We start from the raw sequence: 117,146 nt of genomic DNA on the forward strand, positions 1-117,146 counted from the left end.
GATAGCCAAAAGACAAAAGACGGGGACAGAGTATACAGACAAGGACGAGCGCGAACTTCCAACAATAATTGTTTTTTTGGGAAAGGAAATGGCGCAGTATCTGTCTCGATATATCGTTGGACACCTGAACCGCGCCGTAAGGGAAGGAATAAGGAGGGAGTGAAAGAAGAAAGGAAGGAGGTGCCGTAGTGGAGGGCTCCGGAATAATTTCGACCACCTGGGGATCTTTAACGTGCACTGACATCGCACAGCACACGGGCGCCTTAGCGTTTTTCCTCCATAAAAACACAGCCGCCGCGGTCAGGTCCGAACTTCCAACAATTCTTTATTGAGAACATTTCCACACTTATATGCATGCCGATCGAGCCGTGGTCATCGTATGCGCGTGTGCAGATAGGCAAGCTCTTTTTCGTAAAAGGCAATAGAGGCAGAGCTTACGCAGGCCTCCTCCAGACTACATGTCAGTTCCGATTCTATGCTTTCACGTGTGATGTGATCTTTGTTTCCCTTGGTAACAGCGCATGAAGGAAAAGATTTTGAAGGTTTTCTGGCAAGTCATTCTCCGACTTGCAAGGATTGTTCTCCTGGGCTTGAGCGCACTGCTTTAAGTAAAGGAGTGAATTCCAAGAGAAGGCAAGCGTAGCAGGGGCCGGCAGGTGGATAGGTGGGCGGACGAGATTAGGAAGTTTTCAGGCATAGGGTTGGCGCAGATGGCAAAGGACAGGGTTAATTGGGGAGACATGGGGGAGAGGCGTTTGCCCTGCAGTGGGTGCAGTCAGGCTGATGATGATGATAATGATGAAGGTAACGCTTCAGAAACACACTTTCCATGCATTTATTGTGGCAACATAAGAACCACATCCACTAAAGGGTCCTTGTTTACAAATCTCGAGGAGCACCTCAGTGACAGTCCCTTACATTGTATCTATTCGTACCTCTTGTTCGCTTCCAAGGATTTGGGTAGTACTGTTGTAATGGATGTACAATAGCAGCACGAAGATGTCCCACCCCTAACGAATAAGTATAACTTCTTACAAGACGAGAAGGTAACGCTTCATACAGACATTTTTCCATGCATTTATTGTGTCAGCAAAATCACACTCATTAAAGAATCGCTTATTGCGTCCTGTTTTGTCATTCCCATGAACAGAAACGGTTGAGAGTAAGCAAAAGTTCGACATATATTTATAGCCGTAGATCAATGAGAATTCTTAAACATCAGCATAAATCATTCTTCACAAGCACTTATTGTACTCTGTTGTACAGTGAATCTCCTGCTTCACGTGGTCGTGTAATAATAGCACTGATACATTCTAAAAAGAAAGGAATAAAAAAAGTAAGTAGTCCTCCAGCATACACTTTCTTATGAAAAGGAGTGCGCTTGAAGACGGCTTACCTCCTTTTTACTCCCAAATAAGTGTGCGTTTAGAGTGTGCAACACATTTGTCAAAGGATATGTCGGCATTCTTTCATATAAGTGCCAGACCCGCGAGTCATTTGTGATGGCAAGCGTATAAGTTTGTTGCACTCTGCTTGTGTCCCAGTGCCATTACGCATATAGGAACACACGGTGCTGCATCTCTGTATTCGCAGACCCGCTGATGCTTCCCTAGGTGGACCCATTATTGATGTAAACTCGCACGTTGACGAGTTCATCACATCTGTTTATTCCCGTGCCTTCACACTTGTCGTGCGGCAACACACACAGGCACTCAAGATGCACACGCGGTAAGCAGTAGGTTTTTCGATGGTGCACAATGGCACCATCTATGTCACAGTTCACCACGCACGGTCCTCATAATCCTGGCAGTCGTCATACACAAAACAGCATTGAGGCCGTGCTCATCAGAGCTCGGTTGTATGCAGTGAGCCAAGTGATATGCTTCTACACAAGATAGACACGCTGCATCCTTGAAACATGGCAACATAATTTAGCAATCAAATCAGCGCATAAGGCTTATCGCGTACGAAGCTGGTCGACAGCCATGCGAGGTACTGCGCCAGTCTGCAGAAGGATAAGTTTCGCGGAATAACAGATCAACCAGGTTGTGTCAAACACTGGCTCACATTTCGAAGCGCACAAAAAAGATTATCGTTTAGTTTCACACAGGTTCCAATGGACGACAAACACATACGCTGAAAACGATATACGACAAGAACATGGGAGAAGCCAAGAAAGAACAACGTACATATGTACGTAATGAGAACAAAGAAATAATCTGAAGAACCGACGCAAAAGTTCAAAGCAAAGCGGCATCCGAACCGCGCATTGCGCAGCAGGCTCACAGCGCCAGCATTGTTATATCCACACCACAAATAGGACGCACTATTGGGTCGTAATGGGACAGGTTAGACTTGCACTTCTCTTGAGGAACAAAAATGTAGCTTACAAAGATGGTCCACGGTGAATTTAATCGCAGGTTAAATCAAGTGAAAAATGGGCATTTTGTCTCGGGGTTCATCTTGGCTCCTTTAGGACAGCTGTATACACGGGCGAACGTTTCAGAATTCCGAACGATCTTGTTGCAGTCCGCCCTGACGGTGCTCTCGTAGCCCGGACGGGCGCATGACAGGTAGCAGAGCGTCATGAAGAAGACTCTGTCCTCCGGCAGGTCTTCGCCAAGCGCTAAGGGTTCGTCCTCGCCCCCGAGGTGCGACTCCTTGAGCGCAGCGTAGGCTACCTCCAAGGCAGGCACCTCAGGAAAGATGTCCTCCTCTTTCTCGCCGTGATGACACTTGGTCCTGTTGTTAAACTCTCGCATATCAAGAGTGGAAAGGATAATGTCTTGGTTTGCGGTCCCGTTGTAAGTCAACGTGATGCCTAAGCTGTCTATAGCCTTCATCATTTGCATGGCCATAAGGAAGAAGAGGCCGCCGTAGAGCATAGCCCTGGTACCGTTGCTGTAGAACACCGGTGCGGTGGCAGCGCCCATCGCCAGCTCTACGGAGTTGGTGAAGTCCTCATAGCTGGCGTAGTACGGGTAATGGTTGTCCGGCAGCATCAAAGCCTCGTCGTATTCGGGAGTCCTCCTTATCCTGGCTCCTGCCTCTCGTGCATTGAATAAGTAGTGGGCGTATGACGGCTCTTTCTGCGGAAATCCTGCGAAAAGCGTTTGCAGCCGGTCGTCACTGAGAAGAGACTCCGGAGGCCATAGAGTATTCTTCACTGATGAGAGTTTCTGGCTTGCGTGGAACTTGCTCTCGTCGTCCAACCAACTCGAGCTGTTGATCCGCTCCACGGCCGCCAAAACAAGGCTTTTGAAGCCGCTGTCGATGGTCTCTCGGTCTCGCGCCGAGAAACGGACGAAATAAGCGAGTGAGGATACGAGGACCTTGAACGAGCCTTCCACATGGAAAGCGCAGTACGCCGGGAGGTACCGTGCGGCGCGCCCCTTGCTGCCGGTGTACCCCACGAGGAGGGAGTAGTCAGTGCAAGTACCAAAGTGCTGCACAATGAGCCACGATAAATGTTTGTTCAGCTGCCGCTGGCTGTACTTCGCCATCAGCTTGCCGACTGTCTGGAGGAAAAAGACGTCGTGGGCAAGAATCTTGTCATTGGCGGTGAGCTCTGGACGGAGCCCCATACCGTACTGGAAACCGTTGACCCATTCGGTGGCAGAAGCATTGAGTACATGAGTACCGATCTCTTTGAAGGAGAACGCCGCGGGGCGTCTGCCCGAAGACTTGGTGGCGGCAATCAGCGTGTTGACCACGTCTGCTTCCAACGCGCGGATCTCATTGATGGCCGTTTCGTCTACCGGTGGTCGAGTGGCGCTGTCTGGGTAGAGCAGGGCAAGGAACTGCTTCCAGTATTCGATGTAATGTCCAGCGACTGACCGGTGGTGAGTCCACGTTATCGGCAGAGTGAGGCCTTGTCTGACCAATAATCGCCGCCTTCCAGAGGAGGTTGGCTGCAGCATGTTCACAGTAAACCAGAATGGCCACTGCCATTGGTAACCGATGCCCACGAGCAAGCCAAGCGGCGGCTGCAGCGTCTGGGGTGGTTCAGGCCAGGCTAACCCGACGCTTTTCAAGATGCTGTGGACCAGCGCTATCTGCGACTCGTTGTAAGGGAAATTGTTCCGGCACATCTCGTACATGGCCAACGGCTTGCTTCCGGTAGAGAGCTTGAGTGAACCCTTTCTTAGTGTGTCCGCGAAGCGTTCGTACCATGCGAACCGCAGCTCGTCTAAGACAGAGGAAGACATGTCGCGGTACTCTTTCGAGGGCTCCCACGCGGAGCAGACAAATGCCTCGAAGTCCTCGCAGGGATCCAGCTGCCAGTTGATGCGTGCGGTGAGAAGCGCGGCATGCCGGTGGCAGTCTTCAGTGCTGCACAATCTGTAGTCGATGCCACGTGGTCTTGGGACGAGTACAAGGAAGCATGCGAAGGAAAGGATGGCTAAGGCTCCGAGGCACGCGACGGCGATTTCGGCATTGGTCAGGGGAAGCCTTTTCTTTTCTTGCAAGGCGTCGCTGACTGGAGATGGTGTTTTCACCTGAGGAGAAATATCGCCCCAACACTGTTGAAAGGGCAGCGCAGAAACTCCGGAAATGGTGCTGCTATAGTTTCCAGAAACAGCTCTGCTCTGCCAAGCGAAATAAGTACATGTGTTTTGAAAAAAAAAATCTTCAGTAGAACACTTTCTTCTACAGGGAAAGTATTCAATCTATATTCAACTTATTGTGACGGTAAAAAAAGAAAGAACATGGCGGCAGAATATCTGGAAAGAACAATCGTGCATAGCCGAAATCGTACACCGCTATCTACTGACGACCCCTGTAATTATGTCGTCGTTCATTCTTGCCAGCTTTGGCTATCAACCTCATAGTAATCATCACCAGCCTGACTCTGTCTACCACAGGACTCAGGCGCCTCCTCAGTGACCACCAATTTACCCTGTCTGGCGCCAGCTGCCGCCATTTCATTCCGGCGGGCATACTAAATTCATCTGTCCACCTGACTCCGCAAGCTGAGTTCTGCCTTATCTTGTGATCCACTCCGTTTCCCCATGGGACCATCGGTAATTACCATTTCGCATTGTGCGCCGTATTAAAGCCGAGTTTTTGTTTTTAGCTGGGATATTATTAACTCGCGTTTGTTCCCTGCACTCTTCCTGCCTCAACATTACCCCCATCATTTTCCTTTCCATAGCTTGCTGCACTGTTTTCAGTTAATGGGGACGAAGTAAGCCAAAAATCCAAAAAATAATATTTTTTCCTTGTTGCATTTCTAAAAGTGCGTACATTTTGGAATACTTGACTTCTTGCTGCGCGTTGTACTTCCCCTTGAAGAATAGTGTTGTAAAGGAGGTAACAAGCGGCCAGACTACGTTTTTTGAGCAGTAAATGTCTCACCTGCCAATTGAAGCCCAATTCCATGACTGACCAGAAAGTTATTTAGTTCATTTAAAGTAAAAACACATCTGACAACAAAATTAGAGCTCTAGGCTCCAAAAATCTCTCTTTACTACTGGAGGCGCTAGGGATGCCAACATTAGACGCTGTCATAACATTCAACGGCGGCAGCAAAGAGTCGAGATTCAAGAGGCCTTGATACTGACATGAGGCCGTAACAGTCTCCGCTAGCTGATAGAAGTTGACCGGCGTCCAGTTTTCTCTGCTAATCGAGCAGCAAAACAAGTCACAAACAAGTCTAGGAAGCTAAACGACTGGTAATGAAAGGCAAAGATGACTTGAATGGTGACCCTGAAACAAAATAAATGAGTGAGAAAATGTTGGCAGGGAGAATACTTCGCAGTGACGTTAATTTTTACTTTTAACTAATGCATGCTAAAACAAGGCTTTTTTGTTGCAACGCTACTGCTATTATTCAAAACTTTACGAGACAGAAGGCCAAGAAAAATTGCCTGCACATTATATGATCACTGGGAATGTACTGAACCAAAATTAGGCACGCACTATGTTTTGATTTTGTAGAGTGACGATACCGAAAGCGGACTTTTAACACAGTCCTCGAGAAAAAAAAAAGTGTTCTAATGGCGTTGCAGAGCTTTTGTTCAGTAGAAACAGCATAAATCAGCGACAAAATCATATAAACATGTGGCCGCTATTTCTATTGCTTGTTGAGAAAAAGTTTGGCTTACGGTTCAGTTTTCGGGTGACTCGCGCTATGAGGGACGCCGTAGTGGAGGGCTCCGGATAATTTCGACCGCCTGGGGTTCTTTAACGTGCACTGACGTCGCACAGTACATGGGTCTCTATAATTTCGCCTCCATCGAAATTCGACCTCCGCGGCCGGGATCGAACCTGCGTCTTTACGGTCAGCAGCCGAGCGCCATAACCATGGCGGCTTCTTATTGAGAAAAGTGTACCTGAGCCTGCCCTAAAATAAATGGGAAGAATACAGATCGTTTTCCTCGGATAGCGTTTATCTTGTGCAACAAAATAGGTTACGGCGGCGTTAAACGCTACTAGAACATGGCGCCGAAACAAATTTGGGCCCCTGCACGAGCTGAAAATATGTGTACCAAAGTCAATGCGCTTTTACGCACCAGAACTACACTGTCGGCTGCAAGGACGAACCGTCGTACAGTACTCCGTACAGTGAACTCCTTGAAAGTGTAGCGAAAAGCCGACACACGAAGGCTTTTGCCTTTCGCTTTTATCGAAAGGCATTCGCAGCGCCGTCTGGGAATAGAATCCACGAATGCTGTAGAAGCCGAGAGAGTGCCAGGTGGTGTACTCGAATGAGAGGGAGGGACTTTGATGAAACAGGAGAGGTCTGCATGGTTGTTGGCCTGACATGCTATACTCCAGAACTTGTATGAACGTGTAATATCGCTGAGCGGCGCAGAGGGTCGGCGATTACGGGGTTCTTTCTTATCCAATTTGAGGCGCTGCTTAAGCTCAAAATCCCAGCGACGGAATATGAACAGTACGATGTCTATACCTATTATATCCAGTGACGACCAAACCTAAGGGAATGCAGCTACTTCTATTTGCCTTAATTACTTAACCTGGGGCGAAGACGCGGTATGCTGCCGCAGAAGGGCCTCCAATTATTCTGCACTCCGGGTGGCTCCTGGGGGCATCGCAGAGGTGACGTAACAACCGTTCCTTATGCGACCCCTATCCACCAATGGAAGCGGGCAGAGTGGGTGAGGGAATAAACGCGGGTTAATGACGTCCTAGTCGAGAGGTTGGCTTGACTATTAGCGATTACCTCAGTAAATACCTTGTAGGCAATGGACAGTAAGCTGACTGTTTCGTGATTTCTCAAGTCCTTGGCGTCTGCTTTCTTATGAATTAAGGAAATGCTTGCGTTCTTGCAAGCTTCCGGCACGGTCAAGGTCATAAGGCATTGAGTATACAGGGTGGCTAGTTTTTCTAGCACAATCTCCCCTCCGTCCGCGGTGTGATTAGGGACAAACGCATTCCAGCGCTCGCCGAGTTGCCGTGTTAACAGGCAATTATCTGCACATTGGCGAGCTATTCCCCCTTCGTTGTGGTCGATTTTCTGAGATTACGGGCAACTATGGTCAAGCGGTGGATACTTGGGCAGGTCTGAAATCCACCACTTACGACTCTAGCGCAAAAATGAATGCACGAAGAACGGGGAATCAAGGCGAAGAACGGACGGAAAACCGAGATAGAGCCTGTGTTGCGTGATTGTTTTTCGTGCGTCGTGCTGTTTGCGCTTCAAACTTATACAGCGGCTACTTTGACATTTTGGAGGGGCATGCTGTATATACCTTTTAAACGTTCGCCGAAATCGCGGTGAAAGCCTGCGTGTTCTGAGGTTTATGCCTCGGCTACAGCACCTCGGCTGGTCAAAGTTGATCCGGAGCCCTTTACTACAGCTCGACTCATATTCCAAACTTTTTTTTTCTCGGCTTGTTATTTCGTTGACCGTAATGAGGCAATTGCCTGGTCAGCTGCAAGCTATCATTCGTCCACGATCACGTCACCCTGCACGCTATACTTATTCCTAATGCTCGCCTAGACTTTTCATACAGACAGGCGGAGGCTGAACAGCCGCGAGCTATATGGGTCTCCGACAATGAAGTCACTCTGCTCGCTCTAGCTGTCGTTCATTAGCGACTGCAAACAAGGTTCAGTTTTCGCATGTTTACGTTACTGCTTGTTCAACTGCAAGCTCTTCCGACTCGGCTCCATTGCAGTTGTAAATAGCACAATGTACTCACAATTTTATCGAGGTCCGCGAGTTCTGCCAACACGTTCTGTGCAATTTCCTTTCGTTTCTTGTAGTCCGGTGAGGCTGCCATATCAGCGCCGGTGTTGGGGGAACGGTTTTCTTCCTGGAAACCCAAATTCAACGACATCAATGCTGCGAGCGTGGAAACGCAGTTTCCTCGCAACGACGGACTGAGGGCTTAAATTTAATCCTGCACGCTTTCTTGGAACAAGATACGGGAAGCATGTTACGGAGGCAACCTACAAGTGAGAAAGTGACAACCAAAAACTCCTTGTGGCTTCATGCAGTTGTGAGAACACGAACCAATGATAAGATACACAGTGGTCCATATAGGGGTCCTTTTGAGTCGAGTGACTCTGCGGCGATAACGCTGATATAAGTAGATAGGCTAAACTAAGCGACAGGCGCAAAACAAATATTTATGGTAGTTGACATCACTAGGATACGAACCATGAAAATGGCACAACTAGGTGCAGCTTGTCCCCCTGTCCGCCTACGAAGCGCTTGTGTCTTTTCTCATGGCGGTGTTTGTCATTATCGGTTCATTTTTTCAAAGCTGCATGGCGCCATCGGTAGCGTTTCGTCATGGCTTCGCCATGCCTGGTGGGTCCACGACTGTCCATGACTGTCCACAATTGTCATGTAATTCACTGTCCGTGCCTATCAGGTGTACAGGGTGCACCACTCTTATGGTGAACACACGAGCGCGTGGCCGCGCTCCGCGGAGCGCCAGTGCCTTCGACTCGTCCGCGCATCAAAGCTAAGTGGCGCTGGAGTAGAGAGACGTGCAGGTGGTGTTTCGTGCTGTCTCCAACTTCCACGTGCTCGACGTGGTCGACCCGGTACATGTGGTAGGCACCGAGAGGGCATTACATGCCACTTGTGTTACGATGGTGCCTCAGGCATAGTACACGAGTCGTGTTGAAACAAACAAAGCTTAGAAACAGACTCAAGCACTCGCGTTGTTTCATTTTTTCACTTTTCAGCGCCATATTTTATACGTGATGAACCAAGAAGCCGAACTCCAAGCTCTGCATGCCGATTTCTGCAACTATAGAACCGGTGCGCTGGCCTCCAACTGCTTTCGCGTAAAATTTGAGCCTAGAACCCTTTCTTTTCTACAACACGCGGTCTAAAACCATTTAGGCTCCTTAGTCTTGCAGTTAACTAATGGATTTAAATAGTTTTTTGAAAGCGTCCGCACGGCAGCCGTTAGTCTTTTGTTTCTTTAGAAAAAGCCAGTTGTGGTTCCCTGTCTAAAAGTCGAAGAGGCTAAACACAGGACACACAGGGGAAAGCACACCATCAGCCGTCGTGTTTCATCGCCAGTACGCGATCAGTAGGCTTCAGAAGTGCGATGAGGTAACGCTTGCAGAACGAGTGTGATAAGCCAACCAGCGGGCATTGAGGTGACTCTTGACAATGTCACCTAAAACTGTCTCCCCTGCGATAATGCACACGGGAGGCGCAGGTATTCTGTAAATAAATAATAAATAATGTGCACAGCACTGTGCAAATGACGCAGTTTTCAACGAAGACTACGCTAACGCGCTTTGTTAAGCTTTTACCCCTTACTAAACTATGTTTTCCTTCAATATGATAAAGGGGTATAGACATCAGATTCTGGCCTAGTGTTTTCTTCTTCGTGATGATCAGTGAGACATGGGTATAGACTCCCTCAAACAATTTAGGTTTCAACAGCCAAACGATAGTTTAGACGTCAAAGTTTAGTAAGGTAACCGGAGGTTAAAATTAAAATTGGTTTTTGAGGAAAGGAAATGACGCAGTAACTGTACCACATATATCGGTGGGCACAGGAACCGCACCGTAAGGGAAGGGAGGACGTTGGGAGTGAAAGAAGAAAAAGAGGTGCCGCAGTGGAGGTCTGTGGAATAATTTCGACCACCTGGGGATCTTTAACGTGCACTGACATAGCACAGCACACGGGCGCCTTTTGCGTTTTGCCTCCATCGAAACGCGGCCGCCGCGGTCGGGATCGAATCCGGGCACTCCGGCTAAGTAGACGAGCGCCTTAACCACTGAGCCACCTCGGCGGGCAACCGGAGGTTTGAGAAAATGATATAATCCCACCTTCATTTGTTGTCGTTCTGGCTTTTGAGGCAGGCTGGCATCAGCACTGCACTGACTTTTTAACGACGATGCAGCTTTTTCATTCCTCACATGGCCTATACTATATTTTTACTTCACAGCCATCGTTCAGTTATTGAAACCTGAACAGAAAGAGCATGAGTCAAAAATGTCCATTATAATTTATTTTCGTCCGTAGGAGAATAACACGTGCTGGTCTATATATACTCATTGCCAGGAATTCGGGACAGCGTTCAGCCAGGGCCACAAGGCCTAGCAGCCTGCCACGTGCTGTTCTGTAGCCACTCAGTCAATTTCCCTTTATGACGTCACGGATGAAGTCAAAGTGCTGCTTTTGTATGCTCAGACGCATGCGCCACGTTGTGGCACCCAAAGGAACCAGAAGCGCTTGTCCTGAACTCCTGGTAAGAACTGCCTCACATATCCTCAGAACAAAGAAAACAGGGAATAAACAATTTAGTACCTGTACATCCTTAGCAGGCATTTAATCCTTTTTACCGCTCCCGGGAACTAACGAAAGCCTTCAGTATTTTGTACTCGTCTGTCACGATCACAGCTACGAGCGCGCGACTACTCACTCGATCGGCATTGTAGAGGCAAACACCCACACTTGCTTCAAGGACACTTAAGAGTAGAATTTTCCTCGAGTACCTTACTACTACCATTAACTGTATTGTTAATTCAGAAGCAAACCTTTCACCTACGCCTCCAAGAGCACTATATGTATGCTAGAAGACTAGTGAAACGAAATGGGCTACCTTATCCGGCTCGGCAGCAGGGACGACTGTCGGCGGAGAATCTACGCACGCCCCTGTGCTGTCTATGGCTGTCTGTTGCAGTGGAACTGGTTGACTGGATGTAAGCTGCTTGTGCACTTGTTCTCCAGTGACGTCCTCTGCGCTCGTTTGCTGCTGAACGTGAGCGGCAGCGTTGGTGGTCGAAAGGTCCTGGCCGGCTACGGTGGGGGTCGGAGACGCTCCACCGAGCGGGGACACCGCTGCAGAGATAATGGGCGAAAGACCTTCGTGAGCTTCATGGCCTGCCGCAGGAGCCAGAGTCGTGTCGCTCGGAGGAATATTCGCATCAGCGTTGGCGGCTGAAAGTACCTCGCCGGCTGCGGAAGGGATTGGAGATGCGCCACCGAGCGGGGACAACGCTGAGGAAATAGCGGGCAAAATTTCTTCGTGCGGTTCAGTCCCTGCAGGAAGCGTCGCAGGCATGTCGCCGGGAGCTGCATTTGCAGTAGTATTGGGGTCTGGAAGGTCCTCGCAGGCTTCGGTGCTTATTGGGGATGCGCCACTGAACGGGGACACCGCGGCTGAGATGGGAGAAAGGCCTTCGGGTGCTACAGGATCTGCCTTGGCAACGAGGGACTTGCGGACTGGATGGAGTATTGCGGCTCCCTTGGAGGCTACGCTGGGGATAGGAGACGAGGAACCGGCCGGGGACGCCCTGACCGATAAAATGGACAAAAGGTCCGCTGGCACTTTTATGTCTGCCATATGCGTTACAGCCGCGATATCTGGAGGAAACCGTGCGGTAGCACTGGCGACCGGTAGGCCCTGGCAGGCTACGGTGCCTATTGGAGAGGCTCCACTGAGCGGGGTCACCGCGGCCGAGGTAATGGGCGAAAGGCCTCTGGAGGCTGCCGAGCCTACGTTCGGAATTGCAGATGCGCCACCGGGCAGTGGAACTGCTTCGGAGCCAGGGAGCGGAAGACATTCGGGGGCCTTGGCGCCTGACGTAGGCAGCAGCGAGGTTCCACTCGGATGGGACTTTGCGGTAGCATCTGCGGCGGCTGAAAGGTCCTTGCGTGATCTAGGGGATGTCGTTGACCTTGGGTAAGTAGCTGCAAGCGGGGACTTTGCGGCGGGTTCTGGCTTGGTCGAGCGTCGGTGCTGGAGGGGACGCTTGTCTCCATGTCCATGCTTTCCACTGGCTTTCGGACTTGTCACCTGAGCACACGTGCATTTGCATGTAAGATCTTACGATAATTTGTAAAAACTTGAAATCGAAATTGAAGGCATCGCTTTATTTGAGTGTCCAGTTTAGAATCTGACGTCTACAAAGAGTAAACCGTAACTTTAAAAGGAAACTGTATCGAACTTCAACAGGTTGCTGAACTGAGGGTACTGGAGTGGCTTCATAGTTAGAAACCAGTGCGAACACACAAGGAAGGAAGAAATGATTGCGCACACGAGCGATGCCTCACAACTAGTTTCTTTATTGAGAAGGCAGCAAATGTAACGCATAAAATAGCATGAGAAGACACGAAAAAATCCGGCTACAAAAAGAAATGTGTAATATAGGTTAGAAGAAAAACATAAATGACAAAAGCCATAAATGATTCCAGCATGGATACATATAGCTGACGGCTGTTTCAAGATATGGATGCATTTATTTTTTCCTAGAGACATCGCTCACGCAGCTACCTCTACGTTGACTATGAGATAAGATTCTACTACTTTCGTCGTGCGCTGGTCGCGTTTCTTGCCAAGCACCACAGTTTCGCCGAAAAGCTAGCGACATTTGCATTTAGAATATTGTTTATATGAATAGGAAAACACGTTCTACGATAGTTCTAATTATCAAATAACCAGAAATTTTAGCAGTAGCAGTGACCAGTTTGACTGACATAGTAATCTCCGGTGAAAGGGCTACTTTATACGCTACTTAATGTGCCACACGGAACAAATCGTTATTCATGTTTAATGTTGCAGCGCTTTGCACTTTCTAAAGCTTGTGATTTCTTGCAAGTAAACTGGGCGTTTTCACTACAGCAGACGTAACCGTCCCAATGTAAAACCGATTAAATTATGCCACCGATGCAAAAGCGATGTACTTGAAGACGTAGAGGCACCAAATTTTAGCTTTGTGTTCTGTATTTGGAATGATGTGTAGCACATTTGAAAAAATGGACAGCCACGTGGCTTGCTCCTACAAGCGGTGAATAATTTATAATTGATTTTTTTTCTCTCTTATTCTGTCCCTAATGTTATCGCTGTAATGCTAACAGACGACATGAGGTTCACGTGGGGCATAAGATAACTACAGTATGGTAGCTGCTTTCTTCGTTTTAATTCACACCAACCAGGACGGAAGCTTGCGCAGTTGGAATCACACATAATGGATAAGGAGTGATGATATTGCAGTTTTTGCATGACTTACATCACCAAAACCGTCTCTTACGACATAGCCATCGTTCGGTCTTAACAATAATAATACTTTATTATTATGCAACAAAAAACAGCACATATATTCAGGCCTGCCAAAGCCATTGATGGCTTGACCGGCAGTACCTGGCAGACAGCGAAGCCATTCACTGTAATTAGCAGAAATATAAAAAGCCACCGCGGTGGCTGAGTGGTTATAGCGCTCGGCTGCTGGCCCGAAAGACGCGGGCTCGATCCCGGCCGCGGCGGTCGAATTTCGATGGAGGCGAAATTCTGGAGGCCCGTGTACTGTGCGATGTCAGTGCACGTTAAAGAACCCCAGGCGGTCAAAATTCCTGGAGCCCTTCACTACGGCGTCTCTCATAGCCTGAGTCGCTTTGGGACGTTAAACCCCCATAAACCAAACCAAACCATAAATATACAGCAGCGAAACGCGAGTACAGGAAACGAAAATAAAATAAAAATATGATTAAAACTTATACAATGTCTATGAAGAGAACTTCCAATGAGCATAATGTAACACACGACAGAGCAAATGTGTGCCAGCAAAATGACCGCAATACAAGCAATCGTGCACCAATCAGGCTTTTCTGGTTGAAACAGAAAATGCACGAAAAAAAATCATAATTCATTTAGCTGGCGTAGGTGAATCCCACGTCGTGACTTATGCACGCTATCTTCTCGCGCACCATTCCAAAGGAAAAGAAACTCAATGGCGCTAGCTTGGGCGATATGCGATAATAATATGTGAGCGAACGCCCTTATCAGCTACACTTATTGACCAAGCACCGATTTCGCTTAAATTTATTTCATTTTTCGTTCTTGGCTTCTTCCTCGTCATCTTCTTTTAACGCCGCGATGTCGGTCATTATTTACTTTACATTCATACATCCATGGGAGGCCTCATACCACTCCTGCCGCAGTACGCCACTGCCCTGAGATGACAGGTGCTGCCGCAACCTTTAACGACCAGTCATTAATTGAACTTCCACCTGTCATGGGGGGGGGGGGGGGGGGGGGCAGTTTTCCCACAATCCGACGGGCAGCGCTTCAGGGCTTCATTCCCATGGCTTCACCTAGGGCTTCATTTTCTCCGTAACACGCCCTAATGATGACGCATTACAACATGCAGCCAAATATTGAGTACGTCTACTCCTTGAAGCCAAAGCATCAAGCTTTTCTGCTTGTATAGTAGCGCGCTGTAACCAAGATGTGGAACCAGTAGTATCCTGTTTTAGCACTGCTAACAGGCTTTTTGTCGATGTGTTCCAGTAGCCTCATAGCGTCACACCCGTTCACACAACGCGAAAGCTCTTCAAATCTGCTACTTATAATATTTACGCATAACCTGCATAATTCTCTGTGCAGCTCAAGCAGACTCACATGCGCTCCTTATATAACTTTTGGAGAACGAAGCGCAGACAGGTTAAAATGATTGCATTTCTTTACGACTTTGAGTGGCCGAAATGGAAGTGAAATAATGGTGTGGCCGACGTAGGGTTGTAGCGCCAGTGTACGTGTCGGGTATCAAAATGAAGCAGTAAGTTCAGAACCTGTAGGCAATTATTACGCGACAGTCCAGTAGTGAGGATAAGACCGTGTCCTGACTTTCTGAAAAACTTTAAAATGTAATCTTAAATGTAATGTAACACAGCACACTACTAATACAGCACACACAGCACACCACAGCACAGCACAGTAATAAGAGCACAGCACAGTAATAAGCACAGCGTCACGAACAACCAGCCGAACCGTCCAGGCACAGAACAGAGACCGCGTTCAGTCCAGAGCGCGCACGAGCGACCGAGCGTTCGGCGCTCGAGCTTCGAGGTGTTCGGCGCTCGAGCTTCGCAATGTTCGGCGCTTCTCGTCGTCTTCTTCGTTGAGCGCCAGCCTCTGAAGATTCTAAAGCCCGTGTCCAGTCTTACAATTCCCCCCGGGCGAAAGGGCACCATCCTGGCGGCCTAGGGCGATGTGACGACGGCGGGGTCGTAGTAAGGTTTGAGGCGGGTCGTGTGGACAATTTCGCGGCCTCGGCGGCGATGATCAGGGGATGGCGTAAGGGGTTCGATGAGGTAATTGACGGGGGATGTCTGCTGAAGAATACGGTAGGGTCCCTGGCACTTGCTAACTAGTTTGGAGGAAAGAGCGGGACCTGAGGAGGGTACCCAGAGCCAGACCAAAGAGTCAGGAAGGTAAGCGGGAGGAAGTGCAGGGGGATCACGGGTGCTTTTCTGCTGCTGCTGGGCCTGAGAAGTGAAGGACCGGGCAAGCTGTCGGCATTCTTCGGCATAAGTTGCGGCATGAGAAAGAGTTGTAAATTCGGAAGCATCAGGGCGGTAAGGTAGAATGGTGTCCATTGTGCAAGAAGGCTCACGGCCGTACAGGAGAAAGTACGGAGAGAATCCGGTGGTGGCTTGAGCAGCGGAGTTGTAAGCGTATGTGACAAAAGGGAGAACGCGGTACCAGTTACAATGGTCGGAAGCAACATACATGGCCAGCATGTCGCCGAGGGTGCGATTAAAACGCTCAACCATGCCGTTTGTCTGGGGATGGTAGGCGGAGCTGGTGCGGTGAACAACGTTGCATTCCTGAAGGAGAGCTTCTACAACTTCTGAGAGGAAGGCCAGACCTCTATCACTGAGCAGCTCTTTGGGCGCACAATGGCGAAGAATGATGCGATGAAGAATGAAGGATGCAATGTCATGGGCTGTAGCGGATGGTAAAGGCGATGTTTCAGCGTAACGTGTAAGGTGGTCGATGGCAACGATGATCCAGCGGTTCCCGGTTGATGTGCTGGGAAGAGGGCCGTAGAGGTCGATGCTAACACGCTCGAAGGGCTGTACTGGGCAAGGCAGCGGCTGCATAGGAGCGGCGGGTTGGCGAGGTGGATGTTTTCGTCGCTGGCATGCGGTGCAGGAATGAATGAACAGGCGGACGTAACGGGCCATCCCACGCCAGTAGTACCGCTGTCGTAGACGGGTGAAAGTCTTCAAGAATCCGGCATGGGCACACTGGGGATCATTGTGGTAGGAAGAGCAAATGAAGGAGCGCTGATGTGTCGGAATGACGAGAAGCCACTTGCGACCATCCGGGAGATAGTTGCGGCGGTAAAGGAGCTCGTCTCGGATGGCGAAATGATGGGACTGACGACGGAGAGCACGGGAAGGAGGTCTAGACGATTGGCCAGATAGGAGATCAAAAATGCAAGTGACCCACGGGTCTTTGCGTTGCTCGGAAGCCATATCAGCGAACTCAAACTTGAAAGAAGACAGGGCGGATATACAAGGCGCTGCCTCAGATGGTACAGGGGAACGTGAGATGGCATCAGCATCGGCATGTTTGCGGCCGGAACGATAGATAAAGCGAATGTCGTATTCTTGGAGTCGCAGAGCCCATCGCGCCAGTCGGCCAGAGGGATCTTTCAAAGAGGACAGCCAGCAGAGGGCGTGGTGATCGGTGACAACGTCAAAAGGGCGCCCATACAGGTAGGGGCGAAATTTGACGATCGCCCAAAGGATGGCTAAACACTCCTTCTCGGGGACAAAATAGTTGGCTTCAGCTTTTTTGAGTGTCCGGCTATCGTAAGCGACAACGTATTCGTCAAAGCCTTGCTTGCGTTGAGCGAGTACGGCACCGAGGCCGACGCCACTGGCATCGGTGTGGAGTTCCGTCGGAGTTCCGTCGGGGGAGAGGGTAAACGTCCTTGCGTGTAATCTTATTCAGACGACGGTAGTCCACGCAGAAACGGATGGAACCGTCTTTTTTCTTGACCAGAACCACTGGCGATGCCCACGGGCTGTGCGACGGTTGTATCACGTGACGCTGGAGCATGTCGGTCACCTGGGCGTCAATGATGCTGCGCTCAGCGGCTGACACGCGGTACGGACGTTGGCGCAAAGGGGCATGGGTTCCAGTGTCAATACAGTGGGTAACGGTGGTGGTGCGGCCCAAGGAAGGTTGCTGGTAGTCAAACGAAGCTTGAAAACGCTGCAGAACGGCTACAAGCTGGTCTCGTTGGGTACACGTCAGGGCGGCGTCGACGGAACGGTGAAAAATATCTACAGACGACTGATTCGTGATGGGAACAGGCGTAATGGCGCTGACGTGAAGGCCGGCCGCGCTATCGACGAGGGGGTATGCGGAGGCGGGATCGAGAACGGTAACGCTACCAAGCGATTGGCCACGGAGTAAAGTGGTAGGGCAGGAGAACGGGTTGGCCACATAAATAGCGCTGGAGCCACGAACAATTGTCAGCACAGCATGAGGCAGAAAAACCGACTTCTGGTCAGCGCATCGTAAAGAGGGGGTATAAGTCACTGTTGCATCTGAGAGCGCAGCACAAGAAAGAGGCACCAGCACTGAAGAGAAAGGTGGAACGTCTGTGTCCTCCGAGACGACCACAGTAGCGGCAGCAGCACCGGTTACGTCCGAGGGGGCGTCACTGTAGGGAGACAAGTCAAGCTGAGCACGGGCGCAATCAATAACGGCGTGATGTGAGAAGAGGAAGTCCCAGCCAAGGACAACGTCGTGAGAGGAGCTGGCGAGGACGATGAACTCGATTGTGTAGGGAACGTTCCCGATGAGCAGGCGGGCGGTCCAGGCGGCTAACGGTCGAATGTCCTGAGCGCTGGCCGTCCGGAGAGAAACGGGAGGAAGGGGCGTCGTCACTTTTTTGAGTCTGCGACAGAGGGTGTGACTGAGAACCGAAACGGCTGCGCCAGTGTCAACAAGTGCTTAGACGGCGACTCCTTCAACGAAAACGGTAATATTGGCAGGCGCAGAAACAGGTCTTGAGTGAGCCGCTGGTGACGCAGTTCTTGCCTCCGGAACTGCGGTGGTTATTTTTCCGCGTGGACGGCGGGTTGGCGACGGAGCATTGGGGAACGAGAACGACGGCCAGGAGACGGCGAGCGGTGGGAGCGGGGATGGTAACTAGGAGAAGAAGAATCCGGAGGCGGCAAGTGTGACGCAGGCGAGGACGACGGCGGAAGGTCGTACGTCGGCTCACGCCTATAATCGCAGGGACGGTGGTCACGACTGCGACACAAACGAGCAACGTGACCAGTGACGCCACAGGCGTAGCAAATAGGGCGGTTGTCTTGTGTGCGCCAGGGGTTGAGTGGCTGCGGCTGTGATCGGGGGCGGGCAACCGGACGGTAAGGTGGGGTTGCAGGTCGCTGGGGTTCTAACTGCCGGGTAGGTGGCCTGTAGACAGGGGCAGCAGGTGAGGGCCGCGACCGCACAACGGCATCGGCGTACGTAAGAGGAGCCGCGATCAGGGGTGGCTGAGAAGGAGGTGGCAGGACTTCAGCGACCTGCTCCTCAATAACACGCTATAGGTTGGGAGTGAGCGACGGCGCAGGCGTAGGCGGGCAGGTAGACAAAGATAGCTGGCGTGCGACTTCCTCACGTACAAACTGCTGGATGCTCTGGAGGAGCGACTGTTGGTCCAGAGCCCCGTCCCCTGGCAGAGCCAAGCTGCAAAGTGCGGCCTCCTGTACGCCTGCACGCCGGGTAGAAAGGCGTTGTTTGCGCAGCTCATCGAAGCTTTGGCAGTAGCCGATGACACCGGAGACAGTCTAGGGATCTTTGGCGACGAGCATCTGGAAGGAATCATCCTCAATGCCTTTCATAATGTGTCCGATCTTGTGGGCCTCGCTCATAGAAGGGTTGACACGCTTTCAGAGGTCGACGACATCTTCTATATAACTGGTGAAGTTTTCACCGGTTTACTGGGCCCGACTTCGCAAGCGTTGCTCGGCGCGAAGCTTTCGCATGGCGGGACGGCCAAAGAGTTCTGTCAGACTGGTTTTTAGAACTGCCCAGCTTGAGATGTCAGCCTCGTGGTTTCGAAACCAGAGATTGGCTACGTCGCTCAGATAAAAGATAACGTTGGTGAGCTTGACGCTATCGTCCCACTTGTTGTATGCGCTTACGCGTTCGTAGGAGGCCAACCAATCCTCCAGATCCGTGTCATCTGTGCCGCTGAAGATGGTCGGGTCACGCTGCCGCGCGGCGCCGGAACAGAAGACAAGCCGACGGAAGCGGTGAAGCGGTTTGGGTGACGGTCTCAGTCATTGCAGAGGTGGTCGTCAATGCGCGGGTGCGAAGCTGCAGGGCGAGGGATCGTTGACACCTCCACCACTTGTAATAAGAACACAGCACACTATTAATACAGCACACACAGCACACCACACTAATAAGAGCACAGCACAGTAATAAGCACAGAGTCACGAACAACCAGCCGAACCGTCGAGGCACAGAACAGAGTCTGCGTTCAGTCCAGAGCACGCACGAGCGACCGAGCGTTCGGCGCTCGAGCTTCGGTGTGTTCGGCGCTTCTCGTCGTCTTCTTCGTTGAGCGCCAGCCTCTGAAGATTCTAAAGCCCGTGTCCAGTCTTACAAAAATATCAACCACAGAGTGGATGACACGATCACAAACTGAAAACCTAACAATTCATGTGCCTACAGGAGTATTTTCGAAGACACCACGTTGAGACCTGGTTCAGTGGTTCTATCATTTTGGCTGAGAAAAATGTCAGAAAAAGCAGGTGCGACACATGAACGGATACAAATGACAGGCTTTTGCGGGCACAGAGGCTCTTTCGTGACTGCAAAGGCTGCATGAAAGAAACGGGACTTTAAACTTCAAGTAAAACAAGATCAATCCTGAAAACGTCTTCAAAGGAATGCCACAATGGATAGAAAAATGCACTTCATCACTGAAATAAAAAATACCTGCCTTCACGATTTCCATGAGGCCATCCTAAAGGATGGCATAAAACAGCTTTTCCGTGTCTATGTTGAAAACCATTGAGACCATCGTGTTCCTTGTCTGTTGAAGCTGAAGCACTCTGTCAGAATTCGGAATGAGAATAAGGTTTCTTGTGTGTAAAGCCTACACGCACTTTAACAAGACACCTCTAGTCAGCCTCAAACCATCTCAGAAGAAAATCTAGATTGACCAATTTCGCACTGCAAACCGCTGCGTCCTTTAGGTATATTTTTCTCGGTCTGAACGCCCAACCAAGACACATCTTCCTGAGCGACTCTGTCTGAGGCTGAGTCGAGGCAAACTGTTGTATCTGGTTTCTTGTGTAAGTGTAGGCTTCCGACAGAGTGCGCTCGGCTCTTGCAACATGTGTAATTTTCTAGTGCAAGCGGCTAAACTGAAAAGTGTGCTCTATCTGGTCAATATAACCAGTATTAGACCTCTAAAGATTTTTCGTCGTTAGGTGAAAGGTTGTCATGCCAAGAAGCAGCTCTTGCCTGCCAACTAAACGCCCGTTGTTCTGTCTGACATACTATCGTCCAGAAAACTCTACGGGATGAGGGAAAAAAATATTTCCTAGCAGTCACGCGAGCCAAATGCCCTGAAATGTCTGAATGTGCGTGGGGGATTGAGCATGCTCCATCAGCTCAAATGGCCATGTGGCTGTGCCTCAAAGTAGCGTAAAACAATATTTTTTTAGAACATGCATCCCATCCCTTAAACTTTTGAGGCCGATAGAAGAACGTTTTTCGCATGCGTTGTGTGATGTGGCTAAAAGATACTGCGTAGGAACTGTTGTGCCAGCTGCCATGAAAATGCCCGATTTACGCGGAGTTGTGCGGAAGAAAGCGGAAGCTGCCATCTTCCGCACCACACCAAATCAGAAACGCATGCCATTCATGCTTTACAAGAGCCTTCATGAGGGATGACATAAAATGGGTTCCACACGTGTATGCTGGAAACCAAGGCCATCGTTTCCCTTTGTCCGAAGAAACTAAACCACTCTTTCGGAATGAGGAAAGGTTCTTCAATATGTAATGCCTGCAGGCACTTAAACAAGAAACCAGATACAACATCATGTTGCCATGAGTCAGCCTCAGATACATTCGTTCCGAAAGCGCTGTAAATAAAGTAACGAGGCAGCTGCCTCAGCGATTGATCTGGCAACACTGAGGCGCTCTGTCAAAGGCGCATACACGTTCGCTTGAAACGTGAATCTTGTAACGATGCTCGTGATCTGCGAGTGCGCGTTTCGCAGTCATGTTTCAGAGCAATAGCATTAGAGTCTATACATTCCGAAAAAATGGTGGCGTGTATAACCGAATTTGTTGATTGGTCGAGAGAAGTCACGTGACCTTGTGATGTCATCACACTTTTCACCGTGGCAGATGGCACCCAACCCACCGATTATATCCTTTAAATACCAAAGATTAAAGAACGTGAGTTTGACAGTGATGTCTTGATACGGCGGCTAATAGGGCTATCGGCTTCGTCTGTTGCTCACGCATCCTAGATTTTTTTGTGCCCCCCCCCCGTGCAGGATAGGTGCTGCAGGGTGCATTTTTACGTGTGCTTGGGGACTGATGTATTCATGATTGATATAATAAGCGAAAGAACATTATATATCTTGCGTGCCACTCCGAACAGCATTGCCTTATTTCTTTCCTGAAAACATCGAGGTATTACAAAGTATTAACCTCACGGCTATGTCGGGCCGTTTCCAGAACGTGCTTTTTGATCCAGACCAGTGTCTATGTTTTTCGGTAGTAAAAACCTAGCAGTAATTGCACTTCCACACACTCACCATGGACGTGTAAGAGTAAGCGTTTTTCACTCTCAGGATACCTGTATTACACGGCCTTTGGGCTGCCTAACGGCAGCCATGCTTATTGAGCTGGACACATCTACTTTTTCTACGTTTAAAGATCACGTTTTTCCAAAAGGAAAAACCTGATTTTGAAACGTACTTCATTGTAAGGGTAGCCTTAGAACGAAGTACCTTGCTCTTCAGAAGTTAACAAGACTGTACGTACATTTGGCAAGAAGTCATGCATGCAACCGTGTGACGCTACATAGGAAATAAGGACTACGGGACTGAACTCTCCGTCTTTACTTCTCTTCTGTCAGTCACGAATTGTTTCGTTTCTTACTTGGACATAAAAACACATTCCAGTTGATCACATTCACTGCCAGAGTGTCAATATTTATAATGTAGCTTTACTGGACCAGAAGTGCTTTAGTAGAGAAGCCTTGTGCAATAAACTTGAATATTGGCAGCATGAGTTCTCGAAGAGGCACGCGGTGCACATCGATAGACGAACGGAATTCTAAATGATCCCAGTGGAAAGCACGCCATGAATAGCACCAAACACGTAAGAACTGATTTCCGCACTGGTCCATTATGTCAATATACTGTAGCTTTGCTGGACCAGAAGTGCTTTAGTAGAAAAGCCTTGTGCAATAAATTTCAATATTGCCAGCATGGGGTCTCGAAGAGGCACGCACACGGTGCACACCGACAGACGAACTGAATTCTCAATGATCGCAGTGGAAAGCGCGCCATGAATAGCACCAAGCACGTAATAAATGATTTCCGCACTGGACCATTAATGTTAGGAATTAAAACGAAGCCCACTGTACAACCTGCTTTAGTGCTTAAGTCTCTTCGGTTCATTTGCATATAACGAGGGAACCAAATCGGCTTGCAGGTGCTCTAACGTGGCGGATCTGTAGAGTTCCACACCTGATTTAGGAACCAAGAATTAGGTACAACTACTATTTGAACATGGCACACGCTTATTAAAACCAAATCAAGAAAGGCCGCACCTTCGGCTGTAAACCCGCTGTTTTGGCTGACGGTGAAGGGGGATGATCTGCCGCAGCCGGTACCGCCGTGTCCAGCTGGACTGGCTCACCAGGCCGCCGTTCATGTCCTCCCGCTGAGGCCCTTGCTGCCGGTGACGCGGCAGATCCGGCCGCATGCTGGCCAGCGGCCTCTTTCGGGTGTGCCTTCTTGCGGGATTTGTAGGCGCCGGGGCTGTTAGCGTCCGCCGCCTTGGAGGCCGTGATGGTCCGCGAAGACGTGGGTGGTAGCAAAGCAGACTTCGCGCTGGCGTCCTCTGGTCCAGTGCTATGGCGCTGCTTCCCGCCGTGGCCCTGACTGGCGCTTGGTTTGGACATGACGACCTGGGCGCGCACGTTTACGAATGCTGGCTAGCAGCTGCCGCATATATGCGGCTAAGGGCCGCACTCGTATATGGGCTGCTCGCCCCGACTTGGGAGCCGATGATAAGAAAAATATAGTAAACTTCCACTGAAATAAACTGCCCTAAAAGCGAGCACGCATTCTCTGAGAACCTCTCATATGACGACACCTCCCTTCTTCTGTCATTAGTATCATTTTCCAGTATGCATCGCTCTGCATGTGTGTGCTATCTCTGAGGGTCTAAAAGATTTGTCCACGCAGTTCAGCATCATTTTCAGTTGTGCTTCACGTTGACACGTCCATTCTTCCAGTCTGAAATTTTGCCAGTTTTGCCAATCTGACAACTCAAAGAGCAGCACTTCAGGTCTTGTGCTCCACGTGTTTGAATGCATGGCGTGCTGTGTCCCCAGACGTTATTGTCAAACAGCCGTATCTTATCGGTAATCACCTATGGACGAGAAACGTGGAGGTTAGCGAAAAGAGTTAAGCTTAAGTTAAGGATAGTGCGGCGAGCTATGGAAAGAAAAATAAAAGGTGTAACGTTAAGAGACCGGAAGTGGGCAGAGTGGGCGAGGGAACAAACGCGGGCTAATGACATCCTAGTCAAAACCAAGAGGAAGAAATGGGCTTGAGTAGGGCATGTAATGCGAATGCAAGATAACCGCTGGACTTTAATGGTAATGGAGTGGATTCCAAGAGAAGGCAAGCGTAGTGGCGGTGGCAGAAAGTTAGGTGGGCGCATGAGATTAAGAATTTTGCGGGCATACGGTGGGCGCAGCTGGCAAAGTACAAGATTAATTGCAGAGACATGGGAGAGGCCGCATTCCGCCAAAATTTCGAAAAAAAAAAGTATTGCCCTTACTCGCATATAAACAGTATTTAGATGCACACGAAATGGTGGAGCCAAATAAATAAAAGTAACGATCTGTTAAGTGCACTTGACGGAAAGCTTGCAAAAGATTCACGACAGAAAAGTTGGAGAGACTGGTAGCTGAATTATATCCTCTATTCCGAGGGAAAGCTAGGGTGCGCTTTTGCTTTCCTCAGCGTTGGTGCGCGGAAAATCACGTTTAAAATGCACTGCACCTAGATATATGGCACACGCTGACTGGCTTTGAACTGCAGGGGTCTGAGAATTTTTGAGAAGTACCGAAATCCTCTGAGCTCCGAAACAAGAAGGCAACAAACACACACAACATTAATAAAGAAGCCATAGCATACAGTTAAGCAGTGGCCGTGTGTGCTTATTTAACATGGGAGAAACACTGGCGCCCAAAATAGTTACGCTGATCTTCTATGAAATGTCATAGCATTATAGATACAATTACATGGCGTTCAGCACGAGGAAAATAAAGGGAATGAGCCTGCAACAGTAAGTCGAAGATGCGGGTGCCGCTCTAACCTGCGCTTTGCGTTCAGAAGCCGCGAGGAAACTTCAGAGGCAAGTAGTCAGCCAGATACTTGAGACGAAGTTGTCGCCCCTCGTTCGTTCCGCGAACTGCCTTCTTAAGCTTCACCTGCAAAGCGCAGCGTCCCACATCAGTGGTAGCACATTGTCTGTGATAACGGTGTGCAGCGCACGGTACAGTGCATGGTTAGAAGTGCAACTAAATACCAGGACGCGATGCATCCCATAACGACATAGAGTTAGGCTTACGTACTGCCTGCACTCCAGTTAGCTTTCAAGAAATCAGAACGAAGGCAGGCGACCCCAAAATTGCTGACGCATTCGTTACTCAGCTGGGGTGACAGAGAAATTTCCGCTAGTAACGCGAGAATGGTGCTAGGGGCCGTACCTTTTGGAAAGGAGGGACGGGACTGTACGGACGTTGACTCGACGGTCGCTGTGTTCTTCAAGCTCGTGGCGCTCAAGCCATGAACGCGCCGCGGCTCTGCTTCGACCTCTTCGTTTTGGCTGCCTCGAGCGTCTTCGCAGGTGTATTGCTGTCGCCAGGAGATTTTCTCACATAGAGCTCTTTTAGGGTTACTTGATGACCAATGGAAGATTCCTTGAAACTTTCATTACTATTTCAGTCTTCTAGCGAATTATACAAGGGTAGAGCTGGGCATGTCGTTGGCCTGATTCCTTTCTCTCAATGGTACAGTCTCACAGATGATGATTGTCACGATGACGTAGTGCTCACTAGAAACGCCCCATCCTAAAAGGGTACATCGTAAAAGGGTTCTTACTAAAAGGGTAGGTTGTATATGTACGAAGTAGAGGAAATGCAGAACTGTAACAAAGATGCGATGCACTGCGTAAGGTGGAGGTAGTGGTTTTTTTATTAAAATAATAGTAAAAAGGAAGGAAAAGATTTTTGCTAGCCCCGGCATCGGCAATCGATACTGAAGCACCTGAGCTGGGGCAGCGGAAATAAAGGATAGCAGACAGAATGGAGAAATGAAATGAAAGAGGTGAGGGGAAAGAAAGAGAGGATAGGAGGAGAAGTAATATGTACAAACTATTTCATTTCATTTCATTTTATTACCTTAAAGACCCCTCGCGGGGTATTACATAAGGGGTGGGATTAGCAGAAAAGGCACAAAACAATGCCACTAGTGATCATGAACAAAAAAATGTTGTTTAGATTGCTTGCAAATGATGAAGGACAGGTGATGTCGACGATATGCTGGAGAAGGCCGTTCCAATCTTTAGCTGCACGTGGGAAGAAGGAGGCTGAAAAAGTAACAGTTCGGGCACGTGGGCGAAAAACTTGAAGCGTGTGGCTAGTGCGATGAGAAATGTATGATGCTGGCGTGACGTAAGGGGCACGGTTAAGTGATGAGTAAAAGAACTTGTGGTACAGTGATAGCGTGGCTATGCGACGACGAACGGAAAGAGGCGATAGTGCTGATTTGGTTTTTAAGGCTGAAACACTGACGTCGTAGGAGTAAGAAGAATGAATGAACCTTGTAGCGCGGTTTTGAACGGCTTCTAGATCGTTTACGAGGTTAATATGATGCGGGTCCCATATGGCGGATGCATATTCAAGTTTAGGTCTAATGAGTGACTTGTAGGCGAGCAATTTCACGTGATGTGAGGTGAGGCGAAGGTGACGTTTAAGAAATCCCAGAGTTTTGTTAGCCGATGATATCACGTTAGTAACATGTGCATTCCATGTTAGGTCATTAGATAATGTGACGCCTAAGTATTTGAAAGATGATACAGATTCTACGGACTCGTTAGCGATTTTGTATTGGAAGGCATGAGTCTTTTTGCGACGGGTGATGGAAAGAAGCTTGCATTTGCTAAGGTTGAGGGTCATAAGCCAATCTGCGCACCACTGTTCAATTTGGTTAATAAGAAATGTGTCCAGGTTGTGCGCGTGATTAGTTCATTTTAGAGGAATTAAAACACACGCGCACAGCACTGTGTAGGTTACAACTGGAGTGGGGCGTCCAGTTATTAATCGTTCAAGGTAGAACTCGCGGAGCGTTCGGTCACTGCGTGTAACTACTTGACGGAGAACAGACGGGACGTCAAGCCAGTGTGTTCGAGGAATGCACAGAGGCTCACCAAAGTTCGCTCACGAGTGCGCGCACTGCCCTGCGGCCACAATAGCGTCTTGATGGAGTCTGGTAGTATGCCCTGCGCCCTATAGGCCGCGAGCATATTGCGACGAGCATCGGCGAACGCGGCACAGTGAAGGAGCAGGTGTTCTAGTGTTTCCACTGCACTGCATCCGTCACACACATCACTCGTCGCGATTCCGTGACGCACCCGTCGTTCCTCGGGCCACACGCAGCCAATGCGCGCGAGGAGGATCATTGCACATTGTGACCGTGTAAGTGCGCGACGGCCGGTGATACTGTCGATGCGCTCACCTCCTGCGACCAATCATTAACTGAACTACCCCCTGCCACTGTGGAGAGTTTGTGATGACGTCAAAAAGTCACGTGCCCTAAGTGGCCCACCTGCCGCTTAGAGCGACCACCTAGGTGGCTTCAAGGTCGAGCATGCTTCAGACAAAGACCGGCAAAATCGCTGAGTTCGGGCTTAAGTCCTTACGCACTAAAAATGTACCAGGTAAGTCCGAAGTACCTACAGCCATTGCATGAAGTTCTTTGTCGTTGTGTCTTGCAAACTCCTGGTTTCAAATCTATCGAGGAGATAACAGTATTTAACCATGTGGCGGTGGAGGCAAGCTTCCAGGGGCAGGGACGAAGATTGTGGACGCAAACAGTTCCAGTCCGGCGAAGAGGAAGAGGACGAGGCTGAGAGCAGGGTTGAAGGAACGCCGGGGGCGGCGGAAGGGGGATGCGGCGGCTGGGGTGAGAACTGGGGAGGCCATGGCGTGGTCGGAAGGGCAGCCCGAGCAGGACTCGTCGCGTCCCGCGGCGGTTGGCGGGCGCGCCAACAGCACGCAGGATGGCTCTGACCATGCGGACGAGTCATCCAGCATGGCCGAATCGGGAATGTGCCGCATTTGCTTTCGCGGCTCCCGCGCCGGCAGTCTGCTGTCGCCCTGCAACTGCCGCGGCACCATCGGACTCGTCCACAAGGAGTGCCTCGAGGAGTGGCTCTCGCGTAGGAACACGGACGAGTGCAACATCTGCTCATACCAGTTCAAGGTAACGAACCGCTCGACCTCGCCCACACTGACAGGGTATCGTTGAGCATGTGTAATCCTGTTCCAATAAGTGCTCCTTGGGCGTCGCCATATTGCTTGCTGCATTGTTGTGTGCACCTGGCGCAAGAATGGTGGAAACGGTAGCACCTGCTCTCCGGAACTGTTCGAATAATTCCACAGGGTCTGCTTGGACATCTATGCGTACCCGATGGACATGTCAGTAGCACTCACTGCGTGCCATGGCAGGTATATATTGTATTATCTGAAGCCTTCAGCTAGGACAGGCGGCAGAAACAATCAATCGACGCTTCTCACCATTCGCGGCCAGAAATAGAAACCCGTGAGAGCCATTTCAGTCGTTTGTAATAGAAACTCAATGAGTGTATGCTGAAGCAACTGTGTTCTGAGTTGACAAGGCGCGACTCTAGTCTCCAACGGCACGGCAGTTGCGCAAATTGATTGCTGGCCAGAAAAAGATATGAGAAAAAGCGATGCGCACATTTTCGGCCTATTTTGCAGCTATTGTGACAAACTAAACTATGGTTAAATGCTCTTAAGCAGTACCAGAAGGTCTAAGTTAAACAGCGATCACATGCGTGGGACTCGGGTATGTGGCAACGGCGCCTTTTGCAGTGAGAAGCCGCTCGATTTCAACCGCTAGCCCTTAGTATGGTTGTGCAGGCATATGACTGGACCGTAAAGGCTTTCGCGATTGAGCCGTCTGGGGCTCTATGGTTCAGCCGGTTTGTGTGCGGGAAAGAAAAATGTCCTCATTTCTTCGTACCGCGACGGTCAAAAGTCTGCAGGTTTTAAAGGCAGGCATTTCATTTTACCAAAACAGGATATGTCCGTCTAGGTGTTGTAGCTGGCCACCGTCTTCTATATGAACACATTAATTAACCTTAAATCCTAAGTTCCCAGCGGCTGCGAGCAGCTGACCAAAGCGGCGTTCGCACCTGGGACTCAACGGAGTCTGCTAGGAACCTATGGCTCCGGGCTGCCCGGCATTGGAAACTGAACCTGTCAACGTTTAACGCTAAAGATTTATCCAGTGAGACTATCCTAGCAGTGCTATTTGAGGAACTAGATGGATTTAAATGGGGCGTCATGGGGCTTAGTGAGGTTAGGAGGGACTATAAAGTATATAAAGTGCTAAAGGTGGGCACGTACTATGCTATCATGGTTTAACGGAGGGGCGAGAACCAAGTGTGGCACCCCTGGTCGATAAGGATATAGCTAACCACAGCGGTGGCTTTTGGCATAATTAAGCTTAATTATAGGTATAAAATTGAAGGTAGTACAAGCCTACGCGCCAAAATTCAGCCACGTTGAACAGATTTCCGACAGCTTCTGTGAAGACTTGGAATCGGCAATGAGTAAAGTGAGAGCGCAGTTTTGTACAAAACAAAATTTCGTACAAAACGTCATAACTTTAGAAAGAGCACATTACGCTTGAAATTGCGAAAAAAATATGATGCTACCGGTGGTGGCGAGATATGCCTGCAAGAAAATGGCGGACGACGTGCTACCCCGCTCACTGTTTTGCAAAATATTAGCTAAATACGCTGCGTTGCATAAAAAAAAACAGCTTATTTGCGACATGAAGGATGCGAAATTCACCTGAAACAAAGAAATCGCACCTAGGTGCAGCCCACTGTCAGAAAAAGCTACGGGTTTGTTTTGCACACTGCTGTGTACATAGCGTGCCAGATAGTTAACGGAGGGAACGAACTGCAGAGCATGACCATTTATCTAGACAGGAAAAGCAGAACGGTGGATCTAAAAGTAAAATGCAGAAAACTAATGTTCAACAACCTCGGAAGGGAACAGCCGTTTTCGATAGGCAGCGAAGTGTTTGCAAAGTGGTAATGGAATGCATCTACTTAGGGCAGGTAGTGACCAAAGTTCCGGACCACGACAGGGATATAACTAAGGAGAACAAGAATGGAGTGGAGTGCATTTTGGCAGGTACTCTCGGTTCGTGAATGTAGTTTCTATGTATCCCTCTAGGCATAAGTATATAACAGCTGTGTCTTACCGGTAGTCACCTATGGGCAGAAACATGGAGGATAATGAAAAGGGTTCAACATGAACTGAGGACCACCGATCGAGCTATATGAGAAGGAAAATTAAAGATGTAACGTTAAGAGACAGGAAGAGAGCACAGTTGGTCAGGGAACAAACGCGAGTTAATGGCATCCTAGACAACATGAACAAGAAGGTACGGGTTCGGGCAGAGCATGTAATGCGAAGGCAATATAACCGATGATTGTTAAGGTTAACTGGCTAGATTCTACGAGAATGTAAGCGGAGCAGGGGCGGCAGGCAGTCAGGAAGTCAGGTGGGCGGATGAGATAGGAAGTTTTGTTTTCTTTGCAGAAGACAGTGGCAGCTGGCACAAGGCAAAGTTAATTAGAGATATATGTGACCAATATGTTTAGTTGTACTAAGGATGATGTTGACGACGATGATGCCTTCTCCGTCTGCGCGAGCATTTTTTTCTGTTCCTTGGCTTTGTTTGCACTGATTTTTGTGCAGAGAATTGTGCAGACATATATTTACCCGCATTTGGTGCACTCAAGCACCAGTCATGCCGATTAAGGCACACCTGCAGTTGTTGTCGTACAGCGCAGCAGGAGATACACTGAAAAGTTTGAAGCTGGACGGTTTCTGTTCGTAGGCGGCGCACCTAGCGCCAACTTCTCTGAAGCTTGCACTGGCCATTCATTCCCTTTCATATTGTGTTTGTCCTTTTTGTAATCACTGAAGCTCTGATCGAAAGTAGAAACAGGCTCACCAAGGAGGGATTAGTTATTCCGCTAGATATTTAGAAAACAGGTAGACAGAGAACATTTCATGCTCACCATACAATTGCATCTTTCGTGGGCTTAAGGGGGTACTCGGATTTGAAATCCAGAAAAACGGCCAAAACCTGATTTTTTTTTGTAACTGTTGTAGCTGCTTGCAAGCCTCGTTTTCTTTCGGCTATCCCGAAGTTTAATTCCTGAAACCGACATGGCAAGTACCCCCCCCCCCCCAAAAAAAAAAAAAAAATTGTTTCGTGAACCGTCGTGGCTGTGCATTGCAGGGAAACGCTCGAACATTAGACGCGTTTTTCTCCGTTATGATTTCCTGCCTGGATATTCGCCTTTCGGCACAGAATTCTTAGCGACCGTTTTATCTATGTTGACCCCGTTTGTTTTTCTGTCCTCCAAATACCATAGTGCAGGCGAATGCATGGTTGGTTTTCAAGCTTGTGAACTTTAAATTTGTTGCATGAAATTTTATTCTCACTCCAGATATGTCACCGGACACAGCATCGCAAAAATTCAAAACCAAAATTTGTGATTAAAGGAAAAATTGAAAGAATGTCTTGACCTGTGGCACATTAGTAGGAAGCACTGAATGTTGAACCAGCCTTCTGGCGGATTTTATTAACTCTGCGGCGTTTTCACAAGATTCAGATGAAAAATAGATATAAAAAAATTTTCTGGAGATATAGCAGTGATATTTCATGAGAGTGGTCATAAAATTATTTCTAATGTGGTCAGAAAATTTAATGTGAATACATCAAGAAATAAAAAAAAGCAAGTTTTGCTGAAAGCTGCGTCCTCCTTAAATGAGATAGAACTGTAGCGATATTCTGACCGCCCATACTATATTTTTTTTATAGATGCGCGAAAGATATAGCTATGTGTCAATGCTGGGAAAAGAACTTGAGTTCTAAATTCTTGTAGAAAAAAAAACTCAGTAATGGGAGAGTAGTAATTGTGCTGCGTGCACTAACCACCACTTAGCGACGACATTTAATTTCTTTGCACCCTGGGCGTATTTATCGATCTTAAACGATGCACTAGCTGATTAAAGGACACACACTTAATCAGGCTTAATGTGTCTTTTGCAAGCTGCGTGCCATAACAGCGCTGAGTGTTTTTCGCTGTACTGCTCTACATAAACTGCTCGCTGCGGGTGTATAAAAATCAGCTTGCAGAATGGACTGGTTTTCCATAGTTGCAATCTGTTTCTCACTTTCAGTCAAACGACAGCCTGGATTATGCATAACTTTCTGCTTTTATGGTATTGTCTGAAAACTAAAACCGCCTCGTGAATCTTTTGTTTTTGAGGATCTCCGTTCTTTGTTGTATGTCTTTTTAAACGAGAGCTTGACAGGCCTACGAGGGCTTTTTCTCACGGCATCACATTACAGGGAGGCAACGTCCTGTCAGCCTACCTCCATGACCGTCGTAGATCGGTGCTTTCCTTTGGATGTGAGAGCAGGAGAGCCCTATAAGAAATGACCCTAGAGATTCTGACTGGCATGCCTAGGTTTTAATGTTGAAATCATTCTAAGCCTGGCAAGCTAGATTTTCACTCACTTCAGCGTCCGCTCTGCAGATCTCACCTGCATAACAGTTCAGATTCAAACATTCCTTCCATAGCAGCAAAGACCATCCTTGTGCATAAAAATATACACTGCATAGGTGACCACGTAAATACGAGGGTAGGCTATGAATCTATCGAGGTAAGCTTGGACGAATGTGATTAGTCCTATGACGAAAAAGAAGACAGCCCTGGCTAAACACTGAGGTTTCCATAGGCACTCGGTGGAATGCAGTTTTGCAGCAATTGCGCATGCGCTATTGATGCGGCTTAGCTTGTGTGGGAGTAAAAAGGGTTAAGCTGCCCCCTAGCGCACTTTCGTTTAAGGGCAGGGTATGATGCTCAAGCTCAGGAGTAGATTTCGATCACTGAATATACGGAATGGTTACTCTTGGCATATCGGAGGTCTTGAGATTAACAATAGACACTTTTAGCATACCGTTTACCGTGTTACCATTACCGTCACCGTGGTACCGGGAGCCCGCGCGCCGTCCCGGCGCATGCGCAGATCACCTAGATGCGGCCATATGGCGCCAGGTACCTGGCAGCGACCCCAAGCCTTCCGCATCGGGACCAATCAGCGCATGCTTACTGCCGGTGGGCGGGATTCCCGTACTCTGGTCACGGTAACGGTAACACGGTATGCTAAAGGTGTCTATCGACACCTCAATTGAAATTACTGATAAAAGCTTCGCAACTGCTGGAACTTAGCATGTTTTGTACAGGTAATTTTTTTTACCAACCGTAAGCATTCCGTATTTTTAGTGATGAAAATAAACCCAGTGTTTAGGCAGTGCCGTACCCTGCTCCTAAAAACGAGTGCGGAAGAGAACTGCTCACTCCCTTTTACTCCTGTGCAGACTAATTTGGGTTAAGAATGTGAATTTATTTTTTGCACTTGAACTGTGCCTCTAGTGAATATGTGTGTCGTTAAGTTTAGCATAATACTTGCTATACACCTTTTCATGTTTGCCCCTCTGGGCGCAGCTGTACTGCCACTTCTCTGTGGCAGCAGTGTTCTGATTGGTGGATTTAGCCGAAGTAGCTTACTCGACATTCGTGGCACAGCTCAGAATGCACGTGAGCTCTGACAGCACACCTTTCCCCGCAGCTGTGTTTTTGTTGGTTCGTGCCCAAGGAAAGTAACCACACAATGAAATTAAGTCCTGTTTGTACAATCTAGATTTTCTAGGATGATCTCGCAATGTCCTTTTTCATGTCCTCGCACTACTAGCGTTACATAAATGTGGGCAAGAAGATCGGAAACCATACAGAAAACGAAATCTCTGTAAACGTAGACTGAAAACTAGCGCAGGTCATTTTCACTTCAGAAGTATGAAGACCTACCGCCGGCACATCAAAAGTGCAATGACGCTACCGGCATTTGTTTTCTACCGGCTGAAGGTTTTGCCTTTCCAGTTGCCCTGTTCACCTGCAATTTGACGCTGATTTTGTTACGAGTTTCGTTCGCGTTACTTGAAAACTGCTGCCGAAACGAGCGCGACCACTGCGCAGGTTGAGCGGACTCCCAAAGGCGTCCTGGATTGGCTCCGCGACCCGAGCAGTCAGGTTAACCGCTGGTACATCCTCGTGGACATGTCGCTGTCCCTCTTTGGCGCCGTCATGCTGCTGGTGTCCGCGTGGCTGTCGGCGGTCGAGATCCTCAGTGGCATCTCGTCGGTGCTCGGCTGCATACTCATCAGCATCATCGTGCTGCTTGCGGGCCTCATCTGCGTCGCCGACATCTACCTCATGGTGCGCCACCACCACCAGGCGCTCATCCAGTGGCGCCAGAACAACTGGGGCGTGCGCCTTGTGCTCCCGAACAGCCTGCCCGAGGTCGCCGGGTCTGCAGACGCTAGGGGCCTCCCACTGGGACTACCGCCTCCGCCGCCTTCCGAGCCACCCATTCCGTTGTCGTTCTCCCTCAACAGCACGACCGCTGCCAGCAGCGACGCCACGACGACGACGACTGCGGCGACCCAGCAGGATTGGCAGGCAACGAATCATCTTGTCGCGTGAATCGCACCGCGGCTGGGCATGTGCCCACGACGGTGCGTCCGCGGGCGTTAGTGGCCTGGACAAGAAGGCGGTGGGAAGATATTGGACAAGCGACAAGACCAATACATCGTTTTATCGTTGACGTCATGAATTTGTCGTGCTGTAGCCGTTGCCACGGTGGTTCTCAGCGTACCCGGAAGGAAAAGCAAGAAACTTACGTTAACGAGCGACGGTTTACGGGCACCGTGGATAGAGGACAAAATTTGACTCCTTGTAACCGATGGCCTAAGGCAGGAAGTACTAGATGCCCCCCCGGCGAACGTATCCCGTATCAGCCTCCTCCCGACATGAGTAGCGAGCGCCGGCGAAGAAAGAATTCCTCCGAATAAAGCGCCGGTCGACATGAAAAGCACCCGTTCGAATTGTTACACGCTCAGAATACCTATGTCCAAAAACGTGCCCGCAATGTGGCCTGCGCTGCATCTGCATCTTAGCTATGCGGACCCATATGTCATTATCAGATGGAAATTGATATACTTCGTGTGACTGTTTAACATTGGTCGTGACTGACACTACGAAACGTATCCATATTCAAATGCTTCGGTGTAGTGACAAGAAGAAAAGGCAAGGTCAGTTTTGTTTACGGCCTTTATATACCCAAGGAGGCGAAAATGCGTGTTTTTGGCAACTGCTTAGACACCACCGGTACCTTCTGTATAAATCTGCTCGCCGCATCATCTCGCAATAAACTGCTCCAACGATGGTTGTATCTGCCCGACGCCAGCAAACTGCGGCCACGCAGACATTTAATAAATCTCGCACAGATGTAATCTGTTGAAAATTTTTGCGATGTCTTGCGGAAAATATTCGCAACATTATTGCACATTATAAGTGTTCCAGAAAAGTTTGATATGAAGAGGCATTAAAACGTATGCAGAATTTTTTTTCTTCTGCAATGAAGATTAGGTATGCTTTGGGCTGAGTGAACTAGTAGGCCTGCCGCGATGGCTCAGTGGTTTTTGGCGTTACGCTGCTCAAACAATTCTGGAAAAAAACATTTTTGAATGGAAACCAATTTATGAACGGATATTTTTTTATTTATTGTAAGGTTTTACTATGACAATCCATATATACGCGGATTTTCCGTCTGAAGGCTTCCATTTTTGCTATTGTTTTTGCTACTTTCAAAAGCGCTCCCCAGCTGTTTCTATGCCAGTATTAACTGCGATATTGGAAATATTTTGCTACACATTGCAAGAATGAACTATTAACTTTAATATTTCGATGACAATACCTTCAAGTTTTGCAATATTCAAAATATTTGTCCAAGGATGTTGGCCATGGTCGCGGGTTCGATCCCGACCTCAGCGACGGTATTTCGATAAAGGCGAAATACGAAAACACCCTTGTGTTGTGTTGTGTCAGAGCAGGCCTGGGAGGTTTAAATTAATACGGAGCCCTCCACTACGGCGTTCCTCATAGCCCGTGTGCTGCATTGGGACATTAAATCCCACAATTCATTTACAGATGCGTCTGTACTGTGTATTCTCTCCGCTACAGGGTAGCTAACGGATGTTGCAACCGAGAACTATCGTGCTCAACCATTATCCAATGTTAGTGCTATTGGTCTATGGTTTATGGCGGTTTAACGCCCCAAATCGACTCAGGCTGTAAGGCACACCTTAGTGGAGGGCTCTGAAAATTTCGACTACCCGGGGTTCTTTAACGTGCACTGACATCGCACAGTAAACGGGCCTCTAAAATTTCACCTCCATCGAAATTCGACCGCCGTTGCCGAGTCAAACTCGCGTCTTTCGAGTCAGCAGCCAAGCACCATGCATAACCACTGAGCCACCGCGGTGGCTGCTAATGCTATTGGGTTAAACCAGCAAGTGGGCGCTGTACAATTTGCCCAGGGCCCTTATTTTGTAGCATTTTATTTGGTTGTTGTGCACAGGCACGGGCATGAGTAAACGGAGCGCGGGATTCCGTTTTAGGTGTAATCACACCTTCCCTGTCGGAAATGAAGAAGCATTTGTCATCATCATCATCATCATTTATTTTACCCTTAAAGGTTTCTATCGAGGCATTACATAAGGGGGACAACGAGAAAGCGCACTGGCGTCCCCTATCAGCATGCATGCACATGCCATAGCACAGCGGGCATGCGCAGCAACTAAAAGGAAAGTCATGGAAGACCGGTAGCAGCGCCAAACCTCGAGGGAACACATAATCATAGGTACAAGAAATACAACATAAAGCTATAAGCTAAAAGGCAGGGCGCAAACAAGAACAAAAGCATAATACTCTAGTTAGAAATTCCTACGACACGACGCTCCTTATCGCTTAACAACACCGATGGGGTGCTGACACAGTAATATCCTTTTTCGGCGGTCTCACCAGCTGTTTCGCTGAAATGCTTATGAAGGATTGTTGTTCTTCCCAAAAAACCACGTTCCTTACACTGTTGGCAATCACAGCCGTGTATGCCTAGATAGCGGGATGCCCGGATGACTATTGCTGTGTTCTATGAGCCCCTCGTTGAGACATCTGCCCGTTTGGCCAATGTAGGCTCGGCCACAGAGCAAAGGCATACGTAGACTACGCCTTTCGCGCACTCTACAAAAGATTGCCTGTGCATAACAGTGCAGGAATTGCTCGCAGTAACGGTGGAATTCACCTTCTTGCACAGTTTTGATAGCTTCTGTGGTGCGGAAAACACCACATGCACACCTGCTCTTTTCCCTATTTTCTCGAGCTGGTGGGCGATGGTGGGCATGTAAGGTAGTACCGCCACATTTTTTCTCCAATCTGTGTCAGCTCCGCCGTTGTCTGGTGCCACTTCCCTGCTTTCTTTGAGCATGTTCTCGGCAACCGATAACAAGAGTGTACATGGCTAGCCAGAGCCGCTCAACCGGGTCACCTGGCTAGAGAACGCAGAATCCAGTCGATGCTCACATGATTTCGTGAGATCACTGCAAAAGCAAGACTTTACAATTGCCCGTTTCACTAGTTTTGAGTGGGCTGAACTAAAAGGAAGAAAAGGCTTGTTTCCTCACGGTTCATAAGCCCAACACACATGGTCAGCAGAAAAATAAATGCCCAGATCAAGAAGTCTGATGAATTTGTTCACAGCCGCTTCATGCGTCAGGATTAGTGGTTGAAGGCATTCGGAAAACATCGACAAGATACTGAACATATTAGCCTGATCGGACATATTTTGTGCGTTGGTAAAAACGAGAAAATATGTTTCATATATGTTGATGATTTTCTTGTTTTTACCAACGCACAAGATATGTCCGTTCAGGCTAATATGTTCAGTATCTTGTCGATGTTTTCTAAATGCCTTGAACCACTAATCCAGACGCATGATGTTGCTGTGAACAAATTCATCAGATTTCTTGATGTGGGCATTTATTGTTCTGCTGACCATTTGTGTTTGGCTTATGCATCAACCGCGAGGCAACAAGCTACTACCGGTCTTCCATGACTTTCCTTTTCGTGGCTGCGCATGCCCGCTGTACTCTATATGTATTCGCTGCGCGCAGCAATAAACGTTCTTGAAGTCGGCGCTTTGTGGTGTCTCCCCTCGTGTCCGTGTCCGGCTTTGCGCTGTGAATGGAAGCGAAATTAAAGCACTGCCATACGACAATTATTTGCCCGAGACAGAAGTAGCGCTGATTAGGCTCGTCAGGCATGTGAAACGCGGCGTCGTGCTTCGTCATTAGTAGGCGCCTGCGCCAATCCACCAGCGCGACATGGGCGTGAGGTATTGCACAGGAGGAAAAAAAAATTAATGGCCAAAAAAAAAGCTGTTGGCTGAGCTGGTGCTTGGAGTCCTCAGTCCAGGACCCCAGTGGCCTTGGCCGACGAGCGCACTAGTTGAATGAGCGCTCGTTGGCTCACCAAGGTGACGCTGGTCAGTTGTACCGCCCGGTGCTCGAGTAACGCGTCCGGTGCCTGTAAATGTTACGGCTTGGCCTGGCACCCCCATGATATATGAGTGTGTCGGACTAGCGCTGCAGCAAGGGCGGTTGTTTTGGTATTGGGTGAAGTGGAGTTTGTGGAAACTAGCAAGGTTTGGAAAAAAATATTTGTTTCAATTTGACCCAAGGCGTAGGCTCTCTCTGAGGTGAGGCGCCTGCTTGGTTGTGGGTAAATCTGGCGGTGGAGACTCTGGGTCTCGAGGCGTCCGGAATGCGTGGGTGGCAGTCAGGCAAGGTGAGAGAAGGCAGCTCTGCTCGGTTGGTAAGGTCGCCAGCTAAACCGATAAACCTCTCTTCCCATCGAGGCTGTCGTGTCCTCGAGCGTTTTAGAGCGCTAGCTCTTCTTAGCTACTCCCCCAGTTTGGCGCCGTCGGCGTCCGCAGAGCCATCCGTAGCGCACATTGAAAGAAAGACGACGAATACGAAGCGCCATCGGCGCTTCTTTGTCATCGCTGGTCGCCCGCGCCCAAGTCGCCTTCATGAGCAGTCTGCACTCGTTGTTGCGTCCTGCTGAATCTACCTCGGTTGTTCCGTGTGCGAGAGTTGGTCTTTCTATCACCATGGAGTCGGTTTTTCAAGCATAATAATGCTTTTACTGCCTTAGCTCTTTGTAGATGGTTCCTGAATCGCAGGGCCGTCAGGGCACCGTCTGCAGCGCAGACGGCATCGCGCCAAGATGGTGCGCGCCAGACAGTAACCGCATGGCGTGTTTATACGTATACTGACGGGAAAGCCGGCGGCGGTGGCTTGGTTGGCGAACTTGGCACCGGGCCACAACGCTGCTGCAGTCGGCTGCGGCAGTGTAGGTATGCTTTATATGGGTTTAACATCCCAAAGTGATTCAGGCTATGACGTCATGGTGACATCATGGTGACGTCATTGAGGTTTTCGGGCATCTTCTGCTGTGCGACAACGAGCCGTATAATGTTTCCGCATTAAAGAAAACAAAAAAGTAACTGTCACCGCCTCAGTGCAAACGGCCTTTTATTTCCACGACACGACCCTTTGTGCAATACTGCACAACCCGCACTTTGCTGAGCTGACATGCGAAGCATATCGCTTCCTTAACTGACACGTAACTACAGGCAACATCCAGGAGAGCTCAGTCACTCTTCTACAAAAAGCCCTCATGAGAGTTTCCGAAATCTTCCCGGCAGATGCAAGGCTAGCGTTTGGTCGAGTGAAATTTTGGACGTTGTTGTATAAACGTCACATCTTTATTGTAATTTGAGGTACAGATAAACGCGTCCCTCTCTTTCCTGCTCTACTGACGAAACGCTACACGCGAAGAAAGGCACGTTCAGTCGTCATCCGCTAAAGTCCATTTGACAACATGCATGCGTCGGAAAGCAGCGCATGAACGTCAGCGCAGCTTTCTGCTCACGTGGCCATTGGGTTGTGACGTTGCATAATCCGGAAGCGCACCGGCCTTGATAGCGCGCGCAAAGATAGCTAGCGTCCCCGATAGTAGGATCTCTCCACGTAGAAGGACCAGTAGACGACGTTGAAGAACCCGAAGCAAACAGGGAACATGTATCTGGCCACCCTCTCGAAAGCCTGCGACATCTTCACGTTGCGGTGCTGCTCCAGTTTATTCTCCTTGTCCATGGTCAATAGGAATGGATCGGTACGGCGCCCGTAGACCAGCCTCTGCGTTTAAAGCGAACTGTGCAGGAAAAAACTTGACTGCACTCTATACAGTATGATGTTATTTTGTGCACAATCGTCGATTACGGCACCACTTCAACTGCAAGCACTAAAACACTTCACGTGCTTCTCTTGCAAGTTTCACACATATGACCCCTTTAAGCTCGCCCAACATACCCCCCCCCCCCCCCCACCTTCAGTTTCCCATTATTAAAACACAGAATGCACAGCCTTGCTTGACTTCCGTGTGTATAGCATGCATAGGAAGAGTGGCAGCCGTTTAGAGGTACTATGGGGTACAAAAGTGGTGTACTCTGCACAGTGGCAGCTGGAGCAACGAAAAAACTGCATCGTAACGCCATTTAAAGCACGAAACATTGAAACGAGTCAAGAGACATGCCTGCAGATAATAAAGGGCTCCCATTGGCTGTCTCGATCCCAAATGCCGCCCGTAGATGGCGTTACGATGCGGTTTTACGTAGGGTGCCTCGATGCGCGCGCCACCTTAGTTTTACGTTGCTCCGGCTCCCGATGCGTTGAGTATGCCACTTTTGTCCCCGACAGTACATGTTATTTTTTCTTAGATAATAAATTCTGGCGGGAGACCCGGTACATTCATGGTTCTTATGTGTTCTGCTTATATACACTTTGATCATCTGCACGTAAACCAGGAACCAGGCCCCAAAGCCGACGCGCGACAGCTCCTTATTGGTGCAGAAAGCAATTTACAACAGTTTTCCTGCCTTTTACCGCGAATCACGTATACATTTACGACAGGCAAGTGAAGAGGGCGCTAGAAAGGCCAGTGCAAAAGCGTCGCTCTCATCATCTCGTTTTTAGTTTTAAACGAGGCACTGGAATGAAACACACTAATAGAGAAAACGACGAACGCAGGCGCTTGATTTAAGATGAGCTCGCTGAGCCAACTCGGCCGGCAGCATACGTTACTGGATTCATCACCTGGTACACGTCGACGACCCAGTGGTCGACGCGGCGCACGCAGAGCGGTCTGAGGCGCACGCGCACCAAGTAGTGCGTGCAGGTGGCCACACTGAGCACGGCGAAGACGAACATGATGCACGTGGCGTACCACACGTCGATGGCCTTGATGTACGCCACGCGGGGGATGGTGGTGCGCACGCTGCTCGCCAGCGACACCAGCGTGAGCAGCGTCACCGCGCCCAAGGCAACTCGGGCCTGCGGGATCTCCACCTGGAAGCGACCGTGACGCGCTCTGTCGAGAACGAAGGTATTTTCAACCCACTCGAGGATTCTCTTAATGAGAAGAACAATGCAAGCAGGCGTCCTTGCACTTCAGTACTAAGAGATTCAAGCCATCTACCCGAAAGGCTAACACACGAGGCTGTCTTCGTTCGTGACACCAGAGCTAATATTCCACTTAAGAAAGGCACTGTCGTCTAAGTACCGAGCATATGCGATTCGTCACAGAAATCTATAGCAGAAGAACGCAGTGACTATGTTTGTAGACTTAAGTAACGAGCAACATGACCTTCTATCTCATAATGATTTAAGCACCTTCAGTTGAGAGTAGCAGGGTCTGTTCCATAGCGCTGTCGAGCTCTGCACGCTGCAGTCATTCGGACACCAGACTGCAGCAACGTTGCAAACCGGTATGTCTGCGGAGTGCTGCATTCTGTTCATTTTTTTTGCTACGCTGGCGTCACAAAAAGGATATGTGTGTGTGTGTGTGTGTGTGTGTGTGTGTGTGTGTGTGTGTGTGTGTGTGTGTGTGTGTGTGTGTGTGTGTGTGTGTGTGTGTGTGTGTGTGTGTGTGTGTGTGTGTGTGCGTGCGTGCGTGCGTGCGTGCGTGCGTGTGTGTGCGTGCGTGCGTGCGTGTGTGTGTGTGCGTCTTCTTCGAAAGTGAGCAGGATACGGGGTTTGTAACATTGCAACAGGGGTTTGTAACATAGCAGCACTTAGGACACCCCCAAAGCTCTACACCTGGGTAAGGTAAGGCGAACTCTTGTCGACACCTTTCGAGTCCTTTTGGACTTCAGGTGTGCCAGAGGCGCTTGACTATATGGGGAGGAGCAAACCCATAACCTGGTTACGTTTGGCAGAAACGGTATCTACCCCTTCTAACTCCGTACGCAAAGCAACAATGCATGGCATATTACTGTGATTGAAAGATAAATTGGCCAGTCTAATCGACCACTCGTACACGCCTTGCAACGTGCTGAAAGGGCTGCAAGTTGTGGCCTCGCATTGCATAGCATCTATTTTATATATTCGGCTGGGAGAGATGATAACGTCTTTGAGAGCAACTTGGGGTGACCATTTTGCCATATTCATGCGGCAGTTTGATATGCTTCCAGGTGGTAGTGCGCCGCAGGGAAGAGTATGCTGCCTCCAGGTATTTATTGCAAATGTCAATTCGAGCGATTGGAAGCATTTTAACTCAATGCCTGAAGCTCCCTGCAGCTAGGAGTTGCTTTTATGCGCGTCTTAATTGCAGAGATCCATTGTCTGCAGAGTGATTTAGGTAGGTTACGAAGCTGCGAAGAAATGGATTAATTGTGGCGGCAGGGCATTTAGAACAGACGCCAAAAATTAGTCATCGTCAGACGTTTCCTGCTCCATTAAATCTGGTCAGGGACAGACCACGCTAAGGATTCAAGATTTAAAAGTGTTTCTTGATAAACGGGGAGCGCCATAGCTCGGCATTGCTTTTGAATTCAGTCAGACGCTCACGTTTCGGAACACTCCCCCTGCGGCTTAAAAACACCGATCACACTTAAGCCTCTTTGACACTAAAGCCGATCAGACCTTTATCGCACTTATGGGCAGTCAGTATTCAACAGTGACTTATACAAATGTTAAGCGAGGCACTTGCTGCTTGGGCTTGCAAGCATTTTTTTCCCCCTCTTCCACGCTGCTCTCCTTCAGTCTTTATCTCCCAAATCCCCCTCCCTACGCAGAGTAGCATGCCAGCGATACTGACACGCCGGCTAAATTCTCTGTTTCTTCATTAAAGAGTCTCTCTCTCTCCCAAACATTCAGTCAGTTTAAGGCTGTTCCTGGCTGCCTCTCCGCTACTGTCACAACCACTAACACTCACCGCAGAAAACTTGCGTTCAAAGGCATAATGAACTCTGAAGGAAACTGCATAAAAGAGCGCTCCTGTTCGCTTCTAAAATGAACCACATTAAGCGCATAGTGTCTCCGTAGCTGGCTGTGACCATTGGAGGGTAAAATGAGTAGCCGTGGGTGGAGGGCGTACACAGCGCCTTGTAGACATGTTCCATATTCTTATCAACCCCTTGTGGGGCCTCGCTATACTGGCCCGTCTTAAGGTCCCTAGGCAAAGTCTGCCTGTCAGCGTGGACGCTTCTTTGCTCTACTCATGGGGAGTCGTAGCGCTTGCTAGTGTGCTAGTCACACAATGCAGCCTACGGTTCACTCGATGATGCATATCTTAATTTGCGCCCACTCGCATGGACCGCGCACGGTTCATTAGCTTAGACGGCAAAAAAAAAAAAAACAGGGAACTCTGTCATGGCGCAGTGACCATGAAATGATGCTGCTGCGCCAGCTCTGAACCCAATACAGGTGGTGGTAGTAGTGGTTGTTTATTAAATTAATAGTAAAAAGGAAGGAAAAGATTTTTGCTAGCCCCGGCATCTGCTATCGATACTGAAGCACCTGAGCTGGGGCAGCGGAAATAAAGGATAGCAGGCGATTCAGATTCACATGATGAAAGCGCTATGTAGCATGAATACTGTTGAGGACAATGTGCAGAGCTTCGGAAGAAAATAAAAGAAAGCGGAATATGTCAATCTGAACCACTGTTCGTCTTCCTAGAGCTGATGCTTGTCTCATTTCCGGCGCACTTTAGCCTTTTCCCCAAAGTAATAAACGAGCTCCACTTCTGATCATCCTGCCGACGACGAAGTCGTCGCCCCACAAGTAGTGTTGTGCGTGGTACGTAAAAAATGGTCCAATTAATTTTGCCGCTGCTACTTGACACTGAAACTGGGAGGGTGTCATATTACATGTTAGAGTAGGTGATACTTAAAGCAGGTTAGGGTGCTGAGGTAGGTGGCTGTTTCTGGTCGTACCTTAAGCCAAAGACAGACCCAAGACGCACACACAATCAGAGCGCTGGGCAGGTACACGTAGATCAGGTGGTAACCCCGCAGGCGTTGGAGCACAAATGTGTATTGCAGAACAGTGAAGTTCCCTGAAATCAAACGGGCATTTCTTTATACAGCTGTTCTTCCTCATGCTTGCATGAAATTAAATAACAGTGCACGCGATTATTTCGTTCGTAATTTTCTATACTGCAGTGTGTGTTGCTATAATTTGAGCAAGTGAACAAATACACTCTCCTATTCTAAGCCGGTGATGTCACGATCAAGCCCGCTAATCCAATAGCCTGAAGTGCTTCACAGGTCCACAGATCTGAATGGTAAGGAACGTACTTCCCCAGTAACTAGTTGGCTGCGTACTGCTGCTACGCCCTTTCACTGCGGCATCCGTTTCCGGATATGAAGAGGCAAGCGCTATAGTTTCGGTTTTCAGTACTTCGCTTCACAACTTTTTGGTAGAGGAATGCAAACTGTAAGCGACCCCCCCCCCCTTCCCCCACCTATTTACCTGTAGGGGTAGGCACCCGTGCAGCCCCCCCCCCCCCTCCCTTCTCCCCGTTTGCCTACTCACGCGTTGCTTCATCCGATGCTCATGGACCTGTTCCTTTCCCTCACACTTTAAACACGAATTACCCTGTATGGGAGTAAAGAGGGTGTAAGCGGTCCTCTAGTGCAATCTGTACTAGTGGCAGAGTATCCTGCATATACCCTGGATTAGATTAGCATCATTAAAATTACGGAATACTTAAGGTGGGCAACGGAAGCATGTTACCCCTTCGAAACATTCTAAATTTTTGCAGTTATCAAAATTTTAACCGAGGCTTCAATATCCTCTAACTGCTAACCTCAAGACTTGCGGTGCCGCGTTTAAGACTTTTTTCATTGGTAATTGCATCAGGTTACTACGATTTAATATGTAAATATGCCCCCATTGCCAACAGCAAACATTACGCATATTTAGTGATCGAAATCTACTCCGGGGATAGCGCAGCATACCCTGCCCCTAAAAGGGAGTGAGCTAGAGGACTGTTTACTCTCTTTATAATCTATTCTAGAGTATTTTATGTTTACGATTTAGTATGAAAAAGCCGGGCAGCACTGCTTTATTTTCAGTGATACAACGTGAGCCTCCGTAGCTAGTCGCGAGCGGACGAGCGAACAAAGAATAATTGCCGCCATATACAGGGCGACAAGAAGAATTAATTGGCTTTTAAGAAGCCAGGTAAAATGAGGTGCTACTACCACGTGATCATGGCTCAGAAGATAGCCACCACAAAAGTTGCGATTGTTAATTGTCTAATGTGAACTGAAATGGCACAATACACGAATTTTCGCGTTAGCCTGGAGCGAAATTCGACCGCTGAGGCTGGAACTGAATGCCGGGACAGTGGGCCCAGCAGCCGAACGCCAAAGCCACTGAGCTGCCGAGGCAGCACTTCACAGATAAAGACAGATGAGTTGCCACTATTGGGCACTGGGTTCTTTCAAGATCTTTAAAAGCAAAACTCACAGTTGCAGGCTTTCGGTCACTCTTCTTTGTGCAATTTTTTTTATCCTCCTACAATTCGTAGCTCTTGAAAGATGTGACAGTAGAAGCCGCCTTAAAGATTTATGCGGCCATGAACACTACACCATCGAAACCATGTGAACCAAAGATTTTGTTTTGCCCTGAAAAAATGCTGCCTCTTCAGCCACGTATGGAACGTGGTGTATTATTATTATTTGCAGTTTAACTTACAAACACTGCTGCCACCATAGACTCGCTAGCTAAACGGTTGTCCAAACTGAGCATCAACTGCAAGGCTTAGACTGGGGTAACCTGTGGGCAGCTCCTTGTTGTAGGTCGAATTGTAGTCGTCAACGAGCTGGAACTCTGAAAGCTTGAGCGGATAATCGAGCGTGACTGGACTGTCTTCCTTCCAGGCTAGATCGATCTCGTTTACTGTGTGGGCATCTGTGATTTTGTAGAGAATTAAAAAAAGGGCAAAGCATTAGGAACGAATGCGGGCTGGGGTCGATGCAGCCTTTGTCAAAAGTTTAGAGGCCAGGGGGTTTGCTTCAGGGTCATGCCTTGCAGCTAGTTTTGCCTCGCCTGTGTTCCAGATTTCTTGAAAGGGCCTTTCCTCTTACTCCTTCAAAGATTAGGACTTTCACAGATATTACAGAAGCCCCTTTACTCGGCCTCGAAGCATACTCCTCGGGGCCCTGCTTTTGACTAAGGCTGTACGGCAGGAGTGGTAAAAAAAAGTCACGTTAAAGGGTAACAATTTCTGCAATGATCAGGCACGTTTTCGAGGCCTTATGATTTATCCATAATGGTTTTTATTGATTTGTTATGCCTCCCTCTTTTTGGCTCGAAAATTTTAGGTGAATGTGGAGGTTTCACATACGTCTTTTGAGTCCGCGTTAGATTACAGGGGTTAGTCCTTACAAAAATTTCTTTAGAGAGTCTATAGACTGTCCACAGACAGCTGTCTATAAAGTCTGTCGACTCTTTAAAGACAAAACCTAAAGAACAGTCTATAAGCAATACAAATTCTATAGACAGTCTATAGACTATCTATAATACGTTTATGGCCATACACTTTTAGTAGACTTTTGTCTATAGACAGTCTATTGACTATGTCTAGGCAAAAATAAACATCTAAAGGCAGGCACTAGAGTATATAAGAAGTCTATAGAGCATTTTTATACTTTACGCTTTCGAATTCTGTCTTGACTAGGTCAGACTATAGTTAACGTGGGGATATCGCGACGCAATGCAAGTATACCTTGCACCTGCAACCGTTTAAAAATAATCTCTTTTGTGGTCGCTGAAGTTGTGAAGGATTTAATTTTGCTGCAATTTATTATGCTTCCTTTCTTCACTGATGGATTTTATATGCAAGCTAACAAATTTGGTGAAGAGAACCCGCATTAAATTCGCATTTAATTGCTTATCGCACGAGCTTGGGCACACGCGTGTATAGTATAGAAATAATGACTTGCATTCTAGCATTATGGAAGCGCTGCGGTTGCTCATTAACGAGGAGAAGCATGTGTACTTACATGAACGAATTATGATGTGGCACTGCTGAATGTCGAAAGGGTAAAGCTGGAAGTCCAGCGCGCACGACAGTCGCAGATTCAAACTAAAAAAAAGTCAGAGGACATGACACGTTTGAAAACAAGAAGCCTTCGATGCAAGAACAAACCAGGTGTTTATCGGCCACATTACATCAAGCCAGCTTGTTTTTATGAACTACAACTGCCTTACATAGAGTCGTACTGCTGGTGTATATTTTCTTGTTTGAATAGATTTGCAATGTTACGCTGGCGTCTCCGCTTTGAGTACACGCAAAAGCACTAATTTGCAGAAACACAGCAGCTATATTACGCTCCGAAAAGATTGATAGATGCTGAGGTTTGGTGATATGGCGGTGAATGCCGAACAATACACTAACGAAGGTAGACAAAAACGGGGGCACGTCTGCATCACTGAGCTGTCAATAGTCCCTATAATGTGTCGAAGTTTTAACCAAAGCAGCAATGGCCCAATATGTATTGGCAAAGGCCGATCCTATGAACGGCCAGAGTGAGACCGTCCAATTTAAGCGCTGAGCCGATTTCCTGTGCTTCTTGGGTAATTTACAGGAATGACTTCAGGCTACAGCAATGAACGCCGTGCATCTGAGGCTCCGGGAGCCTCGTGCTGCGAACAAGAGGACAGGTGCTTAGTCAGTGAGCGGAAGTAAGAACAGAATGCCTCTTACAACGGGTAAAAGAGAGCAGTTTATGTTTGGACCGACACGTGTATGCATCATCATCATCCTCATAATCATCATCCTGACTACACCCTCTGCAGGGCAAAGGCCTCTCCCATGTCTCTCCAATTAACCCTATCCTTTGCCAGCTGCATAAACCCTTTGCCTGAAAACTTCTTAATCTCATGCAAACTTCTTAATCACGGTTGCATTTAAACGAACAGTTCCTGTGCCGAAAACTAATTCTTTCGTGTGACGTTGTGGGACCTCATTATTGAAAAACAAAATAAATCAGTGCATTCCGACAATTACACATTGAATTACAAATGACGAGAACCAGTTTACTTTTTCCCTATTAAAGAGCTTTTCATCGCAAAACTTTCGTCACATTTGGTTACGTTGAGTGCATCCCGCGATTAAAATCCAGAGGACACCGAGCGGAAGGAACGAGAAGAGAAAACAAACTATGGAGACGCTAAGTGGAAATCGATAGCATGTTCTATATTTTCCACTTTTCGTAGCTTCTGTTGCAACATCATAGTGCGTTTGCGTCCGTTTCTTTGCAATTGTCGGTCCATCGACCACCATGCTCAGACTGCTAGCTGCAGCAGTAGGTACTCACTATGCCGTGACAGTGCCAACATTCGCATGTAGCACAATTTTTTCTGATTTCTGATGTGAAAAGTTTTGAATTTTTGTTGAAATCACCGTCCACAATCAGTTTTCGGACGTCACAAGGTTACATGACCACTTTCGACCAATCATTACTTGGTATCTGCTACGGTGGGTGAACAATTGACAAACCAGTGGCCAGTTTCTCACATGCCACGGGGGCAGGTTGTGATGAACTCAAAAGGTCATGTGACCTCTCTCGACCAGTTGTTCTAGCCCATCAGGGCAGGTTGTGATGATGTCACAAGGTTACGTGGCCTATCTCGACCAATCTGAAAATTTGGTGTCTCCGGACGGCGGATTTTGCTCCTGAGGTAAGCTCTAATGCTCTCGCATTAAGAATTGTCAGGGTGGTAACCTGGCTAAACCAACCATAGTGCAAAATCACAGAGTATTATTGGACGAAGACAGCAGTGTGCAATGCACAGCGCGAGAGTGGGTTGCAATTTAACCCGAGGCTGCGGCGATAGTGTAGTGCACTCGCGCAGTGGCCTGCAATGCTCATCTTTTCGCGCCGCTGCGGGTTTGACTCGCAGTCGCGGATATTGGTTTGATCTCTTCAGCTTAACATGGCGTGTCTATTGCAAGGCAACTGTTCGAGATCCAAAGATGACGAGATTCTTGGTCGGTGTTGTTGAGCGTATGAGTGTACTAAAAATGGGCGTGATAAGCTGCAGGGCGGCAATCCTTCTGCAGCAGAAAATGCTAGAAAGTAATGAAAGAGGATTGGAAGCTACCGGACGCTGTAGAGCACTCGGCCATCCGGGAATATCTTGACGAGGCTTGTGGGCACGGTAATCTCCTGAATGCGTGCCGCCTTCATGTTGACGAAAGTCAGGTCTGGCTTCCACAGGAGGCTGGCCATGTCTCCGCCGTTGATAACGAAGGTTTCATTGACTCCATGGCGCAAGAGACTGAGTCTCGGGTCGTACCAGTACTCGCGGAGATACAGGTTGACCGGGTAGTCCTGCGCATAGTTTCAGGCGCCAGAAATTGCAGCTAGAAGACGTGTAGAAAGAGTTGATGATGGCAGCAAGGAAGATAAGAAATCGCACATCCGCAAAGGCACAGTGTTCTATGCGAGCGGAAGTTTTTTTGAGCAGTGTTTTCGTGTTTCGCTTGTTTCAAAGCAACCTGCGGCCGACGCGGTGGCTCAGTGGTGATGGCGCTCGGCTGATGACCTGAAAGACGCGGGTTCAATCCCGGCCGCAGCGGTGGAATTTCGATAGAGGCGAAATTCTAAAGGCCCGTGTACTGCACGATGTCAGTGCACGTTAAAGAATCCCAGGTGGCCCAAATTTCCGGAGCCTTCCACTACGACGTCCCTCATAGCCTCAGTTGCTTTGGGACGTTAAACCCCTATAAACCAAACCAAACCAAACCAAAGTAACCTGCTTGAATATCACGTGAATTATGACCGAAATGTGCAGAGAATACGCTTGACTGACTCTTGAGCACAATCGGGCTCGAACGCATTACGTTCCTACGTCGAGTACAACTGTGGATGGTGTTAAAACAGAGTGGTTTATCTATTTCTTCCCTCATGCTACCGACCGTGCATTGCTGAAGAGGCGTAGCTGTAGAGGCGCACACTCTAAACTTGGCTGTTCTCAGTGTTGTCTATGAAACGAATCGTTCTTAGTAACACATCATGGATAAAAACGAGAAACATTTATTCATAACCTTAACTTTGTGATCACAGCCTGCTTCCGCGCATAGCTATGCGCAGTCAAGTAGAAATTAGCGAAAGATCTCTTGGCAATTTGAAGTGCAATATCGTCGCCGCAAATATGTTCAAGAAATGCAGTACAGTTCGAAGTGCCTCGCGCCCCAAGAGACCTGTGGTGGGGGCTCACCTCCTGCGGCTCACTTCTCGCGAACCGTTAGTAGATAGTACTCAGACGGCCGATGGGTGCTGAACGCGTCAAACAAGCCGAAGTGCTGAATGTGTTTTCTCCTCAGGTTTTCATGCAATACGCCGCACAAATGGAACGGTGCGTGGGCCGGGTGCATTGCATTGAAATCCTCGTCAACGGGCGCACAGCGCGGAAAAGTAAGACGCGGGAACAGGGACACATGTTCCTCCTCCAACGCTGTGCGCGCCTTAGTATATTTCCCCCAAGTGCCCCAATCCGCTACCGTAGTGTGAAGCATGAGCGAAAAGAAAGGTCATCGCGGAAGATGTAGAGCACTGGAAATACTCAAAAGGAACTATTTGGTTACGGAACTCGGGGCCTTGGTCTCATCGCTGTCCATATCATTGTGACGAAAATACGCGGGTCAGTTAAAATGTACCGTCAAGATGGCGATCTTGAGCATGTCTAGCGTTCTTGGATAAAAATTTTGAATACTGAAACATTGTAAACTATCGTTGAGTAAATATTAAATGTGTCCATTCTTCCGACTTTCAGCAAAGCCTTTCTTTTAGAGTGTTTTCATCACTCAATCCCATCGAGCAGTTATGGCTGCCATAGAAAACCAATTGGGAACGCTTTTGACAACCGCAAAAATGCTGATACTAAAAAAAAAAATTTAAGCCTGTCGACGGGAGATCTGCAGATATATTGGTTCTTGCACAAAAATCTTATAATATATGAAAAAATTGCGTTTATAAACTGGTTACTGTATGATTATTATTGGTTATGATTTTGTAGCCGCCGCTTGGCACTGACTGATTGGTCGCGACACGGCATGCGTGCGCCCAACTCGCTAGAAGATCTTTCAGCGACTGTCCGCTTCGTGGCGCGAACTGGCGCCCTCACAGAGGTTCTTGCGCTCGCTCGCGCTGGAGGCTCCAGACTCCCGCTGCCTGGTGATACAACGGCCTCCTTTGAGACTCCCTGCGTACGCAACATTTTGTGGTTATCAATAATCTAAACATCTTCAAAGCCTGCGTATCTGGCCGCGCTGAAATCAGCGATATCGTCAGCTAACACCTGCATCAAAGAGGACACAGAAAATTTTCAACCACGTTCCAATGCACCTTCTACACTATACAGGTGCCAGTGGGGAGCTCTAGGTGAACGGACCGAAAGAAAGCGCACAGAATTTGTGGAAAAAGAGGTGCGCAAATTTAGGCGTTAAATGCATGCATTAAAAAGTGAAAAGTGGAGGTGCAACACTAGCTTACAGTACTTTCCGGACGTTTGCGCGCTGCGGCTACGCCGTACATTCTTGCTGCTGTAGTGCTTCTTACGCCATGTATACACGTGAGTGAGGTACTCTTAACGGCATTTGAAAGGTGATGACAATGGTTTCCTTCAGCGTATCTTCGATAGAAAGAAATGGTGGGTACATCACCTCCACCAGGAGACTAAACGAGAAGAAAATGAGTAGTGGCGTTCATCGTGACAGACACGAAAAAACGCCGTCGGCTGGAAAATTGATGCTGACACTGCTCTGGGTCTGTACAGGGTCCATAGTGGAGCATTTACATGCCCGCGTGAATTACAGCGAACAGTGATTTGTACGGGGACATACTCGATGACCACCTGAAAATTTTACTGAAGTGAAAACGCCGCGGTTTGCTGAGTTATATAGTGGTTTTGAAGCTCGATAATAGTCTCGTGTTCGGCTTATTTAGGGTTAAATGCTTGGGAAATGGGTCTTTGACCCAATCTTGAAAAAAATACTCTGAGAAGAAAAAAAATGCCCTTACGCCATAAAAATCCATCATCATCATTATCATCATCGATAATACACAGCCGCAGACTGCTCATAAAACTACGGAGAATTCATTTGATTTCAATTCAATTCAATTCTTAATTTCTTCTAGAAATTATGCATCCCAGAAAACGTCAAGGGCTAAAAGCTGTCTCGACAGCTTGACCAGGCCCATGACCGTTTGTACAAGGCAATCGTGGTTTACATGATAGGTATCGTCGACATTAAGAGACATCGAGAATGCAAAGAACAGTAAGTTATACAATAGGCCAAGTACACAGAAATGAATAAAATACGTATGATTTAAATGTGAGTCTACAGCGCCAGTAATAATATTTGTAGACACTCACAATACCAAAAAACAAAGCAAGTGAGTAAACAGAACAGCGTCAAGGAGAAATATGGTGGCGATGAATTTTTATGGCGCGAGGGCAATATGTGGCCAAAGAGCACCATGGCTCAAGGTTGATTTGTTCTACTCAAGGTGGGGTCAAAGATCCATTTCCCAAGCATTTCTCATTCTCATTTCCGTAACGCCATAACTGGCCCCCAATTTACCCTCATTGAGAATAAATTGCAGGTTATGCTGTAACGACTGAAATTCATAATCTTTTCGAAATCTCGGAAGAAGCCAAACATCATCTCTGCGTGTGGATAGTGCATCATGTCTTCTTAGAGAGGCTAGAGTCATTCAAAAAACGTAGGAAAACTGAAGTGGAAAAACAGCGCTGAAGGCGATGCGGATGCACATTTTAAGCTCTAATTATGTTATAACTTATAAAAGCACTTCGCGTGGGGGACCAGTAATTGAAGTTAGCAAAATGTCGCACGATCCTATTTTCAAGTCTAAATATTTTTTACTAATATTTTTAAGGAGTTTCTTGCGAATTCAGCGTAATCACTCCACATAGAACCTAGAGATTACTGCATTTTCATGTCTCTTGAGGAGACGCTCGGTGGCACCAACTTGCGAACGGACGATTATGTGTAAGAAGCGGTGCACGCGTGACTGCACATCTCAAGATTATCCCTCCCGGTATGAAAGGAACCGCTGAAGCGATGACAGGTCTGCGTTGAATGCAGTAGATACTGCGTTAAATAATCGTACATTGTTTTCGGCCTCTCTCCTCATTTTTGCAAATAAAATTTATTTAAGTTGACTTTTTGACTGGCCATTGTACATGGGCCCAATTAACTTTGTGCATTTTTACTCTGTTCATTTATGAACATCGAGTTGGCACAAATAGATTAAAAAAAATGGCTCTCAAAAGAGCTGCTCATTATTCGAGTCTATCGTTCATACTATAGGAGTCGTATTAACCTGCGCCAATGTGCGTGATTCCGGTGCCATAGATGTGCCTGCTACTGCTGATGACAGCCGGCAGAACGATATCGCGTGGGCTGCCCCCCAAAACCTGTGTGCATTCGATATAGGATTAAAAGATTGCACTAAAAATTAAATGTGTAACACAACCTGTTTTTCCTAGCGGATGATGGTAACGAATAATCTTTTATTCTTTCCAAATTTTTGGGTTGTATGGTATACTTCGATTTCATTAAGCACATCCCGTGATTGCCTTCTTCCAGTTAAGAATGACCTATGCAGTTAAATGCTTACCGATAAGGCTAACGCGATGGCCATTTTACCGTCCGGCAGACGTTTTACCTATGACATGCGCCATCGATACTAAGCCCTCCGAGCCATCCAAAGCGTAATTTTCCGAAAATCTAGAAGAAGGGGATCGAGATTTTTTTATCATTGCACAAGATTCTTTCATGTGGTTTGAACAATGCTCAGCATTGTAACGTGATAATGAGAATTATTTCAGTGAGACAAGTTGGTTGTTGATCACAAAAGGAGATACCTCGTACACCTAAATTGTGTGAGAGAGACAACTAAGTACGCAGGGGTGAAATTTGCAGTCCCATACTTACCATGCTGGAACTGTCCAGTGGGCCGAAGCTCTGGACCCAGAGTTCGACTTCGACCAAAGTTGGCTCATCTGAGATTTGGAGTGAAATGTCAAAGCAATAGTTAAAGCCACATGCTGTTATTTTAGAGTACTGAGCACCCTCACTAGAGGAGAAGAAATGTTTCAGATCATTCACGAGGCGTTAGAAAAGTTGTTGCGTGTGGCAACGAGGAAAAATAAACATAATCGCAGTTGTGAGAAAAAAGAAAAGAGAAATTATGCCCAGAAAAAGGATAGTAGAGAATTAGGTTTCATGTTTTAAGTTGTTTGTTCATGCCATAGACGTGGCTGGGTCACGATAAAAAAATATAAAACAACCCTTCACGGGCCCCGTACTCTCTTCTACGCAGTACATGGCACAAAACAGAGTAGGAAGCGCTGTGCACTGGTCTGCCCCTTATAAAAAATCGAAATAATTTCCTAAAACTTGATTCAAATGATAACAATTTAGTGAACAAATGTGACAATGAAAGTTTTCATAAGACTGCCGTATTTAGTCAGACAAAAGTGATTGAACCATTTTTATTTTTGTAACGAAAATTGATTTCGGCGGAACTGTTTTTCACCTGGTTGCTAAGTACTGTTTCTATAAGCCTTGGGCTGGTGTGGTACGGCAGGGGCACTGCAATCGACGTTGGCAATCAGTGGCCAGATATTTTCTTTCAGCATGCATATTTTACTATGTTTTTCCGTCTGTTGTAGTTAACTGCAGCTTAGGTGAGACAGAGAAACAGTTAACTGTGTGTTAACCTGTGCAGCGTTTAGAAAATATTCACAGTGCCAGTAACGAATCTGATGACGTATGCGGATTCACGAATCAGGCAAACGAATACTTGTTCTATGCTTTCACTTTCTGCAATTCTCAGAGAGAGGCTGTTTAGTTGCTTCTGAGCGGCAGGTGTGCCGTTCACAAACGTAAGGGTCCTTACTCTGCATGGAACTTGACGTCATGTTAACTGCTATTGGCACAGTATTTTTCTTTTCCGATGCTTGGGCACGAGTGTGCGTTTGCATCTCCCCTTCTATGCTCGGTTTGCACTAATTCATCCATGCTGAATGGTCACTCATGGTATTCCTTGTTTTCCGGACTTCATTCCTAGTTTATTGTATTTTTATTCTTCCGTATTTTTATTTTACTGTATTGTATTTTTACTCTCTATAGACTTGACAAGCCGCTAAAATTCGAACCTCCCTTCCGTCTCCAGCCTCATTCACACTTTACCGTCATTAGTGCCGTCACCAACGCCGCATCATTTCATCCACCTGCACTATAATAGAAACAGTAGCCTCCAAACGGACTTCCCGGAGTAAGACACAACCTGAGAGTTTATTGTCATTGAAAAACATCGCGAGCTATTTTCATTTCTCTGTGGAGCAGATTGACATGCATAATCTCCAATAAGCTTTTGAAGCAATTTAAACATTGCAAAAAAAGACTGTTACGAATTTTTTTCTGAACTCACCCGTTCCATAAGTCGGCCAGAGCCTCTTGTCGTAGTCAGCAAAGATGTCATCAATGAAGCTCATGTTCTTGCTTGGCGCTCTCGGAGGTATGAGAAGGATCTCCGCTATGATTCCGCTAGAGAAAGGACTGCCAGAAGAGAGTTCTTCCGTACTTTCTGATGGGAAACACATTACTGAGACCATGGTAGTTCCCTTTTTAGCAATAACGACATGTGGCTGCTACTACTTTTATAGACTGTGAGTGGCTGTCCAGAGCATGGCATTTTTCCTGTTTACAAGCTAAATCTCCATTGGGCTCCAGGATGTTGAGAGCGCTGCTATTCATCTCGTCACTTAGAGCCTCTAGAGGCTGGGTTAGTTTGCAGTGTTACGCCGATTCGACTAGAAGTGCTCACTACGACATATTAATTAACTTGACGCTTATAGTTTGCGTTCCTGGAGGCTCATTCCACTAGCGCTTCCACAAAATGAACTTAAGTACACTTACTTGCCTGCGTCCACGTTCGAAATTCCCGATGTTGTTACTATTATTAACCACACTAACAGCTTGTTGATGCCCGTCCTTTGTCGCTCCATGGCGAGCTCTGGAGTGGGAGGGGGCTCATGCAAGCATTCGAATGGATTGTTCTCCATCGGGTCATTCTCTGCAGACGCCTTTATGAAACAGACGTGGAGAAGACGACTGACAGCGCGTGAACAAACGCCGGAAAAAGCCGTCGAAATGGTCCTTCACACTCTTCATAGGTGTCAACAGAAAGTGACGTTGTATGCCTGTACTTTGCTTCTATTTGTTGCAGGCCCTGAATGTCGCCGAGCTGCACACGTCATCGAGGGTGGGGTGCACTGGCTAGCTCAAGATCGCATGTTCAGTTAAACAGCCCAATTCGATAGGGTAAATTAAAAAAAAAGAATTGTGATCTGATGCATCACCGCTTTGCGAAAGGCTTTTAAACCGGTGCAAGCCGTCGCTGCCTCTCCTCCCATTTATACTATATTTAGGCGAAAGCCTTTAATGGCTCATGCTCGCGTCCGTCCATCCGTTACGCTCTTCAACTAGATGAGAAGAAAAATTGTTGTGCACAATATGATCTGAATTACCATCCTTCCTTTCCGCAGCCGAGCGTGCCAATGACTGCGCTACTTCCTGCCAACGCATATGTAGTTCTCCTTGTCTTGGAGGCCGGGGAGTGTTTGTAGAAAGGCGTCGAATCAGACGGATGCCTCCCAAACGCCCTACAGTGTCTCTAGCATTGGAGATTGACAAAAAATTGTGTACTTAATTAACATCTTAACCACACATCAATGGCACAAGCAGCAACACCGCGCTAGAGGCTTTCGCCTCACCGCACTCTACGTCAACAAAGTACCCCCCTAAATTTTTATTTATTTGGCCATGACAACTCTTAGACGCTTGCTCAACAGTTTTAATGAATTCGCTGCTTGGAACATGTATAATTGCCACGGACTGCGCGAGCTTCTTTCGTCTGCAATCCCGCACAGACGATTTTCTTTCTTGTACCTCTTGTACGCTTTCTTGTTACTCACAGGTGAACCGAAACTGTAAAACTAGTAGCGGGCCAACGTGACAGGTGCAAACGCGCTAACACGCTTATCAGCGCTTTGCCTCCAAGCAAGACAGAGGTGCAAAGGGAAAGGGCAGGGAGTGCCCAGCCTCCATGGAGAATCCTCTCCTTTTTTTTTGTTCTCTGGGATGCCGCATGTCGGCGCCACTGGCTCACCCTGCGCCCCTGCCCCTCTCGCTTGTCGCAAGTCATACTGAGTGCGATAGTAGATCCCATTATCTAAGATTTTGTTCAGCACATGGGTCTTTCTTCAGTACATGGGCCTTGCGGCCACGGCATAATCCTGTGACGGCTTCGACGTAGCCATCAGCTATTCGTTGAATGAACCTACCTGCACGAACCAGGTGCACCACTTGACGACAGGTGGCCCTTGGGCTCTGCGACTGCTTCGACGTATGTTGGCCTACCCCCATAGTCACATTTGTTGCACCCGTAGAGGGCAACAATGTGTACTTAGGTTTAGCGGACAGAATTAATTGTTGCTAGCAGTGTACGCATGAAACCTGGAAAGGCGTACAGCATTCTATAACGCATAGATCGTGCCAGCCGCATGCCAGGTTTTTTGACTGCCGAACGCCTTCCTGTATACGCCCGCTTCTGTTTCTGAGCCATGACTCAGAAACAGAATTTGCGCGTGCTGCCTGCGGGCAGCACGCACAGTCTCTCTGCTCACTTTCACTGCTTGAGCCCCCTCAACCACCAGCTGCTTTCCTTAAAGGGCATCTGAAGATGTTTTTACAATTCGATTAGTTTAAAGGAGGCGAAAGTGGGAAACTTGCAGGTAAAGACGTGAAATCTTTTTGCGCTAGCATTTGAAATGGTGACGCAATCACCGACTAAAGCAGCGCCGGCGTTCCGGCTTCTCTGCAGGCCTCAGTGACGGGCAGAGGCCGCAATGACGACGTCAAGTACGCCGGAGCTAAGTTTCCAGCGAAGAAACGGTTGTTTCGAGGAAAACGAATGCCGTCGAAGGTGAAGCTCACGAAGCGTTGTTTGGCGGCATCGCAAGACGCACGGAAGCATGTAGGCGACGACAGCGGACATATGAAATTCCGGCAACAATGACGTCAGCACGAGTTTCCCCGCACTTGTCCAGCGCAGTGAGGAGAAGCCTGATAATCGTCATGGTTTTAAACGGTGATTACGTCACCATTTTAAACGCTACCGCAAAACTACTTTCCATGCTTTACCCAGAAACTTCATAGATTCGAATTATTTAAATAATTTTGAATTCTAAAAAAAAAAACGATTTCACCTTCCCTTTAGCTGCTCAGCGTGCTCTTCTCCGTTCCCAGTTTTTGGAGCTTTACGTGCTTACGCGTTCAGAAGATTGGTTTCAGAGTTAAGGAAATATAGGAGTAATTGTCTCGCATCTCAGTGGATATCCGAGCCTCGCCGTCTGTAAAGAAAAGGAGGAAGGTGGGAGCGAAAGAAGAAAGTTGGGCCTAGTGCAGGTCTCCGGAATAGCTTCCACCACCTGGGAATCTTTATCGTGCAGACATCACACTCCACAAGGGTGCCCTTTGCGGTTCGCCTTAATACAAACGCGGCCGCCGCGGTCGGATTCGAATACCTCACACGCGTGTTGTTCGACGCTCCATTGCTCTCAACTTTTATCAGTCGGTTTTAGCGACGCATTTGGCCGCGCCTTCGCCTCGTTCTCAGTTTCGTGTGCGCCTACATAAAACTGCCGTTGAACACTAGAATCTGTACAAAGCCTTACTATCTCTTGGCTCGTCAGGCTCCGTTGCACTGTCATGGCGGCAGTGCTTCTGCAACTAGAATTTAGGAGCGCAAAACGAATGGATGAAAGATGACAAAGATGGCGATTTACAACACGTAGTTCGAAAGACTGCTGCTTAGAACACGTTGCGCGAGGCGCTGCTGAGATGGCACACGTATATACATTGAAAATACAGATTTCGACCCTTGCTGATGCTCTCATGAGCAGCCTACCTTGCTTGAGATCACCCTTTAGAAGGCATCTGAACACACGTCTTCGCCATTAATTGCTATTCTCTCTCCTTGTGCCAGCGTTCGGTCTGCTTGAGTGCCGGTAAGATACAGTTGTCTATATAGTTTTCATTTCAGGGGTAATCGTAGAATGCCATTCATGATCTGATAGAACTTGCCATATGTGCTCCATCCCATTATTATCCTTCTAGACACTTACCTATCATGATCCGGCTCAGCAGTCACTACCTTTACTACTTTCTTCACCCTGCTGTTTCCGTGATAGACTATTGAACATTAATTTAGGTTTTCTGCATATTAATTTTTCGACCAACCGTTCTGCTCTGTGTACAAGTCAGTGACCATGCTTCGAGAGCGTCTGATAGCATGTAGACTGTAATGATGCGGTCTTGATGTACGATTTCCCTGATGCAAGCCACGTTGTTTTCAGTCCGTGAGGTTGAAGGGCGCCCCTGCCTTGTGTCGTCTTCCACCGACGTTGTCCCCGAAACAAACCTCTTGTGCCACTCGAAAACTCGCGCCAGCGAAAATGTCTCTTTGCCGTAAATGTCACGAAGGAGCTCATACGTCTGTGTGGCTGTCTTCCCAAGCTTTACACAGAATTTTATGTTTACACGCTGTTCGAGGTCGACGCCCATCTCTCCACATTCACTCACAGTAGTACGCGCAGACGACTAGTGGCAACGCATTTTTCTACATGTAGTGCCATCTAACGGCCGCTATAGCAATTAACATAAATAGCTCAGGTTAGCCAGAAATAATGGCGCTACACATACACACCAACATTTGTTTTGGGGAATCATTTCTAGCGAAGAAAATAAATCAGTCTCAAAAGTTTACGGACGAATGTTTTAGCACAATCACCCTATCGTCCTTCAACATATCTGCTGTTACGTGATCCGCACCAGCTGCTTTTCCCTTTTGCATTGCTCCTCAGGCCCCTCTTTACTTCCTCTTCCGTTACTGGCGGGATGTCCCACGGTTATGCTCTGCTGCCTCTCTCATTAACATCCTGATTACATTTGCTACTATACAGTTTTGGGTAGAACTCTTCGGCTATATTAACTATCTAATCCATATTACCGACCACAATGTCTTAACGCATACATCTGATTTTTGCCTATGGCTGCCCTTCTCTTCACTGTATTAAACCACCTACGTTCTTTAGAGCATGCCCGATTCTCTAAACTTCCTTGTGTTGGTTACTTCGCGCTTATTAACTTTGATAGCTTTGCCGGCTCTTTCTGTCTGTGCGGTTAGATGCTTTCACGCGTTGGTGTTTTTCAATCAGGCTCTTTGTCTCCTTAAAGAGCTTTCCAGTGCCCTTTCTGACCATTCTACCACCTACTTCTACTGTGCACAACTTAATGATAGCTCTGAGATGACTGTTCGTTACTTGAGGATTAAGGCCGTCGTACTGAGTTGAAGTCGAATGTCTGTTCTGCAGCGAGATCCCAATTCCTCTACTTTCCATCTTACAGCTAATTCATTGATGAGCTTCCACCTCACTAGTTTCTTCCGTTCCCTCTTCAAGTCAAGGCTGATTCGAGACTTTAATAACCTCTGGTCGCTACAACGCACCTTTCCGAAGACCTCCACAACCTGCACGATGACACGGTTAGCGCAAATTATAAAATCTCCTTCATTGTGTACTTGAATAGAATGTGCTTAAATCGCTGCAACTTTGCTACAGCTACTGTTCAGTTCGCTTGAGTGCTAATGGTCATCTCTTGTAGGCCCGCTGCCACTCTGCTCTTCCACGAAGCAAGGCTGTTCGATGTTCACGCTAATCTTCGCCCTTTACTTGGGGCTGCTTTGTTTGAGAGTTGTACATTGCTGTAATAGAAACGGTTTTAATGTCTCAATATTAAAATTACTCCTGTCGGGTTTTAACATCCCCGTCGGTGGTTTGGTTCATGGGACTAAGTCCCACTCTGTTATGCTTGAATACGAAGTTAGAGCGTGTCCCCTAATTATACTGGCTGAGTTCCGTTTCATGTACTCAAGTAAAGTTCACATTACTACACGAAGCGGGTTGCAGATATTCAGCGTTATGCTCAGGGTTTTGTCCTGCGTTGTCTTCCAAATTTTAGTCGAGCCCGGTCCTATAACACTGTTCTAGTAAAAAAAAGTTACTAAGGCGTAAGCCTTTCTTGGCTCATGAGTGGCGTGGACCGAAGCTGTAGACGGAATTTTGTGGACGGAAGTTATCTGCATGAACTGTCAATCATAAGTTGTGTGGTAAATAAAATAAAAATGTAAAAGTTCATTAAGCAACATACGGGTATCAAATAAAATATCCAGAAATAAAAAGGAATAAAAAAGTTAAATAAAATAAAATATTATTAATAAAACAAAAATATAAAAACAAACTAAAACGAAGGTAAAACAAAGTAAAATCAAAAGAAAACAAAACAACAAACACAGAAAATAAAAATAAAGAAAAAATGGAGGGGTGAAGACAGGAGAGGGAAAGGCTTTCGCATTTGTGCTCATAAGCAGACTCACTGAGTGCAATCCTGTAATTTTTTATGTAACGCAAGCCCTCCATGGCGCTGAACGCCACACCTAATCCTTTCACCGAATATTTTCAACGTTTAAATGGTTACCTAGGCTCGAGTTGATGTGGCGTGATAAACTTTTCGGACCTGTTTATGCATGCGGGCATGGTTTAGTGAACTCGTGCGTGGAAGAATTAAGCTGCTCGTTTCTTCTTTTTTTTCCTTTAGATTGTTCCCATCTGATTATTAAAGCGTTTTTTCAGGGTAACTTCATGAGGCTGTTTCACAGCTCAGTGGGTTCTGTATTTATGCCGAGAGTCCGTATTTACTAGGATTTATGTCGGAAGTTTATGCTTCGGTACGTTTTTGGAAGTTAGATTTTATAATTAGTAGATAGTTCTCTTTCACGCAAAGGTCTGTATAGGAATTTGAGATCGCTCTTGTTTCTGTCTCCACTTTAACGCTTTCTTGAATTTCGTCTCAAGGGGCATGGTGTATTATAGCGATTTCCTTAAATGCTGATCTCTCCTTGCAGTGACGATTTTCTGCAAATTAGACACTGAAGCTTTGCCTGTTAAGGGTAGCATCAATAAAAAAATGTTCTTGTCTCTTCTGTTGACTGCCGTCTGTGCAGTGTACCAGAAGCCATTTAACACTGTTTTATTAATTGCCAATATGCCATTTTGTTTGGAACATGCTTGAATGGGCAGTGTAGATAGGTTTTGCTTTTAACTGCCAGAGCGTGCGCCGCCATGTGACTACTAAGCATCGTCACGAAGCTTAAGATACGATGTTTTTAATTCCTGAGCACAGCCTGTAAAAACGCGCGTGTTGCACTATAACGCTTAACTTCTCGTTTCCCCCGGAGCTCATATTAGTGAAGTGATGAACGAGCGGAAGGATATTTATGAAAACAAAGTGACTTTCCGATGGACTGGCTCCCATTGTTGAGGTGTCGCCTCTCATTGTCACACTTTTACCTTGCTTTAGCTGTGTATAGGTACGGTTTTTGTTCAGCTAGTGCAGCGTAGCCGCTAAGTGACTGCTTTGACTTCTTTGCAGATAATCTGCGCACATATCCTCTTTGTGCAAAAGCGTGTAATGAATTCTCAGTTTTATAAAAGAGAAACCTGCTGGGATAGCCAAGTGGTCTAATGCACCGGGAAGTCTATTTGCACCGGTGCTGGCTCGAATCCCGCTCGAAGTAATGGCTTTTCTTTCTGCTTTCAGTCATTCTGACGGAAGAGTTCGGAATGTTTTGGACGAGGTAAAGGCTTCTTGTTCGGACGATGTTTGTCTAATTTTACTTAGATTAAGAACTAAATACATTTCATGCTCAACACCAGAAGGCACACGGCGGCCGTTAAAAGTCTGAATAAATGTTAAATATACGGCTGAAAGGGCCCTATCGCTTTGTGAAGAAGGTTGATGCACTTATCATGAAGATGGTTTTTGTATGGTTTTATGCGGTTTAACTTGGCGAAGCAACTGAGGCTATGAGGGAGGCCGTAGTACAGGGCTCCGAAAATTAGTAGATGTCTCCGGAAATTTCGACCACCTTGGTCCTTTATCTTGCACTGACATCGCACAGCACACGGACTTCCAGCATTTCAACTCCATCGAAATGCGACCTCCGCGACCTGGATCGAACCTGAGCCTTTCGGGTCAGCGGCCAAGCACCTTAATCAAAAGCTGCTAAAAAGGTTAGTCCTAGTTTGCGGCGAAGATGCTTGAGGAAAAAGTTTATTCTTTGTGTCTGCCACATTCAGAAGTAAGCGTACGCTCTCAGCACGTAGAATGGCCAGTAGACAATATTGAAGAAGAGGAAGCAGATGGGAAAAAGGTATCGAGCATTTCTCTCTACAGATTCTGATCTCTTGATGTTCCTGTGGTGCTCCAACTTGTTGGCCCGGTTCATTTTAAGCAGGAAGTCGTCCGAAGGTGTTCCGTGCTTGCACACCTGCGGAAGAGACGTCACGGATTAAGGATTGGAGGGATATGAACAGTAGTAATGTGATTTTTTGTCTTAATTTACAAGGAGCTGGAAAAGATGAAGAGCACGTAGCCTATAGGAGTAATCAAATGACTCCGTGCTGGAGTAAAAAAAGGTACGCAGCATTCCAGGCGCTAAACGTATCCACTTGAAAAAGTTACTTCTGAAAGAAAAGATTTCTGACGAAGCGCACATTGCAACACAGCTGCGGTAAAGACACGTGTCCGCGTCGAGTAAGCAGATCGTCACTAACAGTGCACACAAAACTTGCTCTCACTGTTCTATAGTCAGTCAGTCAGTCAGTCAGTCAGTCAGTCAGTCAGTCAGTCAGTCAGTCAGTCAGTCAGTCAGTCAGTCAGTCAGTCAGTCAGTCAGTCAGTCAGTCAGTCAGTCAGTCAGTCAGTCAGTCAGTCAGTCAGTCAGTCAGTCAGTCAGTCAGTCAGTCAGTCAGTCAGTCAGTCAGTCAGTCAGTCAGTCAGTCAGTCAGTCAGTCAGTCAGTCAGTCAGTCAGTCAGTCAGTCAGTCAGTCAGTCAGTCAGTCAGTCAGTCAGTCAGTCAGTCAGTCAGTCAGTCAGTCAGTCAGTCAGTCAGTCAGTCAGTCAGTCAGTCAGTCAGTCAGTCAGTCAGTCAGTCAGTCAGTCAGTCAGTCAGTCAGTCAGTCAGTCAGTCAGTCAGTCAGTCAGTCAGTCAGTCAGTCAGTCAGTCAGTCAGTCAGTCAGTCAGTCAGTCAGTCAGTCAGTCAGTCAGTCAGTCAGTCAGTCAGTCAGTCAGTCAGTCAGTCAGTCAGTCAGTCAGTCAGTCAGTCAGTCAGTCAGTCAGTCAGTCAGTCAGTCAGTCAGTCAGTCAGTCAGTCAGTCAGTCAGTCAGTCAGTCAGTCAGTCAGTCAGTCAGTCAGTCAGTCAGTCAGTCAGTCAGTCAGTCAGTCAGTCAGTCAGTCAGTCAGTCAGTCAAAAAAAAAGTCGGTCGGTCGGTCGGTCGGTCGGTCGGTCGGTCTGTCAGCGTTAACACATCATGCCCCCAAGCCCATCCATCGTTCTTTTAGACTGAAAGTGGTCTCACCCTCACTCTAGGCTTTCACAAGCGACAGTTCTTGGAATGAGTACCGCAGTTCTGTGATATCAAACCTTTGCGAGAAACGAATGTATCATGTACGAAGGCTGCATTTTGCAGCCGTGGACAGTTCTGTGATAAGCTTTCTCCGGTGTTCGGCCACGGCATCGTCAGCGATGTCTTATAATATGCCGCAAGAAAACGAACCCGTTTTTATCCAATGGTCAATGGGAATATTGCTGCAAGTTGAACATCTTCTGTTTCGCGGTCTATATGTTTGCCATTATGGAAAATTAGTAAAGCAACCCTGCAGTTGTTTGCCTATACATACACCTGTCATCATACGCACCGATTCCGTCAACAAGTGTACCACTTCCAAACTTCCTTCGTATGAAGCCTCGATAATGCCAGGAAAGCAACACAGAAGCACCCAAGCTCGGCTGCGTATCTGTTCCAGGCGAACCCAGTGTGGTCGCATGAACTTTCGAGAGAGCGTTGCGCAAATGCGCAGCGTTAATGAAAACAATACCTACGTGACAGACGTCAGCGACCGCTTGGTCCACCTTCCTGAGCCAGAGCGCTCTGAGCTTGAGCCTGGACATGTAGTTGACCATGGCGGAAACCAGTATGACGCCGTAGACGAACAGGATGCACGCCGTGGTCCAGACGTCGGCCGCCTTCAGGTAGGAGACTCGGGGTATGAGCGCGCGGGCGCCGTTGGAGACGGTCACGATGGTGAGCAGGCAGTTGACGCTGAGCACCATGCGGGCCTGCGGGATCTCCACCTTGAGCCAGAGCGCGTGCCACGACATCAGCACAGTCAGCGTCAGCGGCAGGTACAGGTGGATGAGGAAGAACCCGGGGTCTCGCTCCAGCAGGAACTCCATCTTCAGGCTACTGAAGTTTCCTGCGAATTTCTTGGCGTCCGTTTTCTCTCTGCCTGATTAAGTGGGTTGGTGGCTGGCCTCAGCCACGCGGTTATGCGAATGCTAAAGGGAAGCTTTTCTTTCAAGTTTGTTGCTCGACAAGACCTTTTCAAATCACAGTAGTAACACACAAAGTTAACACTACTAAACTGTAGTGCTTAGCCCTCGAGTATGGAAGAAACCGCCTTGCAAGGTTTACTAGTGATGCCCTGGTTGGGCTGCTAATGAAAGGCTCGTTCGAGCCACCTACCCTCTGTCACGCTCTTCCTTGAGGGTATGCGAAACAAGACACACAAATAACCATAGCGTGGAGTGCGTCACTACTTTGAATTCCCGGCAGCGCCCTTCTAGTGACTCTAAACCTAGCGGCCTGTCACGTTCTGTTGTTGTCGGCCTCTCGTCTGCAGATACTAATCATTCTCTTTCCTTTTAACTGCGCGGATGACGTCGACGCGCTATTTCTGCATGTTTAAAGTCACGTGTTAGCAGCCAAGAGGACTAGAAGCGTTTGTCTCGAATTCCCGGTGGTGTCGAAGTTAGACCGTCACCGCTGAGGCAGTCATTCTCTGCTGCAACTATAAGGAATGAATGCCACATAGCAGCTTGAAATGGCACCCCATTGTTCAACAGCATCAGACACATTACTTTGTAATTTTGGGAAAAGAGGCCACGCCGAGAGAACAAGCCAAAGACTAATTTTTCATCGCGGTGAGCATATCTTCGGGAGAATATGTCCAGCTCCGGAGCCTTAGTGGCGAGAAGGCAACAAACTTCATAAAAGTTTTTGTTTTCTTTTCCAGAGAAACAACTGTACAGTGAACTTCCCGCGGAAACGACGGCGCTATTGTCGTAGGACGTCGCAAAGTAAAATTGGCGCGTTCCTCTGTCCGCCAATCAGTATGTAATTCAGAGGTAGGTCTGGCAGCGTCATATGCGTCGGAGAGTGAAGCCTGTCCAGAAAGCATCATCTGTGCAGAAGATGAGAACCAGTTTATTTCGGTCGCTTATGGGATCCAGGTGCTTGTGCCTTCCGTGCGGCTTCGCGGACGCTCTCTCATAAGCTATGGGGTCACCCTGCGTACAGCCTGCGGGAAGGCGAGCTTCCGTGCCAGCTACAGGCAGGCGTTACTAGTTCGCGACACGTTTCCCCAAACCGTGGCTAGCGTCGCAGCCACGGCAAGTCCGGACGAAATAGGCAACGGCAGAGCACGCTAAGAAATAGCTCACTGCCCTAACGTGAGGTAAAGCACAGTGCGGAAGAATGTTCTATCCGATAAAATAGACGTTCGGTAGGCTCACCCAAGTCGTCGCAGTCGACCGGCGTTGGGTTCGGGGGTCGGCGGAAAGGGGTCCCTCGGGGCAGGTAAGGCGGAGGCCAGCAGCAAGAGAGAGGTTTCCCGCCGCGAGCGCCTCTTTTTATCGCCTCGGGCGTTGGCTAACTAGGAATAATACGTTGCTCACAAGCTCAGTAATGCAACCCTTCCCTAAGTGTCCAGCACGCTGTCCTGAAGTCACGTCAATGTTGGAAACGGGCAGAGTAGCTGGAGTGCCTTTTTCCCACATTCCTGGTGGCGCGCGCGCGTGGTATCGTGACTCCGGAGAGTTCGCCGCTAGCACGGGGGACGAGGAAGGATACCAGCTGTGTATACCACAGTGTGGAAACGGATGGGAGTTGACAGCTATTACTGGCGTATACATTTCGCGGTGAAAAGATAGGAGGGACGCAAAGTTTGGAAAAATTATGTGCAGAATATTGCACCTTCTTGAGACCTAAACACCACACTCACGCAGCTGTGTTGAAGCACTCACCTGTTAGGTGGAATCTCGTGAACGTATGCGTCTGATGATTGATCACGTCAAATTCGGGGGCATCGTCTGAGAATTCCAGCACAACTGGGTCTGCTTCACGCCAGGAAATGACAACTTTTTCGTCCGTGTGGGAATCTGCGGACGGAGTTATGCTTGTTTCTAAAAGCGGCTGAGTGGCTTCAGCCGGGACTCTTCAACTGAATGATTAGAGGCAGGCAGTAGCGCTCTAAAGACGGGCTCTTTTCTATTGTTGCTTTAGGTTACGCTCTGTTCTTGTGCTATAAACAGGCTGGTAAAAACTGCAAGGGTTTTTTAAAGGCCCCAATACACTTCACTGCGTTTTATATGCACCAATAAAACTGGTTTTACCGCTTGAGAAACACCGACGGGTAGGAAAAATTATGCGAAGAAAGAAAGTATCCTTTATTCCGTCAAGACATAAAGCATGCCTTGGCATATTTATTGCGCTCGGGGCCTTAAATAGCAATACAGGCAAAGAAAGGAAAGTCAGGAGGGTTAAATAGTATTTCGCGTAGTTCCTTGCCAAATTGGGCGACATGCATGAAAGCTGGTCAGAATAACCGGAAGATACATACCAGTAGGCAATATACTTGCTAGGATAGAATTTAAAAAGACTCAAAGATTCCCAACTTTAACTCAGACTTGCCTTTACCAATCAGCTAAGCATTTCAGTTAAACTTTTCCTTGTCCTTACTTCTGGATCAATTACTTTATCCCTTTCCCGTTTAGCTAGGCAGTTATAATAGCGCGCATGCCTGTTTAATCTTTCCACCTTTCTCCTCGCTCTCAAAATTATAAATCTTCGTGACTGCGTTTTTGCGTCAGCAAGCTTACTCCTAATACTTATCATGTCGCTAGCCCAAAGCAGTCATTAAGCCCTGCATTCTGGGGCACCAGTTTTATTTTTGCGGCCGCCGTGGAATATTTTAAGGTGATGATATGGAAATATTGAAGGTAATGGTCCATTCTACCGATGCGTTGCAGAACCTTTCTTTTAAAGTTAGTGTATTGCTTGCGTCGAGTAGTTAAGACCGCCACGGAAAGCAAAATATGGACGTTTTTGACGATAGCAAAAACGTTAATATCAGTGAAGTGCACGCCTACCGAGGAGAGATCTGCGGATGTATTGATTGCTTCAGTGGAATGTTATGAAAAATTGAAAAATTACGTTCGTAAGCAACTTCCCGTTGAAAATGCAGTTGTCCAGAGTTTCTGGGTATGTGAGCCATGAAAGCACTACAGTAGAGAAAGTGACTGGTCTTCAGCAAAGTAAGGGCCTCGACGCTCAGCGTCGCCGTCGAGTGGCGGATCATACCCAAAACAACAAACGCAAAACAATTTCTAGGAGGATTAGTGCACCGTCACACGCTTCCCCTCTCCTCTCAAATGTATGTAAATATATAAAAAGCAGAGACTGTATCATTTAAACCACATACGTGCTCGTTCAGGAACGAGTTAAGTGCACATGCACTTAATGCATAAACAACTATACTTAGGCAATGTACTGCTGGTACAAAAGCATCCAAAACGGTCTATGAGTTGTTAAAAAAAGATGCCACAGACCCCTTCTAACGCTTGTCTATAGCAACCAGGTGCCGCAAAGCTGCTTAAGAAAGTTGTGCTTACAGTTACGTTGTGTACATCAAGGGAAAATGAATGTAGGAAGCATAGTTAAGATCTGCAGCTTCATTAGAACGAAGCATTTTGATTTACCGAGGATTTTTTTTCAGAAAGTGGCAAACCTCGCGTACAAATGCGCATAGGTACGGTTCACTGTTGTCCACTGGCGAGGAGCCACTTACACGGGCGAAAGACGATATCACAGATCTGCCTGTCCAATGGAAACAGCTGGAAATCCATCAAACACGATAGTTGGAGAGTAATTCTGCAGGGCAAAAGAACCAGTTATGAGAAAACTTTTTCCTTCGGCGCTGCCATGGGATCAGATTAGATTACAGTGCAATAACAAAGGTCCGAAGAAAAATTCCGGTGTACATGGTGGTTCACGTAACTTGAGCCGAAGATAAATGAAATCCGTACACCGCCGCTTAGTGAAACCAACTTATTGTTTGGCGTCGTGTGGCGCTTCTCACAGCACCTCTTTGAATCACGCTTAATTAATAGTTACCTAAGAATAATTATGCAAAATTTGTATTATTAATTCGAGGCCCCTAGAGCGTTTCGTTAAGTTCTAGATGGTGTTCAGAAACAACCGATTCAGTTGTTTGTAGCAACCTATCACCTACGTGGTTCTTTTTTACTGTTGGAAAAGTGTCATGCATCAGGAACGCCTCACCCCACGAAACGTTGTAACACACGTGTAGGCTTTGCGTACCTTATGCTGAATAGGATAACGCCGTCTGGAAGGATTTGTAGGATCTGGTTTGGAACGGTGACGTCGTGTGTCGTAGCGTCCTTAGCATTCACGAAGAATATGTCAGGCTTCCAGATGCTTGCTATGAGACTGCCTTCGTTTGTGATGAATGAGTAGTTGACGCCCAAGTCCGCCAACAGGAGTCTCTCGTCAGTCCATGATTCCTGCAGATCCATATCAACTCGGTAATCCTGCCAGAAAAAAAAAATAACGAAGATTATTTCCCTGAATATTCGCTCGAAAGTTTTTCGCTTAAGCTGTGTTTGCGCCTCAAAAGCGTGCAGTTGCCTTTGAGGGGTTGAAGGCAGCAAAATAACAGTTTTTAATGCCGTGGTGCAGAAATTCTAGCGACCGTCAAAGAACGAGGTGCTGAATGGGCGTGAAGAAACACGTATGACACTTTTCACGTTGCACGCACAGTGCTAAATGTGGCGACGGAGAACTTTTTGCAAATATAAGACGCCACAAATCACAAGTAAAGGCGGGAGATTTGAACAAAGGAATGAAATTTATATTACCTTGCATTAACTCTGTTCTATCGCACAGTGTAATGGGCCGAGTGGTCAACGTGTCTCTGAATTCTGATTATTTCTTATTACGGCTGCCATGCGAATTCCCAGTTCTGTTTCTTAATATTTTGTTTTTCACTTTGGGGTGAAAAATTCCTTCTTGTCCTCTCATAGACACTATAATTTGTCATGCAATTCGATTAAACTCGTTATAAATCGGTGGTAGAAGCTGAGGTAATTTATTTTGGATTGATTCTATATGGTTGCGTCAATATACGTCAGAAGTGAAAGCCTACTCCCTTACCCCTGAACAATTACTCTCTTAATTGGAGTCTACACATCTTTGAGGAACTCCGCCGAAACACATTGTAACAAAAGTCAAAACTGCGACATGTTTAGATAAATTCTAACTGAAATAAAAAATGCGGCACATTATACGGTATTTGTATTTGTAGCTTCCACCGTAGTGATGCTTTGTCAAAGCGGTAAGCACGTGTAGTATATATTTATCGTGATCACAACGATCAGCGGTAGTGCAACGAACCATTTCTTTCTCATTGAGAGGGCCCAGCTCGTAGATGATGAGGTTGACAGATACGTTCGTCGGCTTTCCTGCGATAGAACGACAGGTAAAGAAGGTCCTGTCAGCGCAGCCGCCCCTAGAGCAGCGGCATGTGACAGTGTTTTCGCATCATAGCACCTGGCAGCCCACCTGTCCCGTACGTTGGCCACGCCCGGTTGTCATAGCGATCCAAGACGTCGTCCAGCACTGCGATCTTCCGTGACAGCTCCCAGCTATGTCGGCTCAAGTCTGCTTCGGGGTTGCTGGCAGATGGAGATCACTTCGATTACTTTAGTGAAATGATCTTTTTGTTTGAATGTTCTAATTAAAGAAAGCGAAATAATGTTCGCGGCGAGTGAAGTAGATATGCATACATTTGCACACGATGCAAGGCAATATCCTTCAAGGCACGTGTTCAGTCAGGCCCTAATATTGATTTCACTTCATCCCACTAAGAAAATGCGCAATAGATTTTTTTACGAAAACAACACCTGTCCAATGGGTAGCTACAGCATGGCTAAGGAATCACTGTCGCTTGCTAAGATTTCAGATTAAACTAATGACTACTCCATCAGTACAAGCGAAAAGTACGCTTTTTCCTTTGTTCTTTCAACAAATAATTTTCGTTTGTACCGCTAATTCCCATGGAAAATTTTTAACGTCAGTGCAAAAGTGACAAGAAAATCCTTTGCCAACAAAGTGACCATTCTTTTTCATATTAGAGCTACCTGTGCATATTATTTTTGAGCTTCCGGAATTCTACAATAGTTCTCAGACTAAACAGCGATTACTTCACCTCCGAAATACTTAGTTCGCAATTGATAGGAAGAAGAGATGAACTTACTTCTTAGCCCGGCACGTTGAAAATTGCCCTAGCGAGAGCAGTAGAGCCAATGGCAGAGTCGTCTTCTGCTGGCTTAGCCCGAAGCGGGGCATGGTCGCTTTACGGCTGACAGAACAGATTCGACGGACGTGTCTGCTTAAGGCCACCTTCGGCGCCTGACACTGACCTCCTTCGATTGTTTCTATGCCTGGCGGCAGCGCCGGAGGCCATAGAAGACATTTCCGGCTGGATCATTGACGCTAGCTTCGAGTTGCCGAAATTCTCTTTCGCACGCGAACGGTCTATTTGGAGTACAAGGTTCAGCTCTTTTATGATCAAGATACACATGTACATATATATAAAGGTCGTTCGGTGTGAGTCCCCTAAGGTGCTATCCCAAGTTAAAAAAAGAAGAAGTATAGCTTGAAGTATTGTTGCCTCATTTCTTTTGAACTGCTCTAGCCTTTATGGCCTCATCATGGGGCTTTCAGCCAGGCGCAACCAAAGCGCTCCGAAGCCTTTTCCTGTGGCGACTCAGGCAGAGCTCCAAATTTCCAAAGCTCCTGCTTTGTCTTCAGGCGCCGCACGGTTGACTCTTTGTGAGGACCAACTGCTATGACTGACCGCCTGCAAGAGCAAGTGTTTTTCTACTGAGCACGTTCTGTAGACGACCTTGGCGCCTAACTTGAGCCAACTTGAGTTATGGCCTTCTGTGAAAACTCTAATTAAATGGAAAGGACAGTGCCCTTTTCCATACAGTGTTCAATATATTTGAACTTAGCCAAGGCGAAAGCTCTTAAATTCCACGTTTTCACGTTTGTGAAGTGCAGGGCGGAAGTCGAAGCCTCGGAATTAATTGTCGCTTTAAAAGGGTTGAGAGCAATTTTTCCGTCACTGCGTTCTTTACTGCAAACGTTGCATATTCCTTCAGCACGAATTTTTTTATTGCGACAGCGCTCTTTTTGACATAAATGATGCAGGCTCCATGGTTCATGTACGCACGGTAAATATTGTATTATTGCATCATTTCTATTGAGCTATTTCGGTTTCTGAGCGTTAGGCTATGACGTCGGAGTCATAGAAGAACGACGACATTGGTCATTGGGGTCGCAGAAGTTGTGTCGAACTGACTGCTGCGTCTTCTGCTCTCGTACACAAGCGCCGGCATCAAAATGCTGGGAGACTTGGCCGGTGCGGCGATACGGTGCTGGTGTCTTCTTCTGGTTTCTTGGGTGTTCAAATTCGGAAGAAATAGTGGCATGAAACATTATTGAAAGCGCATGCTGAACATGTAGTAACTCAGAAAAAATTTGAATAAGGAAGCTTAAGGTGACAGCCTTTCAGATATGGAGGTATTTTCCATGTTTTTCAATTTATAGAATACGTGCATTATGTTACAGCAGTCCCATTTCAACTCGATTTTTTTTTGCTTTCTTAACTCGTTCTGTCATTAACACGTGCTTAATTTCAACCAAGCGCTTTTTTCTTGCCATGCCTTACATTACTGTTTTTTTTTATTTCAACTGTGTCCAACTAAATATTCTTCAGTATAGCTCATAAAGCTCATAATATTAAATCCAATAGCCTTTCAGATGGTGCGGTATAAAGAAGGTGAATAGTATAGTAACAGTCATAAAAGAAAGAAGACGGGAGAGCATTTCAGAAGTTATTTAACCGAATTGGTCAGTGCACATTGTGAAGCCCACTGGCGACGCGGAAATTTCAGAAAATACCTTCCACACAATGTCACATACCACGGCGCATTAATGTGAACACGAAAATTGACCTTTTTTTAAAGAGAATGACATCTGAGCGAGTGGAAGCGAAGAACCACCGCCTTTCGGAGCAAAAAAAAAAAAAGAAATGGAGGGGACGCTTAAGGGCACGACATGATAGCATAATCGGTTAATTCCCATATACGTAGAATGTCATTCTCTACTTTACTTTCAAAGATCCCTGGGAGTCCTCGTACTCCTCTTGACGCAGTGCTGCAGCGGTTAAGCGATGTGCCACTGGCCTGCGATGGCAGTGTGACCATTAATTAATTTAACTGCCACCTCCCACAGTGGGCACCTTGCTCACTATTCGGTGGACAGGTTGTGATGGCGCCATAAGGTCACGTGACCTATGGTGGCCCACCTGCCTCCTATGTTGCTCTCTGTGCACCACCTGCCAAAAGCCACGCTCGTGATTTTTCGCTCACAACGCCGACGACACCGACGCCAGATTTTCTGGGCAACGTCGCCTTTAACGCTGTCGCGCTATAACGCGGGACGCTTTGTATAATTCACATCCCCGTGCTGCACTATTGTTCCGCCACGGCTTCGGAACACATGAATTAGATTCTCTCTTGTAAACTCCCCCAGTCGACGCAGCATGCTTTGACGCGTTGTCTGACACGCCCTACGTGCCTCCGGTTCCACTTCATTCCGTCTTGCAGGCCAGGCAACGTCTTGTAACCTTTATTGTTGTTCCTCCTCCTCAGTTAGCCGACCTTCGTCTGCACGGTCGCCGCAGTCAAGAAAAACTTTTTGAAGAGACATAGCACTCAACATTAACTTTTTTTAATTCTTAGTTTCTTAATTACCTTTCTTAATTTGGCTGCCTAGTCGGTTTCTAATCTATACCTAAAAAATACAGAACGAAAGAACTTATCGATTGTTGCGACGACGCTCCCGATGCCCTTTGTTCGTGCCTAAACAAGAAAAACTCCAGCTCTCAAGTGTATGATCAAGAGCCGCTCCAAAATGCGTCCACACTGGACTAATGCCAACTCCAACTTCAGATTTTGAATGTTAAGTGCCGTGCGGCCTGTTGCGGCGGTCACAATGACTAAAAACGGTTGTCTAGGTTTTCTGGAATGCTTGTTTCAACGCAAGGCTTGCTATATCCCGTACTTTCGGAAATAAAATAGGTAAAAAATGATAGTATTATGTCATCATAAAAATTATGATCAAAGAGGGATTGCGCAACATTTTTATTCCTTACGGAAAGTGATTGCATCATGAACAGCCCCTTTCTTTATAGAAAAACAAGTTTGAGATATCGTAGCGTTTTTCGGTTTCATCTTAGGTTTGTTATATGAGAAGCAGGAAAAATCATAGGGAGATTTATCTCCCTTTTGGCGACAAACGCCTGCTACACCATGCACCCTCAGCACACGACTCTTGTGCACGTCGTCTCGTTGAAACGCTGGCTTGCCAGACTTCTGTAGTATTCGGCGATTTCCCTGACAGCCTTTATATAGGCGGCTGTACCCGCCAAGCTTATTCGTCATGCCGCACTCGTTGGCGTAGTCGTCGTAGTAGACGTCGTACACGGTGATGCCGAATGTCACGTGCAGTGCCTCGTTCTTCACCCCGCACAGCTTGGTGTAAACGAAAATTGAAACAGAATGGTCACACGATGCTCGGTAACTTCGATCCTACAGTTTACAGCAGTTCACAGGTGCCGTAGTGGAGGGCTTCGGAATAATTTCGACTACCTGGGGATCTTTAACGTGCACTGACATCGCACAGCGCGCGGGCGCCTTAGCGTTCTGCCTCCATCGAAACGCGTCCGCCACAGTCGGGCCCTCACGGCGCCCATTCAGTCATAGCGCCGGTTGCGGAAGGCCGAACCAGACGCGCGTCACTCTCGACGGGACATAAACCGTCTAGGCATTGCGTATCGGTCTCGCCGCAGTTGCACCCCCGCCATGGTCCGAAATGTTTTCGCGAACAGAAAGCGCGAAAATGAAACCACGCCACGACATGCAGCACGCGAGTTGCATTGTACGGTATGCCCCTTATAAAAATAGTCTATAGACAGTATATAGACTTCTCATAGATTCTGCTGCCTATAGACAATGGCTGTACACTTTTAGTAGAAAAAAGTCTACTAAAAGTGTACGGCCATAAATCTAAAGATTGTCTATAGACTGTATATAGCATTTGTATTGCCTATAGACTGCTCTCTAGGATTTGTCTATAGACTTTATAGGCAGAAGTCTATGGACAGTCTATAGACTGCACAAAAATTTTTGTAAGGGACAACTGCGCGGGGCTTGGCTCCGAAGCTTTTAATGCGAAAGCTTTTCTGAGCGGCGTGACAGGACCTGAGTAGCGCGTACAGGAACTGTTAGCAAAGCTTGTCGGCAGAGCGTATCATCAGAGCGTGTCCGTACGACAATGACCATTCACAAAAAGAAATTCGCTGGCATTGGGGTTTGAACCGAAGCCCTCTGCGTGCCAGTTCCCGATGGGATACGCTCGCACTCAGTTTTGGTTCCCGATCGTTTAGCTTCGCTCGCTCACCTCAGTATAGCTGCCGAATGATGGCGCCTTGGGGTTCCGCTCACATCGTGAAAAGAACTGCAGTGGCTGTCCAGGAGTGGGCGTTGCCCAGCAGCCCTTCATCGACACCGACAGCAGCACATGGGTCGGCACCTGTCGCCTTTCCAACTCTCGCACGGGGATTTTTTGTGAGGATTGTATTTGATCTTTAATCATGTCAGTTTGATACCGGGCGTTGCAGCGAGGCCCACAAGTAAATCTTCAATGGGGCTTAATGAGGTGTTGCTATGGCTTTTGAGGCAAAGTGGCATCGGCGGTGGCGGACGCTAGAAAACAGGAAATCAAGTTAACTATCAAGATAGCAAACAAATCCTTGCACATCATTTTAACTTTCACGATTGGGTGCCAGGTTTGTATAGATTGGAACGCTAGCGGTGGCCAAGTGGTTTGAGCATCCTCATCGCATGCGGAAGCTGCGGTGTTCGTTCCCCATTACCGCCGCGGAGTCACCGGTGATACAGTGAGCAAAGCTTTCCCCTGTCCCGGTAGGCGGGTTATCTGGTGATAAAACATTAAAAAAAACTGGTCTCTGATTCCTTGAGTGGACCGAAACACCTTGTGCATGCTGTACCATGACGAAGAAATCTGCGTTTGTGCCGTAAAATTCTTTATCATAATTAGGTTTCTAATAATTAGGTGCGAAGTACCTTACATCTTCGATCTCGAGCGTAGCGAAAGTCCTGTCTTAGACCGCAATTTTTACTTCGCATCTGGTCGGGACTGCATCCTCGCAAAATGCTTTGTCGTGAGAGAAAAAATGCCGCTGCTGAAAACGCCTGCCTTCCAATTCGACACAGATCGAATCTCCAGCGCTGAACCATCACAATTATTGTTATTGAAGGTATGCTTATTGTAGTAGAATAGAAAGTTGGGCGAGTTGGTATGCGTTCATTTTGGGTGGAAAAAACAGCGCGAAAGGGACGGAAGACAAAGAAGAAGGAAACCACACGGACGAGCGCTCGTCCGTGTGGTTTCCATCTTCTTTGTCTTCCGTCCCTTTCGCGCTGTTTTTTCCACCCAAAATGCTTATTGTCACCGTATTCTTCGCAGTAAGACGGCGGCCTTCAGTACACTAATCAGAAAGGAGTAAAAAGGAGGTAGGTTGTCCCCTAGCGCTCTCCCACTTATAAAAGAGAGTGCTCTAGACAACAGCCTACTCGCTTTTTACTCTCCCATATGTATATTTGTGCTCACGGTGCGGGACCACTAAGGGCACCTCGAGAGTACGTTCACAAGCCGGGGGTGGGGGGGGGGGGAAGCCTAACCTCCGAATATTCCCTTCAAGCGCCATCAAGAATGCCCCCTCCTCAACGCGCACACGCACGCACGCATCCAGGAACGGTAGGCGCTGAAGGAAAGCCAAAGAGAGCTAAGAAAAAGAGAGAAGAATCCCTTGTTCGTTACCATTTAACGTACGGTTTCAAGCGTAGCACGTCGACGACATCGCAACTGCAGGGTGATCGACGAGTCGGCTACTCAGAAGCATGCGGCAGAACTTCGTAGTTGACGTCACCGATCCGCAGGGTCCAGAATAAAATGTGATGATGATTATGGATTTCTAAGGGCATCTGTGGCCAGAGAACAGCAGTAAAACGATGAGATACAGAAAGGTTTTGTCGACATCATGTATGGCAGAAAATGCGTAATTGATAGCTGTTCTTATAGCATACCCTGACGTTCTTAAATTGGTTGAGACACCAAATTTTGATGCTATCATCTCCAGCTTTCTTGGAAATGTTTTTTTTTAAATATTGGGATGTTTTAAGTTATTGCTATAGAAATATTGAGGGTGATAATCCATTCTTCGGATGCGTAGGAAAATATTGCTTTTAAAACTTTTCTATTGCTCTCATCGAGTGGTTAAGATCAGAAAAGCTACTACTGGGGCTAGTAGGTATTTCATCGTATGCGCTTTTGGAAAGTGCAAACTGGTATGCCAGCATGCCCGCCTACAGCTAAGGGGAATATTTTGAACGACGTTTTGGTCGCACTGAACATAGGATGTAGATTGTAAAAGGTGAACGAACAAAAAAACCAGAGAAAGAAACCCGGGTGTGGCGTCAGACATGACTCAACCTATATTCAGTGCGGCGGAAACGTCATTTACAGTATTCCGCATAGCTGTAAACGGTCATTCATTGGGCAGACGGGGAGACGCCTAAAGAAGAGACTAAGAGAGTACGAGAGGTCCTGTGAAAGTTATTGGGCATGCGTAATAGAGAAAAGAGATAACTACTGGAAGCGCTGGCGATAATTGACTCTGAATTGAAAGCGCGTTTTGGCGCACTATCAATTGCCCTCACTAAAGGCGAGATGGACATTATGGCGCAAGCGCATTGAAAGCGCGATTTAGCCTGAATAAGTACGCGCATTAAAGAGAAGAACGATCTTTTTTACCTCATGTGGCACGACTATAGAAGACAAAACTTTATCAAGTTACTGTTCCCGGTAAAAATTGACTCTATGGCTATTTCCGGCTGTGTTGACGTTCGTTAGGCAGGAAGAGATACATTTAACAGAGAGAAAATTGGCTTTAAAAATCTTTCCACCAATCGATACAAACCTGTGACGTCCTTAAAGAAAAGTACGGGCTGCCTCGGGCTTGAAGTGAATGGCGGTGTACCGGAGCCTCTGGAATCAGCTCCAAAAATTCGATGTCGACGCATGCATTTCACTTGCAAGGTCGCCGGTGGTGGCGACACCTGCTTTTATTTTTCGGTCATTTTAAAGTTACAATTTATAATGGCTCCGTTTCTGATGAGAACAGTCTCTGTGATTATAATTCGGTACACTACTGATTCAGTTCAACTTCTATTTCTATTTAGTGTACGTTGAAAGGGATAGCCCAGCCAAAATGAGGTTCACTTGGCCGTGCATACGCCAGATTCTATTGCAGTTTTTATTCTATGGTACGAAGCAGTTTAGCAGTGCTCTCATTACATAGCACTTAAGTAGAAACGTTCATATCTTTGGTCTGTGTAGTAGAGCCAGTAGACTAGGTTTAAGAATGCGAAGCAGAGCGGGAACATGTAGCGGCTGGCTCGGTCAATGGCTTCGGCCCTCTTCAGGTTGCGGTGCAGCTCGAGCTTGGAGTTGGAATCTAGCTTCAGCAAGAAGTCGTCCGTTGGATAGCCGTGTCGGGCATACTGCGTAGAGCACAAACAAACAAACAAACAAACACACACACACACACACACACACACACACACACACACACACACACACACACACACACACACACACACACACACACACACACACACACACACACACACACACACACACACACACACACACACACACACACACACACACACACACACACACACACACACACACACACACACACACACACACACACACACACACACACACACACACACACACACACACACACACACACACACACACACACACACACACACACACACACACACACACACACACACACACACACACACACACACACACACACACACACACACACACACACACACACACACACACACACACACACACACACACACACACACACACACACACACACACACACACACACACACACACACACACACACACACACACACACACACACACACACACACACACACACACACACACACACACACACACACACACACACACACACACACACACACACACACACACACACACACACACACACACACACACACACACACACACACACACACACACACACACACACACACACACACACACACACACACACACACACACACACACACACACACACACACACACACACACACACACACACACACACACACACACACACACACACACACACACACACACACACACACACACACACACACACACACACACACACACACACACACACACACACACACACACACACACACACACACACACACACACACACACACAAATAAATCAGCCGGTAGTGGGATGTGCGCTGCTCCACTAATATTTTCGATGTGCAGTTCGGAAGTCCGACTGACTTCTACATTTTCCTTTAAGCGGATATTCCGTTACTGCAGTACTGATTTCTGTGGTCAGGGCACACTTGTTACTGCAATGAGTGGTTAAGAATTATAAGGTGATACTGTTGAGAATCTTTGTAATTTTTGTTTATTAACGCTGGCAGCCGGCGGCACTTGGAATTATCACTTTGTTTGTGCCGCGATATTGCAGCCACACTGAACTGCTTCCACGTTGTTCCACATTGCTGTACTTGATTTGGCGCCTGATCTCGATGGTTCCTTGCCGGCTTTGAATTGAGCGTGGCCGATAGCTACAGCTGCTTGACAACTGCCAGCACTATTTCTGCTTTCACCGCCGCCGAGTCATTCAGTTCTTTCTGGGCTCAGCTCCGCTCTATAAGCTGTTTCATTTGGAAACCCTTTTCGCTGCCTTCGTGTTTGCTGGACTGCCGTCACCACTTCTTGAGAATATCATATCCTAGTTGGCTAAAAGTTTATAACCTCCAAGTGTATGCTCCAAGCGCGGGAGCGTATGAGAGAGACAAAGAGAGAAACTCTTTAATGAAAACGAAAACTTAATTTCCCTGCGTTTGAAAATCGCTGGCATGCTATACTCTGAGCGGGGAAAATATTTTGGGAGGTAAAGGGGGGGCGTAAAAGTAAATAGAAAAAATAAGAGGAGGTGAAGATAAAATAAGGTCATTAAATGCGTACTAAGGTGTATCGGCGAGTAAATGTGCCACATATGAAATGATGAAGTGCATAGTCTGACAAATGGGCTAACAAAGTTCATTGAGTGAAGAATGCATCAGGGTAACATGCAAGGTGAAATTAGAGCTTGTGAAAATGTCCAATGTCCTTTAAATACTAAAAAAAGAGTTCATTGCATGCCTCTGTTGCCTAGGGCAGGCTAAGGGACCTAAACACTGGCCATTGTTAGAGGCACTGGAGAGACCTTTTTCATGCACTGTTCATGGTACGCACGCTCGTCAGCAAATGCAGGGCACACAAGCAGGATATGTTCCACAGTTTCACGTTCCACAGTTTCAGCCAGCGTACGTGTAGCGCTCCACATAGGCCAACTGGATATTGCTTACTCTTGAGTAGGCGCTACAAGCACTAAGTGCAACTTCAGATATCTTTAGGTTGGCTCTTGACCACACGAGAAAGGCACACATAAGAAAGCTGTCGCCTCGTGCTCGTAGCTCTTATAGCTGAGCCAAGCTAAGTTGCCGTGAGAATAATAGCTGCCGCCTTTTATTATATTTCATAAGTAGATAAGCTTCCAGAACAACTAGGCAAACGGGAAGTTAGCATTAAATAAAAGAGTCATGCGCCTAAAGCAATTCCTGCATAAGTAAATACATATATATTACTTATGTATATATGTATAATATGTATAGCAAGCATATATTATACGACGACAGCTTAATCTACTGGCACTAGAATTGAGACGGCGGTTGAATTTCGATTGAGGCAAAATTCTAGAGGCCCATGTACTGTGCGATGGCAATGCACGTTAAAGAACACTAGGTGGTCGAAATTTCCGGAGCCGTTCACTAAGGTGTCACCCATAGCCGAAACCGCTTTTGGACGTTGAACCTCCATAAACCACACACTATAAATGAGAGACATGTCACATAATGCGTTTTCGGTGCTCATTTAGATCTCCATACATCTTCCCGCCTGCCCTAACGTATAAGCAGTGTTCAGCAGTATGCACTAATGCACAAAAGCAACCACACTCACGTGCAGCAGATTGGCGATGCCGAAGTCGACCCTGCGCATGACGTGCGGTCTGAGGCGCATGCGAATCAGGTAGTTGACGAGAGTGGTCTCTGCGAGCTCGGCGAAGATGAAGATGATGCACAGGGTTGCCCACACGTCGATGGCCTTCACGTAGGAGACGCGAGGGGCGACTGTGCGGATGGACGACGCGATTGAGAGCACCGTGAGCAGCGTGGTGCAGCCTAGCAGGACCCGTATCTGCGGTAGCTGCATGGTGATGTAGAAGGACACCCACGAGATGAACACGGCCAGGCAGGTGGGGAAGTACGTCTGAATCAGGTGGAACTCGATTCGCCGGTGCAGAAGGAACGTGGCGTTCAAGGTGCTGAAGCTGCCTGCGTACAGAATCGGCGAAGGAGGAGATATAGCCTAGCTCACTGAACAAAAGTGAGGCCAGAAAGGCGGGCACACCAGCTAACACAAACAAATTATCGCTTAGTTCAAGCAATGTCTGTACCCTGACACTTGGCTCCTTACTTGGTGACGTTCACTGTATGCAGTGAGCGTCGACCAGCGAGGAGCCGAATGCCTAAAAGCTGTTTACACTCTTGTGGAGTAAGTGACTGGTCGACAGCGTGATTACCATACCTTAGGCTGTCTTGAAGGACAAAGTCACAGGTGAGATTAGACAACAAAGTCTGCGTATATGTGAGGTATTTGAGCATGCTATCTCTTATATCTATTTATGGGGCATTCACTATGAGCCACTTCACTCGCTCGTAGTGAACGCAGCCGCCGCGGTGGCTGAGTGGTTATGGCGCTCGGCTGCTGGCCCAAAAGACGCGGGTTCGATCCCGGCCGCGGCGGTCGAATTTCGATGGAGGCGAAGTTCTAGAGGCCCGTGTGCTGTGCTATGTCAGTGCACGTTAAAGAACCCCACGTGGTCGAAATTTCCGGAGCCCTTTATTGCGGCGTCCCTCATAGCCTGAGTCGCTTTTGGACGTTAAACCCCCATAAACCAAACCGAACCAAACCAAACCATAGTGAACACCCCTTCACTGATTTAAGAGACGCAGCTTTAGCTTCGGAAATTGATTAGATTCCTGTAACAAAAAATATTTCAAATGTAACTTAAGGACGCGACCAAAGCTGTGAAACTACTGTCAGGATTGATTCCAACTGAACTCTACCCTCGATAAGTTTGGCCAGGGAAAGCAGAGAAAGTCCTTGTGTTTCCTAAACAGGTGAAGTCATGATATGAGGTTAAGTCAGAGTACAGAGTTGCAAGTACAAAGTTCACATGCTTCAGTTCTGGAAATAATTGATAAAAGCTAGGCCTGCGCAATGTTACAAGGTGTACCGCATGTGCAAATATTACTCTGGAGCAGTGCGAGAAAATCGAGGAATTTTGAAGAAGAAAATTACAGGCGGCCAGTGAAAGTTCAATTTTACTGCTAGTACGCGGAGCACTGTTGAATTGCGCGCACCGGCTAAGGAAGCGGCCAAAAGCATGTTCTAAACGCAATCTTTGCTTCAGTGACGAAAGGTCGCGGCTAAGGTATATGGATTTTTTTACTAGTTTTCAGCCACCATGCCGCTTAACCTGATAATACCTCCTCCACCGTGCCTATTTGCGTAAAAAACTCTGCAATTTCAACTTCGCATGCTGGATTCCTAAGAAAGAGACCAGACCTAGCGCATAACGAAATGGTAACCGTAGTGTCCCATTACTGTAAGTGAAATTTCCTTAATCAGAAAAAAAACGATCCAATTTCTAGCCATTTTCCCCACAAGCTCTCTATCAAATCTAGCGATTTATAAGAAGCGAGAAAATTTCGGTTTGTAAAACTCTATGAAAACGCATGCACATTCGCTTTTCGAAAAACTTTAGCTGCTGAAATTCCCCGAAGAAAGAATGGCGACATTACTGATCGGTAAACAGCTCAGGAATGAAGCACTGGAGCGTCACTCCATGATCAAAGGCGCGAATAGAACGGCTACACGGTGAACCGCTTTGGAATTGTGCGATACGTGTGCTCCGGCAACATGAGCTGAGGCATGAGCGGGCATCCTTAAGCCTTCTGAAAATGCTACTCGACGAAATGAAGGAAGAAAAGTGCCAGAAGGGTCTGAATTTTTTTTAAAAGTAATGAACAGAAGCAAACAAGGACACGTTTTTTTATTTCGGTACACGGATTTCGCCAGTGTTCTTTATACCATCTAGGTTCCTACCAAATTCGCAAATGAAGATTTAACGATTTAAATAATTAGTAAAGCAAGCAGAAGGTATATTGGGCGTTTGATATTCACGTTCTTTTTCCAACTGGTCGTTGCCACCGTAGGAAAGAGTAGTACCGTGCCTCAGAGTGTGGGTGCGCATCAAGCGTCCGATGAAGACATCTGGTGCACCCGTCTAGCACTTGTGTAATAATCTTTCTGCGGCGACCTGCGATGTGCTCAAAGAAGCATCGTTTTCGCTTCCACCAGCAAAGCATGTGCTTCCTATTTAGGCGTACCACTCTTACAGGTTCCTGGTGAAAGACGCCTTTCTGCGTTCAGTATCATGCTCCATTGAAAGAGAGCATAAGGAATGCCTCCCTTTGTGCATTTTTTAAATTCATATTCAGGCCGGCTCCGTAATACGAAATTTCCTCTGACTATCGCTAAATCGCGTTTGACTAAAGGAGGTTTTTGAAAACCGATCATGAACAGTGGAGGTATAACTGGTACCAAGGGTGACGTATGTCTTCCGAAAAAATATTTTTGACCGGGCAGAGGAGAAAGATATCGCTGCGTAAACATAGAAAATTTCGTTCTGTCAATTGCATGCATTGTCAGTATTGCTGCTCTTAAAGCTGTTCTCACGGTCGAATTAAAGGATATTTTTTTTGCTTAAGGTGCTTGCAGGCCTATTTTTTAATCAAAAATAATGACGTTAGCAATGTTTTTGCTGTTATGGCATAACCGAAGTTATTTGTCTTCTGGTGGCGCCTCACATCCGAAGCTCCACTTTGAGATTGTTGTGATACCAGCGACTTCCGGTGAATCCCAGTGTTGCCGACTACTTTTTTTACCGGTCTTACCAATTTGGCGGCGCTCGACAAATTCTCCTGTGTAGAAGCCAACGAGATCGAATTCCTCCATTTGTATCTCAAACTCCAAAGAAACCGGCTTGTCGCGCGCCCACGAGATCCTCGTTTGATCCGTTCTTTGCGCATCTGTTAAAAAAAGCAGACAGGGGCCTTTTGTTGTTTTCGACAGTGTACAACGTGTGTTGTCTATCAATAAAGTGTTTGAATAACGATCACGTGAAGCGCCACATCTATATTTTTTCTTTTGAAAGTAGTCATTGTCGTACTCACATGGCCTGATAACAACAAAGCACTTCTGCCTATCCAAGGGAAAGAGGTGAAAGTACATATGACAGGAGAGTTTAAGGCGCACCCTGGAAAGAAAGAAATAATGATATGTCATTGAAAACTCTGGCTATGGAATTCATGGGAGGAATACCAGGACAGAAGATAAACTCGAGAATTTCTGCTCTCATACCATCACATCTAACATTGCTCTTAGGTTAAGATGCACTTGTTGACTCTTCACGTGCTTTTTAGATTTTTTAAAGCAAGCAGGTGTTCTAAACAAATTGTAGATTTGATAAAATATAGTGAATACTTTACAACAAACATTTTTTTAACCGCACCCCAGACAACTTATCATAACTGAGAAGAAGACTGAGGTCTTCTTTTGATTGTTGCGAGCCTCGAGATCTTTGCTCAACCAAGGATGGTCGCCGAGGTTACCCGGCTTTATTTAAGGGTTTTAATACTAGTCATTGCTAAAATTTTTTTTCTTAGTCATCAATAGGTAGCATAAACTGATTTCTTTTATGCAATCTACACCACTCTTAGGTCACACATTATTGCATACTTCTACGCAAAACAATCATTCTATATCTTGATTTTGGCGCATGATGTCCTTAGTTTCGTACGTGCTCTTAAACCCAACACAACAGAACACAGAATTCCTGCACTAAAATTCGGCTACACATTTGCTGTGCTTGAGAGACATGCCCACTAACAGTTTTATTGATTCGACTTTACGAAGTTGCGCCGCTAAGATGTTTTGCGCAATTGGTGTTCCCAACATTACCCAGCAGTGTTTGGCGATAACGATTCACCCGGCGTAACGGAATACGGACAGTGCTGTTACCTATTACCGCGTGGCTGGCTTGACAGGACGTACGCGGACGTGGACGGAAGGCAGCAGACTGGCCTGATACAGCTTATTGGGCGAATTCGTAGCCCCCAAAAGCAAAAACTCGGCGGCGTCAATAGCAGCAGCTGTGCTTGCCGGCCGTCGGTGATGACAGGGGCCGTATCTCTCAATCTCACTCCAATAAATGCGGCGACGAAACTTTTGAGATAAGAGGTTACAACATGTGCGACAACCTCGAATATTGGAGATGCAGTTGCGGGCGTGCCTACAATCATTCGACAGAAATCTGGTCGCTTCCCGCGTAAAAAAAGGAACTGAAAAAACCGTGAACAAGTGGCTTTGAGCTTGAAGTAGGAAAAATCGAAATTCGCGGCAGTATAGGCAGAACGCCTGAACTATAGATAGCTTTACTGTGAGGAAGGGTGGGCTTGTTGATCAGAGTAGCCCGCCTGTTGCCTTCTATTACACACTACGGGAAGCCAAGGGGATGGGCAGAAAAAGTTGAAAATTAATATGCGAAATGATGCTCGCTACTACAATGTCCTTTGCACAAGGCTCCGAAGTCGGCCCTTTATGCCACAGAAAAGACGAAGACACTGCCGCTCTATCGCTGCGTTCTCCTTTCCAAAAACAATGATATATTTGAAGCAGTGTCCTTCAACGATTGTTCAGGTTGACATGAAGCTATTTACCTGTGCAGCTAGTTTAGAGGGCACAACAATAGTCTTGAAATGTTTCACCGCGGCCTTTGATAACACGACCGCTCGCGCCCTCTAGCGATTTTAGCGAGAGCTCAAATGTTAATACTGTCATCACCTCGCCCCGTACAGAACATAGCCGTCGGGCGTTATCTGCACCAGCTCGTTGGGCGCCGTGACATCGTGAACGGTAGCCCGCTTGGCGTTCACAAAGTACAGGTCTGGCTTCCAAATCAGGTCCGTGATGGCCTGTCCACTCAGCATGACGGTTTCGTTTATGCCGAACCGCAGGAGGCTTAGCCGGGGGTCGTACCACGACTGCTGCAGGTACACGTCGAGGTCGTAGTCCTGCGAAGGTACGGCATGCAAATGATGTGTCAAACGCGGGGCTAAGCGATTATATGCAGGGCTGGTCAAAAAGCCCCTAGGCCACATGTAAGGCCTGTTCTGAGCACGTAGGAGGCAGTGTTTGTGTCCTACAAGCTACAGGAGCCACCAAGGTTACTGGGGTCACGTGAGGGTGCGGGTCCTCCTAGACTGTGTCAGAATTTAAGTTTAGAAGACGCGCTTAGTAACTCACTGCAAGGCCTCGCAGCAAATGCTATGGCAAGAAAAAAATTATTAGATGTAAGCTTACCGGCTTAGTACTTTAGTCCGTGAAAACTGATTGGCATTAGCGGTCGAGAGGTCTGGAGTGGCAGGCCCATTTTGATGTTGTTGCATAGGCGACTGTCCGGTTGCGCGTATCAGAGGCCCGTATCGACGTCTATACGCTACTGAATAACGTTAACCAGCCTGCTGTTTAGCATGTGCGTATTCTGATGTACTACATCGCTGACAATGCTATGCCGTAAAGAGCGCTCTTCACACTCAAAAAAGCCTAATTTTAAAAATTACAGGAAATATTAGGTGAAACGACCTGCATACAGGGGAGTTTGGGACAAGCAGGTTCCTGGACACCCTCACGGCCTCACTGAACTGAAACGTTCATGCCCCAGATGTTCATGACGCTGGCAGCACAGCCTGCAACGATGGCTAAGTTTCCGGGTCCTCAGAGCGCAGCAGGGTCTCCCAAGCCTCCCAAGTAGTAAGGTGCTCCAGCCCCAGCGAGGGAGGATCCACCGGGCAGAGGAAAGGGTATTGTCGAGGGGACAGAGGGGAGGAGACAGGTGGGGACGGGAGCCCAGCATGCTATGCGACTAGAGGTCTTGCTCCAGCATGTGTTAGGTAAGCTGGGCGAGTGCGACGTATTCGAAGAGCTTGCCCAGACTGGAGGTTAGTGAGATACGACGGAGATAAGGAGTAAGAGGTTTGTGTGTTTTGGGTATGAATCAAATTTTGCCGTGACGCCAGGAATGAGGTGCACCCTCCTGCCAGCATGTATTGAAGTACGCCGGGAGGTGTGCGATCGACTGATCGTCCGAATTGCGGAGCATGCTATTGGCTATTGGGGAAGTTATGGCGGAGAGTCAGGAGGTCCACTGTGACTTCTGCTTCCGTGATCGCGACGTCCTTCATACGTAGCCATGCGCCGCGTCTGTTCATTCTTCGCGCCAAGGAAGGCGTGCTAAAATACACAGCATTAACCACGGTGCAAGAATACCATATTATTCTTACACCGTGGTTTTAACTCTACAATTCACCTCGAGGTTCGGATTGGAGGTGTCTGTATAGGGGGGAGGGGTTTGTACCGTGGTTGTATGTGTGTGTTCTTAGTGTATCGATGAGTGCGTTAGGGGAAAGGTCGGTGTCGTGTGTAAGGTGTGGAATATGCTGCTGTGTGGCTGCTTTGAATTGTGTGGTACCTTAGTAAAAACTCGCGCCGCAGATCTAACGGACTAAAGGCGATGAAGATGACGATACTCGCCACAACTATAAGTTTTTCTCGCTGCAATGGACGTGTGGTTTTAGGCAGCAGGGAGTGAAGTTGATTGGTTTGTGCCGTCGCTGATATAAGTCCCTCTCTGGCCTAAATATTTCTCTACTTCTAGATACCATTCGGGCGGAAAGGTACTGAATATTTCTGAATAAGTTCCACATGAAGTTATTCCTTACGTTCGCTCTCGTGTTCGGCTTCAGGTTCATAGAACGTTGGCCTTAGTTTACAGAGAATAGGAGCTAAATGCATGTAATTCCTAAAAGAAATACCTCATTACAGACAACACAAGTTACATGTGTATTTCTTCACTCCGATATGCTGAAAAGTCGAAGCTGAGTTGGTCTCAAGGCTAATGGTTAAGGTGGTGATGCCACCATCTTTTCGAAAATGCGCCATAAAGAAAGCTTTCGCTGCGAAGGATAGAAAGTTTGTTTATTTGATTTGGGTCACCTTTTCGCTTATTTCTCATCATGACAAGAACAAATTCACTTACCATGCTTCCGGAATTGAGTGGGCCCATGTTGTATATGTCGAGGTAAACCGTTACCTCTGTAGGAAGTGCTATAATAAATTAAAATAAAACGATCTGTATACACGCGAGCAGCAAGAAATTGCAGTATACAGGTAAAAGGAAAGTCTAGGCACCGGCACTCTTGCTTGAGTTTGGCGATATGAGAATCTTGTGGTTTTCGCCGCGACAGGCTAATTTTCTCAGCCCTAGTATTTAGCGAAATAATCGTTTTCGCAATTGCGGGGAAGTCTCAAAGCGAAACACACGCCATTTAATATAAATATGTGATGTCGTCCTTTCTGTCTTTGAACCACCAGAGGAAATGCTAGCATGTTTTAATAAGCCGGACGCATACGAAAATTTACAGCAGAAGTATTTATGAGGAAAACGGAAGCGCTCTTGAACAGCCCAAGAAGAGAAGGACAGTTTACAGTAGGCGGTGAAGCACTGGGAGGGGTAAGCGAATATTTCTATACACGAGGCAAGTAGTGACCGCATATCCCCGACCACGAGTGTGAAATAGTTGACAGAAAAGGAATGCGTTGGAGTGTATTTGGCAGTTGTCCTCAGATAATGAATGGTAACTTACTGTTATCCATCAAGATGAGAATCTATAATATTTTTATCATACCAGTGCTCACATATGGGGCAATAACTTGAAGGCCGATGGTAGTAGCTAAAATTAAGTTGATCAGAGCTCAACGAGCTTTTTAAGAAATGAAAATGATAGGTTCAACGTTAAGAGACAAAGCGGGCGCAGTAAACCTGGGCAGAAACTACTTTATAGTGTACTTGAAAATTATACTTTAGTTGAAATCATGAAGAAATAGGCGTGGGCAGGGTAGGCAGTGCGAGCAATTGCCGGCAGCAACTGCAAGGCTAATCTCACCGGTAGTTTACAACCACTCAACTCAACTCAACGCGAGGTGACCGAGGGTAAAAGGAAATGGAATGGAAGAGTAAGCATACAGAAGGGGGTGGCAGAAAGTAATCTGGGCGGATGAAATTATGATTTGTTTCTAATGACAAGATGGCAGCAAGTGGCGCAGGACAGGATTAATGAAGCTCAACGGTAGTGTTCTTTTTCCGGCAGCGCACGTAGTTAAGTTGATAGTTGTAATAGAAGTTATGAAAACTAATTTTTAGAGGCAGGTTTGTTTACATTGTGTACGAAATGCAGAGCGAGCTCGTATATACGACTCACGTGTCCCGAATGTAGGCCATGCCCGACGGTCGTACTTCTCGAGTATTTCGTCCAGAAATGGCAGTTTGGGAAAATCATCCATCGCGGTGCGGGTATGGTGCACGGTAAAGTGATTTTCCACAGGTTCCAGCCAGTGCACATGGTCGTACCGAGCGCTGCGAGTGTAAAAGAATGCCACGGGTCGTTAAACCATTCCTTTTACGCGGAGATATCATTCTTTAGAGATTATAATGAATTTTCTTCATTGTACTAGTGTGTCTGACGAAAGATGTGGAGATGGCCACTCACGACAGCCAGCGACCATCACTTCGGTGACGTTAGATTATAAGTACATGACTTTCATAAGGAGCCAAATTATCTGCTAACCTAACTTCAGATTTTTTAGTCCGGAATAAAATATTTTCTTCTCTATTTCTGTTCCTTTCAAAATGTAGCCAGCGGAAGGAAGTAGTATTAACTTTCTATTTGTACTCCATTTCCTTTGCTTTTTTTTTTTTCGACGAAGTTACTGAAGCTGATCGCATTAGGAATATGTTAACCTTGGTCGTGGCTCGTAGTTGACAAAGCAGAAATATTCAAATATACAGGGTATTTAAAATAAAGCTTTACAGAATTTTTTACATCTTGGAACTGAAAAGAACGTGACATCCACCTTTGCGCAAAAATTCTTTCTAAATTTTCAACTCAGTCCGCGTTGGAGAGAGTTACGATTAAAATTTTGTTCATGATATGTACGGCTTTAAAACGGGAATAAAGATCCCGACATAAGGCCTCCGTCCTCTGCATCGCAAAGGCGCAACCACTCTTTCAAAGTGACGTCTTGCGTTATTGTTTTTTTTTCTGCGTATCATAACAAAATCGAATATTTTGCCTCGAAATATTGTTTCAGTAGCAGCAAATAATGAGTTTTACCATGCTTTGCGAATGTGGTTTCAGTTGTACTTTTGTTGCAGAGATGTACCCCCTGTTATAATGCCTTTAGGAAGCGATGCAGGTAAGTAATAAATAAACAAAATTAGCGCATGCAAGGTGGTGACGATAGGCACAAACCTGTTCCCGGCTTGACGCGCCTTTTCGTTCTACAGTGACGTAGGGCAAACAGTGCAGCTGAAAAACGTTTTGCCGCTCACTTTCAGTTATCGAAATGTATGAAATTCCACGCTTAGCAGCTGCGTCACATTTAGAAGGAGTCTAAATTTCACTGGCGCCGCCCTACATACGTAATTCCGCGAATTATGTGAAAACTTTGGGGGCGAATACCTCGATACATGCGTGCTCTAGAATAACTCAACAAAATGGGTTAATCTCAGAAACGAGACTGTCTCTATGCTTATAATCATAAACTTTCACTACAAGCGCAGTGGCGTAGAAGTTATTAAACATATTTTATTTATGTAACTGCCAGTGAAAAACGTCATCTCCGTTTGCATTCTATTGATAGCATAACTTATGTGCAGAAGTGCATTTCACGTACCTACCATTACCTAATTTTAAGAAATCTGCGAAGCTTTATTTTGATTACTCTGTACAGTAGCCTTGCCAAGACCAGTTTTCTATCGAATTTGGTGAATTGTGTTACCAATCCTCCTCTCGAAATTGATCAGACTTGCTAATCTTGATATCAGAAGGGTATTCCTGCTGCTATAAGTTACATGCCGCTTCGCAGTAATTATTTATGAACTCACCCAGTTGCTGCCGTTGCATCAACGCCTTTCACACACCACAAGATTAATATAAGACTTGCCGCAGAACTTAAGAACATATCAAGGAAGAATCCTTCGGAGTGTATCGCGCTCCTGCGTCGATATCTCTGCAGTGACTTTTGTGTAAGGGACCCGAGTTTGAACGAGAGAGAGAGGAAAAGAAGTGAAGGCCGCGATTGATTGACGTTTCCTGCTTTTGTGCTCAGGCGCTTGGCAGTCCGATGAGCTTTCTGCAGACAATAAAATGGAGCACGCCAGGCATTTATTGAGGTCATGTATGTCATAACATAATACACATTCGAGCTCTTGTAAGGCTGGAATGAAGAAAAAATTCCTGCTTCCCAACTTGTCATTCACTTTGTGATGGAGTCCTTTGCGCCTTTTTTTTTCCGTGTCAGTGAATTAGCAGACCGCAGAGCCTCGAAGAGGAGGACGAACCACTTTATTCAGGTCGCATTTGAAGCGGTCAGGACGTCCATAGGTTGGCGCACCAAGGTAGTTAGTTGGCCATCCCGTTGAGGTCACGCCAGCCAGGCACGACAATATGGATAAGGAGTGATGTACGCTGTTCTGTTGATCACTACTCACTACTATTATCTACAAGCACGGCGCGTCGTTACAGCTGCGATTCAGCGAGCATGGCGCATAGCTCCTGAGTATCGATTAGAGGGTTCGACTCCAGGATGCCGCGTCCGCGTGTTGATTTGAACGAACTTCAAGGCCGACTATGTGTTTAGATGTGAGTGCACGGGACTGTTTAAGGCGACCATATATTGAAATTAACTACAGGGTGCGTGCTTCCTCTCATGGCTTGAGTGGTCAATTTGGCTTTCAAAGGCAGTTGCTCATTGCAATAAATGGCTGCAAAGAGGGAGAATAACGAATAATGAGAAGGTCTATTAAGTGAGAGGAACTGGCTTCGAAATCTGTTGCCACCGGGATCCTATCAGGATTTCTACTGTGTGCCCCGACTAGATTCTCGGCTTTGCCACGAGTGGAAAGTTTTAACAAGCAACTAAACTGGTTGCGCGCCCAATTTACATCCTGCTAGCTTGTCAGGGCGACTGGATCTTAAACAGAGCGGAAGACCTGAGCCAGAGCTAACAGGAACACAGTGTCATTGCATGAACTCGTTCTTATCTGATGGCGGAAAAATTTCACCGGAAGTTTTACTCTGACATCTTGACGTTCTGCAGCGGAGACTTGGTCGCAACCCTGAGGCGATTGGTGAATGCACGTTCTAAGGTCTAGAACGGTCAGATACTAGCTATAGAGAGAGAAGTGGTAAAGGAAAGGCAGAGAGGTTAACCAGTAAAATGTTCCGGTTGGCTACCCTGCACTGGGGGAGAGGGATGAGGAGGCAGCCCACAAGGTGCGCAGGCTACAGCTGCGGCGGCCTGTGACTTACAGTGCTTGTGTCATTACCTGTCGTGCTTGCTACGGGCCGCATTTTTCTATTTCTTCTTCTTTTATGATACTAGCTATACTTAGCTGGAGCATGCGGTACGCTGAACTCCGCTATGAGGTCGCGCTATGTAATGATTCACTTCTAAGTTCATTCTTTTTCCCTCATACCCTGTTATCATTGGCAGCTGCCACTCGTTGCGTCGTAGTTGACAGTCAGCAATGCTGTTCGCAAGCACGGGTATCAGGTATGAAGCTGAGCAAAACCAAAGTGAAAAAAAAAATTCTTACAAATTATATCCCGTGGGCCGTGGGTACGGGGTTCATCTTGGCGCGGGTAACAGAGTACAGTCACATGAGAAAAGAGAAGAAACTTTAACCCTTTTTGCCATTTCCAAGGTATGGCGGTATTGTACTTCAGAGCCCTCTCATATCACATGACCCCAGGTGATGTATTCTTAAAATCTCTAAGTAATTTTTCTTACATAGAAGTTAGTTTGTTCTGCCTGCAGTACAAAGAGATTAACTCCTTGGACCCTTAGCTAGTAAGTGGGTCCCAGTCAGAGGTGGAAGTAAACAGGCATTGTATAAATGTAAGAAAACCAAAATTACCTATGCAAAAAGAAAACAGGGCATAAAACATTCATGATGGACAATATTGCATACATTGGAACAGTACGAGAATAGCACTATATATACATGGAGATGCAACATACTTATCCCTGCAGTTAAGATTGAGGAACGTGAGAAATGAAGGTTAGAAAATGATTCGTCAGTAGCGTTGAAAAACTGCTTTAAGTTCTAAAGGTAAGCAATTCCATATTGTGCCAATAAATTGAGGCTCCCGAACAGCACAGAAATTGTTTATTGGAGGAAAATTAACGTAACGCGCCACCGCATTTCTCGTGGTGCGGAATGAGGAACAGAATAATGATGCCTGGATTGTTTCTCAGGATGGTGTTCACTGCAATGGCCGTATTACTTTACATAGTTTATCAAAGAGCAATACCTGCCACTTAGTAACAAGTATCTTACTTCGGTGGTAAAAGCTAGAGAATGTAAGTATTCTCAAGCTCAATTTTGTAACTTCCTGACTAGTTGAAGATATGTGTTGTAAGTCCACCCTCAACCGTTTATAAAAAAAACGGTAAATAGTTATGAATAAACGCAAAATAGAACAGTCGTGACTTTTTATCGTCAAAGTAATTTCTTTGTTGTAGTAGTTCTTGACAGCCAGAAGATAGCTTCGGGTGTACAGAGTTGACGGGTGCCTGCCAATTCAAGTGGCTATCTATTTTTAGGCCGAGGTACTTGAATGAGCCAACCGTTTCAAATTAACAATAATTTAGTTTTATTTTAGTATTAGTTAGGCAGACTGATGCATGACGATCGAGATATGCATTACTACGCACTTATTTTTTATAACATTCTAAGTTAGTTTATTTTTCATGAACCAGTGGGATATGTTGGGTAGTTTTGCATTGGTTTCGGCCTCAATTTATTCATTATTGCTTCTTATGGCCGCTAGAGCAGTTTCGTCGGCGTACATGAGTATGTCTGCTGAATAGATTAGAAGTGGAAAATAGTTTACATATAATTAAAATAACAATGGCCCCAGTACTGACCCTCGAGCTACTCCTGTATGTAACAGTTCGGGGGATGACACGACATTGTTAATATCGACTGTCTTGGGACGCTGTCTCATATAGTTCTAGCAATATTAAGAAATCTGGCAACACAAGCCATAGTTTGTTTTTTCAATAGTACACAGTGATGAACAATATCGACTGCATTTTGGAGGCCAAGGAGAATAACAGCAATGAGAGTGTTATTTAGCGCGGAATTGATAAACTTTGCGAGAGTGAGGACAGCGGTTGAGGTTGAAAATGCTGGCCGAAAGCCATGTTGCTTAGTACATATTGCATTAAGTTTTTCCAAAAACTTCTCCATGCTAATGGAAAGTATTTTTTCATATATCTTGATGATGCTAAGAACTTATATCGGGGCGCTAACATGACACAGGCCGGAAGAGTTACCATATTTAAATATCGGTACAACTGTTGCAGTTTTCAGGTATGAAGGGTATGTTGAACTAAATATTGAATGATTAAATATGTTACGAAAAACTGGGCTCAATATGTTCATCTTCTCTTTAATAATATGTACCATTATTCCAAGACCAGATCTAGACCAGCAGCTTTGTTACTCGAAAATTTGGAGAGTGCGGAGACTAAATCGTCCAGTTCAATTTCATAAAAATAGAAAACGGTGGTTACAGATCTGGATTAGAATATATCGGTATTAGAACAGGTATGATCTGCCGATAAGAAAGGACCAATGCTGGTAAATTAGGGACTGAGTTATATTTTTCAGGAATATACGTCTCATTTGGGGATTGCTTAAAATATCTGGTACGATTTTCCATGCTGCTTTGTGTCAGCTTTTCCATGTTGTGTCAGCCATGCAAGTACTGTGCTCGCAGCATAGTCACACATTTATTTGAAATAATTTGAATTTATGCATTCTTACGGTGGTTTGTGCTGGTTGGTGAGGCATAGCGATGCGATAATAGAACGTATCTTGCTCTTACCACGCTGTCTTCCTATCACGTTGCCCCATATTGCCCTTAGAGCATTGACCCTCTCGTATAACATGACTAAAGTTGACACGTTCTCGGTAGTGCCCACTCAGGGAAACACGTGGCCATTTTTGCGCAGGTTAACGTGACCGACATTCAAGCTGGGTAACCCCGAGGGGAAAGATAGGGTGATCGATCCATCCGTGCTTGTTAGTAACATGACACACACCCTCTCTCCCTGCATGAACAGAAGGTGAGCGCTATTAGTTTTTGTTATGATATACGACGTTGTTTTCTAAGAATAAAGTCCTACATATAGCTGTCGTAAAATGCTGCCCATCTTGTCTCTTGATAATCTGTAATAAAGTAGTACACGGGGACTTCTAGGTATGTCATTGTTTCATGGGGAAAAAGCGTGAGTGAGAATTGTATCGCGCTTCCTACCTACAGCGCACTCTTCCGAGCCCACCTGGGTCATACGATCACAGGCGTGCATATTCTTAAAGGCGCCCTCGCCTTAAACACCACATAGGACTGAACAGTGAGGCCACTCGTGCAACATTTAAAGCGGACAGCAGCTGAACGCAGAAGTTTTCCACACTCAACGCTGTGTATGCATTTAAGGACGAGGCGTGGGAAGTGGGAAGACCGCACTGTGGCCCTTTATGTGAAAGAATCAGTTCGTAAATGCATTCTGTAAATAGGAATGCATCTCCAATCCTCCTCCCACAACCCTCCAAGAGCTGCCCATGAATACGACCTTTGTTATTTTTTTTATTTGCATACATGTTGCCAGTCTGAATACCGGGCATTAGGTAGAAGAAGGCGCACAATTCATGCATAAGATACACGTGGTCTAAGAAAAATAAAGGCAAGTGAAAAAAGTCTTGACAAAGCAGCACAAAGGCAAACACACAGCCAAAACCTGACGTTGAGCTACCACCGCTGAAAAACTAAACAATCAGGATGCTCTGCAAGACTGTGGGCTCCCTGGCACTTCACATTATTCATGAAATTTGCAAAAAAGAGCAGTGCCCGCCAAGGCGTTCGAGCTAGCGAACGTAGGTTAACGGGTGGTGGTATACGTTAACGATAACATATAAGGTGCGCCTTCCGCCAATAAAACCAGTTATCAATTATCGCCTCTGTGTGTGTGCATGTGCGAGTGCTTATGTCGTCTTCCTCGTTGTCTGTGTCCGTTAAAACATTTTACAAGATCGGCTTGCACCAACTCGCCAAACAGAAGCTTCAAAAAAGATCCCGTGCGACGTCCACGGGTGGCTGTCAAAACGGCCAAGTGCGGAGAACAGCTGTTAGAAGCGAACTTATTCGGGTTTTTAAAGGAGACTTAGCCCAGCCGATTGATTACAGCGGTGTTTGACCATAGCCCCTGCTCCCACTGGGCTCTTGGGACGAATAATCTCGGCTGCATTTTACAAGTCACTGCTATGAGCGCTCTATCGGAACATTTGTTGCAAGCTCGTATCCTTTACGGGAGCGGGAACTAGGGGAGCTCCCATTGAGGGTAGACGCTGACGAACTCCTGGCTGGAGTACAGGGACCAGTAGGCGGTGTTGAAAACTAGGAACACAAAGGGAAAGGCGACCCTCGCGAAGCGATCGATGCTTTGAGCCCTCTTGAGGTTGCGGTGCAGCTCGTCGTACTCCTTGTCGTCGTAACTCTCGGGATCTTCGGCCAGCTCTTTCTTTCTGGTGAGGAGCTGAAAATAGAAGGAATGTTAGAGGCTACTGATTACCGTCCGATCTATTATTATTTTTCATTGCCGACAATGCGAATTTTTGTTGCGGACACATGTAGCAGGAAGAGCGTTGTTGCGCATATTATTGCGCTAAAGGCAAAAACTGTTTTAACAATATAAGCAATTAAAATGTAAAAACAGCAGCAACTCGCTACATTTTCACTACAATACATCGCGCAATACACTTCAGTAAACGAGTGACCTTGACCACTTTATTTCCTTCTCAATGCTCTGTCCTGTCTCTCTGAGTGTCACCAGTGCACATTTGATTACGCTAGCAATGACGGGCTTAGGAGTACCAACCAGCCGAAGTAGACCAAATGAACGTTTCACCATTCGCAGGTTGTTCTGAGATGCTCCACCATCACACAGTATATGGTATTAATGAACATGAATGACTGACCCTCTCGAAATATTTGTGCTCCTATAGCTGTTCCAGAATGTGCTAAGCCTTTTCTGCAATGCATTTAATGGCGGCACCTACTCTCCACGAAGAACAAAGCTAAATATTTGTAAAGAATTCTAGGATCCCGTATCCTTCAATCCAACATGCACTGTGCCGAGGGTGACGAGTTCCATATGTCGCCTTTCACTTTTCGGGCTTTCTACACCTGAACAATGATCGAGGGATGAATAATAGAAGTGCGTGTTTGACAGTCCACGTAGTGCCTTCCTTCCTTACCACAAATGCTGTGTCGTCCACCATTCGGTACAGCTTGGGCCGCTGCTTGATGCGCCCCATGTAGTTCACCACGGAGAAGACGAGCAGGGAGCCAAACACGGCGCATATGCAGGCGCCCATCCACACGTCCAGGGCCTTCATGTACGACACCGGTGGAAGCTCGGACCGCACGCCTCGGTTCACTGCAGGGAAAGAGAGCATATCGGCGCCGAACCGGGCAGCGTTATGCTGTGGTGAAATATGGCTCACACATGGGCTGCAACCATACCTAATGGAAGGCTTGAATCTCTAGGGATGGCCACACAACCTCTTTAAGGCGCTCATATTCACAGGGACTGACATATGCAAGGAAGGCACAATGGTTTTGTATACTAGCTCATTGGCTAAAATTCATTTTGTTAAGAAAAGTTCATTTTGTTAAGAACACTTTCAGCGTAGACAACGATAAGTTATTTATTTTCTTCCTTCCATTGCAAGTAGTTTACAAATATTAAGATGCAAGCGCATCTTTCATGACAGCAATCAAGCGAAAAGGTTTTGCGCGAAGGGCTCGTAGGAGCACCGATACATTTCTTGGGGTCAGTTTGTAGGGCAAAAATTACAAGCAGTCTTTCACTTCCGTTATTTTGGGATGTTAACCGTCGCCATGTAAGCAGCAAGTTCGCATATTTGTAAAGGGCCCTCAATTTCGTATCCTCCTTTGTGCGCAACTAATTGCGTGACGCTACAGCAGTAGGCTGCGACGGTTGCCTGACGTCTTTCATGTTCTCCTACCCTTAGAAATGTTCCGTTGACTAAGGGTGAGGCAAATCAGCTCTTAAGTTGCATATTACTATCACAGCACAATTACAAGGGGTCTAGGATTCCTCAGGTCATCTTGCATCAATAACCCGTAAGAGGAGAATAATTGTGGATATAGCGGCCGCGGTGACTGAGTGGTTATGGCACTCGGCTGCCGGCCCGAAAGACGCGGGTTCGATCCCGGCCGCGGTGGTCAATTTCGATGGAGACGAAATTCTAGCGGCCCGTGTACTGTGCGATGTCAGTGCACGTTAAAGAACCCCAGGTGGTCGAAATTTCCGGAGCCCTTCACTACGGCGTCTCTCATGGCCTGAGTTGCTTTGGGACGTTACACCCCTATAAAACCTAAAACAAATTGTGGATATTGTCCAGTTAGCGTGCGGGAAATAATTGTTTGCGATCTAAAATGCCAACGAAGATTCTAGTTCTCATATTATGCACTCTTTATTTTCTGAAGCAAGCTGAACATTTCGAAACAGCTCCAAAAATTGCACATTTCCTGTACCAACGTGCGGCGCACAGAGCCGCAGCGGTGGCTCAGTGGTTATGGCACTCGGCTGCTGACCCGAAGAAATGCGGGTTAGATCCCGGCCGCGGCGGTCCCATTTCCATGGAGGCAGAATTATAGAGGTCCGTGTGCTGTGCGATGTCAGTGCACGTTAAAAAACGCCAGGCGGTCGAAATTTCTGGAGCCTTTCACTACGGCGTCCCTCATAGTCTGAGTCGCTTTGCAACGTTAAAAGTCGATGAAACCTGGATATTTGGATAAAGCCCCCAAAATTATTGCGTTTTTTGCAGCAACGTGCGGCACACAGAGTTTGCTACTCAGTCGCTTATAAAACGTGTGACACGGGCTTTTGGATTGGGAATCACGACAATTGAATGCTGCGGAACGAGCGTCTACCCCGATTAGGCGGCTTTGTTTTTTCTTTTTCTGCAGTACCGAAGAGCACGCACCGGAGAGCAAGTTGAGCAGCATTCCGAGGTCGAGGATGATTCTGCCCGGCGCCATGTTGAGATGCAAGTAGAAGGCGAACCAGGAGATGACGACGCTGAGGAGGGTGGGGAAGTACATGTTTATGAGGTAGAAGCCACGCTCACGCGATATGGTGAAGTTGGCTCGCAGTACGCTGAAGGTGCCTGCGCCACAGGAGACCAGAAAGCGTGGCAAAGAGAAAAGAATTAGAGGGACACTTAATCTCCGCCTTAAGTGTACGACGCGATAACCTTAATCAGCCCCTTCAGCAGCCTGCATCACTTCGCAGACACTGTCAGAGAAGACACACAGGGCCTCCTTTTAGCCAAGTCGAACGAACGTGCCTTGATTACTTAGGTATAGCGTGATTGACTCACAACCCAAGGCTCGCTGGTTTCACTCTGTTCGGACTTGTACACACAGGGTTAAAAGAAACCAATGCTTCTTGGCAAGGGACGCAGGGCTGCTAGTTAAAATGAGGGGTTGAAATCCAGTTAGAAAATACTGCCTCATGTGATAACATGTGACGTTTAGCTAGAAAATCGCTGCAACTATGTAAGGGATCCCACAAGCCATACGGCAGTGCCGTAGCGGTATTCGCATCATAATTAATTACGGCTCTCTAGATTGCGTTGTATACGTAATTTAATTTGGCTAAGCCAGTTTCTCGGCCATTTGCAAAATGCGTATTGAAAGCAGCTGACGGACTAACGCCTATCCTAACCAACACCGAATGTGTCTAGGCAACTGCCATAAAGTGACATTGCGTTCATTAGCTTCCAAGTGCCAACCACTTGCATGCGGGGTCACCTCTGCGAGGCATTATGAGTTGTATATCATCAGCGGTATATCATACTCCAGCGGCGTTTGTAGTGCGGCAGGGTTTCTTGTGTCGATATAGGCTGATACACACGACTGACGAATACACACGTCCAACCGCGGACAGAGCACTACTTCACCCGACGTCACTGGCTCCGCTTCGTCCCCAGGCGGCAGCAGAGCGCATGCGCATGGTGGACGGCGAGAGCTGACGACGGCGCGGACGGACGCGAAAACCAGTTGTGTTAAGACACCCAACCGCGCCGTCATCGTTTCGTTGCTTTCCTATCACTTCCCTCCCAAAAGCGACGCAAGTGCCGCACCCCACAACTGCACCAGCACAAATGAAGTGGGCAGTCGAGGGAACCACGCCAACCACACCAATTTAATTGCAAGGAAAGCGCCCCCATCCTAGGAAACGAGAAAATAAGCTGAAATACCAAAGATTAGGTCATTCGTGGTGCTCACTTAGGGAACAGAGCGCAGTCTCAAGAGTTGTACTTCTGAATGCGGAGCATGCAGACTGCCGATCAGGCGGCAGTGTGCAACCCGCGCGCCTGTTTTTTGCTCGCGAAGCCTGCATCGTCCGCGGACGAGACGGAACCAGTGACGTCGGGTCACGTGGTGCTGTGACCGCGCCCGGACGAAATTGATTTCGTCCGTCGTGTGGATGGGTCTCATACAACTCAAATGAGTTTATGTGCATGGTGAAGTATATGTGCATACTCACAAAGTGAACAAGGGAAGGAAAACCTCCGGGTGCTTGCCAACGTTTAGACGAGAATACTTTCTTCGTCTGGGCAAAGCGTTCATCATAGGCAGGGTTTAAATAGGGTCATCCTTCCGAGGAGCAAGGTCCCGTGAGAGGGAGGAAGGTAGTAAAGTATTGTAGTAAAGGAAAAAAAACAATTATAACAAATTATAATAAAGAAAAAAGAGCAAACAGAAAGCATGAAACGAAAGAAGGGGGGAGGGGAGGAATGCGGAAAACAAGTGTTCCTGAGCAGTGACGGCAAGAGAAGCAGGGCACAAGATAAAGATAAAATTGAACGAACAAGAGAGAAGAAAAAATTGTGATTGGCAGGGTGAAGAACGGGTCGTGGCGGAAGGGTAAGGTAGGGTGAAAAACGATTAAGTGGCAATATGAACTGATAAATGCCCTGACCACGTGCAAGACCTGTTTGAATAATTACGCCAGTGCCGGAATGTACTTGAGAGATTCTACGTTTCCTCTGGATATGTGATCACTGCTGAATATGTGCGTTGGACACGCACACGCGCGCACACGCGCACACACACGCACACATGCGCACGCACACATACGTACATCGTGCATAGTGTCTTGGTCCTTAAATTGCGTCTCATTTTGGCTCATTGGTGTAACTTCTGTCACGCCTTGCGGCACAGAGCGGCTTAGGTGTCGACACCATGTGAGGCAATTTCGACGCCTTTTCTCTTGTTATAAATCATTCCTAGACCCCCGCCCCCACTGCACACGACTCTCCCACTGCGAATAACGACGGCCACTGTTAACTTTCTAACGGAGTTACTTTTTTCCCCGAAAATGGCCCCAAATGTCCATTCAGTACTCATGCTGCCATCTGCAGACAAGGCAAAAAAATGCTTTGGACGAGTTCTACTCGCCTTAAACACAGCGTGCCAGAAAACACATGACGAGCTGGACTCGTCATGAGCCAGAAAAGACAGTCAGCTTATGGGGAGCATAGTAAAATATGTTGGCGGGCTAGTTGGTTTTGCATCTTGAAACTTGTAAAAAGAGCTTGGCGCAAGAAATACGGACAAGTTCCAAATTTCAATATGGGGAGCTTGGCTCGTCGAAGTCTGCTAAAGGGTTAAAGGCTGCATGCGAGCTTTGGAGTAGCGGCACCAATATCCTCTTCCCTCATCAGTGACGTCGGTGTTTATGTCATGATAATGAAGTTAAACTGCACCTTGAGTTAATTTGCAGAACCTTCAAAGTCGGAACGCACTCGAAATTATTAATTTAAATTATTAATTTCGATTTCGAAATGCAAGAATGTTAGCGTCACGGTGTAAGGCTACTTCACACAGCAGTGGCCGGATGAGGTTTGGGCACACAGCCGCCAAAAGCGAACGGAATCCTTCTTCGGAATTTGTACCGGTATTTTGCTAGCATACAGCTAAGCTAGCAAAAAAAAAAATTACAGGTTCGCACTGAAATCTGCTTATGGCCGGTAATGCGAAAAACTTTCCCTGTCATCTCTTTCTCCCGCATTTTTCGTTTCTTAACTTCTTTTTGATTTTTGTTATTTCTCTTATGTTTATATTTCTTCATTTATAATCTTTAGTTTTTAGATTTTTTATTTTTTTATTTTATTTTCCCATTCTGATTTTTATTTTTTATTTTTGTTTCATTACACACATGCTGCTTATCAAATGTTGATTGACAGTTTGTGCGGAGAACTTCCCTCCATAAGTTTTTGTCTAAAACTTCCGTCCACGCCACTCATGAGCCAAGAACGGCTTACGCCGTAATATATGATCTTGAGCGAAAGCTCGACTCATGACCTTTCATGCACAGTTTCATTATGTAAGATCGTCGACTGAATGCACCTGACATTTCGACGGTAGCATGCGACACGAAGTGAACATTCACTTGGGTAATTAAACTTGGCTATCTTGGAAACTCAAACCCAACGACGTGAAATCAAGGAGCGTGAGCGGAATGATGGACGGTTGGTTGGTTGGTTTTTTAGGAAAAGGAAGTGGCGCAGTATCTGTCTGAAATATCGGCGGACACCTGAACCGCGCCGTAAGGGAAGGGATAAAGGAGGGAGTGAAAGAAGAAAGGAAGAGAGAGGTGCCGCAGTGGAGGGCTCCGGAATAATTTCTACCACCTGGGGATCTTTAACGTCCACTTATATCGCACAGCACACGGGCGCCTTAGCGTTTTTCCTCCATAAAAAACGCAACCGCCGCGGTCGGGCTAGAGCCGGGGAACACCGGATCAGTAGCCGAGCGCCCTAACCACTTAGCCACCGCGGCGGGTGAAGGATGGACGGCAAGTACAAATTAGTGTTAACATGTTTCATTTTAGACGTGGTGCGAAAACAAAACATGGCGCCAACCATTACAGCAAAACCAAACGTGCACTCGCATGTCACATATGAACCGCAGCTATACCTAAAAAAGCTTATAACCGATCTATCTTGCGTTTCTGGCTGCAGGCCCGGCACTTGGATGCTAGCAATACGATCAGAAATTAGGTTAAGAAAAGAGCAGCGAATCACTGAACGGAAAATAACGGTGTAAAATTAAAAGATATAGAGAAAGCAATTAAATTTAGAGAGCACACGGGGGTCAAGCAAATTAGCTGGAATTAAAAACCTCAAATTATATCAGCACATAACAACTTTTGTGCAGAAGTGAAAACCGATGGTTTTTTTTGCAGCCCCAGAGTTGGTACAAAAATCGATAAAAAGTTATCGCGGGCGTCGGGAGTCAGACACTGCAGCCAGCTGAGGAAATTGGCTAAAGTAATCAGGCCGCGGCTGGAGTGAAACAGTGATAGCTGGAAACAGTTGCTAGCAGCGTTTTTTGAGCAGTAAACTGAATTGTGCTGATAATAATGACGATGTTGATGATGTGAAACGTTTAACGCTGGTTTAAAGAACCCGCAAGGCAGCACATTCTTCGCGGCACATTTTAGAAAGTAATGATAGATAGCCCACCTGTTTCGAAGGAATCGGTGTAATTCTCGTAGACCATTTCCAGCAGGTCGAATTGAGGAATCTGCACCTCACCCTCGAAGAAAACGGGGTCTACTGCTTCCCACTGGAGTACAGTCCTCTGCGTCGTCTCAGAAACTGAGGAGAAGCAAATACATAAGGTTAATGCTCTAAGGTCACAATAACACCACGAATAATGATGCAGAAACTGCAACGAATTCACTAAACACAGACGAACACAGATGTCATTTGCGCAAATTTTTTATACCACTAACTGCAACAAGGAACAGCAGCATTTGGTAACAAGTTAAAGAACCACTGGTGGTATTAATTACCCCTATAGCCTTTAATATGGTGTACTTCATACGCGAAGGTGTTGCTTCCATATGCAATATTAATTAATCATTAACAGTTAAGCAATCCAGTGCGTTAGTCAGGTACCTTGTCTGTTTGTTTTACCATTATCTAAAAAGGAAAGTGTGTGTGTGTGTGTGTGTGTGTGTGTGTGTGTGTGTGTGTGTGTGTGTGTGTGTGTGTGTGTGTGTGTGTGTGTGTGTGTGTGTGTGTGTGTGTGTGTGTGTGTGTGTGTGTGTGTGTGTGTGTGTGTGTGTGTGTGTGTGTGTGTGTGTGTGTGTGTGTGTGTGTGTGTGTGTGTGTGTGTGTGTGTGTGTGTGTGTGTGTGTGTGTGTGTGTGTGTGTGTGTGTGTGTGTGTGTGTGGGGGGGGGGGGTTATGCAGTTTTCCACCGCTTTGACAAAACCTGTGCAATATAAAATATTTAATAAAGGAGAACAAGAAAGATAAATCACGTTATTATGGCCCCATATCACGCACCCACAACATCAAACTCGAACAAGCGAATACCTCCTTTGAAATTTAGGGCAAAGCTGCACAGTCTGCAATGCAAGATCGCCGATACTTAGGAAAGGCCATAAGTACATAACTTGGTCTTTATTAAGGCTGAGGCTGACAAAACTTTATTGCGCCTAACAGTAGGGGATTAAGGCAAGTTAGCTAGCGTGCCGCAGGCCATAGAGACCTTCGTCGACGCCGGCCCATTCGACGGCCTTGGACTGAATGCCGAGGTTATCGCTGGAACTTAGCTTATCCGATGCTTCTTTGGAGGGATCAGGCAAGACTTATGGGGGAGGCTTACTACGGACTTGGCACACCCAGATCACATGGTTGAAGTTATCTTTCTCACCACAAAAGTGGCAGGAGGGTTTGATATCCTTATTTATGAATTTAGATATGTAGTTTAGGTTGAGAGCCCCCCCCCCCCCCCATCTGTAGTAGTCGCCACATGACCTGTTCTTGTCTGATCAGTGTTTCATGTGGTGCTGGGAGTTCTTAATGCTCTATAATGTGCTGTGAGCTCATGGTATGATATGAGTGGCTCACCGAAAGGTTCCGGTTCCTGACTTTGCGCCACCGCTCGGCCGGCTAGTTCTCGAGAGAGTTGGTGGGAAGCCTCATTTCCCGGGTTCCCCGCGTAAGCTGGGGTTCATATCATTTCAATATCTGTCAAGAGACGAGTCTCTTATTTCTGTGAGTATTTGCACGGCGGGACCGGAGACCCTACCTCTAATTGAGTTGCTCATCGGCAACTTCGAGTCGCTAAGGCGAAAGCCTTTATAGGCTCATGACTCACCAGCGGGGATATAGCTGTCAAACTGATGACGTCATAAAGATAAAAACAGGATAAAAAAGAAGAACATTAAAAATTAATGAAATCAAGAAATAAACAAAAAGAACTAAGAATAAAATTAGAAACAATAGAAATAAAAATCTTAAAATAAAAATGAAAAATATAAATCTAAATGTTTAAAATTGAAAATAAAGTTAAAAATGAAAATAAAAATTTAGAATAAAATAAAAAGAACAATAACAGCACAAAAATTTTAAAAACAACGCGTACTGCCGTCGTGGAAAAAGACCCGCGTTCTAGAAAGTTCCATGCTTCCACATTCCTGCACGTAAGCAGACTTAAGTGCCCTCACAACAACTGTGTAGTCTTTAATCAACATCTTCACCACACATCAGCGACACAAGCTGCAACACCGCGCTAAAAGCTTTCGCCTCACCGCACTTTAGGTCAAGTCAAGTCATCTTTATTTCAACATCACAAGGATGCTAGGGGCGCAGCCAAAAAGCCTATTAACGGCTTGACGAGGGGCTGCGCCCCCCTGAATTTTTTTTTTCACTGCAGTTGATCTGATACCGCACGCATACTTTTTTTTTCAAGTTGATGATGCCCATTTAGCTTCCCTTTTCACTTCCAACTGGTTCTATGGGTTTAACAACCCAAAGCGACTCAAGCTGTCGGGACTAAAAAATAAAAGACGCTCCTTTGAAACACGTCAGAACGGTACAAGAAACGTGCTATGTTCAAAGCAGCCTATTTTATATAACCTAAAGTTGGACCACTAAGGCTATGTGGAACCTTTTTTTAACCACCAATGTATTACATAAACCCCGGTTCAACGGTTCAACCGATTACACTAGATGAAAACATCAGAACGTATGTAGGACGTGTGGTCAGCTTGAAACGAAGAGATACGTCAGTCGGCATGACACCAAAAAAAGAGAGATGAGTCGCCAGAAAGTTACTACAAAGTTGGCTGTATATACCGCTTTGCCATTAAGGAAGCAATTTTGATCGTGGCGGCGCTTTCTTGATCAGTATTACTATGGTTAATTTTGTAGCACAGACGGCAGCTTGCGCAGATATGTACTCACAGGTGCTTATCGTCATGGGGCACCTCTGAATGTCCAAGGGGTAACGCCTGAATCCCATTGGGCACCTTAATTCCAACGTGAGCCTGTAAGGGTGGAACGTTCTCAACATTCAAAACGCATATAAAGGAACGAAAAATGACAATTTGTAGCTTTAAACAATGAAACTCAGCAGTGCACAGATCTTGGCTAGCTTGTAACGCTCCGTATGTCGTCGTGCTCTATTCTTGTCTATGCGCCTCTCATATCTATCACAGAGGGGCCCTTGTAATTCAGTTCAATTCAATGTAATTGCAATTCACTTTTGTAAGTCAACGCCTCATTGTCAGCTCGACTAGTCGCGCCAGGTATCTCGCCTTCTGCCTGGGACAGAGACTCATAGCCGACGATGTAAGTACACTGTTCGGCATCCTCAAAACTTGGGCTCTCTCCGTCTTCATCGTTTTCCTGTGTTCATTTTTCATGTGTGCGCAAATTATTCCTAAAAATAGCGTGCTTTACGTAAGGCATAACGCCTTGAATCTCTCGGCAGAGGACACGTAAAATTTTTACCCCAGCCGCAGCTTGTTTTTAAGAGCAGCAAAATCTCTTAGCGTAGCGAGGTGCGCAGCTTGCTCTTACTTTTGTCATCTTATTTTCACGCGCACTGGCTGAACATGTTAAAGATGTGAACCCTTAATTCACCAGGATCTTCCGCACGTAATATGTTCGCATCCACATGCGGATGTCGAGAAGTACTGCAACGAAATTAAGGTAGAAAACGACGTCCTCCCCGATGTTCGGTGCTAGAATCTTCAGCCTTCCACGATCACACGACCTTCGCCAAAGTCTCAGGCGCAAGCCGAGGAACATTATGCATCAAGCCAGGCTTGCCGGGCTTGATGCTTTAGCGTGAATGGTTGAGGCGACATGGGTGTATACGCAACGTAAAAAATAAGAATTACCAAAAACAGTTTGGGAAATCGTTAGCGGCTAAGAGCTGACTATGACGGGCCTGCGTTTGCGTTTATCGTTGATCCGACAGCAGTTACGCGTTGCGCACACGAAGAATAACTAGCTTAAAGTGTGCACTCGATCTTAGGAGCCAGATATTAAAGGGATCATGTTACTGTAAACGTTTCCTAGAATGAGCGGCTGTTTTTTTTTTACTACATTAGTTTAGAAACTTGAGAGACTGCCAAAGCTGTTATAAGAAACAGCGAAAAAAGTTTGTATCTAGACCATCGATCTCGCGTGTTGGCAGTGGTATAGTTTCGCACCAAAAAACGTATCTGCGAAGGTTTTCGAGGATCTCTTTTTCCTTTTGATTTTGCGTACGCGGGGTTGTGTTATCTATGAATAGTTTTTGTTGCTTCAGACAAGCAGTCTTAGTGCATCTTTTTGTTCAGCATAATGACTTTCGTTCTTGGCAGACTGACCAATAAACAAGAACTGATAATCAGTTCGCCGCCGGCATGTGTCGTATTTCTTTTGACAATCAACGTCAAATCTTAGAAAGTGACATGAAGAGAGATTACCCATCTTTCTTGTCCGCTAACCAGCATGCACAAGAAGCTGTACAATGGTTTTCGTATTCGGTGACATTACCTCTTCAGTCCTGCGCACGGGAACATTCAGCAAAAGTTGCATTCTTGATATAAAGCTTCCTATGTTTTTTGAGGACATATAAAAGCGGTAGCTAGCGCGCCCCTTTGAAACTGCACGGTAGTGCATTTTGTTAGCCATGAAGGAACACTGTCAGACAAGCGAAAAGTTCTTCCGTGGGCCAGCTGCCAGAAGCCTTGTACAGCTGAAGTCTTCACTATAGTCACGAGAAAAAAATTTAGGAGACAATTACATAATATGTTGAGGATGCGACACATTAAAATCTGAAGTTCGCTTTGCCTACTTCTCGTCCGGCATTGCTGCTCACTGCATACGCTCAGCCTGTGCAGCCGCCGATACTCCACCTCCAGCAACGTACAACTGAGGTCACTCTCTCCAATTTTCCACTACGGTGGACACACGCTGCGTTCATTCTGGCTCCATGCGAACCTGATACGCGGCGATGTCTAGATAATCTGCACACAACCAAGCGCCAACTGGCACCGAGCCCACCACCGCGCTCATCCTTATCGCGTGAGCACCTGCCAGCTGCCAGCGCGCCTGCAAACTCGTCCGCGTAACGTGTTCTCATGACGTCAAACTCTCTCAGACCAATAAGTGCTCGGCCATGTCACGTGATACTGTGACGTCACGTGATACTGTGACCTCATCACTATTGGAGTGAAAAGCTTCACTACGCTGGGTAAAGCAGTCGTCGCGTTGTCAGGAGAATGACCTTGCATGCCCTTCAGCCCAACCAAGGATAGCCTTGTACGACCATATGTGGTACAGTTATGCTGTCGAACCTTTGACCCTTCACCCACGACCTCTAGTTGACCTTTGACCTCAGATGAACTTTGGGTTGACCCTTGACCTTAAGAACAACCGATGGGGTGATGTAAGCAACGTGATGACATCAGGCGGGGGTGTCGTAAGACCATGTGATACCACGTCATAGCCACGTCGTAGAAAGCAATCGTCGTTCCTCTGTTAATATGCCGGTATTCTTCGCTGAAGTTAGTCAGCAGTACTTCGGCCTGGCCATTGCGGAAATGTGCGATGCCTCTTGCGATGCTGATTCCTCGGTCTAGTAGCAACTGCATGTTCCCCTCGATGATGGCTTCAGTGTTTATGGCTTTCGTGGCGCCTACGGTCACGATAACGCTTGAACGGGGTGGGACGCTCACTTCTTCTTCCAGGACACTTAGGGCAACGTGATTTTCCCGAGTTTTCATCGAAGCGATGGCTTCGTCCGTCGAAAGCGTGATCAGCTTGGATCGCAGGTCGATGATCGCCTGATGCTCATTAAGGAAATCCATACCCAAGATCACTTCGCGGGAGCATTGCGGTAGCACAACAAAGGTCGCAGGATAGGTATGTCCTTTGACAGTCACTCGCGCTGTGCATTGTCCTGATGGCGTAATGAGGTGGCCCCCAGCGGTGCGAATTTGTGGGCCGTCCCAAGCCGTTGTGACTTTTCTGAGCTGCGCAGCGAATGTTCCATTCATCACCGAGTAATCGGCTCCTGTGTCGACTAGAGCGGTAACTTTCCGGCCGTCGATAGTCACTTCTAGGTCGGAGGTCCTGGCTCTCGCATTGCATGTCGCTCTCGGCGTCGGGTCACGGCTTCGTCGCGTATGCGAGTCACGGGTTGGGCGTGTGGTCGAAGCTCCTCTGGGTGGCGGCGTCGATTTCAAGGTAGCTTGCGTCGTGGTCGAGGTTCTCATTGTGTGCGGCGTCGGTGCAGCGAGTGTCCGTTCTTCATGTGGCGTCGCGGGTGCAGCGTCTTCATGGGGCGTGGTCGGTGGAGGATCTTCGGCGTTTAGCTCGTGAGCAACCTCACCTCCAGAGGTTGCTGCCTTTAGTTTCCCCTACGGGGGCTGGGCGACCTTCCTCGTACCGCGGCTGCGTAGCTGCGGCGTGGCGACGCAAAGCGCGAGGTTGACGGCGATGGTGAGCGCGAAAAGCGGTTCGGCGTGTACTCTTCTCGACGCAGGTACTCGTCGATTTCGTGCGGACGTTGTCCGAAGCTTGGTCGTGGGGCGTTAACGGCAAATCCTCGAAGACCGATACGTCGGTACGGGCAGTGACGAAGAATATGGCCGGCCTCACCGCAATGGAAGCACAACGGCCGGTTGTCGGAAGTCCTCCAGGCGTCGCATTTCCTGGGGCTTGAGGGTCGGTCATAGGCTGGGCGGGCGGGGGCTGGGAGGCGGCGTTGTGGACCAAGTGGCTCATTTCGGGGAGGACGTGGGGGTTGTCGTTGGGGCTGAGCAGTCCTTACTGCAGCGGCGTAGGTCATGGCCTGGGGTTCTGTGGCCGTCGGGGTGCCAAGTGCCTGTTGCACTTCTTCCCGTACCACGTCCATCAGAGTCGATGCTTGTGGCTGTGGGGAGGATGGCAGTAATCGGCGTAGCTCCTCTCGGACGATTTCGCGGATAACGTCCCGCAAGCTGTCGCTGGTGGTGGCCGCTGTGTCCGAACGGATTGCATAGGCAGAGGAAGGGCGGTTGTACTGCCGAGCTCGGACGTCGAGGGTCTTCTCAATCGTGCAGGCTTCCTGCATGAATTCCTCGACCGTTTTTGGCGGCTGACGGACGAGGCTGCCAAAGAGTTGTTCTTTTACGCCGCGCATTAAGAACTGAACTTTCTTTTCCTCGGTCATCCCGGGATCGGCGCGGCGAAATAGGCGCTTCATCTCCTCGACGTAGCTGCGTACGGGCTCATTCGGAAGCTGGATCCTGGACTCGAGGAGTCGTTCGGCTCTTTCTTTCCTCACGACACTGGTAAATACCTTCAATAGTTCTCTCTTGAATAGCTCCCATGTCGTAAGGGACGACTCGTAGTTTTCGTACCACGTGCGTGCGGAGCCATCCAATGAGAAAAAAAACGTGTCCAATCTTTGCCGCATCATCCCACTTGTTGAATGACGCCACGCGCTCAAATTGATCCAACCATTCTTCAGGGTCTTCGCCTAGGGATCCATTGAAAGTTGGCGGCACCCGCGGCTGCTGCAGTATAATCGGTGTCGACATCTTCGGCGAGATTGCGGTGCTCGTAGCCGCGTCTTTTCGCTGTCTTGTGCGGTCCGGCAGTTTCCCGAACTCAGGCTCCTCTCCCTGGAGACGTCGGCTGGCTCGCTGAGCTGCTGGCTCGTCCTCGGGTGCGAAGCGCTCAGGGCTGGCTTCACGACTTGAAGGGGGCGTCCGGAACATGGAAGGCTACCCCGCACCTCCACCAGATGTCACGTAGTGGTGACGGCAGTCGAAGCAGCGATGAATACGGACGAAAGGATCTTCTAAAAGAACTGTTTATTGGGCTGACTTGCACCCAAAATGGACTGAATCACTCGGCGGCGGCGAAGCGACAAGCGTGCTCGGCGGTCGTCGAACAGAATGCCCGCCGCTGTCGGCCGTGCTCAATTTAAAGCTGATAGCGAACATTCGAGATAAAGGGCGCAAAGTTACTAGAACATTCCGGAACAACGTAGAATCAGCTTTGCCTGGCTGCGATCAATCGAGATAAATCTAGTCGCGTCTTGCGTCGCAAACAAAGTGATAAGGTGGTGTCGCGGCAGATTTGAAAAACGAATAAACACTGCAAATATTCGCGGCAATATAGAACGGCTGCCGCGAGCGTGTAGCGGAGCTGCCATGGACGAGCCTCAGACGCTTAGCCAGCGAGCTTGATTTTCGATGAATTCCAGGGTTAGCCAAGTTAAGCCACTGCCAATTTTTTTCTGCGGCCGCTCCTGTCCTTGGATATAATTTGTCTACGTAAAGTGAGACTGTTAATCAAGCTTTCCATTTTTTCATATTTTGTTAATTTATTTCGACCATCGGATTTTATTGCTAACTACTCCGCGGTTTCCCCATGATGAATATTCTAATGCTATCACACTAAAACCCCGAAAATCTTTCCTAACCTCATGGTGTAGTAGATGTCACCGTCGGGAGTGATGTCCACCAGTACGTTAGGCATGGTGACACTGTGCGTTCTTGCCCGCTTGGCGTTCACGAAGTATAGATCGGGTTTCCAAATACGGTCTGCGATCTCAGCGCCGTTCAGGGACACCGTCTTGTTGACCCCGAAGCGGCGTAGATTGAGCCTCGGATCAAACCACGACTGCTGGAGGTGAATGTCGACGTCGTAAGTCTGCAAAAAGAAATGAGGGAGACCGGTGTAATTTCTGCTTCTGGTCTGAGTAAATTCATAAACTCTAGGTGGCAATGTCCGTGATAGACATATACTGCTTGCTTAGAAACGGGGGTGTCGGTTTGGGCGCCTTTCATGACCACTATTAGGAAGAGAGGCTAGACAGCCGGATCATTTAATAATGGCTTGCCTCGCACGGTTAACAGAGTGGTGAGGTTGCACAAGTGCTGAGTCACACCGCTAATGTCCTCACTTCGTTTATATTCGAGGTAGGGTATTCAGAATTTTTTAAATGTAATTGCTTATGAAGGACAAAGAATGACTGCAGATCGTGTTATAATAAAAAAAAGATTATTAATGGGTCGCACAGTCGATGTTATGAGGTGACAATGTGTTAGTAATGTTGTCGCTTTGTTTCTGTACACTTTCTTTTGCATTTGGTATTCATAACAGAACGTCGCGGATCCATGCCTCCACAAAGCAGTTGAACTGCCGCACCCCGTAAGGCAAACCACTTGGGCAGCTACCTGCGAACCGCTCCGGGGACTCCTTCCAGGCAAAAACTATCGAGTGCACCATGGATCTGTGGCGGCCTCTGTGCGCAGTTACGCAAAGTAGTGCTTTAAGTCTGATCGCAGTGCAAGGGCCTGGCAGTTGAGCCGTTGAGCCCATTCGATTAGACGCTGCGGCGATGGCCGAATGGTCCGTAGCAGCCGCCAGGGAAGCTGATCTGCTGGTGCCGCTCTGGGCTCGAATCTCTTTGGGGAGTATGAATGGGGGAAGTTTCGATTTTTTAAAAGAGGTCACAACGCTATACATTCTCATACGACAAATATTGTCTTTTCATCGCACTGGTAATTCTAATGCTAACACATTAAAAGGCAAGAGATGACAAGCTGTCAGTTGTCCCATTATGAAAGGAGGCAAATAGTGGTTAATTATAGATTTCCAGCTGCGGTTTTCTTAATAGTAATTATCACTAAAACCTGGCGTTCTGCATGAAAGTGGTTAATTTTTGGGATACGGCCAACAACTGACTGGAAGGAGTTCTCCTCATGGCAATATTCCCTTCGGACTTTGTGGCGGCTTCCACCATGTACTGCAGTGGTTACCTGCCATTGTGACAGTGACATTTAGTTTTTGTTATGTGCGTGTGCGGGGCGGAGAGCGGGTCAAAGAGCGCCAGCCATCGCTTGTCAGTAAGTAATGCAGTACATGGTCCGATCGAGAATTGGGCTCATTTTCGAGATTTAGTCATATAAAGTTGCAGAATATACTATTTTAACGAGCAAAGTTTGCGTCGAAACGCATATGATGAGAAGCAATGTAATTTTCTAATGTCCTGCCATTCCCGGTTGGGTTATAGTCAATTTAATCGAAACCAGCAGTTCTTGTGCAATATTTTGTGGCAGCTTATTTTCGGTGCCTATGGTGCGATACTGTTGAGGTATGTTCCGGTTTGTAAGGTAAATCCTAATTTCAATTTTTGTGGCTACGTGCACTGTTCGCGGCCTTGTACATGTTTTACTTTGTTTTCTTCGTCCCTTTTTTTTTCTTTCCTGAACGTCAAATTCAAGCCCTGACTTTCTGCAGACGTCCAGAGCAGGTAGAGTCATCTCTCTTGAACATTCTTCTCATGATTAGAAAGGCACCTTGATTTTGTGATCGAAAAGAGCGAAGCGCAAAATTGTCTGGCTGTTCCTGTCGAACATCCATTGAATGGGCAAGCTTAAAGAAAGAAACCATACGGTAATAACTCTGCCGGAGTGTTGAATAAGGACGTGCAAGAACGTTATTTTTCAGTAAATGAAACGGTGATGATAGTGATTTTTTATGGCGCAAGAGCATCTGCGGCCAAAGAGTGACATGGCACAAGGTATTCTCGTTTGCTCAAAAAGGGGTCAAAGACCCACCTGGTAAATGAAACGAAATGAAGGTAAATGAAACGAAAGCGAATAGTTTCATCTAGAATCCTAGAGGTCACCGTTGGGTACTGTTTAGTTATAAAACTTGTAATAAAACATGTTGCGTTATGATACATGTTATTCTGACATTACATGTGGTAAGCCACTTGCCTCCGAGCTTTTTGATTCAATTTTCTTTCTGATCGTTGCATAGCTTTGGAGCAACGTTTATTCTTAATGCCAATCTAAATCCGCAAAAACAATGACAACGCAAGTAAAGAACATCTCCAAGATAAGGGGTTTCATAAAAAAGCAAATTATTGTCACAGACTGGATGCCTCTGATGCTTAGCGCGGTTGGTGAGTTTGAGCCTGAAACACATTCTCCATGCAGCAGCGTGGTTGGACTCTCGAGTTGGTACAAACTATTCGACTTATGAAACATGAAAAGTCAAAGACATGCATGAATACAGAGAACTTTTCTAATACGCTGTCTGATACGTCATGGAGTGAAAACGAAGGTGAGAAAAACAACGAAACGCCTTTATTATATATATATATATATATATATATATATATATATATATATATATATATATATATATATATATATATATATATATATATATATATATATATATATATATATATATATATATATATATATTTTCCCGTTCTGTCTTTAATACCAGCGACGGTTGTTTTGTCTGCGGTCTCCTCCCATTGTTTCTGCTTTGCATTTTTGTGTATTGAAAAGTAAAGGGCTTTCTGGATGCATCGTTAAGAAAAATTCACATAAAAGTTGTCCGTACGTTTAGAAAAAACACGGGTGATTTAGGTTATATTAATTGGAGGAGCGACACTTGCAAGCGAGGGTCGTAGTAATCCTGTCTACTTATCTTATTTTACTCTAAATCCTCTGGCCGCGCACCTTTAATTTTTAATTGTGCGTAAGCACTAATCCGATGGGTACCAACCCGGAGAGAGTCGTCCGTTGTCTGTTCGCGTTCCCGTCGTGCTCTATGCGGTGCGGGTTGGGCAATTTTATTTTTTTCTTTCCGCCCACACTAATTTGTCTGTGCGCATTGTCTGTTCGCCTTGCGCGACCGCTCTGTCGTTGTTGTTGTTGCCTCTGAAGCAATGGCACACGCCCACGGTGTTGTTCGTCATCTACGCAGCACAAATCCGGTGGTTCCGACCCGAGCCAAAAGGTATCTTGCGTTTCCACAGCTCACCTAGCGCGAGCGCTACGTCACGCGGCACTTCCCTCTCATCGTCATCTTCTACGTAGCACGAATCCATGTTTTCGCACTGATTAGAATGTAGTAAACATTCTCTGTAGTTTTTTCCAGACAACCACAACCGCTACTCTCACTTATACAACTCCGTATTCTCATGGCTGCTATGTAATAGAATGCTCTATAAAAGCACCGTTTGTGACAATAAGGTTTATCCTTGGAATTCTTTGAATATAAACAAAATTTTACTAAAGGTAAAGCAAAAGTACTCACAAAACGCTTACCATTCTGTTGGTATTGATGGGACCCAGCGTAATGATATACACACTTACACGCACAGGCGTTGGGACACCTGCGACGCAATCGAAATTAATCATCAAGATAATTGTAATAGGTGGAGGAAAGCGAACACGATACAAGAAGCCGATAAAAATACCAAAAATTTGCTGCTGCTACATTGCTAATTAAACGCATGGTTGAATGAACACTGTTATGCCAGTCGGAGTCTGATACCATCTAGTCACAACAAGATTAACGTCAAGAGCAAGCTTCAAATGATCACAAGAGCGCAAACATCACCGGCGTATCTGTAAGTACTATATGATACCTTGAGTAGGCGTACTGTGTAACAGCACGTTGTATCGGGACGACGTCATCATCGTGTACCACAGCGCAATGTAAAGATACTTAGACAGGGTCCCCGCGGATGAAGAGGCGACAGAAATATTGCCTGGCTGCAGCGATCGGTCGGGCCTTTTGTTGGATTAAG

The 117,146-nt window shown here is 46.9% G+C and overlaps 6 protein-coding genes across 6 annotated transcripts; 1 reads left to right on the forward strand and 5 right to left on the reverse strand.

Moving 5' to 3' along the window:
- Nucleotides 1-2,426: 2,426 nt before the first annotated feature.
- LOC144095439 (endothelin-converting enzyme 2-like) lies at nucleotides 2,427-23,421 on the reverse strand. Its single transcript, XM_077629179.1, has 4 exons — nucleotides 23,063-23,421; nucleotides 11,047-12,243; nucleotides 8,169-8,282; nucleotides 2,427-4,499 (listed from the first exon to the last, which is right to left on the reverse strand). Exons 1-4 carry the CDS (start codon nucleotides 23,414-23,416, stop codon nucleotides 2,427-2,429), a joined length of 3,738 nt encoding a protein of 1,245 aa, XP_077485305.1. The 5' UTR covers nucleotides 23,417-23,421.
- Nucleotides 23,422-27,385: 3,964 nt separating this feature from the next.
- On the forward strand, nucleotides 27,386-35,223 carry LOC144094895 (uncharacterized). The gene is made up of 3 exons (XM_077628764.1): nucleotides 27,386-27,468; nucleotides 27,583-28,013; nucleotides 33,908-35,223. Exons 1-3 carry the CDS (start codon nucleotides 27,399-27,401, stop codon nucleotides 34,412-34,414), a joined length of 1,008 nt encoding a protein of 335 aa, XP_077484890.1. The 5' UTR covers nucleotides 27,386-27,398; the 3' UTR covers nucleotides 34,415-35,223.
- A 4,133-nt stretch (nucleotides 35,224-39,356) lies between these two features.
- Nucleotides 39,357-56,234, reverse strand: LOC144094896 (glycine receptor subunit alpha-3-like). Its single transcript, XM_077628765.1, has 9 exons — nucleotides 56,138-56,234; nucleotides 55,650-55,777; nucleotides 54,149-54,216; nucleotides 49,288-49,517; nucleotides 47,184-47,266; nucleotides 45,955-46,089; nucleotides 44,106-44,227; nucleotides 40,987-41,238; nucleotides 39,357-40,029 (listed from the first exon to the last, which is right to left on the reverse strand). Exons 1-9 carry the CDS (start codon nucleotides 56,224-56,226, stop codon nucleotides 39,832-39,834), a joined length of 1,305 nt encoding a protein of 434 aa, XP_077484891.1. The 5' UTR covers nucleotides 56,227-56,234; the 3' UTR covers nucleotides 39,357-39,831.
- A 7,238-nt stretch (nucleotides 56,235-63,472) lies between these two features.
- Nucleotides 63,473-70,065, reverse strand: LOC144094897 (glycine receptor subunit alpha-2-like). Its single transcript, XM_077628766.1, has 5 exons — nucleotides 69,843-70,065; nucleotides 69,310-69,392; nucleotides 67,487-67,621; nucleotides 65,285-65,658; nucleotides 63,473-63,668 (listed from the first exon to the last, which is right to left on the reverse strand). The coding sequence occupies exons 1-5, from the start codon at nucleotides 70,055-70,057 to the stop codon at nucleotides 63,474-63,476; spliced, it is 1,002 nt and encodes a 333-aa protein (XP_077484892.1). The 5' UTR covers nucleotides 70,058-70,065; the 3' UTR covers nucleotide 63,473.
- Nucleotides 70,066-79,026: 8,961 nt separating this feature from the next.
- LOC144095440 (glycine receptor subunit alpha-2-like) lies at nucleotides 79,027-90,412 on the reverse strand. Its single transcript, XM_077629180.1, has 7 exons — nucleotides 90,331-90,412; nucleotides 89,109-89,176; nucleotides 86,855-87,084; nucleotides 85,186-85,268; nucleotides 84,907-85,041; nucleotides 81,845-82,218; nucleotides 79,027-79,255 (listed from the first exon to the last, which is right to left on the reverse strand). The coding sequence occupies exons 1-7, from the start codon at nucleotides 90,410-90,412 to the stop codon at nucleotides 79,046-79,048; spliced, it is 1,182 nt and encodes a 393-aa protein (XP_077485306.1). The 3' UTR covers nucleotides 79,027-79,045.
- Nucleotides 90,413-97,479: 7,067 nt separating this feature from the next.
- Nucleotides 97,480-116,756, reverse strand: LOC144094898 (glycine receptor subunit alpha-2-like). The gene is made up of 7 exons (XM_077628767.1): nucleotides 116,662-116,756; nucleotides 113,007-113,236; nucleotides 107,501-107,583; nucleotides 104,766-104,900; nucleotides 100,215-100,397; nucleotides 98,457-98,638; nucleotides 97,480-97,735 (listed from the first exon to the last, which is right to left on the reverse strand). Exons 1-7 carry the CDS (start codon nucleotides 116,752-116,754, stop codon nucleotides 97,520-97,522), a joined length of 1,122 nt encoding a protein of 373 aa, XP_077484893.1. The 5' UTR covers nucleotides 116,755-116,756; the 3' UTR covers nucleotides 97,480-97,519.
- Between the last annotated feature and the right edge of the window lie 390 nt (nucleotides 116,757-117,146).

This window comes from Amblyomma americanum, chromosome 6 (genome assembly GCF_052857255.1).
Source record: "Amblyomma americanum isolate KBUSLIRL-KWMA chromosome 6, ASM5285725v1, whole genome shotgun sequence".
Lineage (NCBI taxonomy): Eukaryota > Metazoa > Arthropoda > Arachnida > Ixodida > Ixodidae > Amblyomma > Amblyomma americanum.

Coding starts and splice junctions, on each gene's coding strand:
- LOC144095439 (XM_077629179.1), bottom strand. CDS start 23,416: ATGTCCAAACCAAGCGCCAGTCAGGGCCACGGCGGGAAGCAGCGCCAT. Junction 8,283..11,046: donor CTGCTGCCGAGCCGGATAAG/GTAGCCCATTTC, acceptor TTGGGTTTCCAG/GAAGAAAACCGTTCCCCCAA. Junction 4,500..8,168: donor TCGCGGACCTCGATAAAATT/GTGAGTACATTG, acceptor ATTTCTCCTCAG/GTGAAAACACCATCTCCAGT.
- LOC144094895 (XM_077628764.1), top strand. CDS start 27,399: ATGCTTCAGACAAAGACCGGCAAAATCGCTGAGTTCGGGCTTAAGTCC. Junction 27,469..27,582: donor ACGCACTAAAAATGTACCAG/GTAAGTCCGAAG, acceptor GTGGCGGTGGAG/GCAAGCTTCCAGGGGCAGGG. Junction 28,014..33,907: donor TCTGCTCATACCAGTTCAAG/GTAACGAACCGC, acceptor ACCACTGCGCAG/GTTGAGCGGACTCCCAAAGG.
- LOC144094896 (XM_077628765.1), bottom strand. CDS start 56,226: ATGGAGCGACAAAGGACGGGCATCAACAAGCTGTTAGTGTGGTTAATA. Junction 44,228..45,954: donor CAACAAGGAGCTGCCCACAG/GTTACCCCAGTC, acceptor GTTTGATTTCAG/GGAACTTCACTGTTCTGCAA. Junction 40,030..40,986: donor GGGTCGTCGACGTGTACCAG/GTGATGAATCCA, acceptor CTTTAAACGCAG/AGGCTGGTCTACGGGCGCCG.
- LOC144094897 (XM_077628766.1), bottom strand. CDS start 70,057: ATGGATCTGCAGGAATCATGGACTGACGAGAGACTCCTGTTGGCGGAC. Junction 67,622..69,309: donor TGATATCGTCTTTCGCCCGT/GTAAGTGGCTCC, acceptor CTCCGTCCGCAG/ATTCCCACACGGACGAAAAA. Junction 65,659..67,486: donor CACGAGATTCCACCTAACAG/GTGAGTGCTTCA, acceptor AGAAATTCGCAG/GAAACTTCAGTAGCCTGAAG.
- LOC144095440 (XM_077629180.1), bottom strand. CDS start 90,412: ATGGATGATTTTCCCAAACTGCCATTTCTGGACGAAATACTCGAGAAG. Junction 87,085..89,108: donor CACTCAATTCCGGAAGCATG/GTAAGTGAATTT, acceptor GTACCTTCGCAG/GACTACGACCTCGACGTGTA. Junction 79,256..81,844: donor GCATCGCCAATCTGCTGCAC/GTGAGTGTGGTT, acceptor TGCTCTACGCAG/TATGCCCGACACGGCTATCC.
- LOC144094898 (XM_077628767.1), bottom strand. CDS start 116,754: ATGATTAATTTCGATTGCGTCGCAGGTGTCCCAACGCCTGTGCGTGTA. Junction 98,639..100,214: donor GCTGCTCAACTTGCTCTCCG/GTGCGTGCTCTT, acceptor CTTTCCCTGCAG/TGAACCGAGGCGTGCGGTCC. Junction 97,736..98,456: donor TGGACGACACAGCATTTGTG/GTAAGGAAGGAA, acceptor TTCTATTTTCAG/CTCCTCACCAGAAAGAAAGA.